This window comes from Schistocerca nitens, chromosome 1 (genome assembly GCF_023898315.1).
Source record: "Schistocerca nitens isolate TAMUIC-IGC-003100 chromosome 1, iqSchNite1.1, whole genome shotgun sequence".
Lineage (NCBI taxonomy): Eukaryota > Metazoa > Arthropoda > Insecta > Orthoptera > Acrididae > Schistocerca > Schistocerca nitens.
The window spans coordinates 864,695,745-864,817,640 of NC_064614.1; the positions used below are offsets into that span (position 1 = coordinate 864,695,745).

At 40.3% G+C, this 121,896-nt stretch overlaps 1 protein-coding gene across 2 annotated transcripts; it reads left to right on the forward strand.

The window, feature by feature from the left end:
- The first annotated feature begins 59,341 nt into the window (after positions 1-59,341).
- On the forward strand, positions 59,342-121,624 carry LOC126263514 (leucine carboxyl methyltransferase 1). Of its 2 annotated transcripts, none has more exons than XM_049960610.1 (5): positions 59,342-59,699; positions 72,288-72,471; positions 72,623-72,864; positions 87,113-87,222; positions 116,383-121,624. In XM_049960610.1, exons 1-5 carry the CDS (start codon positions 59,421-59,423, stop codon positions 116,579-116,581), a joined length of 1,014 nt encoding a protein of 337 aa, XP_049816567.1. In that variant the 5' UTR covers positions 59,342-59,420; the 3' UTR covers positions 116,582-121,624. The 2 variants fall into 2 exon arrangements, with proteins under 2 accessions (XP_049816567.1, XP_049816573.1); XM_049960616.1 differs by lacking the exon at positions 116,383-121,624 and adding an exon at positions 89,492-89,613.
- Positions 121,625-121,896: the final 272 nt, after the last annotated feature.

Here is a 121,896-nt window from a genome sequence, read left to right on the forward strand (position 1 = left end):
ATATAACAAGTAACTTGTGATACATTAACATTTCTTGTAATTGAGGAACTTGTATGTTTTATTTTTCACTTATGATATGTTCACAAGAAATACAACCTGAATGACTCTCATTGGAAAACTTCAGTTGGTATAGTGGGACCCAGCAAAACTCAAGATATCATTGCTTATTTTAAAGTTACCTTTCTTACCACCAAACCACAAATCTTAATTTTTATGAGGTTGTAATTAAATTTATCTGAGTCATAAGTACCAAAATTAATTGATTCCTTTACAAACATTGCAAACAAAATGGCTGATCAAGTGTGTTAGGTGGTCAGGATGGTCAAGAGCCATCAACTTGTTTCTCATTATGAATGCAACTGTAATTAATTCTGACCTCCAACTGGTAATGTATAACAATGGAAACATTTTTAATTATTTATTCTATAGTGATATATCTAATACTGTGAGGATTTTTCATACTTGGTCAGGTAATGGTTAAAATTGTGGAACAGCAATCCAGTATGGAATCTAAAGTGCTTACTGACGATGAATCTCAACTTGATATTGCTCCATCAACTTAACAAGCTAGGCCCATTGATCCACTAACAGAACTGTTCCATAGATTAGGAATAATGGCTACGACCATGAATACTATTCTGGACGGACTAAGTGAAATTTCGTCAGCACAGAACACATTGTCGACAGAATTAAGCGAACTTTCGTGGCACAGTCGCAATTTCACCGGCACAAAATACGTTGTCGACCGAATTGAGCACAAGTTCATCGCCATAAGCGATGTTGTCGTCTTGACTAGTGGATCTCAATGAATAGCAGGAGCATACTGTGAAAGAATTTAAATACGAAATGTCGGAATTAAGATCACCACAGGAAGGCGTACCTGAGGCCATAAACAAACTGACTGATTAAGTTTTTTCTATCAGTAAATCGCAAGAAAAATTGTCAGACACTGTTCATTCGCTATCTATAAGGGCAGATAACATTACCGATGAACGTGATAGTAAACTGCAAGATAAATTTGAGTGGGAAAGCCAACGATTTTCGAATGCGTTTTTTGGACTGTTTTATATCAGCGGGTGACCAAAATAACAAAAGAAGATCGAACCTCAAGTAAACGCTGCTATAACAAAATGCAGTGCAAGAGTGATATCTGAAGGAAATAGTTCGGATAAAAATAAGCAACGGGAACTGTCGAAAATCGAGGATGAATTACAAAGAGACTACAGTGTCTGGGATGGTCTGTTATTGCCCAAGTAAAAGACGTGCAATGTGAACTAATGGAAATGAATAGCATGGTACATGATGTTCCTTCAGTCGTGCATCACATTGACTGTGTGCAACATCCTGCAGCATGATAAAATAGATTGTGGCAAGATTAGTTTGAGCTGACAGATCGAGTGCTTACTGAGTGGTGCTGTGCCTGCTCTAACGTCAGCTATTCTTGAGGGAAGTTTACTGACACGTAGGTGGTTTCAGTTGTTCTTGCATGATAAAACAGTATTCACTCTATTAATTTTGTGAAATCCTTTCATGCTGTATTACCTCACACCTGGATAGATATGCAGAAAATACTATTTATAGCAATTTTTATCCAGGGTAAAACCACCATGGTGGCGAAGTAAACTGCACAATATTGTCAAATTTATAAATAATTTACGATAGCATTTCTCTAATTGTACTGGTTTGCAGAGATTCGAGAAAGATTGTGTAATATCTTTTTATTTTTTCTCGCAATATCAATGTTTTCTTTTCCTCATTACTAGTAAAAAAATTGGTACATAGCCGCAGAAGATGGCAAAGATACGTTTTTACAATAATTTTTGTAACAAAAGAGAAATGTTAGGACAATATTCAACTTTTTAACAACTTTTGTTTCAGTCTCGCTTGAGAATACTTGTGTATTAGACCTCACACAAGAAGGACGTGTAATTTTTACTCCTGTGTCAACAATGAGTGCTCAGTGTGATAAAAATGCAAAAGGAAAAATATACATTGCGAGCTATGAAAGACGCAAGAATATTTTTTATTTCTATGTATGACTTTACCCTGCAATTGTAAGAAGAGGCAGTAATTTCTCGCATCCGGCAGAACATCGCTTATCATCAAGACTTGATGGAATGACTGTATGATCAGCAACCACAGAAGATTAGAGGTAACTTCAGCTTAACTTAATAGTGACTTCTATTACAAATATATATGTATAATAATCAGAACAATAGATTTTCTGTTAAGCACCACGGTTGCTGCAAAATACAATTTGTGTAACTGGTACGTTGCATTGTTTTTTTCTGACGTTACGAGGAAGACTGTTCATAGCACCAAATTTAGTTTCAACAAGAGTTCATGCTTTAATTATCTCTCATTACGTAAATTTCATGCAGATTCCCACACTTTGTGTTAACTGTTGGGCTGCCTCTAAGCACGGTTATTCCAAAATCGACCAACAAGAGCTAACACAAACTGGCGACCGATTTTCCAGGACCAAGTCATGGCTAAAAATGAACAAATTTTCCTAGCGAATGTTAAATGAACATACGAAAACAATTTGTCATTATTGTGTAAAAGAGAAACTAATTTTTGTCTATTTTCTTGTTGTATGGATACGAGTGCTATGACATGAAAACGACGAGCATAATATAAAAAACGAGGAGCAGAGAATTATAAAGACCAATTTATCACCAAAGGGAGACGTAAGTGAGCTGCTTGACTACGTAGAGAAGGTAGGAAATTTGTGCAATAGCTTGCGTGATTATGCCTGGTCGTGCCTCTCTTGTCGTATTTAGCTTTCTTTCCTTTTTACTCGTCATTTGCGTAGTAGAAAATTTATTACCCGGAAGAACTCAAAAATCATACCAAACTTTGACTCATCTGTATAGTGTAAATTATTACGAAAATTCCAATCATTTGTGTCGTAACACTTGTCGACAAATTGACAGGGATTTATAGAAACACGATTTCACAGGAAATTGCAGGTTTCAGGTGTAAGATTTAATCTGCATAAAAATTTTTCTACTGACCTTTATTAAAATTTTTGGTAATTGATAGCACGGTCCGCAGCTCGTGGTCGTGCGGTAGCGTTCTCGCTCCCCACGCCCGGGTTCCCGGGTTCGATTCCCGGCGGCGTCAGGGATTTTCTCTGCCTCGTGATGACTGGGTGTTGTGTGATGTCCTTAGGTTAGTTAGGTTTAAGTAGTTCTAAGTTCTATGGGACTGATGACCACTGATGTTAAGTCCCATAGTGCTCAGAGCCATTTTTTGATAGCACGATCAAAATGGCTGACCAGAAACTGCCCATTGTTGATCGTAATACAGTAGGTGCATTCGGACGAACAACTAAATGAAAACGAAGCACCAACCATGCCGCTACCAGAAAGTCGACATACTTCAGAGATAGGTGTCACAGATGTAACAAACGACAGCACAGATACACGGACAAACTACGACAATACCATGATGACTATCGATGAGACTGTTTCACACATCTCCCGAAGCGATGTATCGCTGCTAAACGAAATAGAGGAACGTGAAACAGCAGTGTATTTTGACAACATAGGACGGACACCGATTATCGGTAATCCGAATGTTAATATGCAAAGTACAGCTTATAACAACGATAATAGTAACACCAACGCGCTGTTACAGCAGTTATTGACAACTATGAGCACGAAATTCAATACAGTTACACAACAGTTTAGTAAAGAAAGTTCCTGGCAGATTAAAATTGTGTGCCGGACCGAGACTCGAACTCGGGTCCTTTGCCTTTTGTGGGCAAGAGCTCTACCAAATGAGCTACCCATGCAAGACTCACGCCCCGTCCTCACAGCTTTACTTCTGCCAGTACATCGTCTCCTACCTTCGCAGGAGAGTTTCTGTAAAGTTTGGAAGGTAAGAGACGAGGTACTGGCAGAAGTAAAGCTGTGAGGACGGGCCGTGAGTCGTGCTTGGGTAGCTCAGTTGGTTGAGCACTTGCCCGCGAAAGGCAAAGGTCCCGAGTTCGAGTGTCGGTCCGGCACACAGTTTTAATCTGCCAAGAAGTTTCATAACAGTGCACACTCCGCTGCAGAGTGAAAATCTCATTCTGGAAACAGCTTAGTAACTTGAACACAAAATGTAGCTATTTGTCATAAGGTTTTTCAGATTTCAAAACAGAACAAAAACAGATGTTGGAAGATTTTCAAAACAGGGTCACACAAGAATTCACTTACCTGACAGAAAATCTACAGACAGAGATAGCTGAAATTTTAAAAGAAATTAAGAAACAATTAACCCTTAACTCGCGAATTGACTTTTCTGTAACATATACCACGAGGTGGCTCTCTGGGACCCCTATGTTTAAACCAAGATTGAAGGCAGAAATCATTTCAAATTTTTAATTTATGCTGTATAACTTTTTTTAGAATTATTTAAGTGTTGTTTTATTGCATCTAGCTTATTTTATTGCACTAAATAAAGACAGCAATATTTTACTATTTATCACACAAAAGCACATAATTTTGCATGGTTCTTTTAAATACTACACACAAATAGACTGTTAGAGTACTGAATCTTACATCCTGAAAAATTATACAATCTCTGTAGCAAATAACTATCCAAATAAAACTAAATTCCAGGCTTTAAATTTGCGCATAAAAATTCCACACGATAGGTACAAAAAGAAAGTCTGTGAAATTGACATTCACTGCCGGAAACTACATTTTTATCGCCAATCAGAACACATTCGATTTTAGCAGACACATTAAGTATTTCATTGAAGAAATAGACTGATCCCCATCGCAACTTTCCTGAAGTTCTTCATCTGAATGATATTCTTGTTCGATAGCAGAACTGTGATCACTGGTTAATGTAAAGTCGTCGTCTTTTTCGTTTATTTCTTGATCTATATCACTGACACCTTCTTCCATAGACCGACTAACAATTTCATGAAACTCGGGAAAATTAAAAATGACACATTCATGCCAACACATTTTTAGCTATACGGTACCGTACTGGAGAAAACAGGTACTACGTAGTTCACGAGGTGCGGTCTAGGAGAGTCCAGCACCTATCAGTAACACGTGTCAACAATAAACACAGAAGGCGATAACGCAACCGACAACAAAACATCGTAGGCTTGTCAGTTTAAGGAGGGTAGGGAGAGTATGGAAGCATTCCATCACAACTGGCCTTGGAGGGGGAGTTCGAAAATTTTCTCGTGAATTAATGGTTAAAACAGGAAGTTATTTCTGGCGTTAGAGGAAGTATTGATGTTCTGAACGAAAAGGTAGGTTCAATAAGTGACAATCAAGAACACGTAGAAGGTGAATTAATGAAAATTACGGGCACGAACAATAGTATAAGAGTAAATCAAAACCAAAAGTATAATAGTATAAAGAAAGTGACCACTGCAGTCAAGAAGCTACACAAGGACTATGGTTTACCATTGGCAATAAAGGAGCTAACATTAAGAATAGAAGGCTTGGAATTAGAGTCTGAATGTGCCAAAAGAGAAAGAACTCAGACAGGGAAAAAGTTAGATGATATAACCAAAAGAGCACAAGCAGGTACCTTAGATCAAAGTAGTACATTAGCGCAGAAGTTAGTATCTGAATGCAAAGCATATGAAGACGCGATAGAAGAGGCCATGAAGAAAATGGAAGCGAATCATCACATGAAGTAGGTCAGGTTGCTAATATTCAACTACCTGTGCCCAAGACGGATGCGTGTAATGGTTATCCACATATTGTCACAAGCCCGATAGCGAGCGCAAATGAAGATCGTAAAATTCGTTATTTACCTACAGCAGCACCTCTAACACATGCGCAATTGCCACACAATTGTCACACCGTTCATACAGGTCATTAACAATCTTACAAATTCTTCCACTGGTTTCACACCAAATGAATTAATATTTTACACTAGACAAAAGGACGAATGGGAGTCACCCCTACCAAAAATACCAGCGGTGGAAATGACACTGGAGGAAAAACTTAAACAAGCAGTAATCACAAATTTAATTTCTGTTTTTTTTTTAAATACTAGTGTTAAGGAAACTTGTATATATATATATATATATATATATATATATATATAAGATATTTGATATATAAAATAGCAGGTAAGTAAAATTGAGAGGGATATTAAACGATACAGCGCTTCGCTTGAAGCGAAGAGCGGCGGAGCAGAGAAGAACTGACGACGCACACTGTAGTGTAATCGTAACGGTGAGGTACGTTAGCAGACGAGGTGAAAGCAACAACTCGCGCACATGCGCATGTAAGCACGGCCGCAGGAGATTTGTTAGATAGCTGACGTGATAAATGACCGCCAGCTAACGCAATTAAACACAACTCACCCACACACATATTTATAAGAATTATACACATATGGGAAGAAAGAAGCAATGACGATATTATTACTATAAACTTAAGGTGGACTACATCTAATATACATATACAACGTTGAACTAAGGAAATGTACAAGAGACTACGAGTAATACAGAAAGAGAACTACAGGACGTGGGACATACATTTAAGGATACGAATGATGACAGTTAAGATGAAAGCAGGATACAGAGATCAGGAGCATAAGTATCACACGCTTTATAAAATTTTGTAGACACTTTTCTTTACAAAGTAAAGGTAAGTGAAGTTGGTGACGTACTGGGCACAACAGGCGAATAAAAAGGCTGCATACTGATGTTAAAGAATGACTGAATCAGTGGCCACTGAGCTACTACACATTTAGTTTTAAGTTTTGTCTTTTCAGCGACCAGTCCATCGAGACGGCATGAAACAAGAGATGATAAGCTTCGAGAGTGACATGGTACCATACAAGTTTAACGAACCGCACCTTAAGCGCATAAAATTTGGTTGTAAGAAATATTATATAAATAAGTGATATGAATGAACGATTTAAAGTATAGCAATAGCAGTCCGGTGACGTCGTAATGACATAGGTTCGATCATACCGAACAAGTAAAGGGCCGACCAACACACAGGGTAGAGTCACAGCCATTTTTCTCTTTATAATATGTATATGTACGTGATCTTTATAAACAGGATTATTATTTCTACAAGTCGAATGACAACATTTATGGCAATTAAACATGTGTCATGAGACTTAAGTTACACATCGTCTAAAGTAAACAACGTCTATTTCATGTGGTAGGAACATAACAAGAATCATCCAAGAACAATGCTGATTGAGAGTCTTCTTGCGACAGGATATATGAGTTATACGTCCTTTCCTTAGTAATCCAATGGGCCTGTAGTCAAATAGATTCCTTCCTTCATTCCTAGAGACGATGCTTAGCGTGTTTAGGCAAGCAACGCGTAATGTATTTGAGGTAGATGCCGATGCTTTCCCATCTGCTCCTTAAATAAATAACAAGCTCCCTTGAATAAATGTGAAAGGAATTATGTATGATAGTTCTTATGTAAGGATTTGTGATACACAAACATACTGATGTATATAGGATGATCGATGTAACTGAGGTTACACATACTTACTCACTAATATGAATGTAAATGCAGGCAAAAAGGAATACAAACGTCTCAAAAATGAGATCGATAGGAAGTGCAAAATGGCTAAGCAGGGATGGCTAGAGGACGAATGTAAGGATGTAGAGGCTTATCTCACTAGGGGTAAGATAGATACTACCTACAGGAAAATTAGAGACCTTTGGAGAAAAGAGAACCACTTGTATGAATATCAAGAGCTCAGATGGAAAACCAGTTCTAACCAAAGAAGGGAAAGCAGAAAGATGGAAGGAGTATATAGAGGGTCTATACAAGGGCGAAGTACTTGAGGACAATATTATAGAAATGGAAGAGATTGTAAATGAAGATGAAATGGGAGATAAGATACTGCGTGAATATTTTGACAGAGCATTGAAAGACCTGAGCCGAAACAAGGCCACGGGAGTAGACAAAATTCCATTAGAACTACTGACGGCCTTGGGAGAGCCAGTCCTGACAAAACTCTACCATCTGGTGAGCAAGATGTATGAGACAGGTGAAATACCCTCAGACTTCAAGAAGAATATAATAATTCCAATCCCAAAGAAAGCAGGTGTTGACAGATGTGAAAATTACCGAACTATCAGTTTAATAAGTCACAGCTGCAAAATACTAACACGAATTCTTTACAGACGAATGGAAAAACTGGTAGAAGCGGACCTCGGGGAAGATCAGTTTGGATTCCGTAGAAATATTGGAACACGTGAGGCAATACTGACCTTACAACTTATCTTAGAAGAAAGATTAAGGAAAGGCAAACCTACGTTTCTAGCATTTGTAGACTTAGAGAAAGCTTTTCACAATGTTGACTGGAATACTCTCTTCCAAATTCTAAAGGTGGCAGGGGGAAAATACAGGGAGCGAAAGTCTATTTACAATTTGTACAGAAACCAGATGGCAGTTATAAGAGTCGAGGGGCATGAAAGGGAAGCAGTGGTTGGGAAGGGAGTGAGACAGGGTTGTAGCCTCTCCCCGATGTTATTCAATCTGTATATTGAGCAAACAGTAAAGGAAACAAAAGAAAAATTCGGAGTAGGTATTAAAATCCATGGAGAAGAAATAAAAACTTTGAGGTTCGCCGATGACATTGTAATTCTGTCAGAGACAGCAAAGGACTTGGAAGAGCAGTTGAACGGAATGGACATTGTCTTGAAACGAGGATATAAGATGAACATCAACAAAAGCAAAACGAGGATAATGGAATGTAGTCAAATTAAATCGGGTGATGCTGAGGGGATTAGATTAGGAAATGAGACACTTAAAGTAGTAAAGGAGTTTTGCTATTTAGGGAGTAAAATAACTGATGATGGTCGAAGTAGAGAGGATATAAAATGTAGACTGGCAATGGCAAGGAAAGCGCTTCTGAAGATGAGAAATTTGTTAACATCGAGTATAGATTTAGGTGTCAGGAAGTCGTTTCTGAAAGTATTTGTATGTAGTGTAGCCATGTATTAAAGTGAAACATGGACGATAAATAGTTTGGACAGGAAGAGAATAGAAGCTTTCGAAATGTGGTGCTACAGAAGAATGCTGAAGATTAGGTGGGTAGATCACATTACTAATGAGGAGGTATTGAATAGAATTGGGGAGAAGAGGAGTTTGTGGCACAACTTGACGAGAAGATGGGATCGGTTGGTAGGACATGTTCTGAGGCATCAAGGGATCACAAATTTAGCATTGGAGGGCAGCGTGGAGAGTAAAAATCGTAGAGGGAGACCAAGAGATGAATACACTAAGCAGATTCAGAAGGATGTAGGTTGCAGTAGGTATTGGGAGATGAAGAAACTTGCACAGGATAGGGTAGCATGGAGAGCTGCATCAAACCAGTCTCAGGACTGAAGACCACAACAACATGAATCTGTTCTTTACAAACTAAAGTGATATGACTGTTTATGAAGTAAGTGTGAGTGGCATGTCAGCAATAATATGTAATATGCGAATGTATTAAAATTGTAACTATGTACATAACGGTTTATTTAAAGAGTAACAACATACGAAAGCAGGCACTTCATGCAAAATGAGCGATGAATAGTGTTGGACGGCAATTCGGCAAGGAACCAGTGTAAAAGTAACTTTTTTTTTTTTTTCAAAAGTGAAATGTGTTGACGCTTAGTACACGTGTGTAAACCTACAAAAATTTTTACTGGACTACATTCAACTCTGAATAAATGGAGAAGTGTTTTGAAAGGAACTTACGTTATCGTCGGGTGCTGATCGTCAGATTTCCTCTCCGTTGAATAAGCGCGTTATGACGGGCTAACAATGGGTCCCGAGCCGTAAAATTGGCGGTCCTCTGTCACAGCATCAAAATACCATAAGGACGCACACCGTTTCCCAGAAATAAACAAATATTTCTGGAGGAATCCACGGTGCAACATACGACGACTTCGCTGTTTCACTCTGCGTGATAAGAACACGCACGAATTAAAAGTATTCAGCGAGGAAGCAACCGTGCAGTGCAGGCGGCCGAATACTTGCCACGTGCGTGGGCGCAATAATGAAGGAGACTTGACCAAGCGTTGTTGAAAACGCACAGTATTGTGCCCCTTTTTTATAACTTGTTTTCCTTTTGTTTGTATTAATATATGTAGATATAATAAGGTAAAGCTGACATCTCCACTTAACATAAGTCCATCTTAAAGACCGAGAAATAAAGGGCTTTGCCCCCCCCCCCCCCACGCCCCTAACACCCACATCGGTAACAGCAACAGATTAATCGTATGACACTGCCTAAAACTGTACACCTCCATAAAAAATGGTTCAAATGGCTCTGAGCACTATGGGACTCAACTGCTGTCGTCATCAGTCCCCTAGAACTTAGAACTACTTAAACCTAACTAACCTAAGGACATCACACACATCCACGCCCGAGGCAGGATTTGAACCTGCGACCGTAGCAGTCGCACGGTTCCGGACTGCGCGCCTAGAACCGCGAGACCACCGCGGCCGGCACACCTCCATACAATGGCAGTGTACAGTGGAGGTCAATTGTGTAATAACTTTTTATTTTTCTCGCAATATGAATGTTTTTTTTCCTCATTAGCAAAGATACGATTTTAAAATAATCTTTGTAACAAAAGAGAAACATCAGGACAGTATTCAACTGTTTAACAACTTTTGTTTCGGTGTTGCTTGAGAGGACTTACGTTTTAGATCTCACACAAGAAGGACGTGTAATTTTCCTCCTGTGTCAACAATGAGTGTTGTAAGTGCCATGTGTGATAAAAATGCAAAAGGATGAGTGTACATTGCGAGTTATAAAAGACGCAAGAATATTTTCTATTTCTACATATGACTTTAGCCTGAAATTGTAAGAAGAGGCAGTAATTTTTCCCATCCGGTGTGTGTGTGTAATAATCAAAACAATTGACTTTCTGTTAAGGCTCAAATGGTTCAAATGGCTCTGAGCACTATGGGACTCAACTGCTGTGGTTATCAGTCCCCTAGAACTTAGAACTACTTAAACCTAACTAACCTAAGGACATCACACACATCCATGCCCGAGGCAGGATTCGAACCTGCGACCGTAGCAGTCCCACGGTTCCGGACTGCGCGCCTAGAACCGCGAGACCACCGCGGCCGGCCGACTTTCTGTTAAGCATCAAGTTGCTACAAAATACGGTTATGTGACTTTGGTACATTGCATTGTATTTTTCTTACGTTGCGAGGAAAAATGTTCATGGTACGAAATTTAGTTTCAACAAGAATGCATACTTTAATTCCAGTACTGCAAATATTAATTATCTCTCTTTACGTAAATTTCATGCCGATTCACACACATTGTGTTAGATGTTGGGCTGCCTCCAAGCACGGTTATTCCAAAATCGACCAACAGGACTAACACAAAATGTGAGAAAGTACTCAATTCGGAGGCTTTTAATGCACGGCAAAGAAACCTTCACAAGTACTTTGAGAAGTACATAAATAGAAGAAAATATCTGGATGAGCCCATATCACAAAGAGACGTCTTTGCAAATGTTAAAGGCAAAGTTGCCTATAGACATTCACTAAAAAACCTAGTTCACATACTGCAGACAAATCTGGATGACTTTATGTCAGTCCTTCATTCAACTGACCTCACACGTGAGGGTACAAAAGCAAGAGCTGTTAGTGTGGTAGGCCCATAACTGCCTGCTTATAGTAACAACCATAACATCAATGAAAGGAATGAATCCCATGTAAATTTTGTGTCCACTTCGAGAAGCAAATCATGTGGACACAATGAAAATAACTCCGTAGCCCGAAATAAAAGGATGAGGCTAGGTACAAGATTCAATCCCAGAGACCAAAATAATAAACCGGGCAACCACTGAAAAAACAACCATGGTAACCAGTGGCACAATGGTGTGGGTAACCAATGGACAAATAATCATGTTAACCACATGAACATTGGTCCAGGGAACCAGTGGCATGCAAATAGAAACCACTGCTAGCAAACTCAGAACAAGGAAAAATGAGACAGAATAACCAGAACAGGGGAGAACAACATCCGTTAATAAACATGGTTGAAATGGCCGATGAAAGCTGCTCAGGCACATTGCGCTCGGGAAATTAGAAGTGGTCACATCTTTATGGTGATGGCTGCAGAATGGCGATCACTGTAACTCACCAACGCATTTATTAAGACTTGAAACTAAACTTGTGTGCTGGGAACCACAACGCTGTGTCCCAGTCATCTATTAATGCAAAGATATCGAATATGTTATACGGGGATAAGTCAATTATTATCCGCAAAGTAGTTATAAAATTTTATTGTAATCAAATAGGAGACATACAAGAACATCGTTTTTCGACATAGTCTGCTTGCGTTTCAACGCACTTGGTCCATCGTTGTACAAGCTTCCAGATGCCCTCATAAAAAAAGGTTTTCGGTTGAGCTGCGAGCCAGGAAAGCACCACTTCTATCACTGCTTCGTCCGAGGCAAATCGACGCTCCTTAATGCCTGTTTGAGTGGACCAAACTAGTGGTAGTCAGAAAGGGCAAGATCGGAACTACAGTATATGGAGGATGATCCAATATTTCAAATTTGAGTTTCCGGAGCGTTTCAGCAGTGTGGGCAGCAGTATGCGGACGGGCATTGTCGTGCAACAACACAACAACTTTTGACAGCAATCTTCGGCGTTTGCTTCGAATTTCAGGCTTTAGCCTGGCAGTAAGCATCTCACTGTAACGTACACTTTTTATTATTGTGCCCCTTTCCCCATAATGTTCCAGTACTGGACCTTGTGCGTCCCAAAAAACCGTAAGCATCAGTTTTCCTGCGGACGGTTGGGTCTTGAACTCTTTCTTGCACGGCGAATTTGAATGTTTCCATTCCATACTCTGCCGTTTACTCTCCGGCTCTTAATGATGGATCCATGTTTCGTCACCAGTAATGATCCTGTCTAAGAAGTTGTCCCCTTCATTACCATAGCGATCCAAATGCTTTTTGCAGAGTACAAGCGCGTTTGTTTATGCAACTGTGCGAGTTGTTTTGGGACCCATCTTGCAAAAAATGGTTCAATTGGCTCTGAGCACTATGGGACTTAACATCTGAGGTCATCAGTCTCCTAGAACTTAGAACTGCTTAAACCTAACTAACCTAAGGAGATCACACACATCCATGCCCGAGGCAGGATTCGAACCTGCGACCGTAGCGGTCGCGCGGTCCCAGACTTCATGAAGCCCAAGTCTGCTGTGGATGATTTCGTAGGCAGAGCCGTGATTAATTTGCACACAATGTGCCACTTTTTCAGTAGTTAATCGTCTGTCTAAGAGAATTGTTTCACATGAACTCTCAATGGTTTCTTCATTTGTGGCGGTAAACGGTCGTCCGGCTCCTCCATCACTTGTGCGACCATTTCGGAATTTTTCAATCCATTCGTAGACACTCGGTTGTGGCAAAACACTGTTTCCGTACCGCACCGAAAGTCTTCTATGAACTTCGGCCGCTGATACACCTTCCGCCCAAAAAAAAAAAAAAAAAAAAAAAAAAAAAAAAAAAAAAAAAAACCGATCACTGAACGGAGCCGACATGATTAACAGCACGGCAGCGATAACGAAACTAACCTAGCAGCTTGAAAATTGCAAAGATATAACAAAAAATAAACAAGGCATGCGTCATTAACGTAAAACGACAGTACTAACAAAATAAACAAAAATATAAATAAATTGCGGATAATAATTGACTTACCCTCGTAGTTACCTTTATGATAATTATTACGTGTTGACTATTTTATACAAAAGGGTTTTTGAGGTAACTGAAATGCTGACATCTCTGGTAAAGAACTGTAGAATACTGAGAGCTATTGGGCCTACATCTCGAAATATTACAATATAATTCTAACTTCTAGTCACACTAGGAAATGTAGCGACTCAAGGTGCCTTTTTAGTGTTAGATAATTTTATAGTGTACTGTGTCATTGGTATTGAGTTCCTTAGGGAGAGGAAGATGAAAAAAGTCCTGTCCGCAGAGCAATGAAATGTGAAAATAGAAGGGATGAGCATCACAGTAGACATAATAAAATCAAAGATAAACTACACTGAAGAGCCAAAGAAACTAGAATAGGCACGCGTATTCAAATACAGAGATATGTAAAAACGCAGAATGCGGCGCTGAAGTCGGCAACGCCTACATAAGACAACAAGTGTTTGGCGCAGTTGTTAGATTGGTTACTGCTGCTACAATGGCAAGTTATCAAGATTTAAGTGAGTCACACTCGGTAAAACATCAACTTTCCTACATCGCTGCGGCTGGAAAGAGGCTCTGCAAGAACGGGACCAACGACGACTGAAGAGAATCGTTCAGCGTGACAGAAGTGCAACCCTTCTGCAAATTGCTGCAGATTTTAATGCTGGGACATCAACAAGTGTCAGTATGGGAACCATTCATCGGAACATCATCGATATGGGCCTTGGGAGCCGAAGGCCCGCTCGTGTATCCTTGGTGGCTGCACGACACAAACCTTTACGCCTCGCCTGGGCCCGTCAACACCGACATTGCACTGTTGATGACTGAAAACATTTTGTCTGGTCAGACGAGTCTCGTTTCAAATCGTATCGGGCGGATGGACGTGTACGGGAGTGGAGATAACATGAAACCATGGGCCCTGCATGTCAGCATGGGACTGTTAAAGCTGGTGGAGGCTCTGTGATGGTGTGCGGCGTGTGCAGTTAGAGTGATATGAGCCCCATGATTCATCTAGACACGACCCTGACAGGTGACACATACGTCAGCATCCCGTCTGATCACCTGCATCCATTTATGTCCATTGTGCTTTACGAGGACTTGGGCAGTTCCAGCAGGACACCGAGACATTCCACACTTTCAGAATTGCTACAGAGTGGCTCCAGAAACACTCTTCTGTGCTTAAACACTTCCGCTGGCCACCAAACTCCCCATATATGAACATTATTGAGCATATCTGGTATCCTTGCACGTACTGTTCAGGAGAGATCTCCAGTGCCTCGTACTCTTTACGGATTTATGGATAGCCCTGCAAAATTCGTGGTGTCAGTTCCCTCCAGCACTACTTCAGACATTAATCGAGTCCATGCCACGTCATGTTGCGGCACTTCTGCTTGCTCGCGGGGGCCCTACACGACTTTAGGTAGGTGTAGCAATTTCTTTGGTTCTTCATTGTAGGACAAATACTGCCAAGGCTACAAAATTAAATTAACTGATAAACGGACTCACAGTTCAGACAAACTGCAACATGATACTGAGGAGATATATTGAGCTGAAGGAATTACTAAACTCAAGATTTCTGTATTGATGTGGCTAAGTCCAGGTCAAGAAACTACTTTAATAAATATTTTGGTCGGGCTGTGATTATCAGTATCATATTGATATCTGTCTGCATGAAACGTTCTGTACCTCACACTCCTTTCCATGAGCCAAGCGATCTGAAGTTGGAAGTGAAATTCGGAAAATGTCATTAACATAAAATACCAATCAGTATCACCATATTGTAGTCCAGTGACAGTGATCATTATGCCAGGGTTCTGGACTCAAGAAATATCAATAAAATTATTGTTCTGGTTTGAACAAGGCTTGCATCCCTCATACTGGCGAACAGCCTTGACAGAGGAGTTGCACAAGTACACTGCATTTGTCTATGCTGTGCACAGTTATCAAATTAAGATTTTACTGTTTGGCTTTATCATTAGTTCTAGTGTATTTATTGCAGCCTTAGCAATACTTGGGCTTGAGTTGCTTGATAATCACCACATTTCTGGATAACCTTTTCATTGCAACATGAAGATAAGAGGAATACGTTGAGGTTATAGAGAGAGTGCTATGGAATTCCGTGCAGACACTTAATGAATTCCTGTCAACTTGCACAATTTGGATGGGAAAAATAAAATTTCTTGGACGTATTGTAACACGTCATAGAATATTACCTGATAAAAAAAACTCAGTGCTGCGTGAATGACGAAACAGCTTGAAACTTTGCAGATTAGCCTCATTTTATAGGCTTTTCTACTAGATCAGTCGCTGAGTTGTGAGGTGTTACTCAATCTATTAAGAAAACATATACAGTGGTTTTGATCTAGTGAATGTCAGATTTCGTTTGAAAAATAATCAAGGCACTTTTACTTTCGAAGTTATTACACCATCCTGACATATCAACAGATTTCTGTTTATTCACCGATGCATTGATTCAGATGCCTGTCTCTTTCAACTCAAAAGGACTGAGGCCAAAACTACCATTTGCACCATCGACATTGCCAGTTGGACTCTATCTGACTGCAAAAGGGCAGATACCATAACAGAGCTAGAAGCACTGGCAGTTGTGTGGCCTTTCAAAAAGTTTCAATTTTACCTCTTTGTTGACCACACAAAAGTCTACTGTGGCCACCCAGCATCAGTCTGCCCACTAAGCTGTAAGCTACTACAAGCCAGGTTAGGCAGATGGTCTCCATACCATCAGGAATATGACTCCGAGTTCATGCATGTCACGGGAGACAGTGATAATGTGGTTGATGCACTGACTTCTGCAAGGCTTTCAGATTAAGCAGAAATTAAAGAAAATTTGCATATTTTTGGGTTTTGCTCATGAAACACACTGCTCGTTGGAAGTGCTGCTTAGATTTGTGCAAACACATGGATATGTTGCAGGATGCTGAGCCCACATGGAGCGTTGTCAAACAGCAATTATTGCACGACCCTTCACACAAGCAGGCGTAACGTTGCAAAATTCACAACAATGTTTTATTTTACGGATATGTGCCTTATCATATCACTGGTGTGCTTCTATTCCAGATAATTATGAGCTGAATTTAATATGGTGTACCCCATCTTTATTTGGGCCACTTCGGAGTTCCAAAATGTGTTCATATGACCAGTCAATATTGCTATTTTGCCACCATAAGACGAAAGATGTTGCAAGTAAAAACTTGTACTATTTGTCAGAAAGCTAAATCACTAAGCAGATGCTGTCACGTCATATTGCACCCAATTCTGCCTATTGAAACATTACAGATTGTGTCAGTTGATGTCACAGGCCCATTAGCATGCGCTTGTGGGAGGATAAAGTATCTAGCAGCACTATATGATCTGTTTTCTGAATACATTGAATAGTGTACCCTGAAAAGTGCCAACAGTGCTTTTGTCATCCAAAGACATGTAGAAGATTACACAGCGAGGTTTGGCAAACCTAAGTCCATATTTTCTGATAATGCAACCATTTGCACCAGTAGGCATAGGTGAACCTTCTTTCAGAACGAAAGCATTAAACATAGTCTTATATCACAGTACCACTGTAAAATAACACACTTGAGAGGACTTTCAGGAAGTTCAAAAGGTTTATACAAACTTATTGCCCACATAAAACAAATCAGTTGGACTACTTTAATGACACTGTTCAAAGTATATATAGGGTGTTACAAAAAGGTATGGCCAAACTTTCAGAAAACTTTCAGAAAACTTTCCTCACACACAAAGAAAGAAAATATGTCATGTGGACATGCGTCCAGAAACGCTAGCTTTCCATGTTAGAGCTCATTTTGTTACTTCTCTTCAAATCACTTTAATCATGGAATGGAAACACACAGCAACAGAACGTACCAGCGTGACTTCAAACACTTTGTTACAGGAAATGTTCAAAATGTCCTCCGTTAGCGAGGATACATGTATCCACCCTCAGTCGCATAGAATCCCTGATGCGCTGATGCAGCCCTGGAGAATGGCGTATAGTATCACTGCCGTCCACAATACGAGCACGAAGAGTCTCTACATTTGGTACCGGGGTTGCGTAGACAAGAGCTTTCAAATGCCCCCATAAACGAAAGTCAACAGGGTTGAGGTCAGGAGAGCGTGGAGGCCACGGAATTGGTCCACCTCTACCAATCCATCGGTCACCGAATCTGTAGTTGAGAAGCGTACGAACTCTTCGACTGAAATGTGCAGGAGCTCCATCGTGCATGAACCACATGTTGTGTCGTACTTGTAAAGGCACATGTTCCAGCAGCACAGGTAGAGTATCCCGTATGAAATCATGATAACGTGCTCCATTGAGCGTAGGTGGAAGAACGAAACTAAAATGAGCTCTAACATGGAAATTAAGCGTTTCCGGACACATGTCCACATAACATCTTTTCTTTATTTGTGTGTGAGGAGTGTTTCCTGAAAGTTTGGCAGTACCTTTTTGTAACACCCTATACACACACACACACACACACACACACACACACACACACACACATATATATATATATATATATATATATATATATATATATATATATATATATATATATACTCCTGGAAATGGAAAAAAGAACACATTGACACCGGTGTGTCAGACCCACCATACTTGCTCCGGACACTGCGAGAGGGCTGTACAAGCAATGATCACACGCACGGCACAGCGGACACACCAGGAACCGCGGTGTTGGCCGTCGAATGGCGCTAGCTGCGCAGCATTTGTGCACCGCCGCCGTCAGTGTCAGCCAGTTTGCCGTGGCATACGGAGCTCCATCGCAGTCTTTAACACTGGTAGCATGCCGCGACAGCGTGGACGTGAACCGTATGTGCAGTTGACGGACTTTGAGCGAGGGCGTATAGTGGGCATGCGGGAGGCCGGGTGGACGTACCGCCGAATTGCTCAACACGTGGGGCGTGAGGTCTCCACAGTACATCGATGTTGTCGCCAGTGGTCGGCGGAAGTTGCACGTGCCCATCGACCTGGGACCGGACCGCAGCGACGCACGGATGCACGCCAAGACCGTAGGATCCTACGCAGTGCCGTAGGGGACCGCACCGCCACTTCCCAGCAAATTAGGGACACTGTTGCTCCTGGGGTATCGGCGAGGACCATTCGCAACCGTCTCCATGAAGCTGGGCTACGGTCCCGCACACCGTTAGGCCGTCTTCCGCTCACGCCCCAACATCGTGCAGCCCGCCTCCAGTGGTGTCGCGACAGGCGTGAATGGAGGGACGAATGGAGACGTGTCGTCTTCAGCGATGAGAGTCGCTTCTGCCTTGGTGCCAATGATGGTCGTATGCGTGTTTGGCGCCGTGCAGGTGAGCGCCACAATCAGGACAGCATACGACCGAGGCACACAGGGCCAACACCCGGCATCATGGTGTGGGGAGCGATCTCCTACACTGGCCGTACACCACTGGTGATCGTCGAGGGGACACTGAATAGTGCACGGTACATCCAAACCGTCATCGAACCCATCGTTCTACCATTCCTAGACCGGCAAGGGAACTTGCTGTTCCAACAGGACAATGCACGTCCGCATGTATCCCGTGCCACCCAACGTGCTCTAGAAGGTGTAAGTCAACTACCCTGGCCAGCACGATCTCCGGATCTGTCCCCCATTGAGCATGTGTGGGACTGGATGAAGCGTCGTCTCACGCGGTCTGCACGTCCAGCACGAACGCTGGTCAAACTGAGGCGCCAGATGGAAATGGCATGGCAAGCCGTTCCACAGGACTACATCCAGCATCTCTACGATCGTCTCCATGGGAGAATAGCAGCCCGCATTGCTGCGAAAGGTGGATATACACTGCACTAGTGCCGACATTGTGCATGCTCTGTTGCCTGTGTCTATGTGCCTGTGGTTCTGTCAGTGTGATCATGTGATGTATCTGACCCCAGGAATGTGTCAATAAAGTTTCCCCTTCCTGGGACAATGAATTCACGGTGTTCTTATTTCAATTTCCAGGAGTGTATATATATATAATTTCGTGTCGCTCAATGGTTTGGTGGTAGCCTGCCTACTGGATGTCATTTCGGCGACATAAGTGTTCCTGCGGTACCCTGGTTACCCCACTAGGGGGAAAGTGACCCATAATATACGAACCAGCCGGCCGGTGTGGCCGTGCGGTTAAAGGCGCTTCAGTCTGGAACCGCGTGACCGCTACGGTCGCAGGTTCGAATCCTGCCTCGGGCATGGATGTGTGTGATGTTTTTAGGTTAGTTAGGTTTAATTAGTTCTAAGTTCTAGGCGACTGATGACCTCAGAAGTTAAGTCGCATAGTGCTCAGAGCCATTTGAACCATTTTATACGAACCACGTGTTGTTTATGGCAACTCTTCACATAGTTGAGAGATGAAGGCTAGGTTAAAACGGAGGCTGAAAGATTCCGTGGATCGATAAATATTCGTTCCAGCGACCTCTCGAATTTCACTCGTGCCCTCAACCGCTTGGCCACCAGGGCAGACGTAGTACGAGAAAGATAGTCTGCAGGTTTTGATAAGTGAGTTTGAGAGTATCAGTACATGTGACATATTTGGCAGTATCTCTCGACTGCATTACGTTAGAAGCTTAAATTATTTACCTCGTCAAGAGAATGTAGGCCTTCGTATTTGACATAAATTTTAATTTGATACTCTATCCTTTCCTAAGGCGAAAAGATAGAGAGAGATACTAACAATAAATGACAAAAAAATATTTTTATGCAATACAACTATAAATTAACACTTTAGGACTTTTACTTGTACTGTGAAACCTTACTTCTCGTCAAATTTCATGATTGTAGCCCACTGTACTGTATCCAATAGATCTTGATTGAGTTTGCGAGTATCGAAAAATGTGACATAAATGACCCGATATTTTGACTGCATTGACGTAGAAGTTTAAATTTCTCAGACCGTAGACCTCAGCATGCCAAATACATTTCAGCATGTTATCTTTACCTGTTTCTGAAGAAAAGGGGTCTTAAGAATCGGTCAGACAGGAAGGCAGGCAGACGGAAAATAAAATGTTCCTAGAAGAGATTCGTTTTTACGTTTGAGGTGCGAAACCCTAAAAAGAAACAGACATGAGAGGGTGAAATGATTTATACGATAATCCCTTGAATATAGAAGCCGACACTAATTCTGCTACGAACACGAAAGAAGTAGGACAGCATTATTCTGCCGTGAGACTCAGTTAGTAGCTAGAAATCAAAACTGCGGACTCCTGTCTGTGATGAAAGGCTGTCTGGTTTCCGGATGGCGTCTGTCACTTCTTCATAAACATTATATTCTTGCAGAAGATAGAAAATCGATAATGTTTTTCTTCTTACAGGAGAAAGGTAGTAAGTATCCTCACCCAGTCAATCCATATTTAAACATGAGCCAAGTTCATGACCTTGACTAAAAATAGAAAGAAGCATAAAATGCCATTTGTGGCCAATCTCGAGAAAATCACATTCAGAATTTATCGATGCTGCTCGTAATACATAATATGTTCAGATTAAATTCGGGGATTGGTGGCACAGGTGTAAACACGCTGATGCGTAAAACGAGGTCCTAGCATCGAATCCGTCTCCAAGCTGGTTTATTTTTTAATGTGCAACCTTGTGGGCCACAAAATTAGCTACCTGTGTATATCGTATTCAGAACTTTATAAGTTATGTGTCCAATAACTACTTTTTACGGGAATATAACAGTTAAAATCTGAACACACCACTCAACCTTTTCACATGATGATTCAAATAATCACTTTGAGAACTGTTGAATGACTACCCAAATACACATTCCCAGCCGCTGGATGAAGTTGACGTTCTTACTTCACTCTCCATTGCCAATGAAAAATCTGATTGTGTGCCGATGTTCTGAGCAGAACGTCACTGCCACTGAGAAAAAGTAACAGAGAGAGACTGCGAATCATAATGTGAAAGTGTTCCAAGGACACATCATATTTCCACATAAAGAATGTCCTTAAACAAATCCTTCAGGGCACATATAATATGAGCGAGGTGGCGCAGTGGTTAGACACTGGACTCGCATTCGGGAGGACGACGGTTCAATCCCGCGTCCGGTCATCCTGATTTAGGTTTTCCGTGATTTCCCTAAATCACTCCAGGCAAATGCCGGGATGGTTCCTCTGAAAGGGCACGGCCGCCTTCCTTCCCCATCCTTCCCTAATCCGATGAGACCGATGACCACGCTGTCTGGTCTCCTTCCCCAAAACCAACCAACCAACCACATATAATATGCATTTATTAACATCAAATACAATAGTAGATATAATTTATTAGGTAAAATGAGTGCATATTGCAAAAGCTACGTAAGTGAACACAGAACGTCGACATCGCATGCACAGGCAGATTGTTCATCATTGACCCTCTACTGCTTCAGAACGAGATGCACTTATTCGTATCGGACGTCACAATCATGAACTTTTTACAATGCTGAATAATGGCTGGATGACTGAGGGCGGGGGGTCGGGTTCGCATCTCTTCACACCCCTCCTTATTAATGAAAATTGAATGATTGAAAGGCTCATGGCACAGGGTCCGCTGACCGAGAGGTGCTGGGAATGTGAAATTCAGGATCATATTAAATTCGCAGCCTTAACCAAACAATTGTGGAAATACTGTGAATGGAGACATCTCTCGGTTATATTTGAAGGGCGCTCACGTTAACAGCAGAGTAACACTGCGTAAAACTTAGGACAAAAAGTGTATACCTATATAGGTGAGCCGGGTTACGAAACACCAACAAGACAGGTATTACTTACTATGTCGAGATGTTCATTCTACTCGCCGTTACATTATCACTGAGTGCTATGACATTGAGGGGCCTGTTTATTCGTAAACAATCTGTTTAGTTCACAGAAGCGTGTTCATACACTAAGTGATCAAAAGTATCCGGACACCGCCAAAAACTTACTATTTCTTATTAGGTGCGTTGTGCTGCCACCTACTGCCAGGTACTCCATATCAGTGGCTTCAGTAGTTGATAGACATCGTGAGAGAGAAGAATGGGACGCTCCGCGGAACTCACGGACTTCGAACGTGGTCAGGTGATTGGGTGTCACTTGTGCAATATGTCTGTACGCGAGATTTTCACACTCCTAAACATCCCTATGTCCACGATTTCCGATGTGATAGAGAAGTGGAAACGTGAAGGGACACGTAGAGCACATAATCATACAAGCAGACCTCGTCTGTTGACTGACAGAGACCGCCAACAGTTGAATGTGTAATAGGTATACATCTATCCAGGCCATCACACAGGAATTCCAAACTGCATCAGAATGCACCGCAAGCACTATGACAATTAGGCGGGAGGTGAGAAAACTTGGATTTCATGGTCGAGCAGCTGCTCATAAGCCACACATCCTCTCAGTAAATGCCAAACGACGTCTCGTCTGGTGTAAGCAGCGTAAACATTGGACGATTGAACAGTGGAAAAACGTTGTGTGGAGTGACGAATCACGGTACACAATGCGGCGAATGCCCGGTGAACGTCATCTGCAAGCGTGTGTAGTGCCAATAGTAAAATTCAGAGGCGGTAGTGTATTGGTGTGGTCGTGTTGTTCATGGAAGGGGAGGGGGGGGGGGGGGCTTGCACCCCTTGTTGTTTTGCATGACACTATCACAGCACATGCCTGCATTGATGTTTTAAACACCTTTTTGCTTCCCACTGTTGAAGAGCAATTGGGGGATGGCGATTACATCTTTCAACATGATCAAGCACCTGTTCATAATGCACAGCCTGTGGCAAAATGGTTACACGAAACTAACATCCCTGTAATGGATTGGCCTGCACAAAGTCCTGACATGAATCCTATAGAACACCTTTGGGATGCCAGAATGAGATTTTCACTCTGCAGCGGAGTGTGCGCTGAAATGAAACTTCCTGGCAGATTAAAACTGTGTGCCCGACCGAGACTCGAACTCGGGATCTTTGCCTTTCGCGGGCAAGTGCTCTATCATCTGAGCTACCGAAGCACGACTCACGTCCGGTACTCACAGCTTTACTTCTGCCAGTACCTTTGGGATGTTTTGGAACCTGATTCCGTGCCAGGCCTCACCGACCAACAGCGGTACCTCTCCTCAGTGCAGCACTCCGTAAAGAATGGGTAACGAATGGGCTGCAATTCCCCAATAAACCTTCCAGCAGCTGACTGAACGGATGCTTGCGAGATTGGAAGCTGTTGTCAATGCCAAGAATGGGTCAGCACCATATTGAATTCCAACATCACCGATGGAGGGCGCCACGAACTTGTAGGTCATTTTCAGCCATGTATTCGGATACTCTTGATCACATAGTGTATATTATGAAACCATAAGCTATCATTCTGGAATTTTACACTTTCGTATTGCCAGTACACCCAATGCAAGAAGCATATCTGAAAGGTCTGAGGTATATTGAAGAACATTACATGAATTTTAGCTGGTGCAGGTTGCCGTGTAAGAAGAAAATCTTGTTTCTCCCCATTTGGCGTGTTGCTGCGTGTCACAGCTTGTTCTTAAAGGCCTACCTGAGTGCTCAAAAGTGACCAACAGCATGCGGTGTCTGGGTGTGCGACGGTCGCAGCATCGAGCCATACGCTCAGTTGTGCGAACGACTATCTTCCGCTTCAAGATGGCTATTAGAGGTGACGAGCTGTTTCTGTAAAATGGCGCCCGTCAGTCGTAGAATACCGTATCTCAACAATAAGGCAGCAAAAATAGCCTTAGTTATGAAAGCAAGAAGATAAAGGGGTGCGTGTGAATGAAGTTTACAAAGGGAGGTATCTTCATGAAGAATTTCATAATTATTTGGATCATCAGCTACGAAGGTCACCAGAAAAATTGTTCGAATGCACGTGGATGACCAGAGATACGTTTGATTATGTCATCAATAAATTAAAGACGAGTGTTTCTTATGTAACCAAGAACTTTGAATAGCCGATAATCGCGGAATAATAGCGGACTAAGAGCAAGCAATTTGCGACATTTTACAAGAGGTGTCTGTGGTGCAGTGGTATTGTATGAGATAAATAATCTTGTTGGCTGAGGTTTCTGAGTTCGGTCCCCACTGCTTTCTTTTATATATATATCACCTGTTCTGTGAACTAAGTTTTTTCTACACTCTTTATGCTGCAGCTCTAGGCATTTTTTAAGGTCTTACCAAAGTACTTGATCGTTAAGTAATCTCAGTAACAAAATTCCCAATGAAACGCAACAGCTTGACGTATACATAATTGTGATTCGGTTATTGTAAATAGTCAATCTGTGTTTACAATATTCACATTGTAAATGGTCCGCCTGAGTTGTAGATATTTTGCTAATTGCTGTTATCGCACTATTTCACTCCAATTTACGGAGCTTGTTAGCACTTGATGTTAGGTTGGCGCCATTACAATGTATTGTATTGTAATCGCTGCTGCTTGCTGGATCGCTGCTGTGCCTCGATGCTGATGCTGGCTCTAAATCTGGTTGTCTAGGGTTAAAAACATGAGGTCCCGTGTTTTTCATGTGCTTTTGATGATAAAGAACAAACGAAACCAACACATATGTAAACATCAAATATTTATTACTTTGGTGGCCATCTTAATTCCACTGTCCACCAAAGACCATAACACAACACAAAGTAGTACTTCCTTTACATGTTCTTTGCATTGTTTTTCCATCCCAAACAATAACACAGAAACACACTTCACCAAAGTGACATTCCGACTGCCCCCCTCCGACTGCCTGTATTTATAACATTGTCAAAGAACTACTAAAAAGAGATATAGTTTATAAGTCACATGTACATCTGTTATCATAATTTGTGCAGAAAAGTTATTAATTTGCATCGAGTGACATAATTTAACATGTTATTAAAATGACAGACAGATTTGTTGACTTGACAGAATAATTCTTTGTTACAAAAAGGTCGTTTTTTAGAAGTTTGTCAATTGACTTCTCTAATTTGCATAAATAAGTAAGTAACATGAATTATTAAGAATTACATTGGTTTTCGTCTAAAATAGGATTGATTACGTGAATACTGAGTGAAAACGCTCCTAGTGAACAAATAGGTTTCACTGGGTGATTTTTATTTAAGGAGATCCAAAATACCTATGTTGGCCACTATTTTTCGTACTTCATATTAATTATTTAAGATGAACTTAGTGTTTTTACAATGATGACATTTGCTGTATCAGTGATCAAGTGATATAAACTTTTGTGTGGGTCAGTTATTCAGTATAATTTAATGGGTTGACTGTTTATGGAGACATGTTGTGCAATCATTGTTAACATACACAATAACTTTTCTATAATCATAAATACTCATTAAACTGGTTGAATTTGGAAGGGATCGCATACTTCATTAAAGTAAAGCCTTTAATATGTTCCGTTACAATACCCTCCTCGGGTAATATCATTTACAGAATGTTAATGATATTAGCCGACTAGGACAAATGTGTCAATTACTATGCATAATGTGTATGTATACAACAACCGTTACACTGTTTCAAAATGACTTTTTCCTGCAAATATTTTAGTTGTGTTGTTTCAAATGCACTTTGTGTTATGGCTCTCAGTATGACAGCATCATAAAAATATTTAGTAATATATGAAAGTAAAAAAAATTGTTAATCTTTGCTCCCAGTGAGCCACAATGGAAAATGATCAAAAACAGACACAAATGTATCACATGCGATGTTAAGATATAAAAAAAAAATATGTAAATTATTTCAAATTCAGCTCTCATTGAGTCACAGAATAATCAAGACAATATAAGGAACATAAATATATTACATAGATGGACAGGTCAGATGTCCATAGGAAAATTTTGCAACTGGCTGCTCGTTTTGAGCCACATAAAGGAAATGAAAACAAAGAACATAATTATAAGTATGGATATGATATATAAACACAAACACTAGAGAAGTCACATGTATGAATATAATATGCATTTAAAAAAAAGGAAATATTTAAAAAACTTGTCTCCCATTGAGACACATAGTCAAGATAGTACAAAATTGCACACTTAATTTGGTCACAACATAACACAAACATCAAACTTGGTAAACATCTGATTGGCTGTAGAAAATTGTACACAAATCTTATGCCTAAGAAAAGAATAGCAACAAAATGATGGGTCTTGCACAACAATTTTTACATTGTCTTTTATATTTGGTGCAAGTATGTCCCATATTCAACAATATAAAAAGAAAGTAATAAATGTTTGTCACCTCTTTGGGTGCATGGTTAAACTTGCTCCTTGCAAGTAAAGAAGATGTCTCCAAATTTAATATTCAATAGTGACAATAAAAATATAAAAACGATCTCTCAGAGATCTGGAACTTTTCCAGGGTCTGTAGGATGAGTGGTAAGTGCTATTTGACACACCCAGTAAAAATCTTTGCTGACAACATGCTTTATGGAAACTGGGTAAGTAACTGTATTCAAACAGGGAAATGTGCTTAATCATGTTTATATGGTTTCAATTCAGTGATGTTTCTTAATCCAAATAACCTTCTTGATCTGGGAAAGATAAGTCTATACGCATTAGGATGTGGGCTTTCTTTTACTTCAAACGGACCAGTGTCAATGTTTACTTTAACATATGGACAACCTAGCTCAACATCTTTGTCAATTTCAGTATTTTCAAACAATAGATCATTTTCAATTTCTTTAGTTCCTAAGTCTATTTCCTCTTTCCTACACTTAGACACATCCCTCTCTGTTTGCAAAGCATTGACATTTAAACATAAACCTTTGTTTTCATCTGTTCCTCTTAACACTGTGTTGTCACTTAACAAACTACTGTTTTCACCCCATTTTTTATAAAGTCCACTACGGATTCTTGTCCACCATGTAGGATACAAGGTTGCACTTACCTTTGCTAATTCTTTCCAAAAGGCATCTTTGTTTATACAGTTTCCATAGTTGTTCCACAAAACTTCTAAAAACTTTTCCCCTTTTTCTTGAAAACACACATTTACATTCCATCCGTTTATATTTTCTTTAATATTATTATTATTACCATTCTCATAGATTAGCGTTTCATAGTTCCCAATAGGCAATAGCTTGTCCTCAGATACACATTCCCTAGTCTGCATTTCACTTAAATTAACCTCATTATTACCCATGTTTGTCACATCACTTACCTTTATCTCATCATCACTTTTCAATTCTACAAATACTTTTATTTCTTCCTCTACACTCTCATCAATAACATCACTTGATTTAGGATCATTATTTAAATGTCCCTCTATTACTTCTTCCTCCTCCTCCACAACAACCCCATCTTCAGTTTCCCCCCTATGTATCTGAATCTCAGCAATTGGGTCTTTGGCTCCATTAAACACATCGTCATCCCCCTTCTTATCAAATAAACCCCCCAAAATAGATTCTATTTGTGGTGTGTCTGACTTGTTATTAACACCAGTATCCTTTTCAGCCCAACTATGGAACTCTGCAATACCTTCAACTTCTGCACTTTCACTAACCACCTGTGCTTGAACACACTTTTTATTAACTGTATCACTTTTACTCATAGTATCCCAAAACCTTTTATTAAATTCTAATTTATTCATTCTAACAACATCAGTATTTTCATGGTATTTACTCTTTACATTGGATCCTCTCCTTTTCCAGTTTTGGTTATGTGTTGTCCTGTCATAATATTGTCTAGCCCCAAAACTACGGACATCTAGTGGGACTGTCCACCGTTTCCCGGCTGGTTTCCTCGGTCTGTCCGTTTGTAGTTGTCGTTTTGTTCACTAGTTTCAACAAACCTCCCTCTATCTTGTTCTCTTCCCCAATACCTATTGCTATCATTCCTGTTATCTCTCCTCCATCCTCCCTCCTGTGTATTGTTTCTGAAATCATTTTCATATCTCCTATCTCCCCTATTTGGAGCATTATTTCCAGAATTTTCAAAGTCTCTCCTCCCATAATAATCTCTATTTACCTTCCTGTTCCACCCCCCATACTGGTTGTTGCCAGAGCCAAAACTTTGGATACTTTCTCTTTCCAATGCCCTATCTAATCTATCTACAAATTTCAGGAACTCTTCCATTGAATCGTCTGGTCCATGGACCAATTCCCACTGCAGTCTCTCTGGTAATCTTCTTTTTAAAACATCAATTTGTGTCATAATATCAAAAGAGTTATTCAAGTGAGCAAGTTTTTTCAATTGATCTCTGCAAAATTTTTGCATTCCCCCTACTTTCCCTCTATACACTGGTCCATTTAGAAATTCTGACTTTTATCTGGCTTGTATGGACTGTGACTAAAATTTACAAATAAATTTAGCTTCAAACTCTTCAAACGTATTCCAAGAATCATTATTCTCATTTGCCCAGGATAGGGCCTCCCCTTCTAGAAACCGTTTTACTAACTTAATTTTTATGTTATCTGACATTCCTACAACAAACATATCCTTACATTGGTGAACAAAGTCAATAGGGTGCAGATTTTCACCAGGAAAGCATTTCACTTGGATGTGCCCATACATTGTATTTTGATTGTAAATCGTTTGTTTGGACATCAATGCGTCCTCCAATTGTGTATATTTAGTGTGTATATTTTCTACTTTTGTATCTACATTAGTGGTGTACAGGTTGTATTCCTGTTTAAGGTTTTCTGATGTTTTGTCTATTCTCTGATCTAATCTTTTAGCTTCAGTATCTACTCTGTTGTAGATGACAGCAATGCTGTCTGTGTTAGCTTGTATGTTTTCATTTAAGCTTTCAACTTTAACTTGAAATTCTTTTCTGAAGTGTATCAGCTGCTCTCTAGTGTCCTTACTGAGGGTAGTTTTAATTTCCTCACACTTCTCATTGAGATGAGTACTTAATAGATCAAAATCCAAACTTAACTTATCCAGTCTATCTGTGTTTTCTTTAAGTTTCAAACTTACTTGTTCATTTGATTGTTTAAAATCCAAACTTAACTTATCCAGTCTATCTGTGTTTTCTTCACTTGATTGTTTAAAATCCAAACGTACTTCTTCACTTGATTGTTTAAGTTGCGAGCTTATTTGACTTGCAAACCCTGCTAGCCACTCTGTTAAGTTTAATTGTTCCCCACCCCCTGGTTCAATTTTTACATTTCCTTCAATCTCATCCCTCTCAGGTAGAGACATGTTCACTATTAATTTTGTAAATGACAACAACAACAAAATACCTTGCTTTATGGCTATGCTATGATGTCGTGGCCGGTGTTCTTGTTGGCTTTCTTCACTTATATTCGGTTTTATTGAAGCTGAAGTCTTGATTGATGAATTCCATTGACATAATCCAAACGTTAATCTTCCGAGCGGTGTGATGATAGTTTTTCGTAGTCGCACAAACACACTTTACACACGTTCTTTCTTTCTTTTCACTTTGACATATTTTCACTGTTGCCACACTGCACAAATAAACTTTTTTGGAGTGCTAAGCACTTACGAAATTTATCGCTGCACTATTATCATCGATGCACTTAAAGATCCCGGACGAGCCCCCACTTTTGTAAATGGTCCGCCTGAGTTGTAGATATTTTGCTAATTGCTGTTATCGCACTATTTCACTCCAATTTACGGAGCTTGTTAGCACTTGATGTTAGGTTGGCGCCATTACAATGTATTGTATTGTAATCGCTGCTGCTTGCTAGATCTCTGCTGTGTCTCGATGCTGATGCTGGCTCTAAATCTGGTTGTCTAGGGTTAAAAACATGAGGTCCCGTGTTTTTCATGTGCTTTTGATGATAAAGAACAAACGAAACCAACACATATGTAAACATCAAATATTTATTACTTTGGTGGCCATCTTAATTCCACTGTCCACCAAAGACCATAACACAACACAAAGTAGTACTTCCTTTACATGTTCTTTGCATTGTTTTTCCATCCCAAACAATAACACAGAAACACACTTCACCAAAGTGACATTCCGACTGCCCCCCTCCGACTGCCTGTATTTATAACATTGTCAAAGAACTACTAAAAAGAGATATAGTTTATAAGTCACATGTACATCTGTTATCATAATTTGTGCAGAAAAGTTATTAATTTGCATCGAGTGACATAATTTAACATGTTATTAAAATGACAGACAGATTTGTTGACTTGACAGAATAATTCTTTGTTACAAAAAGGTCGTTTTTTAGAAGTTTGTCAATTGACTTCTCTAATTTGCATAAATAAGTAAGTAACATGAATTATTAAGAATTACATTGGTTTTCGTCTAAAATAGGATTGATTACGTGAATACTGAGTGAAAACGCTCCTAGTGAACAAATAGGTTTCACTGGGTGATTTTTATTTAAGGAGATCCAAAATACCTATGTTGGCCACTATTTTTCGTACTTCATATTAATTATTTAAGATGAACTTAGTGTTTTTACAATGATGACATTTGCTGTATCAGTGATCAAGTGATATAAACTTTTGTGTGGGTCAGTTATTCAGTATAATTTAATGGGTTGACTGTTTATGGAGACATGTTGTGCAATCATTGTTAACATACACAATAACTCTTCTATAATCATAAATACTCATTAAACTGGTTGAATTTGGAAGGGATCGCATACTTCATTAAAGTAAAGCCTTTAATATGTTCCGTTACAACATACAATATTTATTTTTCTGGACATATGATGCTATTATGCTTCTATGGAGAAGGTGTTGACATCTGCTAAAACCGATACTAAGCTTCCGAAGATGACTAATTTGTGAAATGATTTGCCTAAACGTAAGAAATAAAACAGATTACAGAAATATCTGATGCGAGTCCAGTGTGCTAACCAATGTGCCATCTCACTCGGTCACTGATAGAATCGGCTGGTTGCCATACAGAAAAAGATTTTATAATAACACACTGAGACGTAGCTTACTCCATTCCATGGCTTAAAAAAATTGTGTAAATTATAAATCTGATGTCTACATCCACATCTCTACTCTGCAAACCACCATGAGGTGGGTGACCGAGGGTAGTCCCATTGTACCAGTTATTAGAGTTTCTTCCTCTTCCGTTCACCTATGGAGCGCCGGAGGAACGATTGTTTGAATGCTTCTGTGCGTGCACCAGTTATTCAAATTTTGTCCTCACGATCCTTATCTGAGTGATACGTGGGGGGGGAGTGTAATATATTCCTAGAGTCATCATTTAAAGCCGGTTCTTGAAACCCTGTTAATAGACTTTTTCAGGATAGTTTACATTTATCTTCAGGAATCTTCCAGTTCAGTTTCTCCTGTGTATCTGTGACACTCTCCCTTGGATTAAACAAACATGTGAACATTAGTGCTGCCCTTCTCTGTATGTGCTAAATATTACCTGTTAGTCCTATTGGTACAGGTCCCACACACTTGAGCAATATTCTAGAACCAGTTGCACGAGAGATTTGTAATCAATTTCCTTAGTAGACTGATTGCACTTCCCCAGGATTCTGCCATCTGCTTTACGCACGACTGAACCTATGTGATCATTCTGTTTCGTGTCCCTACAGAGTGTTACACCAAGGTATTTATATGAGATGGCCGATTCCAACAGTGACTCGTTGATACTATAGTCACAGGATACTAGGTTTTTCCGTTTTGTGAAGTGCAAAATTTTACATTTATGAACATTTAGAGCAAGTTGCCGATCTCTGCGCCACGTTGAAATCTTATCAAAATCTGACTGAATATTTATGCAGCTTCTCTCAGATAGTATTTCTTTATAGCTAAATGCATAATCTGCAAAAAACCTGATTTTACTATTAATATTGTCTGCAAAGTCATTAATACACAACACGAATAGCAAGGGTCCCAACACAGTTCCCTGAGGCGCACCCAAACCTACTTCTACACTTGACGATGACTCTCCATCCAATATAACTTGCTGTGTCGTCCCTGCCAAAAGGTCCTCAATCCAGCCTCAAATTTCACTTGATACCCCACATCATCGTACTGTTGACTACAGGCAAGCGTAGGTGCAGTACTGAGTCAAATGCTTTCGGAAATCAAGAAACACTGCATCTATCTGATTGCCTTGATACAAAGCTTTCAGCATGTCATGTGAAAAACGTGCGCGTTGGGTTTCACATAATCGATGTTTTCGAAATCCATGCTGGTCGGCATTGAGGAGAACGTTCTGTTCAAGATACCTCATAATGTTTACGCTCAGAATATGTTCTAAGATTCTACAGCAAATTGATGTGAAGGATACTGAATGGAAGTTTTGTGGATCACTTCTATTACCCTTCTTGTAGACGGGTGTTGTGTGCGTTTTTCCAAGAACTAGGCACGGTTTTTTGTTTGAGGGCTATGCAATAGATTATAGTTAGAAGGGCGGCTAACTCAGCCACACATTCAGTGCAGCATCTGACAGGGAGGTTCAATTTTAACGATTTCTGCTGTTTCTCAACACCACTGACATTAATACTTATTTCATTCGTTTTTACGGTGCTACGAGAATTAAATTTGGTGCAATTCTCCTGGGTTTTGCTTTGCAAAGGAACGTTTGAAAACAGAGTTAAGCATTTCAGCTTTTTCTTTGCTACCCTCGATTCCAGTTCCTGTCTCATCTGTTAGTGACTGGACACTAATTTTGGTGCTACTAACAGTCTTTACATATGACCAGAATTTCTTTTGGTTCTGTGAAATATCACTTGACAATATTCTACTACAGTAGTCATTGAACGCATCACGCATTGCTCTTTTAATAATTAAACGCGTTTCATTCAGCATCTCTCTTACTATAATCCCACGCTTTCTTTTACTCCTACACTACTGGCCGTTAAAATTGCTACACCACGAAGATGACGTGCTACAGACGCGAAATTTAACCGACAGGAAGAAGATGCTGTGTTATGCAAATGATTAGCTTTTCAGAGCATTCACACAAGTTTGGCGCCGGTGGCGACACCTACAACGTGCTGAAATGAGGATAGTTTCCAACCGATTTCTCATACACAAACAGCACTTGACCGGCGTTGCCTGGTGAAACGTTGTTGTGATGCCTCATGTAAGGAGGAGCAATGCGTACCACCGCGTTTCCGACTTTGATAAAGGTCGGATTGTAGCCTATCGCGATTGCGGTTTATCGTATCGCGACATTGCTGCTCGCGTTGGTCGAGATCCATGACTATTAGCAGAATACGGAATCTATGGGTTCAGGAGGGTAATACGGAACGCCGTGCTGGTTCCCAACGGCCTCGTATCACTAGCAGTCGAGATGACAGGCATCTTATCCGCATGGCTGTAACGGATCGTGCAGCCACGTCTCTATCCCTGAGTCAACAGATGGGGACGTTTGCAAGACAACAACCATCTATATGAACAGTCCGACGACGTTTGCAGCAGCATGGACTATCAGCTCGGAGACCATGGCTGCGGTTACCCTTGACGCTGCATCACAGACAGGAGCGCCTGCGATGGTATACTCAACCTGGGTGCACGAATGGCAAAACGTCATTTTTTCGGATGAATCCAGGTTCTGTTTACAGCATCATGATGGTCGCATCCGTGTTCGGCGACATCGCGGTGAACGCACATTGGAAGTGTGTATTCGTCATCGCCATACTGGCGTATCACCTGGCGTGATGGTATGGGGTGCCATTGGTTTCACGTCTCGGTCACCTCTTGTTCGCATTGATGGCACTTTGAACAGTGGACGTTACGTTTCGGATGTGTTACGACCCGTGGCTCTACCCTTCATTCGATCCCTGCGAAACCATACTTTTCAGCAGGATAATGCACGACCGCATCTTGCAGGTCCTGTACGGGCCTTTCTGGATACAGAAAATGTTCGACTGCTGCACTGGCCAGCACATTCTCCAGGTCTCTCACCAACTGAAAACGTCTGGTCAATGGTGGACGAGCAAGTGGCTCATCACAATACGCCAGTCACTACTCTTGATGAACTGTGGTATCGTGTTGAAGCTGCATGGACAGCTGTACCTGTACACGGCGTCCAAGGTCTGTTTGACTCAATGCCCAGGGGCATCAAGGCCGTTATTACGGCCAGAGGTGGTTGTTTTGGGTACTGATTTTCCAGGATCTATGCACCCAGTTTGGGTGAAAATGTAATCACATGTTAGTTCTAGTATAATATATTTCTTCAATGAATATCCGTTTCTCATCTGCATTTCTTGTTGGTGTAGCAATTTTAATGGCCAGTAGTGTAGTATGCCTTAATCTCTGTTTCTTCAGAAGTTTCTTTACAGTGGCTGTATGCCGTGGAGGTTCCCTTCCATTATGAACTGTTCTATTTGGTACATATCTATCCAGCGCATGGTCGGCTATTCTTTTGAACTTGAGACAGAGTTCCTCCACATGTTCCTGCTCTCGACTGAAAGTTTCAAATTCTTCATTGAGATATGATACTATTGATGTTTTTCCTAGTTTAGCGAACACTCTTTCTTGGCAGATTGTCTACCCCTGATCACCACAGCTATCTGTTGCCCATTTACTGTCTCCCGGAGTTATAGCAGCGGAGGACTGCGCTCCGTCGCCCTTGGGGATAGCGCCCGCTACCGTTCGTCGCTTTGGATGAAATGAAATGATTTACTGTTGTTGAGTAACGCTCACAAAAAAGTCTACGATTTGCATTTCACACCTGATAGCAATGGAGGCACACGACACGTTTTAATATGACTTTACTGCTACACTAGTATGCTAGACATGAGTAATGCCCGAAACTGATTTTATAGTTTGCGATTCAGCTAAAATACCTCAGTACGTTGTTTAATGTTACTATTAATGCTTTACATCTCGCTTCATTTCCTCTTAGAGGCGATTCTTCATGCAATTATTTATTCAGGAATTCGTGTGTTTCCTTCAAGCCACTGTTAGTAACCGTGGTGCACTGTGTTTTACTGTCGTCGTTCGATTCTTTAGCGTAAATGTATGCGATAAACAGCGTCAGTACCTTGCAGTGCACGATCTATTGCAACGCAGGCACATTCTGAGGACCACATATGGACTCATGGAGAACTCAACGATAGTTAAAAGTGATATTTAAGGTATTCAATTAGATTTAAACCAACAAAATTTCCCGTATTCGAAGCTACCCTCAGTGGAAGGAAACTGCAAACACGAGTGTCAGCTAACGTCTAGCTATTACAGTGATTTAGCACAGAGGACATATGTTAATCATTATGTTCACTTCTTAACTATTTCCCTGGCGTATGGGGGCTACGTGACGAACAGAACTCAAATTCGTATCATTGACGGGCAATTCTGATCTCTTCAGAGATGTTTGTGTAATCATGCATCTTGATATTCGCAAAACAGATATATATAGCCATTAAAAGAGCTCAGTGAGTTGAGAGTGTGAGAAGACTTAATGTGTAAAGATTTTCTCCAGATTTCGTTAACGACTTTATTCTAGCAGTTTTCGTTCCCATTAAGTGAATCGGAAGAAAAGAACTTTCAGTGCCCTGGTATCCACCGCGATTAGAACCAACAATCCACACTGCCATCGAGTGGTAACACCCTTGCAGAATCACATTTTTTGTTTCATTTTGTTCGTTTCTGTGTTTGTTGTTTGTTCTGGGCGGACTTCAGATGACTCCTCTTTTAGTTGATCGTTGAATACTTCACTCAGCTCCTTGTATTACAGAAGGCGGCCAGCCATCAGCCACTGAGCTACCTTGCCAGGATGAGTGCAGTACCGTAACGCTGGAACACACTTGCCGAATAACTGGCACCTCGCGGGGAAGCCGTGCTGTACACCGCATGCAGACAAGCTCCACCTCCCCCCCCCCCCCCCTACACACACAGTGAGGTGATCTATGGCCGACCTCCTACTACTATATAACGATCTTGATTGTTCCAGGAATGCAGCGGCTGCAGCAAACTGGGATACATCGCCATCGCTTGCCACGCTAATGACGCATGATACCCATACTAACAAACCCAACCTTGCATGAACTATCGCAGCTAGTAAGTCACTACTGCTCTTACTACCCAATCCACTGTCGCAGAGGTTTTTTTCCCACGGCACGAGCCTTGGCACTTTTTTCCCTCTGCTCTTCAAATCGCTACCCTCACTCGCGTTTCGTCCACTATCTATCACCTGATGGACCGTGTTAATGCGTAGTCTTACCCAGACGCACGGACAACATCACAGCCCAGCATCCTCTGATCCACCTATTAGATGACTAACATGTTGACGGAAGTGACAGTAGAACTTTTGGTCTGGTCACCACGTTGGTGCGGGCGTGGAGGGGCCCCATCCCTGTTTACCAGCAGGTCTCTCATATCACGCGATACACCGTTGAACGTAAGTGTAGTTATTTCCTATGTAAAGTACGTAATACGTACAGTCCAGAAACGAAACTCCCCGTCTCACAAAGTAAACTCCCCATCGCACCCCCTCGGATTTAGTGGTAAGACGCCCGAGTGAATTGCCGGTCAAAAACTGAACACATATCAAGCAGGAAAACAGGAAGTTGTACTGAACTATGAAAAAAGGCAAAATAGAAACAGTGGACGGTCCAAGCTCAACAAGTGCAACAAAGACTCGTGGCGCTATGGTTAAGTGGTCGCGATGTTCCACTGCGAAGTGGCCACCATTTATTTTCATTTTTTTTCACAACTTTATGAACTGTCCGTCCGGTTATTGAAACGTTTGTTCCCTTTTTGCTATCTCGGCAGTTGCCATACTATACATTGGTTATAGAATATAAGTCACGTTGTAAGAATACATTACCGTCGCAAGTAAATGTGATGAATAGTGAGAGCAAATGAAAACAACAAATAAACGGAAGTCAACTATGTTACAGTAAAGGAATTCAAGAATCAAAACTTTCAAAACGGAACGCAACTTCAAAAACGTTAAAAACATATGTCTTGACAGAGCACAGAGAAACTGTGATTGTGAAACTGTCGCGTTCATTTGTTGCAGCTTATATGACAAACTATTATGTTTTCATCATTTCCTTGGGAGTGATAACATTCACATTCACGCAAACACCTAAATCGGGCAAGGAGACATATCTCAACACTTACCAGGCGTACAAGTTAGGTCCTGCCACTAATGCAGTGTATTACACATCAGACTTGTTTACCGGCGGAGGATTCCGTTGACTTGTCTCCTTGTCATTAAAGGTTTGCGGTTCCCATTCGAAAGCCACTTCCTTTCGGCTGCTAATAGAGGCCGGCCGAAGTGGCCGTGCGGTTAAAGGCGCTGCAGTCTGGAACCGCAAGACCGCTACGGTCGCAGGTTCGAATCCTGCCTCGGGCATGGATGTTTGTGATGTCCTTAGGTTAGTTAGGTTTAACTAGTTCTAAGTTCTAGGGGACTAATGACCTCAGCAGTTGAGTCCCATAGTGCTCAGAGCCATTTGAACCATTTTTTGCTAATAGAGTACCTGTGCAGGATCAACTTTCATTATAGATCCCTTCGTTACATCTCGCTGTTGCAAACGGTCGTTACAACAACTCACAGACATAAATTTGAATACAGCGAAAAAAGCTAAAAATTAAAAAAAGAAAAGGGCGCGAGAGCGCTTTGAATACGGCTCGCCCGCTTTACAGTCCAACACTATGATCTCTCTGTGAGTGTGTTTCTTTTATCTCATTTTATTCGTTAATGTTGGGTGTGGACGTCCAGTGACACCCGTTCAAGTTCATCATTGAACGATTCCCTCGGTTTCCTTTCATTACAGAGGGCAACTAACCCTCCGTCCGCATACGCTGAGTTACCGTGCCGGCGGGCTCTGAACCACTGTGCCGTCGCTTCACTTTCGCACTCAATGTTGCTCTTATTAATATTGGACTGTTCACTGTTTCTACGAGAGCTATCCACAAAGTACATTACGTTTTGGAATTAAAAATAAATAAAGTATTGGAAATTTTTTTTATTATATAGAGATGAAAGCCACACTTAAATACTACTTTTCTACATAGTTGCCATTTAAATTAAGGCACTTATTGTAGCGATGGACGAGCTTGGAAATTCCTTCGTCGTAAAATTCGGCCGCCTGCGCCTTCAACCACGTAATGACTGTCTTTTGGGAGAGAAAAGGTGTGATTTTTGTGGATTTCCTGGAAAGAGGCACGACAATAAACGCTCAAAGGTATTGCCAAACTCTGCACAACCTCAGAAGCGCAATACAAAACAAGCGCATGGTAAAGTTGGGCTCAAAGATCTTGCTGATTCACGACAACGCCCGGACCCACACGGCAAATGCCACTCGCGAAGTTCTCGAATCTTTTAAGTGGGAGTTGTTTCCTCATCCGCCGTACAGTCCCGACCTGGCACCGAGCGACTTCCACTTATTCCCAGCAATGAAGAAGTGGTTGGCTATGCAGCGTTTTGATGACGACGCACAGCTTCAAGAAGAGGTAACCACGTGGTTGAAGGCGCAGGCGGCCGAATTTTACGACGAAGGAATTTCCAAGCTCGTCCATCGCTACGATAAGTGCCTTAATTTAAATGGCAAATATGTAGAAAAGTAGTATTTAAGTGTGGCTTTCATCTGTATATAATAAAAAAAATTCCAATACTTTATTTATTTTTAATTCCAAAACGTAATGTACTTTGTGGATAGCCCTCGTATTTTACTTGTTTCTTCACAGTTCAGTACACGTTCTTCCTGTTTTCACGCTTGATCTGGGTTCAGTTTTTGACAGGCTGTTCACTGAGCCCTCTGCCACTAAATCTGAGGTGTATGCGATGGGTGTTTCTCTTGCCAATGACTTATCTTACATGTGTATTATACAGCATATGCCATCGAGGTGGAAAGTGAACGTCAAGTGAACTTATTGGTTAGAGGCGCCATATCATGGATTGCGCGGAGGTTCGAGTCCTCCCTCGGGCATGTGTGTGTGTGTGTGTGTGTGTGTGTGTGTGTGTTTGTGTGTGTGTTGTTCTTAGCATAAGTTAGTTTAAGTAGTGTGTACGTCTAGGAACCGATGACCCCAGCAGTTTGCTTCCTGCGGCTGGTCCCGGCGGAGGTTCAAATGCCTCTGAGCACTATTGGACTTAACTTCTGAGGTCATCAGTCCCCTAGAATTTAGAACTACTTAAACCTAACTAACCTAAGGACATCACACAAATCCATGCCCGAGGCAGGATTCGAACCTGCGACCGTAGCGGTCGCGTGGTTCCAGACTGTAGCGCCTAGAACCGCTCGGCCACCTACGCCGGCCGGCCGAAGTGGCCGCGCGGTTCTGGCGCTGCAGTCTGGAACCGCGAGACCGCTACGGTCGCAGGTTCGAATCCTGCCTCGGGCATGGATGTGTGTGATGTCCTTAGGTTAGTGAGGTTTAAGTAGTTCTAAGTTCTAGGGGACTAATGACCTCAGCAGTTGAGTCCCATAGTGCTCAGAGCCATTTTTTTTGAACCTACGCCGGCCCCGGCGGAAGTTCGAGTCCTCCCTCGGGCATGGATGTGCGTGTTTGACCTTAGGACAATTTAGGTTAAGTAGTGTGTAAGCTTAGGGACTGATGACCTTAGCCGTCCCATAAGATTTCACACACAATTGAACAATTTGGTTCCTTAGAAATTCACACACATTTGAACATTTTTTAATTTGGTGGGTCTGTTTAGAGATATGCAGGGGTATATGCACTCTCACAGGACTGCCAGATATTTACCAAGCTGTTGCCAATTCTTAGAAGTGCTAGATACAGCAAAATAGCCAAGTACTCGTGTGTCCGTCTTATACCGGCTGTCAGAGAAGAGGCGGACGCGTTTGTATTTATGCAGTTTTATCTCCTAATACTTTCTAACGTCGCATTTTAGGTTGTCTGTATTTAAGTCAATCAATTGAATTTAATCCAGAATTCCCCATTTTCTAATCTTTCCGTCGTGGAAGGTTCAAATGGTTCAAATGGCTCTGAGCACTATGGGACTTAACTGCTGAGGTCATAAGTCCCCTAGAACTTAGAACTACTTAAACCTAACTAACCTAAGGACATCACACACATCCATGCCCGAGGCAGGATTCGAACCTTCGACCGTAGCTGTCGCGCGGTTCTAGACTGTAGCGCCTAGAACCGCTCGGCCACCCCGGCCGGCTCGTGGAAGGGAACTGTTAAGCTCGGTGTTACGTAGTTGCAATGTAGCGATATCAAAGTTAGTGATAGTAGTTTCGCTCATGCAAGATCTGGCAAGCAAAGTATTGAGGTATATAATTTTCCAACACGATTACTTTTGCCCCAGAATACAGAGGAATAAAACACTTACAATGATAGTTTGCAACAAAGATTATTTTTAGTGGCATAAAAAATATATGGATATCAATCTTTCCTCAAATCTCAAGAAACAGTTAGATACTAAATCTGCCAGAAAGTTTCTTATTAGCGCACACTCCCGCTGCAGAGTAAAAATTTCATTCTGCTAACACCCTCCAGGCTGTGGCTAAGCCATGTCTCCGAAATATTCTTTCTTCCAGAAGTGCTAATGTTGCTAAGTTCGCAGGAGAGCTTCTGTGAAAGTTTGGAAGTTAGTAGATTAGGTACTGGCGGGAGTAAAACTGTGAGGAGGCGTCGTGAGTCGTGCTTGGTAGCTCAGTCGAGCCCGCACGGTAATCAGCGTGTTTGGTCAGAGGTTTAGCTGCCCTCTGTAGTAAAAAAACTTAGTTAATGAATCAATGATGAACTTGAATAAGTGTCAGGAGATCCGCCCCGAACAAATACAACTCTCAATTACTAACAAAATGAGATTAAAAAAAAAAAAAGAAGTCGACAGAGCACTTTCCTGCGAAAGGCAAAGGTCCCGAGTTTGAGTTTCAGTCCAGCACGCAGTTTTAATCTGCCAGGAAGTTTCAGATACTAAAATACTTGGCATCTCGCTATCGGCTATCAGTATGCGCTCTTGTATATGTTGGTGAGGATGGATGCAAGAAGAAATGCACTTAAGTAGTTATTGATGCCATGCAGTAATCAGTTCATTTGAGGATTTAGAAGGGAAAAAGCTGAAAAATATGTTCATTAACACCGAAACTAAACTGCAAATGTGGGCAATTTGCAATTCAGCGCCTTCATGCGTTTTTCTCCTTGAGATATATACACATAATGTATACTAAATACTCTGTTCATTGCTTTCTTAATGTTTCACATCTTGTTTGGTCTGTAAATGTTGACAGGAATCCAAATCCATGTCACTGATGGTTATTTCGAATCGTTGTAGCGACGTTGTTTTCCGAGTGTTCCTTGGTGTTCAGGAAGTAGCACACCATACCTGCTCCCACGGTATTGGGTCAAGATGGCTAGAAGGCTTACTAACAGCATTCGAAATCGAATGGTACAAGTGAAACAAGCACATGATTACCTGGAATTTAAATGCTACTTTACTTAGAGGTGTAAATAAGAGCAAGAAGAAACTTTAATTTATGCACAGCCATAACTCATTCGAATAACAACACAACAGAATTATCAAACACAGTTTTCCTTTCCGAGTTTTTACACTATAACCAGCAGCTGAGCCAAGGGTAATCCATGGCCATGGTCACAAATTGCTATGTATCTGTAGCAGTCGCAGCCGGCCGAAGTGGCCGTGCGGTTAAAGGCGCTGCAGTCTGGAACCGCAAGACCGCTACGGTCGCAGGTTCGAATCCTGCCTCGGGCATGGATGTTTGTGATGTCCTTAGGTTAGTTAGGTTTAACTAGTTCTAAGTTCTAGGGGACTAATGACCTCAGCAGTTGAGTCCCATAGTGCTCAGAGCCATTTGATTTGTAGCAGTTGCAGAGTCCATACTACTTACTCGATTGTTGAGTAATACACGGCGACGGGAACTTACCTACCATCACGGTGTGAAATCGACAAAAAATGTTACAGAGTTCTGCCTGCACCATCAGTTGTCGTTTATTCTCATCGGGCTTTCCCTATTGCACTGAACACAAGAAGACGAGCTAAATGTGTATATTATGGGTGGCGAAACATCCAAGATTCCATTCTTCCAGAATCGCTGGTCATGTGCATCGGCACAAAATAGGGATACGAAATTTCCTGCAACTGAAGGACTAACAATAGTAATGAGAACAATAAGAACCCAATAATGAATGAGGTTTATTTGCGTTTGAGAAGAAGGTTGATGATTAAAAATAAAAATAGGCAGATCGTTCAGTTGGCGAAAATCAAAGGGGCCCTTCTCACTTTATTACTGTGTTCCGTTCTTTATATTTGCAAACAAAAAAGAAAAACTACCGCCATACATATCGGTACCTGAACTAGACACTACTCTTGCGTTATATCACATGATGAGCCTGGTTCTATGGAGCTGACATGACGCTGATGCTTTCCGCTTCTTTCGCTGCTGTGTTGATGATTAATACAGACAAGTCGTAACGCAAAATAAAGATTCAGTTGCAATCTAAGCGTGCAATGACCTTTCTAGAGACATTTAAAGCAGTTCTCATTTGTTCTCCAGCCGCAGGAGCCCATTTTTGAAGATTGTGCAATTGACACTGAATAATACGAGGGTTGGAACTTAAATAGCGGCAACTATTTATTCACAACCGATACAAAAGAGTTACATGTTTGCGCCTGTTACTGTCCTTCAAAGTAGTCACCAGCGTTGTGTAGAACCCGATGCCAGCGATGTGGAAGGCGCAGTATACCGATAGCAGAGCCTGTTCTGTTAATGGTGCGAATGGAGCGATCTAAAACTATGGTGACTCTCGTATACGACTGTGATGGCATTATCCTAACGCATTACGTTCCTCCACGGCAGACCGTCAATGCACATTATTACTGTTCGTTTTTTGAACATCACCTACGACCAGCTTTGCGAAAGAAGCGGCGACACTTTCTGTACAACCCACCCATCATTTTGCTCGGCAATGCGCGGGCGCATAGCTCGCAAGCTGTGGCTGCTCTGTTCGGTCGATGGGACTGGGAATACTGTACCATCCACCATACCCTCCAGACTTAAGTCCTTGTGACTTTGATTTGATTCCGAAGGTGAAAGAACCACTTCGTGGCATTCGCTTCAGAACTATTTCCGAGATTCGACAGGTGGTAGACCGCTCCATTCGCACATCAACAGAACAGGTTCTGCTAACGGTATACTACAGTAGTGTAACAGAATATTTTCTGCCACGCAGTCCACAGACTTGTAAACTACTCCTAAATAACGCTCTGCAGACACGCAAACGACGTGCACAGCACAGGCACCGCCCGCCACCCACGGTCCACTGGGTCGCACAGAAGGCTACCACACACACTCCCAGAAGTTGGCATGCACCGGCACTCCCCACATAGTGACGCTCAGGTGCCCATTCGGATCCCGCAAGCATGAGGCGGCGACATCCCTGTCTTACTTGGTACCTGAGAAATTCCTCTCGAAATACGTGTTCACCTAGGCTCGGTTGCTGACACGACCGGACGGGAGCGAAGACCTATTTGCAGAGCGCGTCGACGCCACGAGCCATCACCGGACGCAAGTCAGAGTGAGCCATCACTCTCACTCCACTGCCGACGACATGTGAAAGTTCTTCAAGTGTTATGTGGATGTCACATGTCTATCTAAATAAGTGCCATGTCATCCTCAGAACCACACATGTGTGTGTTTACCGTTGCTGGCGCGATGATGCATAGCTGTGGTACTGGTCCAGTGAGAGCACCGTTCACCATTGTTTTCTATATATGGGACTTAGAGTGGTAAAATTATTTTGCACAGATCGCTAAATTGCACTGACAGTTAAACCCGCAGAAGTTGTCTACAGATCAACAATTACATACAAGACTCACAAGAATATTGAAAGCCGGCCCATATTTACCAGTGTAACTACAATTAAATATTCGATTTCTGCTACAGTCTGACACTGATCGATGTACAGCTAATGTCTCCTCTTGACGGCTGTGGTTCTGGAACGAATCTCAGTATCTATAGCGCACATAGTTTTCTACGTAAAAAATCTCTTTCATACCCTTGTGGTTATCGATGTGCTGTATCTATACGTCCCTCACGATAGGACACACACTCATCTCTTTTGGTCATGCCACAACATAAGCCAGCGTAACTTTACACTGTAATATATACACATTTTACACAAACAGTGCAGTTATCTTTTATATCTGTACAGCTCCCGAAAAAATCATGGTATGCCGACACTCACACTGGCTATATGTCTCGATTCTCCTCAGTCCTAGGAAATTATCTGACAAAGTCTTACAATCAGCGCTTCTCAAAGGTGCTGCATCCCGTCTAGATTCTCTCAAACAAGTGTTATGAAGGACATACATATACACAAATAATACAGAAAACAGAGCAAACGCTCTGCAAATGTGGAATATGTGGGGTGAAGGCGACTGGATACAATCGAGTACAGTGCTATACTATACCTTCCGATCAGTGCATTTGCGCTAGGTGTTGGCAGCTGTACTACATTTACAAGACATTTTAGAACACTGAACGAGAGGTTATGTAATGATAGAATGGGTAGAACTGACATTAAAAAAAATCGATAGAATTGCGGAAAATACGTATATATTAATGGAATATACACCTAAATGTGGGGAAATTGAGGAAGTAGTTGCGTGTCTTCTGTTTGGTGCAGAACAATTTGTACATGGGAACAAGCAGGCGACAGCAGGTATCCGAGAAAACATCGACATGGACGCGAAGGGAACCTTGGAAACAGTCATTTTTTTCCATCAAGGCAGCATTTTACTGCATGTCTATTGAGGCGGCGGCGACAACTCTCAGCGAGTTGAGTATTGTATTTGACGCTGTTCACGAAGACAGAGAACCATCTGCCTCTAAACTCACTTGCATCTGCATTGAAGGACGACATAGAATGGATGGATTGGTCGGTTGAGATGGAGTTGTAACGAGGTGCGATTTAATGGTCGAATGATGATGCATTCTAGAGTTAGAGGGGGGGAGGGGGGGGAGTTACTGCAGGTCATTTGACTTTTTTTTTTGCTGATGTTCCGTCAGGATGCATCAGATGTGTGACATAGCCTGTGTTCGACTGGTATACAACCGCTTGTTCTGTTTGGGTCCTAGAGCAGTGTCTACTCGCGATCGTTAACAGTAAACCTTTCGGTCATCAGAGGACTTCCATCTCACATGTGATGAAACGTGACACATTCCTTTAAACGAACGAAGATGTATGCATTGAACTCCATTCTCCTGCCGCATCTTAAGTGTAAAATCGATATTTCAGTTTCATAACTAAGTTACCGATAGGCGTTTGTGAGATACTGCAATCACCTGTGTATACATCTGCTTGGCAGATGTGCTGTTTACAAAGTTAGTGGCGACATTACTTGTAATTTCACATGTCAGACGCCGCTGCAATGCATTTATCTGTTTCCTTGTAAGAGGTATTCTCTATTACTATGGATCATTTTATATAGGACTGAAGTGGGAATAGTATAATTTCTGAAGAGTGATCGGATGTGGACAGTGGACGCTATACATCTCTGGAAAGCTATATTGTGCATGTATCACAGGGAGCCACTGTTTTAAGGAAGTAGTTTTCTCGTTTTACGGTTCGATACCATAGTTTATCGTAGAGAAACCTGCAAGACGGATGTATGTCATGCGCTGGAAATATATTTCTTACAGTCGAATATTAACAGCGCTGCATTCCACATGACTGATAGTTCGGAAACTCAAGTGATCAAACATTATAGCCTAGCTTAAGGGCGGGACGTTGTAGCCTTAGGAATGCGTGTGTTTATGTTCTCTCTTACCAATACCTTCCAGGTACTGATCCAAGACTCAAGAACAATACTTTTAGGGTTGATAGCGCAGTTGATTTAAGTCAAATGCTTTGAGCTCAATCCGTCTGGAGCTCCATCATACATAAAAATCACCCGTTTCTTGTTCCTCTTAACTGTCTGCTATTACATCACAAAACTTTCAAATCTGTTACTGTACACTAATAAGGGGTGCTAACCTCCTTGACATGGGTGCATCTGGAGAAATCTTGTGTACTTGGATGGGCGAGGACTTGGCTAGCTCCATTCATTCATGAGACATGGAATGTAGCAGTCTACTTCTGGTCGGTTGCAGATTAAATCGGTAACGGTGCTGCAGGGCGGGTTGGTCAATGACAGTGTGAGGGGTCTTTCAGTCTCTAATTTTACCCTAAGACTGTGAGAATACTCTGTGATCTCGCCCACCACCCCACCCCCCGCCATCGTAGAGATATATATCGTAAATTAAGCACTATGCACAAGGTGTTAGAAATATCTAGAGCGCTGTCTGGTATACTTTGATGATGTATGTATTTGACAATGAACAATGAATGGATGTACTGCTTAGTCATCTGTCTACATTCACAATGATACTCGCAAAGTAGAGAGGGGGCAGTTTAGCTATGAAACTGAAATTGGGAAACATGCTGACGCAGCATTGCTCGGTGTTGAAATTATGTAAAATTGCTAAAATTGTTCGCACTATCAACTGTGATGCTTATTATTAGAGTACATTCATGGTGTATTTTCCACCCCATCTGTCCACTGGTACACTGTTGGTTAACACATAATGATTGACTGACATCGCTTGCTTGAGTTGGAGAAAGAGTTTTGGTGTAGGGACAACACCTTCTGGGGATGGATAGCACCGAAACAGCGATCGTGTACATGGCTGAATTGTGAGGAATCAGTCGAAATAGAACGCAGAGCCATCAGCTGTTGCGTCACTGTGACAGATGAGTTTAAATGTAGAGGTCGTCAATCACTTTCGGACAGCAGTTCGGAAACTCTCCACAATGCCACCAAACTCTTCCAGTCTCCTTACGTTGTAACTGTCTTTTATTTAAAATCATTCAGTGTGTGTGGCGTGTTATGGTAGCCACAGTAACAAGATGATTTACACCTTGCGATGTCTAGTTTTCTGCTAGAGCCAATAGATCAGAACGTGTTAATGTCAGTTTAGAACCAGACACAGACCTCGAAGTTGTGGTGGAAAAACAAAATGTATGGCAGTGTACAGAGCGTGTTACAGCAAGAAAAAAAAACAATGTTTCAAACAATGACACAGGGTCACAGGGAGCGTCTCTTGTGACTTACAGCATAGTCCGTGGGATACAGTCATCCTCCTATAATACAGGTGATGAAACTTTAAACTGGACTGTGAAGTGGATCGATACCTGTATATTTAATCGGAACGTCACATGTGCTCGATGCCTGCAAGCATGCAATATTTGTTTTCGATATATTGGAGGAGGGAGGTGCGGTAAAAATCTTATCGATTTCTCTATCGGATGAAGTTAATGGAGCTTTCATAGTTCGTAACTTTTCTCTGGTGGATTGAACAGAATAACGATGATAGAATGTTGGGGTGATAGACGTGAATGGACCCTGAGGGACGTGAATCTGAGTACCTGCTTGTAGTTTGGAGAAGCACCACAATGCAGTAACAAAATCCATGTTCTTCCCGCAGTTCCTGTACTATCTTTTACACTACCTCATGTTGCAGGAGCAGGCTTCAATTCCATCGAATGGTCCAAACACAGTTCTGTCACAGTAACTCAGCTTCGCCTGTTTCTATACAGGTTGCCGAAGGCGGTAGATATAGCTTTCTCCGCCTTTATTCAGTTCCGAATTACATTGGAACAATCACATGCGCAAACCTGTAGGGGCGGTAGTGCAGAGTCTGAGGGGTAGTTGCAAGATACATAGGGGCTACCTAAAACCATGTTGGAATTGTACTGTAGCAGATGGAGAAAAGAGAACCACTTGTATCTATATCAAGAGCTCAGATGGAAACCCAGTTCTAAGCAAAGAAGGGAAAGCAGGAAGGTGGAAGAGGTATATAGAGGGTCTATACAAGGGCGAGGTACTTGAGGACAATATTATGGAAATGGAAGAGGATGCAGATGAAGATGAAATGGAAGATATGATACTGTGTGAAGAGTTTGACAGAGCACTGAAAGACCTAAGTCGAAACAAGGCCCTGGAAGTAGACAACATTCCATTAGAACTACTGACGGCCTTGGGAGAGCCAGTCCTGACAAAACTCTACCATCTGGCGAGCAAGATGTATGAGACAGGCGAAATACCCTCAGACTTCAAGAAGAATATAATAATTCCAATCCCAAAGAAAGCAGGTGTTGACAGATGTGAAAATTATCGAACTATCAGTTTAATAAGCCACAGCTGCAAAATACTAACACGAGTTCTTTACAGATGAATGGAAAAACTGGTAGAAGCCGACCTCGGGGAAGATCAGTTTGGATTCCGTAGAAATATTGGAACACATGAGGCAATACTGACCCTACGACTTATCTTAGAAGCTAGATTAAGGAAAGGCAAACCTACGTTTCTAGCATTTGTAGACTTAGCGAAAGCGTTTGACAATGTTGACTGGAATACTCTCTTTCAAATTCTGGAGGTGGCCGGGGTAAAATATAGGGAGCGAAAGGCTATTTACAATTTGTACAGAAACCAGATGGCATTTATAAGAGTCGAGGAGCATGAAAGGGAAGCAGTGGTTGGAAAGGGAGCGAGACAGGGTTGTAGCCTTTCCCCGATGTTATTCAATTTTTATATTGAGCAAGCAGTGAAGGAAACAAAAGAAAAACTCAAAGTAGGTATTAAGATCCATGGGGAAGTAATATAACTTTGAGGTTTGCCGATGACATTGTAAGTATGTCAGAGACAGCAAAGGACTTGGAAGAGCAGTTGAACAGAATGGATAGTGTCTTGAAAGGAGGATATAAGATGAACATCAACAGATGCAAAACGAGGATAATGGAATGTAGTCGAATTAAGTCGGGTGATGCTGAGGGAATTAGATTAGGAAATGAGACACTTAAAGTAGTAAAGGAGTTTTGCTATTTGGGGAGCAAAATAACACGACGGTCGAAGTAGAGAGGATATAAAATGTAGACTGGCAATGGAAAGGAAAGCGTTTCTGAAGAAGAGAAATTTGTTAACATCGAATATAGATTTAAGTGTCAGGAAGTCGTTTATGAAAGTATTTGTATGGAGTGTAGCCATGTATGGAAGTGAAACATGGACGATAAATAGTTTGGACAAGAAGAGAATAGTAGCTTTCGAAATGTGGTGCTACAGAAGACTGCTGAAGATTAGATGGGTAGATCACATAACTAATGAGGAGGTATTGAATAGGATTGGGGAGAAGAAAAGTTTGTGGCTCAACTTGACTTTAAGAAGGGATCGGTTAGTAGGACGTGTTCTGAGGCATCAAGGGATCACCAATTTAGTACTGGAAGGCAGTGTGGAGGGTAAAAATCATAGAGGAAGACCAAGAGATGAATACACTAAGCAGATTCAAAAGGATGTAAGTTGCAGTAGGTACTGGGAGATGAAGAAGCTTGCACAGGATAGTGTAGCATGGAGAACTGCATCAAACGAGTCTCAGGACTGAAGACCACAACAACAACATAGTGGTTTGTAAGACGATTATGGCTCTCTTTCTAAGACATGGGACTAGCATTCACAAGAAAAACTTATGAGACATGTCCACCCATGGTTGATTTTCTCTCAGCATTATTTCATACCGTCTGCAATCATTTACTGGTAAAATATCATACTTAGTAGTTGGCGGTGCATGATAGGTTCACCTTGAGCGTCAGGCTCATAAAGTATGTGTTTAAGGTCCGACGTATGCAAAGGAAATGACTATAACCAGTTGTAAGGAAGGTATGGATTTGACGTCAATTACTGTGACAGCAAAGGGAAGAGTATGTCAAGTCATAAGAATGGTACAGATATTTCTATTTCCAGGGCCACAGCTGTCAGCAGGGTGTATTTCCAATACTTCGCTGATAGTCAAATGTCGTTCCACTGAGACCGCAATCGTAATATTCAGTTGTAAGTACAATTAAAAAACATATATGTGACTGGTTTCCTAGGACGATTCTACCTGTGCATGCTTGGCATGCAGCGCCGGTGACGAAAATAATTCATTTTTCCCATTAACGGTAGAAGCCGTCCAAATAGAGAAGCCTGTTGGAGTGTAGGAATGTAGCTGCTGATTTCAATGTATTGTCCTCTAGACATTTGATAGCGAAATAATACTTAGTATGTGTTGGGCAGCTTTCGTGTTCAAATGGAAATTTGACAAGATTCAATATGGGCATGTGTCTGCGCTATGCAATTATTCCCTCCCATGTAAATTGTTCGGTTGACTGCTTCTTCACATTTGACTTCTTTATTTAGTTGAGAGAAGAACGATTGTGGTGTGTGCATCTAACAGGTGGAAGACACGTTTGCCGGTTCTCTAGACATGAGAAACACCTCAGTTGACTTTTTAAATTATAGGGATGATTTAGAATCTGTCATGTCACCAACATCGGCATTCGTGAGTGGAAATATCATTTTCCTCTATTTGTTTCGAGTTCTCACATAAAGGTCTTTGCAGATGGGATAAGTTTCTACTTACTCAGTGATCTAGAGCATGCTCCACCTAGTCAAAGTTTGGGGTTTGTAGAGAAATAATTTCAAGTCTATATCTTCGGAATTATACTGCGCGAGTGATCGGCAGGATACTGCTGTGTGCTTGATATCGAGAAGTACCGCGAAGATGGTATGATACTATGACAAACCATGCGAAAATACATGTGTTCTTGTACTCCCAGAGTCTGGGGATGGGTGTAGAAAAGCAAGCAAGCAAGCAAGTCCAGATCAGAAACAGTAACACGTTTGTGCCGAGGGGAAACGAGCCCGAATTTGTAGAACAGTTCTGAGAGTGATTTCGGTCTGCTGAGGGCACCCTGGTCACCTGTCGTGAGTGGATGACCACCGACCTCACAGAGAAATATCCAGTGCTGCGAGTGGTATATACGGTGCTGTCTGTGTACGTGGTATATGTACGAATGATGTAAGAGGGCTACTTTTGTATGCTGCAGGATACGAATTGTATGTTTACAAAACTGACATGGTACACAGCGATATATTGCTGTGGTGGAGATCGGTTTCACGCTCTAATATTCAACTCCTGTCCTCAGTGGGAGAGCAGTGTAATTTAGTAGGAGTGTATTTGACGATATGTAGGGCACTTTGCAAGAATTAGTTGTTGGTGCAATATGGGGATAAGTGTAAAATAGTTTTTTCCGCTGAATGTCTCGTCTGCAGAAAGAAAAAAAAAGGCAGATGGTGCTTCCACACCAGCATCATCAGTAATTCGGAGGATAAATTCGATAAGAGCCAATCATAATCCCCCATTCATTCACAAGACATCCTTTGCACTGGGATATAGGAGTCTCTACATAATGGTGAGAACGTTTGTGTGTGTGAAAGCAGGAAGGGTAACAGGTGATGGATGGGGTGCCACATTAGGACCATGAGGAAAAACGAATTCGCATTTTCCATGTTGTTCCATCGATAGTTTTGATGATTACAGTACACCAACCCCAGTCGGTGACGTCTTTCCAAGCATTATGTCTGTGGGTGCAGTATTCATTATCACACATAGTGCCAGATCCCTGTCCTTTATAACACTTGATTGAGAGAATCTTGGTGGGATGCCGTACCTTCAAGAAGCGCTGATTGTAAGACTTTGTCAGATAATTCCCTAGGACTGAGGAGAATCGAGACATATAGCTGGTGTGATTGTAGACATACCATGATTTTTTCGAGCGCTGTACAGATATAAAAGATATCTGCACTGTTTGTGTAAAATGTGTGAAGTTACTGTGGCTTATGTTGTGGCACGACCAGAAGAGATGAGTGTGTCCTATCATGAGGGATGTATAGATTCAGCACATTGATAACTGCGAGGATATGAGAGAGATTTTTTACATGGAAAATTATGGGCGCTATAGATACTGAGATTCGTTCCAGAACCACAGCCGTCAAGAGGAGACATTATCTGTACATCGATCAGTGTCAGATTGTAGCAGCAATCGTAATATTTAATTATGGCTACACTGGTAAATATGTTCCTGGCTTTCGATATTCTAGTGAGTCTTGTATGTAATTGTTGATCTGTAGACAACTTCTGCGGGTTTAACTGTCAGTGCAATTTAGCGTTCTGTGCAAAATAATTTTAGCACTGTAAGTCCCACATACAGAAAACAATGGCGAACAGTGCTCTCACTGGACCAGCACCTCAGCTATGCATCACCACGCCAGCAACAGTAAACACACGTGTGCACAGTCCAGAGGATGACTTGGCGCTTATTTAGATAGACATGTGACGTCCGTATAACGCTCGAAGAACTTTCACATGCTGTCGGCAGTGGAGTGAGAGTGATGGCTTGCGATGACTTGCATCCAGCAGTGACTAGATGCATCGACGCGCTCTGCAAATAAGTCTTCACTCCCAGCTGGTTGCGTCAGCAACAGTGCTTAAGTATTTTGAGAGGAATTTCTGAGGTACCAAGTATGAAAGGGATGTCGCCGTCTTATGCTTGCAGGACCCAAACGGGCACCTGTGCGTCACTTTGCAGGGGGTGCTGGTGCATCCCAATTCCTGGGAGCGTGTGTTGTAGCCTCCTGTGTTACCCAGTGGACAGGGGGTGGCAGGCGGTGCCTGTGCAGTGCACATTGTTTGCGTGTCTGGTGCATTATTTTGCAAATAGGTCTGTAGGCTGTGCTATGCGTTATTTGGACAGTTTACGAGTTGATTTCATGTCTGTACATCAGTGTACTGCATTATTTAGGAGGAGTTTGCATGTCTGTACTGAAATTATTTCAGTAATTTAGGAGTTGTTTGTGTGTCTGCAGAGTGTTATTTAGGAGTAGTTTACAGATCTGTGGGCTGTGTTGCATGACCCCAAGCATGTCAGAGCATGTGTTTTGTATCAGTGTAGTAAATATACTATCTTTCAAAATCCATCCCTAAATAAATTGTTCCAAAATAAATAAAGTACACTCCTTCCTCTCTCCAGCAGCTCAGCGCAGGGTGAGTCCTCTTCCCGCCAATCTCTAGAAAGAGGTGGTGGTTAGTTGAGTTAGGTTAGTGGAGGTAGCTCAAGTGACATTTTTTACCAACATTTTCTTAGGTTAGTGGAGGCGTGTTGCATTGCCTGATGAAATTTGAACTTCCCGCCATTTTCTGGGGGAGGGGAGGGGTGTGGGGGGGGGGGGGGGTGGTGTTAGTGGAGGTAGCCCAATTGACCTATATTTCCAGCAAAATCCGCCAGCTTGGATGACGTCACAGTCGCCATCTTGGATGACGTCATGCACTGTAACAGGTGCAAACATGTAACTCGTTTGTATCGGTAGTGAATAAATAGTTGCTACTATTTAAGTTCCAACCCTCATATACGACACTTTTTTAAAATATCAATGCCGTTTGCTGTTCTCTCACGATGATTGTATCGGCAATAATGACTGATCAGGATACTTCATCAATATGGAAAGAATATTACGAGAATTTAGCAGGAGCTCGAAAGTGAGTGATCCATCGTAGAATCACAAAAATCGTCAGCAGTAATGCCACATCGCTGCTGCACTTGCTATGTGAGTACTTGATGGACAGCTAGCGATGTCGTAGCTGCTATCTGCAGCCTGCTTGAGGCAGCCCTCACGAGAGCTGCCCTACCAGATGCTAGTCTAAGGCTCACAGCTGCAGATGGTGGGAACAGCTGAGTTCCCTACTGCCAGTGGAGTTCAAAGAGGACAGTCATGCCTCCAAGAAGAAAGACAAAGAAAGCTAAAGACGTTTGGATGTCCTGATGTATTTGCATACTGAACTGGTCTAAGGGAAAGCGGTAAACTGACAGCAGATTACACTAACTGAGTGCAGAACTACCTTGTTCAGAATGTCAAGAAAACGTAAGATACCTCTCAGAGTGGTCCTCAGATGGACATTATTACGTCCGGTTATGTACCACATGTAACTATAATTTCAGGAATACCCCTAAAATGTGGAGATATTGCGGATAAAAGACTAATATAGTGGTATGATGGAGTAATAAATCTAGCTGCGGATTCACAAGAAAAAATGAGTGCATCACTCCTGAGGCAGAAAAAGAAGCTAACGTTGGTAAATATGCAACTGAGCACTCTCATACGTTTTTCACCGCCAGATCTACCGTAGATAATACTTATTAACAAGCTTGTTCAGTGCTTGCATAATTTTTCTCATTTCGTTAGCTACTGAGATGAACGAAATATAGATCCTGAAGGTGTGACGTCATAGACAATGAGATCTGTTAAAAAATGCTGCGACATGCATGACATTCTGTTTTATTACTTCTTCACTTCTTAAGTTATTCGCTAAACCTTTTCGCAAACGTATTACAAATTTATCTAAAATCGCAGGTGTGCTCCAGTGCAATGTTGTGTCAAAATTTCAAATCAATCGGTCAGGAACTTACCGAGATTTGCTGCTTTGAAAGTGTGCGGCTCTGCTTTCTTTCTCACAGATCTGCTAAAACAATGGTTGGCATCTCCACAAAATATGTAATGTACCTCTAATTCAAATCATTTGCGGGAAACGCTTAACCTGACTAGCCCTAGTTTCACATTGGTTGTCGCAGAAAACCTAGGCATGAAGGACTCACTGTAAGGTATTAGTCAGTAGTACAGAAAACATTTGAGTCCACTGAGAACCTGTATTCATTATTTAGATTCTAACAGTTATGGCATTCCTATCAACATCATCAGTGAGAAGAAAAATGAAGAAACTATTAATAGGTTCCTGATCTGTATACTATGCGTTAAAATTCTGTCCTGCTACATAAATTGCATTGGTTATTATATTCTTCACATATAAAAGGGTATCAGTTTTCATACCAAGGACGATAAAAGTTTTTAGAAAAACACAGAATGGGAAAAAGTGGCATATCGTCTATGGCTTCTCATCAGCAACAATAATTCTTACCAACCGCGTTTTCAGTTTTTTATTTGACCTTAATCGCCATTTACAGACCAGCCTGCTCTTTTCACAACGTCTTTTTCGACTTTCTTCCTCTGCTGTATTATAACTAGAGATTTTTGAACATATAAACTCTTAAATAGTGTACTCCCTAAATTAAAAACTTCCATTTAATCCTGAAATCTTGCAACTTAATACTGTCCTCTTTCATTGAAATAAAATTTTAGATTAGAATGTCAAAGCACGCTGCAAACGCTTTACATGAAATAAGCTAAAAACCATGTCAGTGTAAAGCCGCCTTGTTTCCACAATGGCTCAAATTCTGTTAGGCATTGAGCCCACAACTCTCGCCACATAACTTGCACATTCAAGTAACTCGTCCAAAGCGTCATGAGTCCCATCAGAAAGATGGCGGCGATTAGAGAGTGAATGACGCTTTTCCTTTTTATAATTCTAATCGTTTCTCCCCAGATATTCTAAACTGGATTCATGTCAGCTCCTTTGGGTGGCCCTTGCAAAACAGTAATATTTGTGTGGTTGTCGAACCACCTCTTAACCAAACGTGACATATGAACAGGGGATTGATCATGTTGGAACATGATCTGATCATTGTGAAATCTGTCTGTCACAGAAACCAACTTGACATTCTCCAGAACGGAAATTTAGTTGTGCACATCCAGTTTTCCTTCCAGTTGCCAAGGGAGCCCACACTCTTCAGCCAATATCCAGCCTATATCGTTACTGTTTCTCTACCACTTCTTCAGCAACTCTAAATATATCTTGAATCATACAGGGTGTGTAAATAAAGTTTCAAGACTGGTCTCAGAACACAAAATTTATTGAATACTTTCATACATCGCACTAAAATTCTTCAAAATAGGTACCTTGAGAATCCACACACCACTGCCAACGTGCCAACGAGATTTCCAGTGCTGGTAAGCTCCCTGGTACTCCTTAACCGAAATGCTGTTCAAAACCCTCGTCGAAGTCTTTTGGGCCACTGCGATGCTGTCAAACTGCTTCTCTTTCAGGTCTCTCCTCATCCGGGGGAGCAAAAAGAAGTCATTGGGGCGAGATCAGGGCTACAGGGTGGCTGCAGCAGCATGGCCACTTTGAACCAGGTCAAAACTTCAGTGATGGCGAAGCAGGTGTGAATGGTTGCATTGTCATGGTGGAGCACTCAGTCGACTTACTTCTCTGAGTGGAGTCGGTCCCATAAACGGCAGACTACTCCAGTAAATACTAACAATTGACAGTCTGTCTGGCAGGAACAAACTCTCTGTGGATCATTCCTTTTGTGTCAGAGAAAGCCATGAGTATGCTTTTTATATGTGACTTGCTCATGTGGGCTCTCTTTGGCTATGGTGATGCAGAGGTGTGCCATTCCAAGCTCAGCCTCTTCGACTCTGGATCGTATTCAAAGACTCAGGTCTCATCACCAGTGACCACTCTGTCCAAAATATCGGTTTCAGTTTGTAAATGTTCAAGCATTTCCTGCAAAACAACCAGGCTCTGATCCTTCTGTTCATCCAAGAGCACTTTAGGTACAAGTTTGGTGCACACTTCTCTCATCATTAGATCTTCTGTCACTAGCTGAAACACAGTTTGGCGAGTCAAACCCACTTCATCTGCTATCATTCTGATGTTTAGACGTCTGTCACTGTTTAAAACGCACTTTGGCCAGATTTCTGCTCGTTGAAGGTTTTCCGAAGCATTCATCGCTCTCCAAGTATTCGAGGCCATGTTTGAACCGTTCGTGCCACATGAAAACCATGGCACTTGGCATGGCATATTCTTTATAGGCCTCTTTCGAACGTTTCCATACCGGTCTTATTCAGTTTTACACAAAATTTGATAGAACACCGCTGCTCCACGAGGTGCTGCTATTTGGACTCACTGATTACTCAACGACGTTTCGGAAGAGTCACTCCCTGCACTCTCGGTGCTTTCACTGCAGCGTTTCACATTCGAACGCCAATGCTTGGCTCACTTAGCCACCACCCCCCTCCCCCACCACCACCTGGCGCAAGTGGTGAGACCGGTCTGCACACGCACCACTACTCAAGAAAAAACCAGTCTGGAAACTTTATTCACACACCCTGTACCTAACACCTTTTGGTTAGTAGATAAGTACACTTCCTGTCAAGGCTGTACAGAAAACTTTTTCGTCTGTAAAAATCATCTGCCTCCAAAAGTGAACAGTTCTACTGGCATTTGCAGCAGCAAAATTAAGGTGGGCTTCTCTGTGGGAAATAGGGTCTCGTTCTGGGCAGTGTTTCTTGCTCGCAGTACACTTTCTCTTAGCCGACGAATGACGGTTTTGCTGCTAATAGGGAGGCTCAAAGCTTTCCGAAATTGTCGTGCGTTGACGAATGGATGGTTTTCACTGGAATGGCATATCTGCCGATCCCGAGCAGCTGTTGCTTTGCAGTGAGCACCAGTATGAGGCCGTTTGATCAGGCTACGATCTTCTTCCTTTTGTCTGATCCACATTACAACGGTCGACTTGCGAAGACTCACAGTCCTTGCTATACAGGCACTTGAAAATCTTTGTGTATGTAGTGCTGTTATAGCACCCTTTTCTGCTTCAGTCAAATGAGACATTTAGTGTTGACTGAATCCTCTACTGCGTATAACATATGCTGCGAAAACACTGCTAGCAGGAAAGACCTATTACTATCCTTGCAACGTCCGCCCCAGTAGCTGAGTAGTCGCCTGCATGGTAACTCAGCATGTTCGGTCACAGGGTTAGCTGCCCTCTGTAATAAAAAAACTGAGTTAATGGATCAACGACGAACTGAAACGGGTGTCTTGCGACGTCCGCCCCGAGCAGATACACAAAAAAAAAAAAACAACCGAACAAAATGAGGAAAAAAGTGGTCAGCGTGACGGATTGCCGTCTTACAGGCCCTGGTTCGATTCCCAGCTGGGTCGGAGATTTTTCTCCACTCAGGGACTGGGTGTTCTGTTGTCTTCATCATCATTTCATCTCCATCCGGCGCGCAGGTCGCCTAATGTGGCGTCGAATGTAATAAGACCTGCACCAAGGCGGCCGGACCTTCCCCACAAGGGGCCTCCCGGCCAATGACGCCAAACGCTCATTTCCATTTCCATCCTTGCAAATGCTAAACAGAGTTTGTACAACCGGCACTGACTCAAGTAGTAGCAGTTTATTTTGTGCTTTTGCTTATTTTTGATCACTGTTTTATTGTTTCACCTTGTTTTCGTGGCGGATTGCAAATATTCTGTGATGACTTGGGTATTTTTTACGTTTAATGTTGTTCCACATGGGATACTATATCTAAAACTGAAAAATGGTTTAGTTTTGCAACTACTGGTTAGAGCTGACACTTTCACTGCATGTAAATAAGAACATAAATTAATGAATCAATTTTCAATAAATAACATTCTGTTTGGTGAGGAACTGAAGTCAGTTATTTTTTTATATTGCTTGCTAACTAGGAAAAAAACAGATATTGGATAAGGTAAACAGGCTATATATATCCTTTTGCGTTATATTTTTGTGTGTATACATTTTCGCTAGTCAACAAACTTTGTTTTGAAAGGTTGTTTCACTCCTCAGCATTTACCGTGCAAACTTGATCAAAACATTGTAAAGTTTACTTCCGCCGTTAATAAATTATTACCGCTAGTTCGATAATACTTGTTTTATATTCTGACTTTTTGTATCAAGGATTATGTCTTATAACCTCAATTTCACCGTTCGCTACTTGTCTAAGAGAACTGACGTCACGTTGTATTCCGTGTAGATTGAACGCTCCACCATTTGACGATGATGTCTGTCGTTTCGTTCCGCTGACGTCTAGAAAAATCAGCTCCTCTTCATTTCTGCGGCGTCCCATTCCCTTTCTGTGGGAATCGACGTCGCTATCAAGCGAGACGTCGTTGAAGGGCATCCACTGCACATTTGTCCAGAGATTACTGTATTCAACTACAGAAATATCTGTATTGTATTCCAAGCTTCGACCCTAGTATCTATGGTCGAAGATTCCAAGACATAATGTATGTCTGTGATCGTATTGGACAGTGATTGTACTCAGTTCAAAGTGTTCTTGTATTTTAGCTCTTTGACTGTACTTGTTTGTGTACAAAGGTAATATCTGTGAATGCTTGTAGAGGTTCAGACTTCAGACCGGGAAGGGTGTCCAAACAAACAGCCAACTAGAGAGCTCGCAAGAGAAATGTCACAGCCTGGTTGTGAAGCGGTTCAGGCAACAAATGATGATGCTAGCGAATGTAAACGTTGTGCTGTAAAACTGGGATATTGGGATGATCCATATATTTCATTGTTTGTGCGCGGCTCAGAGAGAAAAGCTCCTGAAATCAATCGTGGCTACTTTGCGCGCACCAAAGGTGTGGGGATATTTATCGACAAATTTTTAAAGGTACTGATTTAAAAGACAGCTGAAAAGTGTGTGTAATCATTGTGACGTAATTTTTGCTCCTACTTTTCATTTGTAACTTGGCTAAATTTGCACATTAGAAAGCTATTATCGATGAAGCGGCTTGTATACAACTATATTATTATCACCGTCCGAAATAATTGTTAGTAACGACAGGGAGTGAACATTTTCATTTTCAGTAATGCTGATGGCAAGTTTTCGGTGAAAACGTCGGTAATGCTTGATTAAATTTCAATTATCATTACGGTAAATTAAAACATTTCGTCGAATCCTACAGGTTTTCGGAAAGTACTCGCTCTGTTGTTATTATGTAGATACTAGTGACAATATTAATAGCCCATGCACCTCGTGTACTTATTTTCACTACAGTATGTTCCATACTGGCTTTCACGAGTAATAAATGTATTTTCAGTGATCATTATCTCGTTTTATTATTATAAATGTTGTATGCATTGTTCTGTAATGCACAACAAAGACAGAAATGGTTAGGTTTAGATTTGAATTTGAACTCACATTTATATAGTTGTGGCTGGCAGTGAATCCACAGTAAACTTATTAACTGATTGTTGCATTAAGCATTTGGATTTAGGATAAATTATCGATGGCATTAATATATTTGTTTACTTTTTATGTAGCATGTAATTCATTTTGTAATTGAAATACCGCCATTGCAAGTACCCACAGTTTTTAGTGTAGATTTTAGTTACATTTTGACCCCTTGTCATTGTTATGTTCACTTATTGTTAAATCATTTGATGGAAAATGACATCTTAAGATTGCAACATGTAAGTGCGTATGCAAGTGGCATATGTGGTACCTATGAGCTCTCTGCACTCGCACAGTGGACATATACCATTGACCCACTGGTCATCCAAGTATGTCTCAATTTTACTCATGAGCGTAGTAAATAAAGTGATGACATTACAAAATCTGATTATAGTGAATGGCAGACATTACGAAGCACATCACTGATATGACCCCCCCCCCCCACACACACACACACACACACACTGGCCAAAAGATTATTGGGTGTTGAGCCTTATTCCAGCTGTACAAGGCACTTTATAATGTGTGGCAGAGGGCATTGTGTGTGTACCACTGCCGCCGCCCCCCCCCCCCCCACCACTCCTGTACCAGTCGTGTATGTTTCATCAGAAGAACGATAGTTAATAAGCCTCCATGTGGGCTCAAATCTCGCTGATTTTTATCTTCATGTTTTCGCGAGATATACGGAGAAGCAAGCAATGCATTGATCGACTCTTTTAAGAACATACACACATGGGATTTCAATAGTAAACCAAACTATGATGGAGAACGCCTCTGTTGCCACTGGAGTTGGCCGAGCACTTCTGTGATGCTTTCACACCTGCCAAAAAGACCTATAACGTTTCAGTAAGTGATATTTGTTCTGAGGAAAGTGGATAGGTAAATGCTAGAGTACACACACACACACGGCATAGTCCATATCAATTCAGGCAGGCTTGAAAAAAATCTTACCTTCATAGTCTCAGATGTTTTAGCATATGTTAAAATGAAGGACTAAGTAAGGAACAAGTATTTTTTTGTTTTCTCCAAAAAAATTGCTACGAGATACAGCCCTCCAAAGATGACACTGCGCATACCATTTTGAAGATGCGAATTTTGGAAAAAATTTTAAAATGCTGTATCTCTGGAACAGTTCTAGATTTTTTTAATTATTATTATTTGAAAGATAGTTTCTTTATGATCACAAAGAAATCCTCCATTTGGACTTGTGTGTCAAAGGTATTTTACTACTGCGTTCTGAACTTTTTTATAATTTACGAAAAAAAATTTTTTTTTAAATGCCAATCCATAAAATTGTTTCTTTTTTTTCCTGTTGATTAGTACCATATAGTTCTACATTCCCTGGAAAGGAGATGTTCCACTTTTAGGTTGAACAGGTTTTATAAACAATAAAAAATTTTCCCATACACTAAACCTGTTTTATTACACCTTATTACATAACACTATCATAAAAATCAAAACCTAGCCTTATTTAACATAATTTTAGTTTTGAAAGATGAGTAAGAGACTCATTTTTCAAGCATTTTAAATGATTCCAAAATGTATATTAAAGATCAAAAGACTTAAAAGTTTCAATGTATACAACTTGTGTGCACTGTGCTTTGTACTGAAATTAGCCAGTCAATGAACTAAAAATGTGTTCCACTGCTTCAGTATCTTCCTTGGATATAGAGTGATTTCTACCTTTTGAACCAATAGAAACTGGAACACTTACAATCTTCAAAACATTGTGAACAGGAAGTGAGCACTGATGGCGTTGTTGCTGTCCTTCAGCTGGAAACCTATATCCAGCAGCTGGTCCATGTGGTAGCATAAAGTTCACTACAACTCATAACTGGTGTCTATAATCTCTACAAGCCACCAGTCACGGTCATACACACATGCCACAAACATCCCCCTTCCCAGATTGTGAACCTGAATATTATTCTGCTTTTTCTGAGGTGTTGTCCAAACAAATGAAATTTCTTCTTTCTTTCTCATTAAAGTGTGTGCAAGATGGGTTCGCCCATCACTTTGAGTCCAAAAATATGTCTTCTGAATTCCTTTTACAGGAGTAGTTTGTTTGGACCATTCTTCTTTTTTCTGCTCACGGAATTCTTCAATTTCCTCTTTGGACAAAAGAATGAGGGGTGTGGACGTGTAAGATTTCACGACTATCGTAAAATCCTCAGCATTCTGAGTCGCAGCTGTATTTGGCCTGGAAAGATTATGTTTTGTAGCATGGTGCTTCAACGGGCCTCCTACGCCATCGCAAGGCCCCTTCCCATGACCAGTAGCACTGTATACCCAGTCAGTTGGCACAAGCGACTTACTCAATTCAAACAGCTGGTAATGATTTTTAAAATGACTAGGAGTGTCATCATAAATAATAATCTTCTCTGCCCATGTTTGCAGTTGAAGAATTTTGTGCATTGCGAGTAAAGCACATGCTGAGTCATGTCCTGTGTCATCACTTATAACTGCAACACTTGTGGTCTTGTTTTGAAAATATGCCACTCCTGTAAAAATTGAAAACTGGTCATTTCTCTAATGATACCCTTGTACTTCATGTGGGAGGATTACAGTCCAGCTCTCAGCAAAATCACAGTGAAGCACTAAACATAGTTCTTGAGACTGTAAGCACCCTTTCACTTCTTTTTCATTTCTTTAGATGCTGGTGTGTTACTGCTTTCTCTGACCATTTACCAAGTTCATCAATGAAACTGTCAAAGGCAAGAGTTTTCTCAATCAGTTTATTTTCCTCCCATGTCGCATATGTAATTTCTGCAGAGTTATGTGCTACATCTCCCAGGCCAAGTGTCTGTAAAACCAGTCCTCTCTTTCCAGGGCAGTCACCACATTCTTGAAACAAGTCTCTTTGCTGTATGTCACAGACTACTAATGACTTCATACACCCAACTAAAGTGTCATATGTCACATGCTCCAGTAAGTTCTTCAAAGTTACCACACAAAGTTCAAAATTCGTGCAGTACACACACACACACACACACACACACACACACACACACACACACACCTACCTCTAGGTGGGTGTGGAACTGTTGCAGTTATAGTGTCTTTTTTTTTTTTCTGTGGTGCTCTGGCAAGAACAGTCCCATTTATCTTCCAGATAAAATGACTACAGTATTTGAACTTGAACTTGAGCTGCTTCTTTAGGATGACCATAATAGGGATCTGGTCTTCCAAATACTCCTTTCACAGACTTCGCATTTCTTGATTTGTCTACCATGTACTTTGATACTGATGGGATGTGATTCAGAATTGTTTTCTTTGAAAATGTCTCTGGAATAATAGTTAAAACTCGCACCTTTTCACTGTAGGATGCACAATATTCAACAACTGAACTGATGTTTGTGAAAAATTCTTGGCAAGCGATGCAAGAGTGCTTTGCTTTATTTTCTTCTGAAGATGGAATTTCTATTTTGAAGAGTGTGGTCAGTTTTGCTGTAGTGTGTTCATCCATAGCTTTAGTAATTTCTCTGTGCTTCCTTGATGCATAGAGCTTATGACTCAACTTAACTGACCACGGTTTCTTAACAGTACTAACACCTACCTCTGTAGTTGACCGATTCGGGCTGTTTAATTCTTCCTCTATTGATGCAAAATCTGCACCATGGGAGGCTTCACCTTCTTCTGATACTATCATTGTTGTTATTCTGTCAAAACATTTAGAACACAAAGTTGTCACTGGAAACATCTTCACTTTGAAACAGGGTCTTCAAATGATATCAACTCTTTTATGGATATGCAAATGGTCAACGCATTTCACTTTCCTGTGGCCCCAGCCAGAAGACATTTCAAACAGTCCTTTTCACAAAACACACTGCAACTGTGTCAACTGGCAAATTCCTCATGTAAACAAATTGGCACTGAATAACTACAATACAGAAACCTGCAATGAACAACCACAACAAAGAAACTGACAAAAGACTACAGCGAGGTGTAAGAAATATCTGCAACAAAGAAAGTGATAAGAAATAACTGTAACAAAGACAATAGAAATAAACATTATAAAAAAGAAATTGGTAAGAAACAACTTCAGTGAAGACATACATTACCCTTGAAAGCAAAAAAAAAAAAAAAAAAAGCTTTTTTAAAAATAAAACCTGTGCAAAAGTGGAAGCTCTCCCTTACAGAGAATGTGGTACTACATGGTAATAATCAACAGAAAAAGTCTAACTTTTGTGGATTGTCATTATTGAATATAATTTTTTTGTCTGTAAATTATAAAAAAAAAAAAAATTCAAAAGGCAACAGTTAAAGAACTTTTACAGATATGTCCAAACAAAGGGTACCATTATAATCACAAAACAATTATCTTTCAAATAAAAAAAAAGTCTAACAAAATATATAGAACTGTTACAGACACACAGCAATTTAAAAAAATTTCCGAAGTTCGCATCTTCAGAATGATGTTTGCAGTGTCATCTTTGGCGGCCTTTATCTCGGGGCAGGAATTTTTCTGGGGAAAACAAAAAATGTGTTTCTTTCTTACTCCTGAATTTTAATATATGCTAAATTCAACAACATCCCCGACTATGAAGGTAACCTCCCTGCCTGAAGTGATATGGATTATGCCATACATATTTGGACATTAATTATTACATAATTCTTAATCACTGCTGTGTTATAGAAGTTTTTCTCTCTAGTGTAGACTTTCTTAATAATGTTACAATAGGAGCAATGGGCCGAAGGTGTAAGTGAAATGATTGAAACTACTGATTTCATTACGTAGATCTTTCTCGTGTATTGTGAATATGAAGTTAATATTATTCATTAGGTTTTGCTTGGTCATTGATGTAATACTGTTGTGAAAACACTGGTATGGTCTTCTAATCTCTTTGTATTCTTCACATCATTATTTGTGAAATTATTGTCACGTGTACAGTTTTCTATTAGCATAATCTTTTTCTTTGATTTTTAGCACTGGTCTGACATCAGTTATGGCTGTGCAAGTGACAGAAATAACATATGGTAGTGACATCATTAACATGATCATGTGGATCAGCAATCTTATTATAACCGTAAGAAAAAATTGGGTCTTAATTGAATTAAATACCAAATTAGTTTCTTCTGATAAATTTACAGTGCAGTAAAACAGTTTAAAGGACAGAAACTTGAACCAAGGTCCTTCTCATTTTCCATGAAATGCTCGCATGTAGTTTCAAGCTTAGCTTGTCACCCACATTGAGTGTCAGGTTTCATTTGATTACACACATTGTTTTGTAAATCCCATCATGGAGAGCCCTCAGTGATGTGGAATGAGTCAATTCATACATTAACAGGCAGAAGTAGTCATTGCTCAGTATGTCTGTGGAGTATACTAACAACAAATTATGACCAGTGCTAATCTACTGATACCTTCAGCAATTATTTCTAGTTCTCTCCACATATGTATATTAGGAGGAAAAACAACAACCTTGGGGAGGAGGGATTGCCCCTCCTTTTATATTACTCAGATGCTTCTTTTCCCTAGTACTTCAGACAAAGCATTTGTACAACTTACAATCAACTGTCTATATATTGGTGAAGTCACATTATATTTTGTAGAAAACATTAGAGTTATGTGGAACTTGCACCCCTGAGACTGAATATTCTGATAAATTGTTATTGTAGTGGATATTAAAGTATAAGTATATATTTATTTTTACAATATCGAGTCGGTACTCAACTTTCTGCTTAGTGTCTACCAGTAACTGAAAGATTTTTGCATCTCAGTTATAAAATTGCATTCAGGATGCTAGAGAGGCATAGTCTATATGTAAGCAGCAGAGTTCATCTAATATTCCCTCTTTGGTACTATTATTATTATTATTATTATTATTATTATTATTAATGACAAATATCGTTTGAGAGTACATGTATTGGCACATGTGTGTAAGAATCACCAGGTCCCTGAAGAGGCTTCTGAAAGATGTTCACTTATAGACGTTATGTGATATTCTTATTGTGTGTTTCTGTAGATGATATCAGCTGAATCACCACAGAAGGTTATCTCATAAGACAGTATTGAGTGAAAATATGCTAGCAATCATAACTGCATATCAGCACAATGAGTGGGATTTCTTAGGGCTAACAGGACAGAATAAAGCCTTCTTCATTAGTTTGTCCACCTTGAGGTTACTTTTAAATTCTTCTGAATGCATAAAGAGCTACACACTTGGAGCCTCATCCAGTGTAGTCATTGATCTCTACTTCTGGCATCTGTAACTCATTATTTTTAGTTTGGAATTGCGTAAGATGAGGTTTTTGTAGGATAAAGGTTTGGCTGTTGTCTCTGAGCCAATTGTAAGTGTATTTGACTAGTATTTGGTTCAGTGGACAATATAGTACATAAATGCTACAAGCTAATTGGTGTATGTGTGTCCAATGTACTCAGGATACACAAAATTGCAGTTGGCTGTTAAGTTGTAGTCTGCATGGGACTATGATGCTCACTGTTCAACTGTGTACTTTACTACCGTACAACATCCTCCTCCCCCCCCCCCCCCTCCCCAAACCACCATAAAAGTTTCTTGGCCTAACCATGAATTCATAGAAATTCAGGATGGTGATTCTTCTGTACTACCTGGAGTTCTCAGGAAATTACATTTTACGTGGAAAAATGAGGGAACTTCAGGAATTTCATAAAATCTCTGGGATTTCTGTGTTTTTAACATAGCATTGGAATTTAATTTTATTGTGTTTTATAAATCACAAACTTTAAAATGCGTAATACACTCCTGGAAATTGAAATAAGAACACCGTGAATTCATTGTCCCAGGAAGGGGAAACTTTATTGACACATTCCTGGGGTCAGATACATCACATGATCACACTGACAGAACCACAGGCACATAGACACAGGCAACAGAGCATGCACAATGTCGGCACTAGTACAGTGTATATCCACCTTTCGCAGCAATGCAGGCTGCTATTCTCCCATGGAGACGATCGTAGAGATGCTGGATGTAGTCCTGTCGAACGGCTTGCCATGCCATTTCCACCTGGCGCCTCAGTTGGACCAGCGTTCGTGCTGGACGTGCAGACCGCGTGAGACGACGCTTCATCCAGTCCCAAACATGCTCAATGGGGGACAGATCCGGAGATCTTGCTGGCCAGGGTAGTTGATTTACACCTTCTAGAGCACGTTGGGTGGCACGGGATACACGCGGACGTGCATTGTCCTGTTGGAACAGCAAGTTCCCTTGCCGGTCTAGGAATGGTAGAACGATGGGTTCGATGACGGTTTGGATGTACCGTGCACTATTCAGTGTCCCCTTGACAATCACCAGTGGTGTACGGCCAGTGTAGGAGATCGCTCCCCACACCATGATGCCGGGTGTTGGCCCTGTGTGCCTCGGTCGTATGCAGTCCTGATTGTGGCACTCACCTGCACGGCGCCAGACACGCATACGACCATCATTGGCACCAAGGCAGAAGCGACTCTCATCGCTGAAGACGACACGTCTCCATTCGTCCCTCCATTCACACCTGTCGCGACACCACTGGAGGCGGGCTGCACGATGTTGGGGCGTGAGCGGAAGACGGCCTAACGGTGTGCGGGACCGTAGCCCAGCTTCATGGAGACGGTTGCGAATGGTCCTCGCCGATACCCCAGGAGCAACAGTGTCCCTAATTTGCTGGGAAGTGGCGGTGCGGTCCCCTACGGCACTGCGTAGGATCCTACGGTCTTGGCGTGCATCCGTGCGTCGCTGCGGTCCGGTCCCAGGTCGACGGGCACGTGCACCTTCCGCCGACCACTGGCGACAACATCGATGTACTGTGGAGACCTCACGCCCCACGTGTTGAGCAATTCGGCGGTACGTCCACCCGGCCTCCCGCATGCCCACTATACGCCCTCGCTCAAAGTCCGTCAACTGCACATACGGTTCACGTCCACGCTGTCGCGGCATGCTACCAGTGTTAAAGACTGTGATGGAGCTCCGTATGCCATGGCAAACTGGCTGACACTGACGGCGGCGGTGCACAAATGCTGCGCAGCTAGCGCCATTCGACGGCCAACACCACGGTTCCTGGTGTGTCCGCTGTGCCGTGCGTGTGATCATTGCTTGTACAGCCCTCTCGCAGTGTCCGGAGCAAGTATGGTGGGCCTGACACACCGGTGTCAATGTGTTCTTTTTTCCATTTCCAGGAGTGTCTTTGAAATATGTTAATTGTGTGAATATTATATGTGTAATCATGAACACTCATCATTTAATTCCTGATTGTTGATTATGTTGTTTAACACTACATTAACTTCCTGAGCTCCTTTGTATTGTGCAGATGGCAACATTGTATTATTCGGTGATCCAGCTCTTAATTTTCTCCCCTTCAATCCCTGTCCATGTGAGTTATTCTGCAGCCTCACAACTGTGTACCTGTTCTGACGACTAGTCTCTTCAGCAGATTTTAGGAGCATGTTTCATAGCTACACTATGAGATCAGAAGTATCTGGACACCTAGCTGAAAATGAGTTAAGTCGTGGCGCCCTCCATCGGTAATGCTGGAATTCAATTTCGTGTTGGCCCCCCCTTAGCCTTGATGACAGCTTCCACTCTCACAGGCATACGTTCAGTCAGGTACTGGAAGGTTTCTTGGGGAATGGCAGCCTATTATTCTTCATGGAGTGCTGCACTGAGGAGAAGTATTGATGTAGGTCGGTGAGACCTGGCACGGAGTCAGTGTTCCAAAACATCCCAAAAGTGTTCTATAGGATACAAGTCAGGACTCTGTGCAAGCCAGTCCATTACAGGGACATTACTGTCATGTAACCACTCCGCCATAGGCCATGCATTACGAACAGGTGCTTGATCATGTTGAAAGATGTAATCGCCATCCCCAAATTTCTCTTAAACAGTGGGAAGCAAAAAGGTGCTTAAAACATCAATTTAGGCCTGTGCTGTGATAGTGCCATGCAAAACAACAAGGGGTGAATGCCCCCCCTGCTCTCAATGAAAAACACGACCACACCAAAACACTACTCCCTCTGAATTTTACTATTGGCACTACACACGCTGGCATATGACACCGGGCATTCACCATACCCACAACCTGCCATCAGATTGCCACATTGTGTACTGTGATTCATCACTTTACACTCCTTACACCAAACGAGGCTCGTCTGGCATCTACCGGCATGATGTGTGGCTTATGAGCAGCTGCTCGACCATGAAATCTAAGTTTTCTCTCATCCCACCTAACTGTCATAGTGCTTGCAGTGGATTCTGATGCACTTTGGAATTCCTGTGTGATCGTCTGGATAGATGTCTGCCCATTACACAGTACGACCCTCTTCAACTGTTGGCGGTCTCTGTAAGTCAACAGACGAGGTTGGCCTGTATGCTTCTGTGCTGTATCTGTCCCTTCACGTTTATACTTCACTATCACATCGGAAACAGTGGACCTATGGATGTTTAAGAGTGTGGAAATCTCGCGTACAGTTGTATGACACAAGTGACACCCAATCAGCTGACCACGTTCGAAATCCGCGGGTTCCGCGGAGTGACCTATTCTGCTGTGTCATGATGTCTAATGACTACTGAGGTCACTGATATGGAGTACCTGGCAGAAGGTGCAGCACAATGCCCCTAATATGAAAAACATATGTTTTTGGGGTGTCCAGTTACTACATTGTCTATATATAAAGACTTCTCTTCAATTAGTAGTTTTCAGATGAAACTGACATATTTTTTGGATGATTGAAAAATAGCTAAACCATACAAAACCTTCAGAGCAACCTAGGAACTCCTAACTTGTGACCTACATGTCTTAAGCCAGTACTTCTGGAAGTGGAGGTTACAGTCTAGGTCAAATAAAACAGATGTTGCTTGTTTCCAGTAGATTGGCTCACAGAGAACTTTGTGTCTAGTTTGAGGACAGCAGACTTCATCATGACACTTATCCAAAAAAAATTGGCATCATATATGACAGGACAGTTTCTCTTTAGGAGCAATTGATACAAACGAAATCAGTATGTGGGGTTTGTCAGCAGATCCTCCTCGAATATCAGCACCAGAATTAGTGTACTCAGTACCAGAGTACTGTGCATGTCTGGCTTAATAGTCCATTTATTAAAAAGGTAGATGTGCTTCTTAATGAATCCATATGCATTATTAATAGATAAATACAATCCACTCCCACATCCTGGTTATGTATCGTGAGTCACATTTCATGCCCTGATGTCAGCTGGGAGACTGCAATATTAAGTGAACATCAGAAGATTGTTGATAACCCAGACCTATTCAGTTTCCTCGACGAGTGAAATGCTGCTGGTAGCAAAACTGTTCTCCACAAAACCTGAAGCTGCACTGCATCCAGGAGAAACCCCCTGGATTTAACCGGCCACAGGCAAGCAGGAGTATGCTGAATCACATCTGAACAGCCCATTGAAGATAAGCAGACACTGCACAAGTGGGAGAAATCTTCATCACCATCTTGTGACTGTAGTGCTGAAAGATAGAAAGTTGCTCACATTGTATCAACATGTTCTGGATGTGCCTGCAAGGGTAATTTGGAAAATTTCCACACAGTGACTAGTGGAATGATAAACAATATAAAAGACTTGGATATTTACCTATTAGTATTGTCATTTGTGTTATATTATCCTGCAGAGCTGTGTTGATATGGAGGTGGCTTACTTTGTACCTGTGCACTGGAAAACAAAGTGTGATGGTCTCTTCAAGTGCAGCATATTATTCTTCCAGAGATTCTGTCAAGACTATATTCTGAGACCTTCTTTGTTTTTAATGATTTACCTTTCAATATAAATGCCCCATCAATTTTATTTACAGCTGGTAAGTCCGTAACATTTGGAAACATACACAACATGCCTGTCTGCGTCATCAGAACAATAAATTATCTAGGAATGTGGTTTCAGCCTAATGGATTAACTCTGAATGTCCTAAAACTCCATATGATCTGATACAGAACATCGGACAAAATCCCAGGAAATTTAAAAAAAAAGTCATAAAGATTGGGATCTAGACAAAGTGAATTACATCAGATTCGTTGGATTGAATCTAGATAAAAATTTAAACAGGAAAAATATCTTGAATATCTAATACCAAAATATGTAGTTTTGCAGTGCAAATATTAGTTGTTGCCATTTGATGTGATTGCAAGGAAAAGTATGTAGCCGTTTCCAATCAGTTATAAGGTATAGTGGTGTTATTTGTGGAAGCTCAAGCAACATATTTTGCTTACTGAAACGGCAGAAAAGAATCATTAGAATTGTGTGCTTTGCATCCAAGAGAATGTCACCCATTACTTAACAATTTGCAAGTACTAACAGTTCTTTCCCCATATATCTTTTTTCTCAGTAATTTAATTATTCAAAGAAACTAATTTTGACCATGAATGCAATCCAAGAAACAAAGATAATAGTATTCTCCCCAAAGTTACATGCCCAGGCTCCCCATTTACAAAAATGGAAGGCAAGAGCATTCTGAGTATGAAACTAGATTCATTGAGAAAAAAAGGCTAATGAACACTATTTGAGGTACTATTCAATTGAAGAGCTCATGAAGGATGAACTAGTTATTTGCATAGGATGTAGTTGTTCACTAGTCTTGTGTCAAGTTAGCTGTTCTTTTCCACAGAAAACTTACATAAATGTTAAAGTATTAATTTTGCTCTTACATTAACCACAGTTTATCAGTGATGTTGCGTTACCCATTTTTTTATATACTCCTGCATTCTAATCAGATGTTAGTGTCTGTATGTTGTGAGATGAATAAACTGCAACATAGGCTTATTAACACTTTGTGAAGTTTTGATTTTCTTTGCACATTAGACGTGTTTTGTTAATTTTAGCTCTCCAAAATGCTTTATCATATTGCATCGCCAACTGAAAGTGTGTCAATCTTTTAATGTGTGCTGTTGCTGTTTGTAGCTATTTTAAAATATTATGGTTGGAGGCACTTTTTATTTTCTGTGCTATGGAATCAAAGTATTGTGTCCCAACAAATCAAAACTGTTAACATGTTTCATTGAATTCTGTAGGTATAATATGTCTTTTATTATATTGTTTCTTCTGTCTTTCAGAAATGTGGAGGCAAATGTCAGTTGATAAATTTGGGATCAGGATTTGACACGTTGTACTGGCGCTTGAAAGATTCTGGACAGACAGTTTCAAATTTCATTGAATTGGATTTTCCCACAGTGACAGCAAGAAAGTGTTACCTAATCAAACGCAATAAAACTCTCCTAGAGAAAATTCATACTGAAGGTTTGCATATCTTCATACAGTACAGCTTCCCTGACAATAACAAATAATCGCTCGTTGATGTAAAATAGTGTTCTTCTGAGTGCATAAGTAAGTGTTCAAATCACAGTTCCTTGAAATTTCATTTTTTGTGTTTCTGACTTTTTTGTTCCAGATGGAGAAGTGAAACTCAGTGCCACGGATTTACATGCAGGAAATTATCACATAGTTGGGGTTGATTTAACTAATCTTTCTGAAGTCCAGTCAAAGTTAAATGAAGCAGAAGTCAATTACAGTTTACCAACATTGTTTTTAGCAGAATGTGTTTTGGTTTATGTAGAAGTTCCACGAGTTGAAGAACTTCTTAGCTGGATAGCAAAGGACTTTAGTTCTGCTCTGTTTGTAAATTACGAGCAGGTTTGTATTCGCTGGTGTTTAATGGATGTAGTTTAGTGGTATTGAGCAGTCCTTAGCTGTATTTCAAATCTTGAGTCATGTTAGTAGTCTTTAACTTGAAAATACTACTTATAATTTGCTATGTTTGTTTGTTTGTGGGGGGAGGGGGGGCATATGTGAACAAAATACTTTGTTTATGTATATTCCACAAGGTTAATTGTGGACCAAGCAATAGTGGGGGCACCTATTGAAGAAAGAGGAGCACAGAGACCAGGGATACTCTGGTGTTGATCCTATTGGAGGGACCATGTGTAGTGGCGCAGTAATTAAGATATGACGGTGTTCAGGAGAAGCAGTGTTTAACTCCCCATCTGCCGAGCCAGTTTTATGTTTTTACTTGATATTCCTAATTGGTTAAGTGGATGGATGACAGTATGGTCCTTTTTAAAAAGAAGCACTCAAATACCTTCTCCATCATTTTGCTATTAAAGCTTGTGCTCAATCTTTAGTGACCATATTGTGGAATGTAACATGCCTGCCGTTGCACAGGAGGTGGATTACATGAAAGCTTTGGAGTCACTGTTAAGTATTTATATTGACTGCTTATCGTGAAAAGAGCTCATGAAATAACTGTATTTCTATATCCTGAAGCAACAGACTTTTTCAAAGATGCAATGTCCTTACCAGCTGAAAATTATCTCGGACACTAATGGATATAAAAATCAATTCAAGTATTGCTTTATATCACTCATATATTGTACCTCCATTATGAACCGTAGGTTCAATAATGTAACTGACAAATGCATAAATGTTTACAAACCTCACAATGCAATTTAGTCTTCATCATTTGCACTATGTACATAAACTCTTGCTTTCTCTTGACAAATGACAACGAGGTTGTGTGATCTCAGGTGGGATGGCTTTATCATGGAATAACTGCTGCAACCAACAGGTGTCTGCAAGTGCATGGATATAAGTCCAGATATGCTGCGCCCGCTTTCGCTCTCATGACATGTGCAAGTGAATGGGAAAATTTCACACATGACATGCTGTCCAAATTGAACATGTATATACTAAGAGAACAAGATGCTAGCTCATAATCACAACTATCCTTCATCAGTTAGAGACAGAGGGAATAACATCATTCTCTGGGATAATAGATTACACCTCATTTGTTAACAGGGTGTTAATTCATAATCGTTATTGCCTCGCACTGGTGGATGATTATCATGTACTATGCAGATAAGCAGTGCATGAGATGACTGCCAAGTTAATGCACTAAAACAAATAGTACCTTTTTTTTTGGTGGCTTGTCACATTTTACTGGCAGGGGCTATGTAGTTATCTGCAATGCCCATGTCATACTATATCTCAAATGCACCGAGTCAGATGGCACATTGGTGCATTGGAATTCAGGACGATCTGGTTTCAGTTCCCTGCCCATCATTCCAAAGTTGGGCTTTAAGTTTATGAAGTTTTTGGATTCGTTCTTTAGTTATTTCTGCTCGAGGTTCACTTGATTAATGTTCTTTATGATTTTTCTTTTACTATTGTTCTTTGGGTAGATTGAGTTTATCATGTTTTATTTTAAAGGGGGGGGGGAGATTGTTTTCTACCTGACTTTTAGTTTTAGATTGGGTTTATTGACCTCAGTGTCTTCAGGCTGGTAAGATTGTTTTGTAAAGGATTTTGACAATGTCCTTCCACATTCGTGTCCAATTTGAACTTGTGTTCTGTCTCATATGACATCATTCTTAACAAGAAAGTGGATCATAAATTTCCTTCTTTCTTCATTTACTTCTGTGCCTGTGTTATAACTGGTGAGTCATTCCAAAGCAGATCAACTCTTTGCACACATAATTTACTTTCATGTAAGAGAACTTAATGTCACTTTGTTGTAGTCTGAATGCAATTGGGTATTTGGTGTATTACATCACAAAGCTGTGCATAATAATTAATATTTCCTCATCCAAATGCCACCCAAACTTTATCTTTTTACTATGTTCTGTATTGTAACATGGGGAGCCATTTTTTTTTCTTCCTCCACCAATTTTGAAGGTGACATGTTAATACGTTAAAGGTCAAAGGCTATCACAGACCTTAATTGTGTACATTGTTTCAATGTGACTATGTTGCATATTATTTGAAAGCTTGTTCCCAGACCTTTCTTTCTGTTTCTATTAGAACAGAAGTTAACAGCCACTTTTGTTTGCTGTGTTTGTAAAATTTTCCACACATTTTTTGAATCTTACATACTTTTGTTACAATTTTGAAATTTAGCATTTTCATCCCCTCATCATGTACAATGAATACACCAAATTAGATGAAAATTGGAGATGGGCAGGTTGACACCCGTGTTGATTTGACACAGAATGATTTTTACTGTCAGTTTAGTTGTCCATCAGAGTATAGTTCAGTAGCTACACATACTTATCTAACCCAGTTTAGTACTTTTGTCCAATTATGCTTTAATGGTAATGAAAGAATCAAGTTACTGTTTGCAGGAAGAGGAAGAAAAGAAATCTCTAAGGAAAATGAATAAAAGTGTTTCTACATTAAAAGTAAGTTTTCCAGAAGATTTTCTTGAAATTAAATACACAGAAGGATGTTTGTATTGAATTATTTATGAGAGAATCTTCAGCTACTCTGCATCTGTTTTTCCTCGTTATCCTGTATTTGAAACATGTCTTTTGTTGAAACCTGAAATTGATAGCAGTATGATTTTTCAGGAAAATTTAAGCTTATATCAAAAGAATAGGCAAATGGGAAATGGAGGCGGTGTATTTATTGCAGTGGACAAGGAACTCAAATCCACCGAGATAGAAACTGAAGCTACGTGTGAGATTGTTTGGGCAAGATTCAGTATCCGGGGTGGGCATAAAATAATTGGATCCTTCTATCGCCCCCAGACTCATCTCCTGATGTAACGAAAAACTTTAGAGAAAACCTCTGTTTGCTTGTACAGAAGTTCCCCAGTCATACTGCAATCATTGATAGAGACTAATCATCCAACAATTAATTGGGAAAATTACAATCTTGTTAGTGGTGGTTGCAATAAGACATCCTTGAAACTTCACCAAATGCCTTCTCTGAAAACTTCCTAGATCAAAAGTATCGGGACACACCAAAAAACATACGTTTTTCATATTAGGTGCATTGTGCTTCCACCTGCTGCCAGGTACTCCATATCAGCAACCTCAGTAGTCATTAGACATCATGACAGACCACCGAGTGAGGTGGTGCAGTGGTTAGCACACTGGACTCGCATTTGGGAGGACGACGGTTCAATCCTGCGTCCGGCCATCCTGATGTAGGTTTTCCGTGATTTCCCTAAATCGCTATAGGCAAATGCCGCGATGGTTCCTTTGAAAGGGCAACGCCGACTTCCTTCCCCGTCCTTCCCTAATCCGATGAGACCGATGACCTCGCTGCTTGGTCTCTTCCCCCAAATAACCCAACCCAACATCGTGACAGACTAGAATTGGGCACTCCACGGAACTCATGGACTTCGAACAAGGTCAGATGACTGGGTGTCACTTGTGTCATACATCTGTACGTGAGATTTCCACACTCCTAAACATCCCTAGGTCGAATGTTTCCGATGCGATAGTGAAGTGGAAACGTAAAGGGACACGTACAGCACAAAAGCGTACAGGCAAACCTCGTCTGTTGACTGACAGAGACTGCCGACAATTGAAGAGGGTCGTAATTCGTAATAGGCAGACATCTATCCAGACAACCACACAGGAATTCCAAACTACATTAGGATCCACTGCAAGTACTATGACAGTTAGGCGGGAGGTGAGAAAGTTGGATTTCACAGTTGAGCAGCTGCCACACGTCATGCCGGTAAATGCTAAACTACACCTTGTTTGGTGTAAGGAGCGTAAACATTGGACGATTGAACAGTGGAAAAATGTTGTGTGGAGTGATGAATCACGGTGCACAATGTGGTGATCCGATGGCAGGGTGTGGGTATGGTGAATGCCCGGTGAACATCATCTACCAGCGTATGTAGTGCCAACAGTGAAATGTAGAGGCAGTGGTGTTATGGTATGGTCCTGTTTTTCATGGAGGGGGCTTGCACTCCTTGTTGTTTTGCGTGGCACTATCACAGCACAGGCCTACATTGATGTTTTAAGCACCTTCTTGCTCCCCACTGTTGAAGAGCAATTCGAGGATGGCTATTGCATCTTTCAACATGATCGAGCACCTATTCATAATGCACAGCATGTGGCAGAGTGGTTACATGACGCTAACATCCCTGTAATGGACTGGCCTTGCATAGTCCTGACATGAGTCCTATAGAACACCTTTGGGATGCTTTAGAACGCCGGCTTCGAGACAGGTCTCGCCGATAGACATTGATACCTCTCCTCAGTGCAGCACTCCATTAAGAATGGGCTGCCATTCCACAAGAAACCTTCCAGCAGCTGATTGAACGTATGCCTGTGAGAATGGAAGCTTTCATCAAGACTAAGGGTGGGCCAACAACATATTGAATTCCAGCGTTACCAATGGAGGGCGCCACAAACTTGTAAGTCATTTTCAGCCAGGTGCCCAGATACTTTTGATCACATAGTGTATTTAGGAACTCAACTCATGATGGAAATATATGACAATAAATAGACCTGATCTCTTTGAGAAGGCCACGTGGAAACTGGTATCAGTGACCATGACACAGTTGTGCCAACAGTGATTATCAGAGGGCAACTAAAACAAACAAAAAGTTCAGTAAAATGGATAAAAAATCATTAATGTCATATCTCAGTGAGGAACTTAAAACTTTCAGCACAGGGCAGGAGCATGTAGAGGAATTCTGTCTCAAGTTTAAAAGAATGATTGACCATGCACTGAATAGGTATGTACCCAGTAGAACAGTTCATAATGGAAGGGAACCTCCATGGTATACATTCACTGTAAAGAAAGTTCTGAAGAAACGGAGATTACTGCATAATAGGTGCAAAACAAAGAGTGGGGCTATAGATATAGAGATGCTGCTGAATGAAACACGTTTGGCTGTCAAGAGAGCAATGCATGAGGATGCCTTCAGTGACTACCATACCACAATATTGCCAAGTGGTCTTCCACAGAACCCAAAGAAATTCTGGTCATATGTAAATGCTGTTAGTGGCACCAAAATTAGTGTCCAGCCCTAGCGAATGAGACAGGAACTGAAATTGAGGGTAGCAAAGCAAAAGCTGAAATGCTTAACTCCATTTTCAAATGTTCCTTGACAAAGGAAAACCTAGGAGAATTGCCCCAGATTAATCCTCATAATGCCGAAAAAATGAAATGAGTATATATTGGTGTCAGTGGTGTTGAGAAATAGCTGAAGTCATTTAAACTGAAAATCCTTCTCAGATTTTAAGAGGAAGAAAAGCGAATAACTGGTGTATTGGGATGTACCCTCTGTCATGGAGCTCATATGATGTAGATAAGGGGGGGTTATTTTTGCGCTCGTGATGTGGAGCATTATGTAAGGTGAGTGTTTTTCCACCACAAAAATGAAGTAAGCTAAGCGTCAGTGTGTTATTACAAAGTATTTTTCTGAGTGGCAACCAGATAATGTACCAGCTGTACTTTGTATCAGTGACAGAGCGAAGTGGCACAGTGGCTAGCAGCCTCTCTGTCACTGCGGGACGGTTTTGACGGTGGTGCACATTTTATTAACTTGTCCGCTTTTAGCTGTGCTCAGGCAGACATTTGCGCTGCCTGATACGCTCCCTGCCCTTTTAACTGATGACCCTGCTATGGCTGGCTTAGTTTTACGTTTTATTCGGGCAGTGGGTTTTTATCATTTAATCTGAGTGTTTCTGTTTTCTTTTATTGTTTTGTGTTGATTCTGGCCTTTGGCCTACGATTTTAAGCTGGGTTTTTAATGTGTTCTCGGTGGTTGGCTTTTCCTTTTTATCTCTATGGTCGGCCAACCACCATCACACTCTGTGTGATTTTAATTCGTTTTGTCTCATCTCTGTCCTGTGTCGTCTGCCGTCTTTCCTGTTGTCCGTTTTTTCACCTCTTTGGGTGGTTTTAGTTTTTTTTTGGAAAAAGGGACTGATGACCTTCGCAGTCTAGTCCCTTTAATCCCCCAAACCAACCAACCAACCAACAGTGGCTAGCACACTGGTCTAGCATCAGGGAGGACAACGGTTCAAATCTGTGTCTGACCACCCAGATTTAGGTTTTCCATAATTTCCCTAAACCGCTCCAGTCAGATACCAGAATGGTTCCTGTTGTTATCGGAAATAACACCAATCAAGCTTTATTCTGCTTCCACAGGAATAGATCCACAAAAACAGTGAATGAAGAATAGAACAGTACACTCTCATAGCTATAGAACACATCAATATATAGTCTTGTAGGTGAGCATACAATAAGTAAACATAAGTGAGGCAGAGGGCCCTGCATGCCAGGCTTATATTGGGCCGTTGTGCACACTGCACTGCGTCTGTGTAGGTTGCGAAGCAGTTTTTCTAGGTCTGACATGGAAGCATTTCACTAGACATGCTCACGCTATAGATTACAACACTCCTTTTTCCTTGGGGAAAAGTGTTCACTGTGGAGATCGGCAGTGGTGACTGTTGGTGGATGTGTTGTGCTGCCACAGGAGAATATGGTCTGAATTGGTGCAGGCAGGTGTAGTGCCCATTCACCAGTGAGAGGCTGTAAGGGAGCACTGATGACGATGGAGCTGGAACCATGTCCAATCTGGGCAGGCATTCGGCGATGGAGGCAGCAGTTGCATAGGTGGAGGCAACTTAGTGCTGACTACTCCGTCCAGCAATGGTGGCACCCAGAGTGAAGACCGCATGGCGCAGGAGCCAGAGGAGGCATGGATCATGCAGATGGTAGAGGTGGCCGCAGGAGTGGAGGGCTCTCTGGTGCGATCTCGGTCACGCGTGGCTAGATCTGGTCATAGTGTCATGACGCCAAGCCATCAGAGGTGTGCACAACACGGAGGTGGTGGCCTTGGCAGTGATGGCTGACCCCTGGGTTCCACTTAGAGCACCTGCCAAATATGCAGGTCTGGGTCGCGGATCCTGGAAGGAATTGCAAGGCAGGCCCCAGTAGATGTCCTGGCGTCAGCTGGAGTAGATGAAGCTGCATACAGGGCTAGCGGTTGTGAAACAGTTGTGTGTTCACTACACTCGCTGACCGTAGAGAATCTATATGAACTCAAAAAGCTATTCAAAGCTTCCTCTGGAGAAAATTGTGTGATTTGTTTTTTCATTTGGATTTCGAATGTATAGACCAGCCACTCTGCCATTCCATTGGAATGGGGATGAAAGGAAGGGGACATACCATGACAGATGCCACTCTTTGTAAAAAAAAAAGTCTTGAGTCACAAACTATGTTCCGTTGTCCATCACAGGCATGTATGGAAATCCTTCTACGGAAAAAAATCTTCGAGAGGCCTTTCACAGTAGCTGCAGTGGTCGTGAATGGGCAACAGACCACATCAGGAATTTTTGAGAAAGCATCAACTACTACAAGCCAAAAGGAGTTACGGAACAGACCCACAAAATCTGCATGACTATGCTCTCAGTGGCGCTAAGGGGTGGGCCATGGGGAAAGAGAATCCCATGGTGCTGCTTAATGGATGGCTTACTGTGTGGGCAGACTATCACAATGCATGTGATCTCATTTTCAATACCTGGTCAAAACATGTGGCAACAGGCCAACAATTTTGTACGAGAAACGCCGTAATGGTCCAGGCACAAGAGGCATATGACATACTGCCACAGTGCAGACAGGATCACAAACCTGGGCACTGACTCTTCGGTAGCCAACAGTAACACACCATCAGAAACTGAGAGGCAGTGGTGGAGAGCATAATAATTATGCAAAGGATCCGATGGATAAGATACGATTGGCTGCGACAGCCACTGGAATCTGAGAACTGGTAAAGAGAAAATCATCCATGGTGTTTTGGGTGTTTATGTCTAAATGGAAACACAACATCTCATCCTCATAAATGCTGGATTTGGGCCAGTTGGCAATTGAGGAAGACCATCCGCATTAGCATGTTGTGTTGCGATTTGAAATTTAATCTCGTAGTTGTAGCATGACAAAAACAGAGTCCGGCATTGCAGGTGATGGGCTGGTTTGTCGGGTAAAGATACTGAAGGATTGAAAAGAGAAATCAGAGGTTTATTTAATACATGAATGTTTTTGGAGTGTATGTAAGCAAGGGCTTCTTTTTCTATCTACAAGTAGCGCTGTTGCATTGATCCATAGTTTTGGAAGCATACACAACAGGGTAAAAGCACACAAGTAGGTGAGTAACCAGTGAAAAGCAACATCTTTATGTGAGAGAGCTTGAAGTGGCTGGGCCTAGGTGGCTGCACAAGAAAGACATTTATGGTAGTACACAATCTTTCAGAGAAAGGCTTGCAACCCTTTGACATTGGTAGGACGAGGCAAAGCTGTAATGGTATTGACATGCTAGTGCCAAAATGTGATGCCAGGATGTGAGACTTCAAGACAGAGACAAATGGTAGGTGGCTGAAAAAATTATGATTTGTCCAAGGTAGATTTCAAACTGGCGGCCTATAGCACCGTGAACAAGGCATGAAGATTCTGCAAAGCAAATGTTCATCTTTTGAGGAACATGAGACCACAATACCGTCCAGGTAGTTAATGCGCTTCAGCACAGAGGCTGTGAGTTGCTCCAAACATTGCTGGGAAATGGTATGGATGTTAGCCATGCCGAATGGCAGGTGCTCGTATTGATACAACCCAAAGGGGGTATTCACTACGAAGACACGTTTGGAATCATCATCCAGAGGCAGTTGTAAGTAGCTTTCTGACAAGTCTGTTTTGGAAAATCATTGGTCCCCGGAAAGCTGTGATAAGTGTTAATATGGACACGGTACTGGATAGGTTTCAATAATTCAATAATAGACTGTGAATTTACACTCACTTTAAAATCATTACAGATCTGAGTTGTAACAACTAAAATATTCATTAATCCTGTGTGTGTGTGGGGGGGGGGGGGGGGATGAGAAAGGAGAAATTGTGTGTGTGTGTGTGTGTGTGTGTGTGTGTGTGTGTGTGTGTGTGTGTGTGTGTGTGTGTGTGTTTTGGCAAAGGGTGTCACATAAAGAGGTTGAGGGGATGAGAATAGGCAGGAGATGATAGGTCGGGAGGGGTGGAAACTGTTGGGTGGAGTGTGTGGGGACAGTAGGTTACCATAGATCGAAGCAGAGGTATTTCTGGGAGTGGAGAATGTGTTGCAAGGTTAACTCATATCTGCACAGTTCAGAAAAGCAGGTGGTTTGAGGGGAGGATCCAGATGGTTCAGGTACTGAAGCAGCCCTTCAAATCAAACATGTTATGTTCAGCTGCGTGTTGTGCCAAAGGGTGGTCTAGTTTGCTCTTGCCCACTGTTTTGGTAGTGGCCATTTGTCAATCTGGTAGAAAGCTGGTTGGTAGTCATACCAATATAAAAAGCAGTGATTGCAACAGAGCTGATAGATAACATGGCTGTTTTCCCAGGTGGCCTGGTCTCTGATGGAATAGGATAAACCAGTAGTGACAAGACTGGAATAGGAAGTACTGGGTGGGTCGATTGAGCAGGGTCCTCCACAGGGATATGATCCTTGTGGCAAGGGGCTGAGATTTAGAGGGGCATAGGAATGGGTTGGGATGTTGTGGAGGTTGGGTGGGTGATGAAGCTCTGCTTTAGGAGGGGTGGGAAGGATCTTGGGTAGGATGTCCCTCTTTTCAGGGGATGATGATAGGTAATCAAAGCCCTGATAAAGTGTACAGTTCAGTTATTCCAGTCCAGGGTGGTATTGGGTGATGAAAAGGGCACTTCTTTGTAGCTGGTTATTGTGGTGGGAGGATTGAGGGTTTGTGGTGAAATGGCACAGGATATCTGTTTGCTGCCTAGGTCTGGGGGATTGAAGGATAGTGCCTGTCTGTGAAGGTCATGGTGAGACCCTCTGCATACTGGGCAAGGGAGTTCTTGTCACTGCACATGAAGATATCATCAGTGAACCTGAACCAGAACCAGACTAGAGGTTTGGCTTTGGAGAGGCTATGAAGGTCTCCTCTAGGTGGCCCACAAACAGGTTGGTATTGGATGGTGCCATGTGGATACCCACGGCTGTGCCCTGAGTTGGTTTGTATACCTTCTTTTCTGAAGAGAAGTAGTTGTGAAGTAGGATGAAATTAGTAAGGTATTTGAGGAAAGAGATAATGGATGTGTGAGCTGTCCTTAGGTTAGTTAGGTTTAAGTAGTTCTAAGTTCTATGGGACTGATGACCACAGCAGTTAAGTCCCATAGAGCTCAGAGCCATTTGAACCAACCAACAATGACAACTAATGATCCTAGAGGTAAAGGGATGGTGTTGGTGCAGAGTTGATGATGGAAGGGGTTGGTATCTTTGACATTAGAGTACAGATTACCAGTTGGTTGGTAGTGTTGGTTAGTAAGGGCCAAAATTCTTTCAGTGGGGGCACAATAACCAGCTACAATGGGACATCCAGAATGGTTGGATAAAATGTTGGAGGTAAGGACTTCCTGAAGGTGACTAGCAAATGGTTAGGTGGAATGTGGGAAGGATCATGGTTGGATGGAGGTATGAACTGGGAGAGGTAGGGTTGAATGTTGGGATTAGGTTGGCTTTTGTTGGTGGGACTGGTGGCAAGAGTGTTTCCACTGCAAGGATAGGAGAAGGAGAGTAGGTCTTTGACAAGTGCAATGTGGTTAAATTTGGGTGTATGGCTAAAGGAGAGAGGCCTTTGGATAGAACTGAAACTTCTGTGGGCTGAGGATTTTGGGGGAGAGGTTAACTACTGTGTTATGGGAATGTTTTGGCTCTTGATTTGATGGATCTTGGTAGGGAGTTTTGGAGGATGTGGCATGTTGAAAAAATCAGCAGGGCAAGGAATGCTGTGGTGGGTTGGATAGTGATGTCCTGATGGGATGCAGGATGTCAGCAGGTTGGATAACCTGCTGAATCGCTCCTCCGGGTGCTGGAGAGCAAGGGATTCAATGTCAGAGATGTGAGGTGTGTAGCAGGAATTGCACAGTAGCAGTATCTTGCAGAGGGAGCAGAGTTGGTTTTGGGATGCTTGTGCCGTGCAGATGAGTTTTTGCAATACCAGGTTTGTGAGGGCCAGAGACTGGCGGAATCTGAAAAGGTGAAGATCACTGTGAAAAGAGGGACAGGATCCAGAGAAAGAAAGAAATGTTTTTGGTTAGGCTGTTGAGGGGGGGGGGGGGGGGAATTGTGTGGTTCAGGTAGAATTTAAGAAACTATGTGGGACTTGGATTTAGCCGGGGAAAGGTGTATTTTTCTGAATGAGAGAAGAAAGCTGGAGCAGGGATCCATTGTGGCAGAGATGGCGTTGGGGAAATGGGAATGACACAGAAATGGGCAATAGATGATGATGTGAGGGGAGCTAGATAATAGAATAGAGATGTAATGCATAGGAAAAGACATGCAAAAACACACACAGATATGAAAGAATACATAAAATGTGCAAAGAGGCATGAAGCAACATGAAAGTACATTAAAAACATAGAGACATGTGGGAGAAAAGGAAAAGAAAAAGGAACAGGGGAGGTAGGGGAGTATGCACATGTTGGGATAGGGGAAGGAGGATCAGTTAGGATGAGCATCACAAGTTCATGTGGCACAGGTAGGTGTGGAAAATATGCAAGAATTAGAGAGGAAGTGGTATCAATAGGAATGATTATCATTATCGAAGGGGAGAATTTGAGGCATAAAATGTTTCAACAACAATCCACGCAGTCACACAGCTGTGTGTTGTGCATGGATGAGATTGTTGATACAGTGTAGCTCGGAAGTGTGTGTGGTTTTCGAAGGCAGTGAATAAACACAGGAAAGAATAGAAGGAATGGACAATGAGAAGAGTGATGGTATAGAGAATAGCAACAAAGGAACACATCACAGGGTTGTGGGATGCAAGAAAAAAAAAAGCAATGAAAACTCCAGGTTGGAATACCAACAGTATAAGGAAAAGATAGATGCTACTCACTGTACATGGCCTCACCATCCTTCCTCAGGTCCCTTCCTTTGAACCCACCACCCAGCACTTCCTATTCCAGTCCTGTCGTGGCTTGGGGGCAATGAGGCGTTGGTAGGTCACTGGAGGGAGTTGGCACCCCATCTGCATGCACAAGTCACCTGATTCCCGTAAATTTCAGGGAAGCTGGCGATGAGCTCTGACACAACGTTCAATCACAGCCCAGATGTGTTCAGATCTGGCGAGTTGGGTACCAGCACATCAATGGTAACTCGCCACTCCTGGTTTGTGACGTGGTGCATTGTATTGTTGAAAAAATGCTACTGCCATCGAGAAACATGCTTGTCATGAAGGAGTGTATGTGGTATGCAACCAGTGTACAATACTCCTTGCACGAGCTCCACTGGACTCCTGTATTCCCATGTGAATGTTCCCCAGAGCATAATGGAGCTGCTGCCAACTTGTCTCTGTGCTACAGTACAGGTGTCGAGGAGCTGTTGCCCTGGAAGAGGATGCGTTTGCGCCCTCCCATTGGCACGAAGAAGAAGGTATTGGGATTAATCAGACCATGCAACCACTGTGCCAGCATTCATTGCCCATAGTCACATACCCATTTCAGTCATAGTTGCTGATGTCATGGTATTAACATTGGCACGCGCATGGACCATCGGCTGCAGTGCACTGTGTGTTCAGACACTCTTTTACTCTCGTCGGCATTAAAGTCTGATGTTGGTTACACCACAGTTTGCTGTCTGTCCTGTTTTACCAGCCTACACAACCTGTGACATCAGGCATTTGTAATGAAGGGTGGTTACCCGAATCCACGACATCTGGACGTGGTCCCATCTTGGTTTTGCCAAGTGTTGAAGACGCTCGCTACGGCACTCCTCAAAAACCTGACAAGTTGTGGAATTTCCGAAATGCTTATGCCGAGCCCATGGACCATCACACTCTACCATCGATCACACCACACAGATCACGTTCCTCCCCATTGTACACACAGACAGCACTGACTAACAGGCATTCCTCGCCAGGTTATGCTGCTATTGCCTGGACAGATGTGGTAGGTCAGTGATCATAATATTCTAGATGATAAGTGGGGAGCAGCTAAATGAAAAATAGACATGTAAAAAAGCAAGTAATCTGTTTATTACTTCAAAAATAATCACCATTACTGTTGATACATTTAACCCATTGTGAGACAAGATGATCAATACTTTCGTGTGAGACAAGATGATTAATACTTTCGTGGAAAAATTTTTGCAGTCGTATATGGAAGCCTGATTGTGCCCAGGCATGCACCTCTTCATCCAAAGCAAATTGACGTGTGTGTGTGTGTGTGTGTGTGTGTGTGTGAGAGAGAGAGAGAGAGAGAGAGAGAGAGAGAGAGTCAGCTGTCCTGAGATTAGGTGGATATTGGTCAGCCCATTTGTCTGCTTTTACATTATTCACTTTTCTGTGTTGAATTTTCCTTTTAATCAGTTATGCAAATTCAATATAATACTTAAAAATACAGCATTTTCGACATCTTTCTTCTTCTCCTCCTCCTCCTGCTCCTCTCCAGAGTAGAAACTCAAAATCCAGCTGTCAGTCTGTCATCTCACGCTTGTTCCTATACTTAGCTCAAATTTTCCACTACACTACGTTCTCTTTTTGGTGTCAGTCTGTCCACTGACACACTTCATTAAGTATTTTTATATTTTTTTCGTGTGTATCATTCAATTTACTATAATTTTTTTTACTCCTTTTCTTGTTTATTTTGCTCTTGACTTAATTTCCTCCAAATGTTATCTGTTGGGGCTTTGTTAATTGCCATTACAACCTATCCCTCTGACATTCAACCTTTGTTAATCACCACAGTCTGGCACACGAGTGTTTGACACAATAGCATTTGGTTCCATTTGGTTTATTGTTTATTCTCATGCTGAAGTCAAAGGAATTTTGAGATATGTCACTAAATTTTACTTACTTCTGTGTCTTCAGCATTTGTAATAAATTTGATATTATGTTGTCCACTATTACATGTGAAGGACTAAGAATTGTTTAGGAAAATGTTTTACAAAATCTCAATGTGTATTTGTTTGCATTTGTTGAATTTAGCCAAGAGCACGTTGGTGAGTTAAAAAAAAAGAGTAGTTTTTACTACTGTGCAAACCAAACAAGTAATACAAAATATCAGTTTATTGTATCAACAGTAATCCAAATGGCACTTCCATTTTTTTCTGTTGCCCATATACATTATTTTAGTATAATTGTAATTCTACAGGTGAATATGTCTGACAAATTTGGGGAGGTGATGCTTTCAAATTTACGATCAAGAGGCTGTCTCCTTGCAGGTGTTGCAATGTGCCAAAGTCTTGAAACTCAAAAGAAAAGGTATGACTATAATTATGATGCTCAATTGGTAATAAGCTATTTGTTACGGAAATATTATTATGATATTGCTTTTCTCTTTGGTGAGATATATTCTGTTTTCTTTCTGTACAAATAAACACTTTTATCATAGTTGAGGGCCTATTGCATATGACTTACATGAAATAAAAGCTGTCAAACTTAAACTTGGGACCACCTTGTGTCATGACATGTGAAATGCTAATTTCAGAACCAGAAAGCTAAGCTATAATTGGATTGAACCTACATTTTAATGATGGCTGGTCTATCGTGTGGCTTGAAGTTGTTACCCACAGGCATTTAGGTGACTAACTTCCTGGCTTCTTGTCTCCTCATCCACAGCAGAATACTTAAGAGGGCAAAATATGTAACAAAGTTTATACAGTTCATTCAGATGGCATGTGCAACATATGTCTCCTTAGAGTCAGGTGATGTTACCCACAGATAGAAGTGTCACATCTATTATAAAGAAAGTGATATTACACAATGAAGTAGGAAAATGAACTGCAACATGTATGCATAAGAATAGGTATGATTGCATTTTAGGTCCATATCGGAGGGCACAGTACTCTTTCCTTTTCAACATTCCCTTACATAACTGTATTCCCCAAACTTCAGTTTTTATTTTTCATGCTTTTCTACGGCCAGAGCCGGAGCCGCATGGGTATGTAAGTGGCGACAGATTTTTGTGGCAACTTTTGTAATATATAAAAGTTCACCAGAAATTTACTAATAGGAAAATTTCTTTGAGATATAAGTAGTGTTATATAGAAAATATTCCATAATTTTATTACACATCTTGTTACTAATTTTTATGTTCAGTTACAGAACATGGAACTCATTGTTTTGCTAGACCAAGAATCTTGGTCTGTTGTTGAATTTTTTTATTTTGAAAGCAAAAAACTTTTGTCATTATCATTATTTACATTTAAAGAAGTATATTTTTACCTCTATATATTACCTGTACTACAAATCAACCTGTGTAATGACCATTGAGTTAATGCTCCACCTGTGCTTCACACACACACACACACACACACACACACACACACACACACACACACACACACACAATCCCCTTTTTCTGTAACTACCAATGAGAAGCTTTTACTGTGACTTATGAATGTGTAGTAGAGAGGCACCCACAGACCGCACGCTGCCTGTCATTGATCTGGTGATGGTCCACCCCACACCATTCATTTTGCAAATTTTTATTTTTTAAATTTTCTCACATCTTTCAGCCCCCCCTCCCCCGAAAAAGGAGGGAGTGGTCACTTGCATAACCTAATTCTTTTGAATCTCTGGCATTAGGACAGGATGATCCAAGTTCAGATTAATAACTTGTTGCGTGGCATGTTATTTTTGAACTTGAGCAACAAAGCAGTCATGGCAACAAGAGTTGCATTTGGGCCATTGTTCAGTTGTCAATGGCTTGTGTATTTTACAGTACATACCTTGCGTCAGCGAGCATCATCAATCTAATTAGTGCTTTGAGTTTTGTGTGATGAAAGCAAACCACAATTTTATGTATTTATGTGAATGTGTAAGCATTTACTTCATAATCATCCATCAAAAATAGTATAACAAAAATTTATATGTAATCATCCTTACATACGAAAATTCAGAATAGCTGCACTGGACCGAAATATTTTTTTGTGTAGTTAATGAATAATACCATTTGTCATTTACCCCACCCTCTTTTTTTATGGCCTTTACATAAACAACTACAAAACAAAGCCTATCACAAACAAAGTTTATGGGCCCAGCACAGCACTTAATTCATATAGTTGTCTCCGGCAAGGCAAATGCACAAAAATAATGATTTTTTTTTTCACTGAAAATGTGAATATAAAAATAAACTTTGCCTACTATTTTGCTTATTGCAAATGTTTTTTTGTGACGTGTACACATTTCTGCCATCTGAGGACTAGGGCAAGAATGCAACATTTGGTGAAGCATGCAGGGAAGATGAAGAGATGCCTTCCATACTTGTATTTACAATTGTCACTTATAGATCATATTCAAAGTGTATATTGTTGTTAGTGGTGCAAATGAAAATGTTTTAATGTCATATCCTTTCTGTTTGTTTACCCTAGAATAACGGAGCTTCTTGTTTATAGTTGAAAATTGTCATCTCCCAGCTTCTTGATCACATCTGACACTTAATGAGCCAGTTTCATGAATACTTAAAGGCTCTCTATGTTCATCTCAGAATGTACCTCTGAATCTTAAATCTTGTATGTTTCACTTGCAGTTATCAGAAAGCTTAGATGACCTGTGAAAATGTGAGCAACCAGCTCAGGAACCTAGAACCACTTAATGGCTCAATGAATCATCTTGGTTGGCTCAAGAATTGCCCTTTATTGGTTGAATAAGGAAGGAAAAAAATACAGGGGCTAGAGGTAGCAAAATTTAAACCACAGTATGCAGCTATGTTAAGAACACCATCCTTAGTAGGAACTTCCCTACTTGCCCCTTAGAAACAATTTGAAGAATAAAGTAATGGTGAGAGAGAAAAAAAAAATCAAAGATTAAACAACTACGTCAATCTCAAACAGTAGTAGTAGTATCTTCATCATCATCATCATCATTATCTATAAGATATTGAGATTTTAAAATGAACCTAACTAATAATGATTAATGTAATCCAGTGATACTTCACTGAATACAGATACATAGGGAGTAATTGAGGCTTCTAATATGGTTAATCCTTGTTTACTACTGACACAGTTTTTTGGAAAATGTCAACATTATATTTCTGATGTGGCTCAGAGTAGTGATAGTAATTTCCAAACACTCCATGCAAGCTTTAAAGGCTCCTATAACAATCAAATAATTTCTCAAACTTCACTACCTTGTTAAATTACGTGGCAGTGTAAAGCTTTGTTTGTCAAACAGAGACTGTGTTGATAGGTATTTTGATTGATGGTGTATTTATCGAGATGGTGGATGTTGTTTGTGTTGATGTTGCACCATACATGTTTAATGAGAAGCACTTTTTATTACAGTTTATCTCACTGTTGTGGGTTTCCACAGTTGTGGAAATTACAATTAAGGATAAAACAAAAGAATAGTGTCAATCACCAAATTAGTAGAGGTGTTGGGTCTTTTCCGGTTGTAAATTAGGCAGGAAGATGTTAAGAAGAAAATGAATATTCTACACACAACGTACAAGTGGGCATTCCGTAAAATTAAAATATCGAAGCTCTCTGTTTTTTCCATAGAGGATGTGTTTGTTCCCATGTTATGGTATTTTAATGAATTTTCGGTAGAGGATCTAGTTGAAGAGAACAGATGTTCACACAACTGTTCTTCTATTTCAACATAAGTATAAAGTAATACTAACAAGTAAAATGAGTTTGCCTGTCCATTCGGAGAAAGTTGATGTTATCACCAGATTTCAAGTGTAATGTTTCCTTTAGTGCACATTTATGGATGTATTTATCTCACAATTTCAGCCATTCCCTGGACCAGCAGCTCATTTCCTTTCTCTTATTTATACACAGTGCTGAAGTCAATGCAAGAAATAGTTTGTTTGCATTGGTAGCTGTTCCTAATAGCATCAAAATACTTCACAATGCACGGTGTGAAAGGTGCTTCAAAAGTGTTTTTAAATTGGGCAGTCTTCGTTGGTACATATGCGCACTTGTTTGACAAACCTGTAGATAGGAAACATCTAATCTGACAAACAAGTTTGACATTTACCAGGGGTCTTTAGGTTGCTGTGGCTTTCAACCACTGCTACCTGTTAGAGGACTGCCGTCCGCAGAAGTAAAGAGGAAGGAAAAACTTTACTTGTATAGTAGTAACACACATTTATACTGTTGACAAACCATGTGAAGAAACTCAAGTTTTTAACGTGTGGAACATATGTTTACTAAATGCTCTTAATGTATGAATCACATTTTTGCATGAAATAACAACATAGAGTAGTAATTACTGGGCAAGGCACACAGCAACCATGGAGACCTCAAGTCAGTTGAGCTGAATGAACCATTGAACTGTAATCTGCTCACTAAAAAATTGTAATTTTACAAATGTTGCAGATTTCTGAATGGAAATTCCTAGTGTACCTCTGATCTGTTATCTACAGGAAAGGTTTTCAAGTTTGTAAACTGATGTTTCTTATTCAGTTAGCTCCTAAATTCTAGTCTACATCGACATAGATTGCTGATTGACAGGGAGTTGAATCTGGGTCTCAGGATCAAGTCCCAGTCTTTGGTACAGTTTTGATCTGTCACAAAAATTTCAAATCAATACACACACTGCTACAAAGTGAAAATTCATCATGGATACATATTTTAAAATCACAAAAATTTGTCCTCCAAGTAACAATTGATTCACAAAAGTTATATTTACACATCCGTAAATGAATATTTTTAACTCTGCAGAGGAGTTTGTGGTATTTTGAAACTTTCTGGCAGATCAGATTAAAACTGTGCCCTGGCAGATGTAAATTTGTGAGGAAAGGTTGTGAGTTTTGCCTAATAGCTCTATTGGTAAGTGCATTACCTGCAAAAGACAAGATTTCAGATTCAAGTCCTGGTCCGGGATACGGTTTTAATCTACAAGAAAGTTCCACATTTCAAGTGGAGTTTTTATTGTAGCAAATGTGCAAGACTCATATAGTTTGGCAAGCTGCAAATACAATGTATCAGGACATTGTACTGTCAGAGTAAATAACTTATATCCACTTTCATTCCATAAATTTGCCTCTCTGTTAGGGAGATTCTCTTGATGTCCCAGAAGTCGTTCCTGTTAAATTCCACAGTTTACACCATTTGGAGCTGCTGTTTGGGGAACAGTCTGTACTCCCATCTAGGCCTCATATACAAACACCTAAGAATGGTTGACAAGAGATAAAAAAATGAAATCAAATTTCATTTTGTTGATGGGGTTAACAGTGTAAAATTAAGCAGTCATTGGCCCAAGAATTGTTTTCAACATCTCAGTGATATAGGTAGTACGGTCCTATTGAATTGTTATACTCACCCCTCCTCCAAGCAGACCTATTCTACAGGTCGACTTAATGAGACTATGTAGTTGTACATGGAATTGAATCATTGTGCAACCTGAATTTTAGCCACAAACATCATACAGATTGGCTATCACCAATAAGAAATATAATTTTATACATTTGAAAAGAGAAGTGCAGAGACTGTAATGGGGTCATAAGGAGATGTGTTACACTTGTTTGAGCTCACCCCAACATAAGCTTCTATTGAGGAAGAAAAACTGTAAGCACTATAATAAACTGCTGATCAGTTCTCAACACTTGCTTAGATTTATACGAGGAAAAGTTTTCCTTCCAAGCCAAGATGGTTATTGAATATCAAGCAATGAAAAGCCCAGAATGGAATTTAAAAAAATATTATGAAAAGGATAAATTACTGTTCACCATGTAGAGGAGGCATGAGTCGCAGACAGGCACAATGAAAAGACTGCTAAACATTCCAGCTTTTGAACAGAAAAATTCTCCTTTGGAAATAGAAAACACTCACATGAGCATTGCACTCTCATTTAAATATATGGCCGAAAGAGTCAGCCTACAGAAATTGTGAAACGAACCCTGTTGTCCAGGACCGCGTGCCACAAAGGGCACAGATTCGCCACAAGATGGGGAAACTCACAGGCGTCTATTGTCTATTGAGGTGTAAGCGCTGTAGTGTGCAAGTGAGACAGATGAGAACCTGCATCATAGGGAAACCCATTAGAAGCCGTTTGTGGCCAAGGAGACATAGCAGTGTAAATTATGGTGGACCTAAGATTGGGCATAAAGGGAAACATTTATGAAAAATAATCGACATTTCAAATAGAAGTGCATCATTAAAATGACAAAGGTTGTAAATATCAACTCTGTAACTTTATTTGTTTAAAAGATATAGTAAATTTAAATTATCAGTATTTACAGTTAAGCATCAGATCATCATTTCCTCCACACACAACACATTGAACAATGACAGCATGACACCTTATTGAATCATTAGGTAATAGAATATTTGTTGAAAGTTTAGTGCATATTAGTTACTTTTGTTATTTATTTATTTATCAGAAAGCACATTGGTGCAAGGCTACTGGCCATGGCATTCAAAGCTAAAAAGGAAATTGTATTGGTTTTATGTAAAAGAATTTAATGTTAATTATGTAATGGATATTATTGTTACTTTATTTAGAACGCGAAAGTAGTCAAGCTTTGATTATTTAAATATGTTAAAATGTAAAATAATGTACAATAAGCTGTAGCCAATCAGATGGACAGCTTCAGGGAAGGGAACTGCTCTAGTTAGTTGAGTGAGGATATTCGGAGTGCAGGAAACACGGCCGGGGATGGGCAGAGAGAGTGGCGGTGCAGACGCGAATGCGATTAGTTTGGTTGGAGACACCAAAGGGACAGTTCGGTTGCAGACGCGAAAGCGCACAATCAGTCTTTAGGCGGGTGGGAAGTGAAATGACTTACAAAATTTCGCGTTGTGTGGAATCGTGGGACTTAGTCTCTGAGCAGTGAGCAGCTGTGCACCTGGTGTGAACTCTATCTTTCCATATAGATAACTTGTATTTCACGATGAGATTGTGAATGATCGAACTGTGTCAAATGGATATACGCTCGAGTCTAAGGGTAATTATAAATACGACCACTTTCACTATTAGTTTGCTTTCTGAATAAAAATTATTCTAACCAATTCACAACTGTGTGGCCTACATCATTTATGGGTCATTAATTTAGCTCCCGATGCTATTATTACTGTTGTTACATGTTATATCAACACTGTATGGTTCATACAATATCGCAAACTTGCCATCAGCCAGACAATTTAACAAAAGGGTCACAAGTATCTGATTTAGGGCATGGACTGCGACACATGCGGTTCAAACCCCTAGACGAGTTTGAGCCAAAGCATTTCGATGAAGATGAACTGCACGTGAGCACAAACACCTTTGCTACAACATTCACACGAGCACAAAACACACACATGTATGGCCACTCTCTCCAGCTGCTGCACCCTGATAGTCGAGTTGGGCCAAGGATAGTGGCGGTGTGTGTGTGTGTGTGTGTGTGTGTGTGTGTGTGTGTGTGTGAGCTGTACTAGTGAGTGTGTGTTTTTTCTTTTCAGGAAGGAGAACTTTCATGTCTGAAAGCTGAAATGTTTAACAATCTCTTCATTGTGCCTGTCTGTGAGTCAGTGCCTCTTCTAAGTGCTGAGCACCATTCTCTCCTTTTCATGATATTATTGTTATAGGTTATGAAGGATATGCCATATACATGGCTGGTTTTAGGTTGCACATGTGTTGTAGCACTTAACTATGCAGTCCTGTATTAGCAATAGGTGCTCTTATTTTATAAATGTATTATTTTGTTTCTCTATATCATGCATATGTGTTCTGATGAGTAAGATACAGTTGACAAGTAGTTCTGGAAGTGCTATCCTTTTGCAGAGGAGCAAAGAGCGAGGACCAAAAGTTTCAGCTTTTCCTTGCAAATTTATTATTAAAAACCTTGTAACTTCTACTATATGCTCAAGTACTTTTACCAGATTATGATTTTTATTTTTCCCCCCTCCCATCTGTTTGACAGAATTAATGTGCCCACCCATTTTCCTCGGTGCTAACAACGCAATTGTACTTCTCTTGCATAGCAGAATGTCTTCACATCATGTTAGACTAGTATTACCATTCATCCAGTCATTGAAGCTTTCTTTGATCAAGATGGGTATGTATTGGAGACTCATAACTTTACCAAAAAACAACATAAACTAGCTATACATTTGTAAATGTTAGAGGCAACTCCTTTCCTGATAACATTGATAAGTTTCTTCTTCTTCTTCTTCTTCTTCTTCTGTTTCTTGCTATACCTCATTTTATTTTCACTTTTGTAGAATCTTTTGGACCCAGTGAATTCACAATTTCCTTCATGACAGTCAGGACATCCTTTTGCAGTCGAATACTGTGTTACATTTTCATCTAACTTTGAAGGCCATTCTCCTGTGTGAACTGTTGCTGTTCTTCTTGTACAAATTAAATTCCTCTTCTTGTCACTAGAGTCCTGCAGCTGTTACCGCATCACTCTTGCCGAACTCTTCGACCTCACCATTATTCCTCATCCTCTTCTATTCCTTTTCTCTCCATTGTTTTTTGTATATGCTTCAACCAACTTTTTCGTGATGTTCCTCTTCTTCTTCCAAAATGTTGCCATGAAAGTGTTTTCTATGACCGTCTGTCTTCTTGCATAATTTTTACATGCTCTAACCATTCTACCTGTCTTTCTTCTATTCTACCCTTCCCATATTTCTATGGTAAGAAAAGTTCTGGTAGAATGTAAATAATTTAAGAGTAAAGGAGACCACTTACCAAACAGCAGAACCATTGAGTTGTCAATAGACACCCACAAAAGAGGAAAAGAAGTTGTTGGCTTTCAGAATAAGTGGTTTGATGAGCTGGGGATGGGTGACAGGTGCATGGGCTAGGCGTGTGATATGTTACAGAAGGCTTCCACCAATTGTGAGACTCCTCTCCTGTACATCCTAGAAGTCCAACACAACTTACAATTCCTACTGACCATGAGAAAAAGATGAAATAAATGATGAGACAAAATTCTATGTGTAGGAGCATGAAATGTCAGAAGGGTAGTTTGAAGATCTGAGAAGGGAAATGCAAAGGCTCAATCTAGATAAATTAATTTCTAGTCAGGCATATATAGGTTTATGTCAACAGCAGCAGAAAATGGTATAATGGGAGTAGGTTTCATTGTGAATAGGAAAGTATGGCAGGGAGAGAGACGATTCGAACAGTTCAGTGCGAAGGTTGTTCTCATCAGATTCGAAATCAGGACTGGATTGTAAGGCTTACCCAGAAGCAGACTCAGATCAAAATTTAGTGATAATGAAGAGTAGACTGAAGTTATAGAGAACCATATGGAAGAATCATTGTGGAAGGAAACTGGATACTAAATTACTAAGGAATAATGAGATGCATTTTAAGTATGCTAAAGATGTGGAATCTGTGATAAGGAATACCACAGTAAGCTGTTCAGTTGAAGAGTGGACATCTTAAAAAGAGCAGCCACATATGTTGGAAAGACAAACAAAGGCACTCTTGAGGGTAACAGCAAGGAACCCTTGTATAACAGATGATTTATTTCAATTGATCAGTGAAAGAAGGGAGCACAAAAATGTCAAAGGAAAGATAGGAATAGAGCATTCTCACTAGAGAATGAAATAAATAGGGAGTGTAGGGAAGTCAAGCCAAAATGGCTGCAGAAAATTCTGAAGACACTGAAGAAATGATCGGCAGAAGGACAGATTCAGCATATAGAAATGTCAAAACAACCTTTGAAGAAGTTAAAAAGCAAGGGTGGCAACATTAAGAGTGCAATGGGAATTCCACAGTTAGATGCAGAGGAGAGAGAGCGGATAGGTGGAAACAGCACATTGAAGGCCTCTGTGAGGTTTGTCTGATGGCATGATGGAAGAAGAAATTTGAGTTGATGTGGAAGAGATAGGGGCTCCAGTATTATAATCAGAAATTAAAAGAACTTTGCAAGACTTGAGATTAAGTAAGGCAGAAAGGATTTCTAAAATAATTGGGGGAAGCGGATTATTGAAGTTGATGTGTAAAAGTGTAAAATATATGAGAGTGGTGACATAACATCAGATTTTCAGAAAAAATATCATCCTTTCAATTCTGAATATATCAAGAGCAGATAAGTGCAGTAAATGTGGCATAATCACCTTAACAGCTCATGGACCCAAGTTGCTGAGTAGAAGAATACACAGAAGAATGTAAAAGAAAATTAAGAAGCTGTTAGGTGACAATCGGTTGGGCTTTAGAAAAGATAAAGGCACAGAGAGGCAGCCCCGATGTTGCCCTTGATAATGAAAGCAAGACTAAAGAAAAATAAGACATGTTCATAGGATTCGTGAACCTGGCAAAAACATTTGATAATGTAAAATGGTGCAAGATGTTCAAAATTCTGATAAAAATAGGAATAAGTTATAGGGGGAAAAAGAATAATATATGATATGCACAATAACCAAGAGAGAACTATAAGAAGGGAGGACCACAAATGAAATGCTTGGATTAAAAAACCAGTAAGACAGGGATGCAGTAGTATCTTCACTTTTTGTAGTCCTCAGTTGTGTAAATATTATGCAGTGTTGATAATTTTTTTCTTTTGGACCATATAATCACAAGAGAATAAGACACGATTTTTGTGCCATACCTGTTTTGCCTTTGTTATTTGCAAGGCTTGTGGCCAGGAATATATGCAGATTTTGCTTATACTATTTGGTATATATTGAGGAAGTTATATGTTGTGTTCTTGCACTTTTAGATTTTCTGTGATATACTAATGATTTAAAGTTCTACTTACAGATTTTGTGGCTGGTGATGTATGTGTTCTTTTTCCTTTGTTAAACCTGTTCTTCATCTGCTTACCGCCATTTGAAATTTTGTTTTTACAGCACTAGGAATTGAACACTCATTACGATATTATGTTTTGGATGGTGTTGCCAACTGTCAAATGCCAACTATTGAATGTGTTTTTGTGATAGTGTGTGTGTGTGTGTGTGTGTGTGTGTGTGTGTGTGTGTGAGAGAGAGAGAGAGAGAGAGAGAGAGAGAGAGAGAGAACTGGTATTTATTTTGGTATTACTTAGGTCTTGGAAATTTGGTAATTTGTGATAAGGTCTTATGGGACCAAACTGCTGAGGTCATCGGTCCCTATTAGGTGTTGATATGTAGTTTCTTTTCTTTTTATCATTTCTTGTATTAAGTTTAGTAGAGAGTTTGTATTGATCACATTTATTCTCAGCAGTGGCCTCCCAGATGTAGTTTTCCTGCAGTTTTTCACAGCATCACTGATTTCACTCTTACTGAACAAAACAACTTCCAGTTTGAGGATGAATGATATCTGCAAAGCAGTGAACTACCTATGGGATCACCAATATCAGAAACCTTATCCAACATTTTTATCAGTAATTTAGAAAACCAAATATTTGAAAAGATAGCAACTGATGAAAGATTTAAAATCATACGTTGGTATAGATATGAGGATGACATTATTTGTCTTGTAGATGAGCTGAATGATAAAGTAGATGTACTCCACCTTGAAACCGACAAAGCACATCACAGTGCAAAAGTTCACACTTGATAAAGCAAAAGAAGATAAAATAAATTTTATTACCATACCACTAATAAAAGTATATGGCAAATATTCCTTTAACAGTTTAGGAAAACCAATGGCCACAGCACAGTAACACATTCCTCATCTATCATCCCTACATCCAGTAACTAGCAGCACTAAGACATATTATATGGAATAAACAGGATTCCTTCCCCCATGAACCATGGACCTTGCCGTTGGTGGGGAGGCTTACGTGCCTCAGCGATACAGATGGCCGTACCGTAGGTGCAACCACAACGGAGGGGTATCTGTTGAGAGGCCAGACAAACATGTGGTTCCTGAAGAGGGGCAGCAGCCTTTTCAGTAGTTGCAGGGGCAACAGTCTGGATGATTGACTGATCTGGCCTTGTAACATTAACCAAAACGGCCTTGCTGTGCTGGTACTGCGAACGACTGAAAGCAAGGGGAAACTACAGCCGTAATTTTTCCCGAGGACATGCAGCTTTACTGTATGATTAAATGATGATGGCGTCCTCTTGGGTAAAATATTCCGGAGGTAAAATAGTCCCCCATTCGGATCTCCGGGCGGGGACTGCTCAAGAGGACGTTGTTATCAGGAGAAAGAAAACTGGCATTCTACGGATCGGAGCGTGGAATGTCAGATCCATTAATCGGGCAGGTAGGTTAGAAAATTTAAAAAGGGAAATGGATAGGTTAAAGTTAGATATAGTGGGAATTAGTGAAGTTCGGTGGCAGGAGGAACAAGACTTTTGGTCAGGTGATTACAGGGTTATAAATACAAAATCAAATAGGGGTAATGCAGGAGTGGGTTTAATAATGAATAAAAAAATAGGAGTGCGGGTTAGCTACTACAAACAGCATAGTGAATGCATTATTGTGGCCAAGATAGACACAAAGCCCATGCCTACTACAGTAGTACAAGTTTATATGCCAACTAGCTCTGCAGATGACGAAGAAATTGATGAAATGTATGACGAGATAAAAGAAATTATTCAGGTAGTGAAGAGAGACGAAAATTTAATAGTCATGGGTGACTGGAATTCGCCAGTAGGAAAAGGGAGAGAAGGAAACATAGTAGGTGAATATGGATTGGGGGGAAGAAATGAAAGAGGAAGCCGCCTTGTAGAATTTTGCACAGAGCATAACTTAATCATAGCTAACACTTGGTTCAAGAATCATAAAAGAAGGTTGTATACCTGGAAGAATCCTGGAGATACTAATAGGTATCAGATAGATTATATAATGGTAAGACAGAGATTTAGGAACCAGGTTTTAAATTGTAAGACATTTCCAGGGGCAGATGTGGATTATGACCACAATCTATTGGTTATGAACTGCAGATTGAAACTGAAGAAACTGCAAAAAGGTGGGAATTTAAGGAGATGGGACCTGGATAAACTGAAAGAACCAGAGGTTGTACAGAGTTTCAGGGAGAGCATAAGGGAACAATTGACAGGAATGGGGGAAAGAAATACAGTAGAAGAAGAATGGGTAGCTCTAAGGGATGAAGTAGTGAAGGCAGCAGAGGATCAAGTAGGTAAAAAGACGAGGGCTAATAGAAATCCTTGGGTAACAGAAGAAATATTGAATTTAATTGATGAAAGGAGAAAATATAAAAATGCAGTAAATGAAGCAGGCAAAAGGGAATATAAACGTCTCAAAAATGAGATCGACAGAAAGTGCAAAATGGCTAAGCAGGGATGGCTAGAGGACAAATGTAAGGATGTAGAGGCTTGTCTCACTAGGGGTAAGATAGATACTGCCTACAGGAAAATTAAAGAGACCTTTGGAGAGAAGAGAACCACTTGGATGAATATCAAGAGCTCAGATGGCAACCCAGTTCTAAGCAAAGAAGGGAAGGCAGAAAGGTGGAAGGAGTATATAGAGGGTTTATACAAGGGCGATGTACTTGAGGACAATATTATGGAAATGGAAGAGGATGTAGATGAAGATGAAATGGGAGATAAGATACTGCGTGAAGAGTTTGACAGAGCACTGAAAGACCTGAGTCGAAACAAGGCCCCGGGAGTAGACAACATTCCATTAGAACTACTGATGGCCTTGGGAGAGCCAGTCATGACAAAACTCTACCATCTGGTGAGCAAAATGTATGAGACAGGCGAAATACCCTCAGACTTCAAGAAGAATATAATAATTCCAATCCCAAAGAAAGCAGGTATTGACAGATGTGAAAATTACCGAACTATCAGTTTAATAAGTCACAGCTGCAAAATACTAACGCGAATTCTTTACAGACGAATGGAAAAACTGGTAGAAGCGGACCTCTGGGAAGATCAGTTTGGATTCCGTAGAAATGTTGGAACACGTGAGGCAATACTAACCTTGCGACTTATCTGAGAAGAAAGATTAAGAAAAGGCAAACCTACGTTTCTAGCATTTGTAGACTTAGAGAAAGCTTTTGACAACGTTAACTGGAATACTCTCTTTCAAATTCTGAAGGTGGCAGGGGTAAAATACAGGGAGCGAAAGGCTATTTACAATTTGTACAGAAACCAGATGGCAGTTATAAGAGTCGAGGGGCATGAAAGGGAAGCACTGGTCGGGAAAGGAGTGAGACAGGGTTGTAGCCTCTCCCCGATGTTATTCAATCTGTATATTGAGCAAGCAGTAAAGGAAACAAAAGAAAAATTCGGAGAAGGTATTAAAATTCATGGAGAAGAAGTAAAAACTTTGAGGTTCGCCGATGACATTGTAATTCTGTCAGAGACAGCAAAGGACTTGGAAGAGCAGTTGAACGGAATGGACAGTGTCTTGAAAGGAGGATATAAGATGAACATCAACAAAAGCAAAACGAGGCTAATGGATTGTAGTCAAATTAAATCGGGTGATGCTGATGGAATTAGATTAGGAAATGAGACACTTAAAGTAGTAAAGGAGTTTTGCTATTTGGGTAGCAAAATAACTGATGATGGTCGAAGTAGAGAGGATATAAAATGTAGACTGGCAATGGCAAGGAAAGTGCTTCTGAAGATGAGAAATTTGTTAACATCGAGTATAGATTTAGGTGTCAGGAAGTTGTTTCTGAGAGTATTTGTATGTAGTGTAGCCATGTATGGAAGTGAAACATGGACGATAACCAGTTTGGACAAGAAGAGAATAGAAACTTTCGAAATGTGGTGCTACAGAAGAATGCTGAAGGTAAGGTGGGTAGATCACGTAACTAATGAGGAGGTATTGAATAGGATTGGGGAGAAGAGAAGTTTGTGGCACAACTTGACTAAAAGAAGGGTTCGGTTGGTAGGACATGTTTTGAGGCATCAAGGGATCACAAATTTAGCATTGGAGGGCAGCGTGGAGGGTAAAAATCGTAGAGGGAGACCAAGAGATGAATACACTAAGCAGATTCAGAAGGATGTAGGTTGCAGTAGGTACTGGGAGATGAAGAAGCTTGCACAGGATAGAGTAGCATGGAGAGCTGCATCAAACCAGTCTCAGGACTGAAGACCACAACAACAACAACAACAACAAACAGGATTCCACTCAGCAAGACAAATAATGAAAAGAAAAAAAATAAGATCATATGGATAGCTGGGAATGAGGGTACGACACACATGTAGTACTCGGATTCAATCAAAACATCAAAATACAAATACGAAACAAACACAAGATTGCAGGGAAACACAACCCTCAAACCTACAAATACACACAATACAAGTACTTGTTGACATACCACTTGTGCACATAAATTAAAGCACAGAGTGGTAAACATCCTAAAGAAAGTGAGCTTCCATATGGCATATAAAACTGTGCAAATCTTGCAAACAAACTTAAGCCAACCAACAGGGATCAAAAATATGCAAACGTCAGTGTCAAAGTTGTGGTGATTCATGCATAGGCATGACAAGCAGGAATTTTAAATGATGATACAAAGAACATATTAGATATTTAAAGTATGAAACAAGCCATTCCATATTGGCAGAGCACAACCACCATCCTACAAACTTGAAACGAGATACGAAAATCGTTAGCATAAACAACAACTGCAAATGCCTTATACCAATGCAGGAAAATAGTCAGATCAAGGAAGCAACTGCTGAGAACAACCAGCGGTCAATATAAACTCTCTACTAAACTTAATAGAAGAAATGATAAAAAGAAAAGGAAGTGCTGTGAAAATGAAATTTCGAATGCCAGTAAGCAGACGAACAATTGTAGCAAAGGAAAAATAACACATATATATCAGCATCCATGAAATCTGTATGTAGAAGTTTGATACTATATCACAAAAAAGTAAAAACTGCCAGAAGTGTTTGCTGCTCTGAATGAGATTCTGGTAAAGGCTCCCGATCATCAAAATATCAAGAAATGACATGGCTCCACCTGCGACAGTTTCCTTCCATCAGAAGGTAGGATACCTGGATAAGATGCAAAGTTTTCTTGTGTGAAAGTTCGATAAAATCAAACACTTCATATCTTTGCTGTACTCAGTGGACACAGCAACCATCAAGCAGACCCAACAATTAGTCAACAACTAAGACCTAGAGCTAGAACTTTTTGCAAAGTGTGGCTACATATGATTAAGAGTTTGGAAGAAGGTATGGAGGAGGAGGAGGATGATCAGTGGAAGAAGTTGATGAGTGTTAGGGACATCATTGATGGAGTTACTAAAGACTAATTGAAATTAAATTTGAAGAACAATCAAGATGTGGGGACTTTTGCAAACTTGACTGAACTTCCTTTACAGGTGCTGAGAAGGTATGCTCCATTGGTTTCTGTAGATGTTGAGCAGAGTTTCTCTGTATATAAGGAGCTATTGAGTTCAAAACACCAGTGACTTAGTGTCAAAAACGTTAAAATGATGTATGTAATCCAATATAATAGAACCCTGTAAATGAGCCAAAGAAAGTTAATGTAGCTGGTTTAAACCCAAATAAAGTAATTTCATCAGCACATTTTTTGTACCTTTTTGTGTGTTTTAAGAACCTTTTTTCCCTTTTATGACCATAATTTGCACCTTAAAATACTTTCACTAGTCATGATCTCATCAATTTCCTCCCAGCATTTGATCTCTCTTCTTTGCTTCTTACACATGGATATTAAAATCCCCGTCTTGGCCCTTTCCTCCTTTTTAGTGCCACTGTAAAAATGAATGAAGCCCGTTATATTTTCATTTCTCTTGCTCTTGTCCTTTGTTTCACAGAAAACACACACATCTATCAAGTGCCTGGAATACTTCTATTTTCTTCGTGCCCAAACCCTGCAAATCCCACATTGTTATAAACTTTGTTCTTTTCTGTAATCATTTTCTTCTGCATGATGATCCAGTTCTGTTATTTTTTCTGGGGCTTTTGACTGATATCTTGAGCCGAAAAAATATGTTTCACAAATGCTGTGGAGCTGGCCCAATAATTCAACCCCATCATGAGCACCAGTCAATGTTTCGGGTTGCCATCCCCCAGGCAGACTGCCTTCGTAGGGCTACAGGCTTGGCCCACTTGACAAAAGAAGGAAAGAATATATCAGGGCCAGATGAAGGAAAGATGACACATTGTCTGGTTCCTCTACAGATGCATGGCCGATTTGGAAGACCATGCCAATAGCTACACTACCAATGGTATAGACTTCCACTTCATTGAAACACGAAAACAGTCTTACCCACATGGATAGTGCTACAGTAAGTTCATGTCTCATAAGAGGCCTGATTAATTTTATTTTTTCTGAATTGCCAGTCTCTGGATGATTAGTTCTGGCATATATGTCAGTTTTTGATATATTAGAAATGCCATTTTCTACCAGTGAAACTAAGACAGCAACTCTAGGCAAATGAGAAGATCTACCTAGAAGTTTGAATGTATTATTAGTTCATATCGGGAGAAAAAGCAGTCAGATTTCAAAATTTTGATGTAATTACTTCTTCTGTCTGTAACTGTTTACCTTTTTATTTATTTATTTATTTATTTATTTTATTTATTTATTTTATTTTATTTTTTTTTTTTTGTTTTTTTTTTTTTTTTTTTTTTTTTTTTTTTTTTTTTTTTTTTTTGTTTCGGTACACTTGAAGGACAGTGTCCTATATCTCACCCTGTTAGCCATTGTAATCTGCAGTGGAAAAAGACTAAGTATATAACTGATTAATGCAATCAATACAGCAGCAGGAGAACCTTCAGGTTCAAGCCGTGAGTGAAAGAAATCTTAAAAGATGGTACTCTTGAATCAGAAACAGTTGAAGTATTGTGTGAACTCTGCCTGCTGCGTAGAAAATTTGAATTCTATAACACAGTGAGAAGTGTAGGATAGAAATGACTTGCAGAGAAATATAAAAATAAAATGTGAATATCTGAGAGGGCAGCCATGCAAGACAGTTTCATATCTTATTCACGAAAGGCACCCATGAACAAAAAGGTAAATTTTTCTTTCTTCAGTATGAAACCACAGATGTTACATTTTTCATAATGCCAGACAAAAGAGAGGCCTTAGTGATCTCTGGCTATAGATTGATTGTACACAGTGGTTACAATTTAGGCCTCCTACAGATGTTTCATTCATTTTGAAAGCACTATGTTACCCGAACACAATTTAGGCCTCCTACAGATGTTTCATTCATTTTGAAAGCACTATGTTACCCGAAGTATTCCGTTGACAAATATGATTGATGTATGAATAGAACAGTAAACTCACCAAGTTTGCATTTTGCACCCTACAAATGTTCTAAGAGTGTCCCTCTGGTCATGTGATACGTGTCAAGTTCGTTCTGTACCTTATGTAGCAACATCCTGTCAGTGGTCATCGCAGCAGCATTGATGTGTTCTCTGAGCTTTTCCAGTGTTCTTGGCTCAGTGGAAATAGTCTCAAGACAATAGGTCAGACGACGTTGGGGGGGTGGGGGGGGGGGCGGCAAGGGAATTGGGGCTACATCATCAGCACCAACACTTCGAAACAGATGATATGGAAGTTCATCATTCAGGTAGATATGGACGTTCATCATTCAGGTAGCGACATTAACCTTCAGCGAATCTCATTATGAACCATAATTTCACAAGGATTTTCAGTGCCCCACTCTCTCACATTTTGGCAGTTAATGTATCCAGACAAATGGAAGATTGCTCATTTTCCAGCACACAAAAACTCCTCTTTCTTTATTGCTATTTTGTCAATGTGCTGAACTTGTAATGCCAGCTGGTGGGCATAATGGAAACACGGTGAGTTTACAGATTAGTCATGGATCATAGATCAGTCATATTTGTACATATAATACTTTGAAAAATATAGAACTTTGAAAACGAATAAATCATCTATATTATCCCTTTATATTGCTGCACAGCCAACCTCTTTAAAAGTCCTGTTAACAATGTCAAGGCGAGGTGTGCAACACTACTAAGATGGAAACAAGAAATATGTGCTCACATTAACTGTATTGTTATCAAGGAGGAGAAGTGGTGCAGGAATGGGGACACCCTTATACCCATGTGAAGTTCCTGAAGCAAATTTTGCCTCATTCAGGTGCTGCCATTGTCAGTTGCAGTCAGAACCATGAAAACAACACTGTTAATTATTATTGTATTGACTGCTATCCTCTATTATATTATCTGAGCAGCACATTTGGTATGAAAGGCCTTGGCCAAAATACAGTCAACTCCTGCCATTTCAAAAACTAATGCCAGTTAGAAACATGGATTCAGAAAGACAGAAAACTGTTGGTTACAACAGGCAGCACTTTCAAACTGAAATTATGAACTCCCTATATGTAAATCTGTGTGAGTGATTCAGGTAATTTTTTACTGAGAACACCCTTTACAACATTTCATTCATTATAACATCATCAGTATGTTAGTAGGTCTATACGTTTCTGTGCAATATCTAGGTATCATCCACAAAGAGATTAAACAAATATCTATTAATAAACAATTTGCCACATTCCTATAAATATGGGCATCATGTCAGTTGGTATCGTGTATGAAGGATATGCATCTGGTACACTTTCCTAACTATATTGGGTGTTGAATGAAAGATTATTATTATTATTATTATTATTATTATTATTGTGTTTTGCAAAAATTACCTGTAACAAGTACATGAGTTCCTTCGTCTAACTTCTGAAAGATGAAACCACCGTGGATTAAAATAGTTTCATCATACAGAGATTACATGTGTGACACAGAATTTTAATCCTACTAATGCAGAAAGCAGGAGTTCCACTTTTCAATACCATGCCTGGAACACATTTTTTAGTGTTTTCATTGTAATCATATTACAAGTGATCAGCCCTTTATTTATTAGGTATAGCCTGTTTTCACAAATGCTGAACACAGGTGTTGTTCATTTTTCTTTTAGAAGGACTAGCATTATGTAACATGGTAAAATATTGTGATACATTGATTGGAGAAGTATGGTCCATGTTGTACTTAGTGGTGGATCTTGGAAATGTAATATTGCACACATAACAAGAGAAAATGAGCACACTGGTGTACCTGTTTGGGTTAAACCAGGGGTAGTCAACCTTTTTTACCTACCACTCACTTTTGTATCTGTTAGTAGCAAAATTTTCAAACCACTCACCAGTTCAACTGTACTGGTGATTTATAAAGCAAGGAAGTAACTTCACATCATAAAATTTATAATGCAGAGTTACAGCAAGTTAAAGCAAATAATAACAATTATATACCAGATACTTTTTGTCAAATTTTATGAAAACCTAATGAAAAATCTTCTAAACCCCGTACTGCCCAACGAGCAACATGATAGCTGGAATGACCACAAGTGGGTATGATAGCTGGAATGACCACAAGTGGGTAGTAGGGCCCTGGTTGCCATGGGTAAACTTAAGGGGATACGGAATCGGATTTTGGGTTAAAAAATCGAATTTTTTTTTATTGGCGTATTATATTCTGCCATGTTTCCTCTTTAAAATGACGTATCATACATAGCTCTACTACAATTATAACTATTTTATTTTTATATATTTGTGAGATCGGGTATTGCGCTTTAGTTATACACGTCTCTCGTGGCTGACCATGAACTTTTTGGCAGTACCTTTAAAGTGACATGAATTCAAATATCCCGGTTTCCAGCGACTATTTATACACTAGTTGCCCGAAAATGTTTCTCTCTGGTTTCCTCAAGTTACTCTTTGACTTTGTGGCGGGACTGTTTTGTAAACAGTGTGATATAAGAAAGTAGTTGTTGTTGAGTTATTTCGTATTTAGTACTTCATTTTTCGCAGTGAAAATGCCTAGAGCTAAAGCAAAAGTATTTAAAAAGCGTGTGAACTGGCAAAAGAAAAGAAATAATGATTCATTAGCAAAGCAAAGCAGTTCATCATCATCACTGTTGGAAAATGTGAATCCACTTATTACTGATTTGCCGAACGAACTTACACCAAATGAAAACAGTGCTTCTCATAAAAAACTAAGAGATTTGGAAGAGAAATATAATTTACTTGATAGAGGGAATGAAGTTTTTGAACTCATTGATACGAATATATTGTGTGAAGCTCTTGAAAACAGTTTGTGCTGCAAAAAATGTCATGGAAACGTTTCTCTGAAAGTAGAATCCCATGTTGGCCTGGCTGTCCAGTTTAATTTAATATGCAGTGTTTGTAAATACAGCTGTAAGTTTCCAAGTTCGGTTTCAGTAACTGTAAATAATGGATACAAGAAAACTGAACTTTATAGTGTAAATATTAGGTTAGTTTATGGATTGCGAGCAATTGGTAAGGGCAAAGCAGCTGGTGATATGCTATGTGGTGTTCTAAATCTTCCAAGTGCACCTTCAAAGTTTGAAGCTTACAATTATGTACTAGGATCTGCAGTTGAAGATGTAGCACAGAAGTCAATGCAGGTTGCTGTGGAAGAAGCAGTGGAAGAAAATGACGGCAGTCGTGACCTCACAGTGGCGTTTGATGGCACGTGGCAGAAAAGGGGCCACACCTCCAACAATGGTGTTGTAACAGCAACTAGTGTTGATACTGGCAAGGTTATTGATGTTGCAATAATGTCTAAATACTGTAGGTGCACAGGCAGGCTGAAAAATGAACACAGTGATGACTGTATTGCTAATTATTATGGTAGTAGTGGTGGCATGGAGGTTGCTGGGGTGAAGAAAATTTTTCATCGCTCTTCACAGTGGTATAATGTTCGCTATGTCAAATATCTGGGAGATGGTGACTCTAAAGCATTCAAAGAAGTTTTGGAAAGCAAACCATATGGGAACAGTGTAAATATAAGCAAACTTGAATGTATAGGACATGTGCAGAAGAGAATGGGTGCCAGGCTGAGAAGGTTAAAATCAGTTATGAAAGGGAAAAAACTAGATGATGGGAAAACCTTGGATGGCAGAGGAAGATTGACTGATTCCATAATAGACCACATTCAGAACTGCTATGGCCTTGCAATCAGGCAAAATACAGGCAATCTTGAAGAAATGAGGAGAGCTATATGGGCTTTATATTTCCACACCGCATCCACGGATGAGCATCCACAACATGGTTTGTGCCCCAAAGGTGAAAACAGCTGGTGTAAATACAATAGGGGACTAACAACAGGAGAGAAATACATTCACCACCACAGTCTACCATCAGCCATCATGGCAGAAATAAAGCCCATTTTCAGAGATCTGGCTGACAGAAGTCTTCTGATGAAATGTCTTCACGGAAAAACGCAGAACCCCAACGAGTGCTTGAATAGTGTGATATGGCATCGTCTCCCAAAAACAGTGTTTGTCGGAATTAATACACTACATTTTGGTGTGTATGATGCTGTGGCAACCTTCAATCTTGGAAATATAACTAAATGCCAGGTCCTTCAAAAGTTGGGTATGTGTGTTGGTTCCCGTACGGTACGTGCTATGTTCTTTTTAGATCAGCACAGACTAAGGCATGCTGATAATATAATCAAGACATTAGTGAAAAAAGCAAGACAGGTGCAGAGGGGTGCCAAAAGAAGACTTGAAGATGATTATGAAGACTGTGAAGGGGGTATTAGCTACGGATCAGGAATGTTTTAATCTTCTTTCTCCGTTTCCCGTAAGTTTACTTTTTACTTCATCTAGGAACATTATCTCAGGTACTGGTCAACCTAGAAGTCTGAAATTTTTATGACGTAGTGACATAGGTCCCTATTACATACTGAAACAACGATTTTTTAATTACTTGATTTACAAAAGACTTAGGGGTGATAGTCTAGTAAAAAGCGATGGAAAAAATTTACTTAAAAATAAATGTACAATATCTCTGTAAGAAGATACTTTGACAATAAACTGTTGTTTCAGTATTGTTGTAACATATGAATGCACATACAGTAAAATTTTTACCTCTCTGTCTCCAGTAGTTTGTGAGAAAATGTTCCCTATAGTAGGCATATATTAACATTGCGGGGATAGGTGATTCCGTATCCCCTTAAATTAGCAAAATAACATAAACGATAGCAAAAAATAGCACTTAGTTAAGGGGCTCCGGAATGCCCTATACTTGCAATGTTAAAATAACGCTTATAAATTACATCTTTCCTCACAAAGTATTTGAGGTAGGAAGTTGAACTTTTTACAGATTATTTATTGGAATATGGGCTACAACTTAACACAGGGATTTTACAAAATTTTAGTTCAGTTATTAAAGATGATTTTTTTTTCAATTGTAATGAAAATTCACAACATTTTCTTGCAATTTTTTATTTATATATTCAAAAATATACAGTTTTTTGGAAAAATGCTGTGTTAAATTATGCAGAAGGTACTGTGTAACATTTACTGAAAGTTTGAAACAAATATGTTTGGAAGATCCTTAGAAAACATGTAATTAGTACGAGAAAATAAAAGTTTTGGGAATCGAGCGACAAAGATTGGATTAACTTTTTAGTGCATTCCAGGTCCATAGGATGGATTATCTTCATCCTCTGCAAACTCCTCCTCCAGCTTCCTCTTGTTGCTCCTCCTGTTTACTCTTGCTTGTATTTCTAGACTCTTTACAGCCCTGTCTGCAGCCCGAAGGCGTTCCTTGTCTAAAGCAAGCATCGCTCGTACCATGTTAGAACCTATCTTCATTCCCATATTTCTAAATACCTTGCACCTTACAATGTTGCCATCATTGAAAGTTGCAACAGCATCATACACACCAAAGTGAAGTGTTTCTATTCCAACAAATACAGTCTTGGGGATTCTCGGCCATATAACACTATTTACACTTTCATTGGGGTTTTGAGTTTTTCCGTGAATACACTTTTTCAACAGTTCAGGTGCTGCTAGGTCTCTGAAAATAGGTTTTATCACCTCCATTATTGCATGAGGCAGACTATGCTTATGAGTGTACACTTCACCAGTTAGCAATCCTTTGTTGTATTTACACCAACTGTCTTCTTCTTTGGGACACAAGCTATGTTGGGGATTTTCATCGTCTTTATTGTTTACAGTAATAACACATACCTTTGGCTTTCCAACATTTCTCCTTTTCTTAAAAGCCTTCAGAGGATTTCTAATAACTTTACTTTTACTCATTATTATACTTCAACAAAACAGAGACTCAAGAAACAGAATTAATTACGAATATTTTCGAGATAACGACAGAGTAAATAAACATGAAACAATCGACAATCACACCAGCGATATATATTGAACCATCACAGGTTAGCCACAACACATACTTTATCTCACATCACTAAAATGTACCTGATGAACACGGACGTTAATAATACCACCATTTGACAGCAGTTTAACAGCGCCACAGTGGGTCACGCCCATGTAGAACACATTTCAAAAAAAATTTAAAAATAGTTGTAGTCTTCGGAATTGAATAAATTATATATCTATTAAAAGGTAATAGTCTGCAGATTCAGAAAACCAAAAAAGTAAAAATTGAACTTTTCATGATTTTGAGCCTTTCCGGAGCCCCTTAAGTAACAATTCGTTCTCTCACCCAAAAACCAGGCAGCATGACTGACATTGTGGGGCCCTTAGGTTGTTTAATATCTGTACTACTGAGAAAACACACATTTGATATGTGAATTGTTTATTGAAATTTGTAATACAAGCAAAGACAACCACTTATCGAGAACTGATGTGTGGCACACAGAAACATGTAGTGGAGAACAGTTAGGCTTGTGCTCTTTGTCTTGTAAAAGTACATACAACCACCCAAATACATATATATGCTTGCAGTGTTAGCAAGACTGATTATTGATAGCAATTGCCTGGGTAGATGGAGAGGGGGATGAGGTAGAGAATGGCATTTTGAGGTGAGGTGAGGGTAACAAGGTAGTGTGGGTCAGGTCTTTTGCCAGATGACAGCAGCTGCACAACAAGGTGAAAGGTGTTCAGAGGATAGAGCATATAAGGGATAGAGAGAGGTAGGAGTGGAGAAATGGAGGGGGGGGGGGGGGCGGAGAGTATGGGAGAAGGCTGAAAAAAGGGTGAGAGAAGAGGGGCGGGGCAGGGAGGGGACAGACAGTGCAGTACATAATCTGCTGGAGAGGGAAGGAGTGGTGTGGACAAAAGAGAGAAGGAAACAGGTAATGTGAGGGAGTGAGAAAAAAAGTTAGTGAAAGTTTCAGTGAGGGGAATTGTGAGAACACAGCATATGCTGGAGAGACAGTTCCCATGTGCACAATTCAGAGAAGGTTGTGCTGGAAGGGAGTAGTCAAATGGCCCACATAGTGAAGCAACTGTTGAAGTTGTCAGTGTAGTGTTGGCAACATGTTTGCAAGTTTGTAGTTTGCCACAGTTCGGCAATGACCATTCGTGCGAGTGGACAGCTGGGTTAGTTGTCATGCCCACATAGAATGCTCTACAGTAATTGCAGTATAGCTGATATGTAATGTGGCTGCTTTCACTAGTGGCCCTGCCTTGATTGGCAAGAGATACCTGTGACTGGACTGCAGTAGGTGCTGATGGGCAGATGTATAGGCACCTTGGTCAATCACAAGGGAATGACCCATATGCTGCAGGATTGGAGTACTGATGGACAAGGATATTCTGTAGGTTGGGTGGGCAGCATAACACTACGTTGGGTGATGGGGTATAGGATTTTGAGCAGGATATCCTTCATCTCAGGTCGCAGTGACAGGTAGTCAGAACCCTGGTGAACGATGTGGCTGAGCCTTTCAAGGTAGGGTGATACTGGGTGATTAGAATGGCTGGTTAACAGGTTTTGTGGTGCTTTGAGAATTGTGGAGTAAATTCTAGAACCACTTGGCCATCCACCATTTGAACACCTGATATTTTAGACGTGAGTGGGGGAAACAAAGACACCCTACTGCGCATTGCCTATTTGTAAGTGCAGCTTAAAAAGGGGGAAAAAAAAAACAGTTATGAGAAAGATGGACCCGGCAGTCGAACACTGGCAGACAAGTACCTGCTGTACGGTCCACAGAGTCTCCATGTACGGGTTGAGAAGAACAAGGAAACTTTATGTAGTATTCTGTGCTTTTTAGTGTCTCTGTTGATTGTAAAAATACTAATGAACTATTGAATATAGATTTCTATGTCCATTCATGTATTGGACTCGTTTAAGAGTAGAGACTTTTGAATTACTTCAAGTCTTGGCTATGAATGAAGCAAGACACATGTATGCTATTTGAATGTGTGTAAATGAGTCTAATGTTTAAGGAATAGATTAGCTTGCAGAAGTTATTGTCTGTGAAAGTTGAAAATATATAGTGATTGAACTGAAAAGTATTTTACGAGTACCAAAATTATTTGAAGGATAGAGGTGTATTTTAATAAATTCCTTTAACTTGCTATAGTCTTCAGAGAAGAAGCTTTTGGGAGATCGACATAGCTGATTACCCAGAGTAGAGGATCGTCTACACACAACGTGCAAGTTAACTGAATTGAGAGTCGTGTGTGCTTAGCAACCCAAAACCACACTGTCTCTTGTTGCCTGAAAATCATTAGAGTTTGCTGGTGACAGAGGAGGCGATGGCACAGGAGATCACTTTGTGGATGAGCTGGGTAGGATATTGTCTGTCAGTAAATGCTTTAGTAAGATATATCAGCATATTTCAACAACTCCTGCTTTCCACTGTAGATGTGGTATCCCTGGGTGGCGAGACTTTTTTTTAACATGGAATGGGTGACAACTGTCAAAGTGGAGGTATTGTTGGTGGTTGGTGCACTCAATATGAATTGACACATTTATGGAACCATCTGAGAGGTGCAGATCAACATCTTGGACAGTGGCTTATTGAGTTGAGAAGGTCCAGGTGAAGCAGATTTTGGGAGTAGGCCTTAAGGTTCTAGAGGAAGGAGCAAAGGTTGCCTCTGCCATGAGCCCAGATAATGAAATTATCATCAGTGAATCTGAGCCAGACAAAGGGTTTTAGGTGTGTACTGGATAGAAAGGGTTCCTCCAAATGGCCCATAAATAATTTTGCATAGGATGGTGCCATGTGATTACCCATGGCAGTATCACGGGGTTGTTTATACATTTGGACTTTGAAAATGAATTAGTTGTGTGTCAGGATGTGATTGGTTTGGAGTGAAAGACAAGAGTTAGTGGGTTTGGTATCAGGAGGATGTATAAAAAGGCAGTGTGGGATTTTGGTGTGTAAGGTCATCACATCCACAGTGACCGCCAGGACTCTGGTGGTAAAATGGAACAGGAACTGTGAAGTTGGTGAAGGGAGTGGGCAGTGTTTTTAGTGTAGGATGGGAGGTTAAGGGCAATGGTTTGGAGGGTTTGGTTAACAAAGACAGATACTTGTTCAGTGGGAGCATTGTACCCAGCCTCAATGGGACAGCCAGTGGGAAGATCTGTGGGGTTAGGTCTGTGAAGTAAGTAAAAGGTAGTAGTCTGAGGGTGGGGGAGGGGGGGGGGGGTTGCTGGTGTGGGGAGGGAGATGGATTCAGTTGTCAGGTTTTGGGATGGAAGGCCTTGAGGAAGTGCTGGTCTTTTGGGGTTAGATCATGGCTGTAATGTTTGTATGCAAAGATGTCTGAAAGTTGTTGGAGACCCTCAGTCACACAGTCACTACAATTCATGACCACTGTGGTGGAGCCTATTGAAATGATATATCTTCTTATAGAAACAGTAAATAACTTAAAGTTGTTTTGGAGTTTTAAAATAAGATTTTTTTTCTTTATAGTAGGAAAGTTCTGGCAGAAACTTTCTGAGTAAAAAAGACCACTCAATGAAAAACAGAGGCATTGAACTGTTAACAGGCATGCACAATCAAGAAAGAAAATACTAGCTTTTTGAATAAATCTGTTCTTGAGCTAGAGTACAAATACACACACACACACACACACACACACACACACACACACACACACACACACACACACACCTGTGCCCCTAAATAGTGCTGGCTGGATGCACACAGCCAGGATTGCAGTTTGGCAGGTGGACTAGGGTGGGGTGAGGTTTGTATCAGGTGGTGTGGGTAGGAGGAGAGAGAAGCTGGAGGAAGAGGGTTGGGTAGCTAGTGGCTTGGAATGAGGCAAATGGTTTGCTGGCTAGAAATGTGAGAGAGAGGGCTGGCAGCAGCATGGGCTAGGGATGTGATGCATGGGCATCGGCAAAAAGTTAACATGTGACACATCGTTTGGAGCCAGTGTACTGTGTGCATAACAAAGGCAAGGGGGAAAATGAGCGATGTGGACGGACAATACAAAAGAAACAAATTAGATGTAGATTATGAAACAGTAACAAAGGATGGATGACACCTTGGTTAGGGTGGAAGGGGACCATTATGCAGTATAAATATAGTAGGAAAGTTCTGGTGGAGTATAGATACTTAAAGAGTAAAGGACAACAACAGTCCAAAGAGGAGAAGTGATGTAGGTCATTCCCCACAACGGTAGCAATACCTCTGTAAAGAGACATGTGCCTGCTAATATCTCCTGTGGTATGAATGTGTTTATTTCAGGAATGGCTTTCTCTGTACTATTCACTTCCATGATTGAGTGACTTGTCTGCCGGCCGCGGTGGTCTCGCGGTTCTAGGCGCGCAGTCCGGATCCGTGCAACTGCTATGGTCGCAGGTTCAAATCCTGCCTCAGGCATGGATGTGTGTGATGTCCTTAGGTTAGTTAGGTTTAAGTAGTTCTAAGTTCTAGGGGACTAATGACCACAGCAGTTGAGTCCCATAGTGCTCAGAACCATTTGAACCATTTTGAGTGACTTGTCTAGCGATTTCCTTCCACCCTAAGCCTCGTGCCACCCTTCCTTTGGTTCCATCTCATAATTTACATCTACTGTTTGTCTCCTGTAGTGTCCATCTGCATCTCTTCCTATGTTTTCCATCTCGCCTTTGTTACTCACACACTTCACCAGCTGTGTCCAGTATGATCATGCATGACTTTTGTTCTGACACCTGTGTGTCACTTGTATAGCTTGTGCACTTGCCACCTTCCCTCCCACAGTCCTAGCTAGCAAACTGGCTGCCTCCCTCTGAGCTACTCACGTCCAAGCCCCAACACCTCTTCGTGCCTCTCTCTCTCTCTCTCTCTCTCTCTCTCCCCCTCCCCCCTCTCTCCCCCTCTCTCCCCCCTCCATCCCCACCCCCTCACACTCTCTGCTCTTCCCACCTGACAGAACTGGTCCTCCTGCCAAACTGCAGTCCTGGTATTGTCTGTCCAGGTGGCATTATGAAGGGGGGCAAGCAGTGTGTATTTGTACTGTAGTTCGAGAAAGGATTTATTCTAAAATTCTTTCTTTGTGTGTGTGTGCCTGTCAACAACTCAATGCTTTTCCTTTTCGGTGAATGATCTTCTTTACTCCTAATTTTTTTTTCCTTTGAGTGGTAGAGAAAGCAAGCAATTATCTGAAGTTTAACTAAATTGAGAAGGTGAGACTGTGAGCTTTTATTACATATAAATATATGTGAGGAAGCACCAAGTGTGTTATCAATCGAAACAGTTTTATCATCTCATTTCTTCATTTCTTAAAATGCTGTCAGCTTTGCAATGCCCTGTGGTGCAGTATCACCATTTTTCCTCATTGTCCTTGTATTTCCAACAACTTAACATGAATATCTCTCACAACTTATTTTATCATTATTATTCTTGTTGCTAATATCACAACTATCACCACCATCACAATTCTTTCTCTGTGCTGCAGGTTCTTGAACACGTCTTGGGATGGGGCTCGAGCTTGGGACATGGTGCAGATATATTCAGCTCTTCCTGCTTCAGAACGACAACGTATAGAGCGCATAGAATTTTTGGATGAACAAGAACTGCTAACACAGTTATTCCAACATTACTGCATTGTAATAGCCTGGAAGGGTGAGATATTCAGTGACATTGACATAACATAAATCCATTTAGGCTACATTTTTTATGAAATACTGCAGTATTAATTAGACATTAATTAATTTTATATATACATAGCTTCATGCTTGTCTGAACCAGAAGTCCTACTACTGCCAACAATATAATAAGCTGTAGATTGAATCTCTGATAAGAGGTAATTTTGTGAAAGAAAACCCTACTCAGAGACAAGGCTCAGCTGAATGAAGCTGCTGTTATCCCTTAGTGGCAATGTGTGTAGTATTAATTCTGGTGTTTGGCTACCTTATCAGCTGCAATACCAGGAAGCAGGATAGAAGGTTGTATAAGAGAAGCAAAAGTGCATGGAAAATGCTGGTGAGCTCAGTGTGAGATTTGAGGTGCAGGGCACAGATCATACAGCTTGACTGGCTTTGATTTTAATACAAATTTTCATTTTCATGAAGCATATGGATAAATTTCCATAAATTTCCAGAGTTTCAGGTGAAATTGGTGTTGACATCCACTTAATTCCATTCTCCAGTTTATTTTTTCTTGAAAGAGCCACAGTCTGAACAATAAAGTTACTTGTAAACAGTTTTCCTTTTATATTAATGTGCACGTCAGTTTTAACTGTTAGGCAAGTGGGACCATTCCACTGAAACTTTTAATATTAAAATATATATGTTTCCTTAATGTGTGTATGATGTGATTTGCGGACAAGAACAACATCTATAAAGTATATGTTTTTGCATAACATATGCTGTATAACTTTTTCTGTAGCATATTTTATGTTCACATATTCTAGACATTTTGAGCTTCACTGTTTCTTCTTGTTACTGCATAATACATAAAGGTAATACATAAAGTAAATAATGCATGCCAGTCACTGCAAGAACATTATTTCTAATCTACATTTAAACTGCTATTTTACAAAGCGGTAGAAAGATCAAACTGGGCTAATAATGCAATAATCAAGTGTTACAAATCTATGGTGCTATCAGTTACAATTCTTCTAATGCGTTCTAGCTCCTGTACTGAGTGATGAATCATTACTTTCTCTGTGTCATGTTCTTAGCAGTTAACATGTAATATGTTGACCTTGTAGCATCATTTCACTAGGGGCATGTATGAAACATTTCCTACATATTTGAAAAGTTGTCTTTATTTTTTCCAGAGGACCTTTATGATACAAAAGATGCTCAAATTTCCCCTGTCAATAAGAACATTCCATAAACAAACAGTGTGGCTGGTTCATGCCAAGTATTTATTATGTCAGAAGTGATATATTTGAAATTAATTTACATGTCTTCAGATGTGTAATGTTATTAGAACCATATTGTCTAAGCTCTGTTGAAGTCAATAAGAATGTTTTGTGCACCAGTCTTTGTCAAACATATACATTGAATTATCTTTATATATTGAAGTATTCTGCATCTTGTTTAAAATAATCTGAAACATCACTAAGAAATATACAAATGATGTGCAACACATCAGTGAATTGGTTAATTGTTAAATTGATAGAAAACTTCAAAAATGAGCTTCATTTAGGAGTAATAAATTAAAAAGATATATCTTTCCTTGTCTGTGAGTTATTAGGTTTGCATCAGAATGTTTTAGTCACTGCTGTTTGTTATATATTTGAGAATTTATTTTGAGAAAAATACCAACAATCTTTTATTCTCTTTATTAACATTACAAATCATTATTTTCCATTCTGTGTCCCAGACATTCCCATAATAGATTTTGTTGAATTGTTGTACATTTTTTTAAAGCCTTCTATTTCTCTCACTTTTTTTACTGTTTATGACAAACTGTGGAGTTTGTAAAGTGATAAATAGGCCCTTGAAATTTCTAGTATTTTCCTTCTTTATATTAGTCAATTTTGTCTTTGGAGTAACTGTTAGTGAGCTTATTATTCATAGTGCTGTGAGGAAAGACAATTGCTCATGGTTTAGGACAAATGTGAGAACAGAGAATGCGCACGTAAACATGGAGTGGAATTATATAGCTCATTTTACAAAAATGGATTTGTGATCACACTTGAACTCAGTCAGCGACAAAACTTGATGTAATTATTTACAAGTTCAAATATTTATTAGTTTACTCACATAACTGTGACCCAAGCTCCTGTGATTCTATATGATGTTTCTGTTCAGTCATTGATTTTCTCCATGCAACTTGATGATCTTAAATTTTTGACATCTTAAGTATGTGAAGTGTTCAGGATTATGTATAAAGTTCCATCTTTATTTATTGCAAACATTGTCATTAAAAAAATTTAATCATGGAAGTGAATAGTACAGAGAAAGCAATTACCTAAATACTTCATGTAATGGAAGAGATTAATAGACTTGTGCCTTGAAAGAGACGTACAGGATATGGCTACACTTATTACATAGATACTCCTACATTGGTGGAAATGCTACATTACTCAGGGTCTTTTTACATAAATATGAATAATTTGCCCATGGTTCACTTTTCTCAGTTATACAGTTGTAGTAGGTTACCTGTGACACAGTTAATATGTTAAGATGGCCTTACAGTTTGAAGTTAGCAGAGTCATTTATGAAATTCCTCTCTTTTAAAGTTTAGTGGCTGCACTGGATGTAAGGGCTGTAGGTAGTTGCTTCATCTTGTTGGCTACCTTTAATATCGTAAAATTGGTAGGGAGAGCAACTCAGTAATTTTATTTATTTATTTTTAAATCTAGATTAGTAACCTACTCAACATTAGTTATTTTCTGAATGGATGTACAGATATGTCAGACAAAAGTGAAATCATGTGGTGTGGTGTTTTCAGTACTTCACAGTTCTGCCAACTCGTAATTATAAGATGCCACTATTTAATACTGTTTACTTTGTGTGTTCTTAAAAAAAAAGAAAAGAAAAAAAAAAAGAAACGGAAAGAATGAAACACTGCACGATTGGCTACGAAGGCCAGCTTTGGCTAAAGAAAATAGATTAAGCCTGAGTAATATTGTCCTACTGTGTAAATGCAATACATGTGTTGAAATAAATGAGTCATCCATTATTAATTACCTTTGGGACAACTTCACTACTACGATTCTCCTTTGTTGTACATATGTACTGTGTCAGATTCTAGTCTTTGCAGAGGCATACATGATTATGTAGACTAATATTTAGTGATAACCAAAGATTTAGTATTAAAGTCTCAGATAAAGTTTAAGAACCTTCTTGATATTATGCTTTCTGCAATATTCATTATTTCAATAATTAATACTTTTTCACATCATCTATTTCAAAACTTGCTGTAGTTACGTGAAGTATGGTTCAGGATCCATGACAAGATATATGATCCTCAATTTACAGACTAATCTCCACTTTGTTCAGGCAGTACAAGACAATAGCAGACTATGTGCACTTGCATATATTACTATTATTATTATCATTAGTATTGCAATTAGTGTTTTGTCTTGCATAAATTTGCAGTGTATAGAGGCTACATTAGAATCCAGATAAACAGTTTTACTCACTTCAGTAGTTATATTTATTTTTCACATAAACAATATTTGATTCTGGTAGGTTTATTTTACAGATTTTCTGCCATGTATGCTTCATGAAAGTGAGTAGGAATTCTGAGATTGGAATGTTGCTGTTATTTCTTTTTAATTGTGTGTTTTCATGAAAGTAGAAGGAAAGTGTACCTCACATCCGTCACAAATTTTGTAAGAGGGAGTACTATTATGTTTTGTATTACTATCGTGTTTTGTATTAGTGAAGAAACAAAGCAATCAAAATTCTATTGCTTGAAATATGTTATTTTTCCTTCCTGGAATGGACAGTAAGTCTGCCAGTCACACATTTATTCTGTGACAATTTATGAATAACATTGGTTCCAGGTTTCTGTTAGGGTTGCAGAAATATTTCTAAATATCTTTATCTCTCCTTGACATTGATTAATACTGCAGTATACATAATAAAATAAATTTTATAAGTCCATAGATAAAATGCTTAAATATTTATATCTGATTATTTAGATATTTTATTTTTGATTTGGTTACCGTTTCATGTTCTTTGCATATTTATCAGTGTGTGTCATTGATTCATGTAGTAGAGATTTGTCATTTATATTGTTAATGCAGTAAATACCTTTTTCATGATATATCACATGCAGTTAAATGAAGATTTTAATTCTGCTTGTGATATTAAATGGCTGTGTATCTTTCATGCTAGCATGTGTTAATAATGTAAGACTGTTGTTATTGTATAAAGTCTCACAATGTTCAGGTACCCTATGAAATAGAAAATATGTGATGAGTTGATGTTAAATACCGTGCCTGTTGAACTGACTGGTGTGGATAAAAGAAAAAAAATATCAGATTTAACACTGGGATGTACCATATAAGTGACTTTTGCATTATGATCAGCCTTTTAGAACACTTTTCTGGGGTAGTGGGTGAATGTTTCACTTGATAGTTCATTACAGTATGATTGTCTAATTATATCACTACATGTATGTGTCCAGTGGAAATTGTAGGTATAACCCCAAAAATGCTGTTATATTGATACCTATGGTAACCAGTCTTCTTATATTTTCAGATGTGTATTAATGATTTGTAAGCATTATATATTAAAATATCATTTCTGTCTGCTTACATTTCTTCAGTTTTTTTCAATTGAGTTCCTGTTTTTATTTTCAATTTATTGATTTTCTGTTACATTTCATTCAAACTCCCTGTGAATTTGTAATAAAAAGTTTTATTTTATTAATTTTATTGGTGGGTGGAATGTTGTATAAATCACTAACTATGAAAGAAAAATTTATCATGTGAAGTATGAGAGTTTTGAGTAGTTGTAGATTTCTGTTATAAAGACTTCCTTATATACTAATCTGAGTACAAGACACATTTCATTTCATTCTTGTCTTGCTTATGCCTTTGTCAGTGAATTTATTTGTCATGCTGACATTTCATAATTGGTGAGAGATACTATTTGCATTGGCATTTATGTGTTCTATGATATCAATATGTGAAGTCAACATGTGGATGTGAAGTGTATAATCCAAGGTTTTCGTGTCGTGCCAATGTTAAAGAACATTTCAATATTCGTAATAAAATTAATCTGGGTTGAGTCCACAGACTTTAGCATTACAACCTGTTATATGAATATTTTAATAAATAGTCTCATTCCATCTCACATAGAATTACAAATTCTCAAAATTCTTGTTTAACATTAAAACATGATGAACCAGTGATTAAATATTTCTCAAGTTAAAAGCCTTCACATGTGTAAAGAAACAGATTGTGATCTAAAAATTTGTTGAAGTTGACTTGAGTCCAAGAATTGTTCTCAAGTTCTCCAACATATTATAATGAGCATAGTAGCAATTTATGCCCTTTTTG

Coding starts and splice junctions, on each gene's coding strand:
- LOC126263514 (XM_049960610.1), top strand. CDS start 59,421: ATGCTTGTAGAGGTTCAGACTTCAGACCGGGAAGGGTGTCCAAACAAA. Junction 59,700..72,287: donor TTATCGACAAATTTTTAAAG/GTACTGATTTAA, acceptor TCTGTCTTTCAG/AAATGTGGAGGCAAATGTCA. Junction 72,472..72,622: donor AGAGAAAATTCATACTGAAG/GTTTGCATATCT, acceptor TTTTTGTTCCAG/ATGGAGAAGTGAAACTCAGT.